The 144,179-nt window shown below is 42.0% G+C and overlaps 1 protein-coding gene and 1 long non-coding RNA gene across 3 annotated transcripts; one reads left to right on the forward strand and one right to left on the reverse strand.

The window, feature by feature from the left end:
• Window positions 1–4,452: 4,452 nt before the first annotated feature.
• wdr11 (WD repeat domain 11) lies at window positions 4,453–110,767 on the reverse strand. Of its 2 annotated transcripts, none has more exons than XM_033033820.1 (29): window positions 110,588–110,767; window positions 95,957–96,068; window positions 91,983–92,136; window positions 89,952–90,125; window positions 77,910–78,093; window positions 74,924–75,089; window positions 73,391–73,505; window positions 70,680–70,878; window positions 69,500–69,609; window positions 67,751–67,927; window positions 66,494–66,578; window positions 63,834–63,940; window positions 63,197–63,272; window positions 57,781–57,889; window positions 53,050–53,174; window positions 52,015–52,162; window positions 46,148–46,254; window positions 44,558–44,672; window positions 44,134–44,305; window positions 41,061–41,169; window positions 40,688–40,750; window positions 40,473–40,538; window positions 34,269–34,434; window positions 31,697–31,792; window positions 27,004–27,169; window positions 25,222–25,319; window positions 21,400–21,545; window positions 19,976–20,055; window positions 4,453–6,176 (listed from the first exon to the last, which is right to left on the reverse strand). In XM_033033820.1, exons 1-29 carry the CDS (start codon window positions 110,668–110,670, stop codon window positions 6,019–6,021), a joined length of 3,666 nt encoding a protein of 1,221 aa, XP_032889711.1. In that variant the 5' UTR covers window positions 110,671–110,767; the 3' UTR covers window positions 4,453–6,018. The 2 variants fall into 2 exon arrangements, with proteins under 2 accessions (XP_032889711.1, XP_032889712.1); XM_033033821.1 differs by having other exon boundaries at window positions 91,966–92,136; window positions 110,588–110,763.
• On the forward strand, window positions 77,444–81,138 carry LOC116981100. The gene is made up of 3 exons (XR_004414163.1): window positions 77,444–77,454; window positions 79,100–79,105; window positions 81,017–81,138. It is a non-coding gene; the product is annotated as an uncharacterized LOC116981100 (long non-coding RNA).
• Window positions 110,768–144,179: the final 33,412 nt, after the last annotated feature.

A 144,179-nucleotide genomic window follows, 5' to 3' on the forward strand; every position in this document is an offset into this window, starting at 1 on the left:
CTGAAGTAGGATCTCGACCCGAAACGTCACCTATTCCTTTTCTCCAGAGATGTGGTCTGACCTGCTGAGTTACTCCAGCATTTTGTGTCTAAACCTTTGTGGGTTTTGCTGGGTTAAACAATAGTAACCTCTGCTTAGGAGTGTTATAAAGATCAAAATCAGTGTTCAACCAAAATACTAATAATAAACCAGTCAAAATATATGAAAGCAGTGAGATTATTAAGTTAGTTTTAAGTCAAATGGTTTTATTTGGGATAGCTAGTCAATTGTTAGTTGAGGAGTCTAACAACTTGTATCTAAGTATCTTTGAGGAAATCAACATGCTGACAGAAATATTATAAAAGAAGAACTTTTTCCACACGACCAATGCAGGGAATTTTAAATAATGTGAGATTTTGCCTAACAAGCTAACCATATTGTGTTCCATTTTTATCAATTTCCAATATCCATACATTTTTTTAAAAATTGTTTTCCAGAAGAGTCCATCACAATGTTTATTTTCCCCCCAAGTTCATGGCATCTTGTGAGTGGGAAGCTACTGCAGCCCATCCAGAATAAAAAATGGCAGAATTATATATTATCACACACTACTCAATGGACTCGAGTTAAAATATAACAATGAATGTAATTTCATTTGCAGACATGAACCCAGACAGTAGAATTCCAATATGAATTAAAGGAATATCACAGTAAACACAAATTTAGAATTGCATTGAACAAGTTTGTATCTAGCTTACATGTCACTGTTCTTAGTGAATTCAGCCAAGGTGTCCCATCTCAGCCTCTGCCAATTACCCGCATTTGGGCCATATATCCCTCTAAATCTTTCCTATCCATTTACAAGGAAACAAATTAAAATCATTACTTCACCAGCACATTTTTTATTATTTTGTTATTTTGTTTTCTAGTTTAATAAGATATAATTTCCTTCATGACTAATTTACCGTTTCACCAATCAATTACACAGTACACAACATGACAGAATTACTCAAAAAAACAACCTTACCGTATAAAATGCTGCAACCCTAATTTTTACAAATCATATTAAAAACTTTTTTTTTTTTTGAAAGGGCAGCATGGTGGTGCAGCAGTAGAGTTGTTCCCTTACAGCGCCAGAGACCCAGGTTCAATTCTTTACGGGTGCTGTCTGTACAGTGCTTGTATGTTCTTCCCGTGACTGTGTGCGTTTTACCTGGGTACTCCGGTTTCCTCCCACAATCCAAAGATGTACAGGTTGGTAGGTTAATTGGCGTCAGTAAAGATTGTAAATTGTCCCTAGTGTGTAGGATAGTGCTAGTGTACGGGGATCACTGGTCAGCATGGACTCGGTGGGTCGAAGGACCTGTTTCTGAGCTATATCTCTAAACTAAAACAAAATCTTTTTACTTTATAGCATTTCAGCTTGATACAATTAATAATTTCTGCAATTTGCTAAGATAAATGATAACAAGATCTCATTAAAAATGCAGTTCAATGAAGCCAGGAAAATTAATTCTGATAACACGATGATGATGACAGAGCTAGGCCACAGCATGACCTGACAGTAACTTCTAAATTATGAATAAACTGAATGGTAGTGGTTGAATTTTGGAATAGCCAAGTAGATTTTTAAAATATTCAGAGCATACTTAAAATATATTGGAGTCTGTTGTTAGTTAATATGTGGTCATCACTAAATATATTTTTGTTTTGGGCACATTATGCTCATAGGTGCGTTGGTGCCATTGAGATGAGATGGGTAAAAACGATGACAGATTGCAAGTTGCACTGTGAGTTTTCAAATGAACTTGTGAACTGTTTAGCAGCAATGTGTGTTGAAAAGCAAGATTCGCTTGCAGACATTTTGACAAATTGTCCATGCGTGTTGTAAACGTTACCATGGAGATCAGAACATTCTGCTCATGGACATATTACTTCTGGCTTAGAGACACATTTTTGAACAAAGGAATTTCAAGAAAATTCTGGAAGAAGTATGGTGTTAATGTAGAATCATTCACAAGCGGCCCAGTGAGAATTTCACATCGCCAGATAGAATCATTAAATCATAGAGATTGATGACACTGGAAGCCATTCAGCTCTTCATTTTTAAGTTAATCGCACCTTTCAGTACACGGTTCGTTGCCCTGCTGATCACAGGTTTATGTGCATATCCATGTGTTAGTTAAATGTGAGCTGCTCTGCCTCCACCACCTTGCAGTGAGTTTCAGACTACCTACCATTGTCTGGTGACATAAATCTTTCAACTTCACCTTTTCTTTCTACCAATTATTTTAAATCTATGCCTCTTGGTTTTTGAGCCCTCTACCAAGGGAAATGGGTACATCCTATCCACTCTGACTGGGCCTCTCATAATTTCATATCCTTCATTTAAGTTTGCCCTCAACCACCTCTGTTCCAAACAAAATAATTCATAACTTATCCAATGTTTCCCCACAGTTGCAATTCAATCAAGTTAGTTAGACACAACTTGCCCTTATCAAAGCCAGACAGATTGTCCTCGATTAATTTGTGACTTTCTAAATGAAAGCGCAGGTGGGCACCATCTACGGAGTTTCAAATGTGCCATAATCTGGCTTTTTTTTCTCTTTAAATTAAAGACACCCATGAGAAAAATCAAACAACAAAAATGTTGGACCTAGCCAGGCAATATTAATGCTTGAAATTTGATTCTTATAAATGGCAGGAGCTTTGACAGCCCTTTAGTTTTCAGAACTTGCTTTAACTTCAATTCTACGGGTATCAAGGTGGCAGTGGAGACCAAATGTGCGACCTGCAGACTCTGCCACAAGTGGAGCACAAGGTGGCTGATGGACGAGGTGGGTCAATAATTTGGCAGTCCTTGAGTTATGCTACAATTCTGTGTACTTCTGATAAATGAACATGGTTCTCAAAGGCATCCTGAATAGCCAGGATATGGGGCTGCTGCACTTCTTTAAGGCAGTGAATCTTTTCCCCTGCCCACAGAGTACTAAGGGCTTCTAATGATGGTGGTCTGAATATGGTGTGTGTTTGGGAATCTGACGTTGGGCAGGTGAACAACTAACCTGGCTTCGATGATCATGCGGCATGTAATTAGGCTCTCAATGCTCAGTGTTCGCCTGAGAGAAGGTGACTACGAAGGTTTGTTTAAACCTAAATTCTTCAGACTGATTATGGGGGGTGGGGGAGGGGGGCGGGGGAGAGAATACATCTGAAAGAGGGGAGAGGCAGGACAAAGTACGGCAGGTAATAAATATGTGGACACATGGGGGGGGGGTTTGACAGGCAGATAGTTGGAACAAAGGCTTTCCAGCTCCCATTGATCTGATCAAATCATTCTGCACTCTTAATTATGGAAGGCAATCTTTCACCCCTTGCTTATCTACTTCTGCCTTAAAAATAGTCAAACTCTGCTTCCATTGTCTCTCATGAGAGAACTCCAAAGACACTCAACCCTGTGAGAGAATTCCCCTTAACTATCTTAAGTGGATGATCACTTATTTCAAAATAGTACCTTCATTACTTTTCATGTGCACCATCTGGATCTTATGCTTTATCATCACTATTTGACTTTATTGACAGATAACTCCTGAGATACAAGAAATTATCGACCTTTAATAGTCTCATTGGAGGACCTTTTTTGTTGGAGAGTAGTGTTGTAGTGAAAACAAATTGGCCGATAATCTTTGTTTTTAAGATTTCACATGCAAAGCCCATTTTCCTGCATGCTTCAATGAATGAATACTACAGCTCTGAGGGTGGAGTCGCATAGAAGGTGAGAAGAGGAGAGGCAAAAGCCTCCCATTTGTTTTGTAGACTATTTATCTACTCCTGTGGGAAGATAGTTGGATGTAAAGTGCAACACTTTAAAAAAAGTGCACCCTCACAATCCTTAGCAACTGCAACAACAGAACTTAGGATCAAGAGAGAAATTTTAAAAATATTTAAGAAGGGTCTCGACCCGAAACGTTGCCTATTTCCTTCGCTCCATAGATGCTGCCTCATCCACTGAGTTTCTCCAGCATTTTTGTCTACCTATAATATTCACAAGGGTGCGTTTATAATTGCTCTGTGAAGAAACTGGTGTTCTATATTAGTATATGATAGACACGATTTAATAGAATATTGTGGACATTGATCGGAGACAAAAGATATTGAAATACAATTTCTTTAGTGTTGTTCACATCTAAAACCTGCATAGTCACCCAGTTTATAATTGCTGTGTGCAGGATGCATGGGAATTTGGCTACCTTATTCCACGCGAATCTTCTGACTGACTCATCAATGGAGATTTAGCAGATATCTCTACCAAAACAAAAGGTAACCATTTTATCTTACTTGCCCCAGCCAAACCCTTGAATGATAATGGAAGTACTTAAGGTATTGCAATGTCACCACTGAGAAAGTGTGTATTTCTGTACAGCTGATTTACTTTGCCAATAAGAAAAATGGGTAAAATATTAAAATGTGAAAAGCTGCAGTACTTTTTTTTATTTTAAAGTTATTCTTTTGATGGCACTTTAGTGGGATTGACACTTGGCATAGTAACTTAAATGCTAACATTTGATAGTGAATAATATCCTGATGGTGAACAACATTCTTTGATAGTGAACAATATCCCGATAGCACAATAAATTATGAAAAAGGGAAAAACAGAGTAGGTCTAAATTAAAAGGAAAATGCTGGATATTATAGATCCCAGAGGACATTTCAACAAAAACCAAGAGTTTCCCATACTGTCCAGGGCAACTCTAATCATTCAGTCAAAATTATTAATTGACATGTCATTCACAATAGTGTTACTGATATTATGCATAATCTGGCTGTGACATATTCCAACATTAAAACATTGACTATATTTAAAGAGTAATTTACAGATTATAAAATGCTCTAGGTTATGAAAGTGATAAATGATGCTTGCATCGTACTTTTATTGTACTGGAAAAGAAAAACAACAGGTAGATCCATACAAATGGATGAGTTTAGTTTTTTCCTGTACGTAGAGAAAAAACTGCGATAGCAAAATAAATCAATTTTGTGTGATGGATGTTTGTAATCATGTTAATCGTGCACATGCACACTGAACACAAGCAAACTTGCAATATAATTTACCAGCACGTTAGCACAAAATTATTTAAGCATATGATGAATGAAATATTTGGTCCAATAATCACCATTTGCTCCTTGAATTTATTTTTCACCTTATTCCCCCTCTCACTTTTCCTACCTTCTCTTCAGATGACAGTAACTCCTTACTGGAGAGGAGTCACCTACTTCACCCTGTGTTTGAATGTTCTCATCATTTCTGACCACTTTGTCATTGTTCACCGTACCTTCTTCTTTATACCAATGGTATCATCAGCTTCTGGCACATCAGGCCCAAGCACACAACCTCCCTAACACAGTTTTGTTTCTTCTTTTTTTGGGGGAGTAGCAATTTACACAAAGTAAACATTGAATTAAGAACAAGGTTGAACAACAATACCACGTACTTCATTTTACAAATCATTTATCCACATTTCAATAAACCTGATTATTCAAGCAACAAATACAGTTAATTGCTGTAATATTGCTAAATAGCAAGGAAGCTTGAAGTGCAATGACACTCAGAAACCATTTTCTGACCTCGTATGATAAGAAGTCCACACTTTTGCCCAATGAAAAAAACCTACAGTTGTCAGAGTGATAACTGCACAGACAATGTTGCTTGTGAGATTCCATATCGGCATCCATAACAAATTTATAACTAAAAGGTGCTATAGAGAAATTTTAACCAGATTATTCATCAATGTGGAAACAATAAACAAAAAATGAGTTTCCACTGTATCAAAAATTCTAAACATACCAAACAGCACTGCATGGAGAATCTCCTATACAAATGATTTTTGCCCATTTTCACTGCAACAACAACTGGAATGTATCTTAATCAGATCAAAATTAGAAACTGGAACGTGACATTTAATACATTACTTTCTAGTCATCGACTGATTAGGGTAAGCTTTGAAGCTCAAGAGGGCCACTGTTTTTTCAAAGATCAAGTCATGAAGTCGTCTTTTCTTCTCTGCTCTGATGCAGGTCCTTGAGTAGTTCAGCTCCAGCTTCTCCTGCTTTAGTAGAAAAGAGAATTGCCCCTTCCTTCAGATTCAATATCTTTAAGTACCTCGCATAATCTGCATAAACTGCATTGTAAAATTTCTGTGAACCTTTATTAAGGAAAATACTTTTAAAGCACAATCATATTTCAATTGTGAAGAAATTGTAAAACTTTAATTATGGATCATCAGACATGCACTCAAAATGTTATTATGTATTAATAATTATGGACTGAATACATTTCCTAATTGTTACAATTCTTAAATCAACACAATCGTAAACTGCTTTTCACAATTATGAATAAAACAATTATTTGTTGAACATTTCCAAGCTGGATTGATTTCTGGAGGCAAAATAAAGGGGCTGTCCCACTTGGGCGACCTAATTGGCGAGTTTAGAAGAGTTTGAAAAAAATGTCATGTTGAAGACCTCCTTCGACTATGTTGAAGACTAGCTTCGACTAGCTATGACTAACTTTGGGAAAATTGGACACCGATTAGTGGAGAGTGAAGACGACCTCCTTCAACTATGATGAAGACTATCTACGACTACCTTCGACTGCCTTCGATTACCTACGACTAACATGCCGACCTACTACGACTAAACCTACGGGTAAAAAAAGTATCGATTTTTTCCATGGCGACCTTTTTTTACACAGGCATTTTTCAACACGTTAAAAAATACGCCGCGACCTAGCTGAGGCGAGTACACGGGGATTACACTCGAGCATGGAGGAGTTACAAAGACCTCCTACAACCACGTGACAACCATGCTGCGAGTATGAGTCGGGGGCAAACTCGCCAGATTAGGTCACCCAAGTGGGACAGCCCCTTAAATCATCAAGATGTTTGAGGAGAGAAAAATTGGCATTGAGATAAATGATCAGCCGTGATAGTGCCTGGTAGTGGAACGGGTTTAAACTTGAAAATTGACCCATTCTTTCAATTTTCGACCAGTCCCGACGCGAGGTTCGATCGCCCGGCGCAGAGGAGCTGACATCCCCCTGATGCGGGAGCGGATCGCCTCGACGCGGAGGGCCCGAACGCTGCCGGCTGCGGGAGTCAAGACCGTCCTATCACCGGAGGGGTCGAGGCCCCCGACCGAGAAAGAACAAAACAAAGGACTTGAACTTTATTTCGCCTTCCATCACAGTGAGGAATGTGTAGGAGTCACTGTGGTGGATGTTCATGTTAAAATGTGTTTTTGAGTCTGTTGCTTTTAATTGTATGACTGACCTGGCCAATGAAATTCCTCGTATGTTGCAAAACATACTTGGTGAATAAAATCTGATTCTGATTTGCAGTACACAGCACTTACTGTTTCAACCTTCATGGTTTTGGATGTGGTGGGGGTGGAGAAGGGGGTCGAAGGGGGGGTAAACTGTATTTACAACAAAGGCCTGGCATGCATGCACTATATATTCAACTGGAATAATTTAAGCGCAGCTTCTTCTATTATTTGTTCAAATTGTTTTTAAATATTCTATTCCCTTATCAACATTGTAATTGTTTTTTTAATGTTAGGTTACACATGGAATAGAAGGCTGTTATAACGACTCTCCTAGGAGAAAATAATAATTCTTCCACAATGAAGTGTGAACACAGATCAACATTCACGTAAGTAGCAGAGTAATTTTTGAAATTTAAAAAAGTGCTGCAGGAACTCAGCAGGTCAGGCGGCATCCGGTGGGAGAAATGGGTGTGTACCAGTGTGAGAGGGTGGGGGAGGTGGAGGGAGGAGTAGGGGAAGAGAGGAAAGAAGGTTTGGGGTAGTATTACTTGAAATTGGAAAATGTAATGTTCATACTGTAGGTTGTAATCTAACCAAGTAGAATGTGAAGTACAGGTGGGATGAAAGGTGAGGACTAAGGAAACTCTACCCTTATTCCATCTGGGAGGCAGGGAGGGGTAGTCAAAGCAGAACCGCGGAACACATTGGTGGCATGGGTGAGAGCTCCGGCCGCAACAGCAGGGGGATGCCACATTTAGGGAAAAAAAGAGCATGTCTCTGATGTCCTGCAGTGAAAATCCTCATTGTGAAAGCAGATGCGGAGATGGAGAAATTGAGAGTAAGGGATATTGTCCTTACTCCCTTCTGACTCCCACAGATACCTTGAGTATAATCCCTCCCATCCTACCTCTTGCAAGGACACCATCCCTTACTCAATTTCTCTAACATCTGGGAGTAGTTCTGCTCTCACTCTACCTCCCCCTCCCCTTCCCCACAGATGGAACAAGGATATAGTTTCCCTGATCCCCCCCCCCCCCCCCCCACTTTATACTCCTCTAACCTCCGCTTCCAACATTTAATAATAATAATAATAAATTTTATTTATTGGCACATTTCAAGAGTCTCAAGGACACCATTTCCGCCACTGTCGACATGATCACACCACTTTCCTGTTCTCAAACCATCCGCTTTAAGAGAGATCACTCTCTCCGCAACTTTATAGTCTGCTCATCCCTCCAGTTTGTACATTGTCCCTAAGGCCTGTGTGGGTTTCCTCCGGAGAGGGATGATCCCAAGCCAAAATACTGCCCTGTCGAATCCCTCCTCATATGCTGCCTAACCCACCCACTTTGGTTTTAGCTCAAGATTCCAGCACCTGCAATGTTTTGTGTCTGAAATGTTGGAAATAATTGAGTATTAAAGGCATTTTCTGCATGTTGATTAATCCAGATGAATAATGATAATGAGCCAAATTAAATACTCAGAACATCCCCTCATTACATTTCAGCCTGATAACTAATTATTATTAATGAATAAATATCCATCTTTCCCATCAACTCTGTGAAATTAATTATCTGCAGATTTAGAGAATAAGCTCTTTTGTAAAGGAAAATTGCAAACCCAAGATCAGTTAGATTGCACTGATTTTCAATCCCAGTGACAGTGACTGTGAAAAAGGATGAAATGCACGAATGCCCATGGGTAGGATCATAAATTGTGTCAGGCCAAAACTGTTCAGCCTTGTCAACATCTGCAGATCCATTCTCTTTGATTAAATATTTTATTAAATGGACTTCTATTGTTATTAGTTTAATGTTATTGTCACGTGTACTGATTTACATTGGAAAATTATGTTTTGGGCTATCCAGGCAAAACATACTAAATCAGTTAGTGCAAAAGAGAAAAGACGTGTAGAACAGTGTAAATAGCTGTAGAGAAACGTGCAGATAAAGAGCTGTAAGGAAGTAGATTGGGAAATCATCCTAGCATATGAGACAAAAATGCTGGAGAAACTCAGCGGGTGAGGCAGCATCTATGGAGAGAAGGAATAGACGACGTTTCAGGTTGAGATCCTTCTTCAGACTGATGTAGGGGAGGGGGGGGGGGTGGAGGGACAAAGAAAGGAAGTGGCGGATACAGTAGGCTTGTAGGAGAGCTGGGAAGGGCAGGGGAAGGAGAGAGAAAGCAAGGACTACCTGAAATTGGAGGTCTATGTTCATACCACTGGGGCGTAAACTATCCAAGAGAAATATGAGGTGCTGTTCCTCCAGTTTGCGCTGGGCCTCACTCTGGCAATGGAGGAGGCCCAGGACAGAAAGGTCAGATTTGGAATGGGAGGGCGAGTTGAAGTCTGGTTGGTTATTGCGAACTGAGCGGAGGTGTTGGGCGAAGCGATCGCCAAGCCTGCGCTTGATCTCAAGGATGTAGAGCAGTTGACATCTGGAACAGCGGATGCAGTAGATGAGGTTGGAGGAGGTGCAGGTGAACCTCTGCCTCACCTGGAAAGACTGCTTGGGTCCTTGGAAGGAGTCAAGGGGAGAGGTAAAGCAACATGTGTAGCATTTCCTGCGGTTGCAAGGGAAAGTACCAGGGTAGGGGCTGATTTGGGTGGGAAGGGATGAATTAACCAGGGAATGAACAATGACTTCTCCAATTTCAGGTACTCCTTGCTTTCTCCCTCCTTCCCAGCTATCCCACAGGCCCACTGTCTCCGCCTCTTCCTTTCTTTTTCCCGCCGCCCCCCCGCCCCGACATCAGTCCGAAGAAGGGTCTTGACCCGAAACTTCGCCTATTCCTTCTCTCCATAGATGCTGCCTCACCCACTGAGTTTCTCCAGCATTTTTGTCTACCTTCGATTTTTCCAGCATCTGCAGTTCTTTCTTAAACTTAGCATATGAGAGGACTGTTCAAGATTCCGATTACAACAAGGAAGAAGCTGTTCTTAAATTATGTATAAGGAAAAGTGTTTGTATTCATAGCTTTTAAAAGTTAATTTAGTTGGAATACAAATAACAAAAGTACACAGAGATTGAACTCACTTTGAAACTTGGTCTAGATAAAGGACATGAAAGACACTGTTAACAAAATTAGTTAAGACGGATGAATCTCTCCCTCCTGTGGCTGTGATTGCAACTTACTTGCAAAGGTCTTGATACTAATTCAGCAAATGTGCCTCTAGTCTAGAGTGATCAGAGTGACTGGTTTGATAAATGCCAGGATCCCGTAGAAAGGAATTTGAATTTCACCAGCATAAACAATTAAAACTTGAACATGTTACATTCCACTTGGCATTTTTTACAATCTCAAATTCAGTAAGAGTTTAATAAAAATGTAAAAAATCTGTTCAAACCTCAAATATGAGACACAGTTTCACTGTTAAAGTTCAGTCAGCACATAAACACAAAATAAATGGGAAACACTTTAGCTGTGCAGATCAAATTTTATGCTTCAATAAACACGACATGATGAAGAGAAAATGCTTGATAGACAAAAATGCTGGAGAAACTCAGCGGGTAAGGCAGCATCGATGGAGCGAAGGAAATAGGCGACGTTTCGGGTCGAGACCCGTCTTCAGACTTATGGTAGGGTGGGGGGGGGGGGGGGCGGTAATAAGAAAGGAATAGGCGGAGACAGTGCGCTGAAGGAGAGCTGTGAAGGGGAGGGGAAAGCAGGGACCTCGATTTTCCAGCATCTGCATTTCCTTCTTAAACAAGAGAAAATGCTATATTTCTCTAACACTTTTGTGCCTGGTTATAGGCAAAAGTGAACCTTTTCAAAAATAAATTCTGTTCAGACCATAGAAAAATAAGATCAGGAAGCCATTCATACCTTTCAGCTTGCCACACAGTTCAATACAATTGTGATAATAATAATAATAATACATTTTATTTATGGGCGCCTTTCAAGAGTCTCAAGGACACCTTACAAAAATTTAGCAGGTAGAGGAAAAACATGTAAGGGGAATGAAATAAATAGTAGAGACATGACTAGTACACAAAGTAAAGACAGAATTCAATACAAAACACAATATGAGGCAATTTTACTTCGGAGTCACGTGAGTGACTACGTGAAGAACCCCGCCAGGACGCATGCGTGTCATATCGCTACACGCATTGCGAAACGTCAGACGCGGTGGAAGGACGTTCCCCCGCGGCGGCAGATTAAAAGCCGCTAATTGCAGGTAAGCGTTTACTCTGCGGTCTTATTTGTTCCATTTCCAACTACAGGTAGGAAAATGGAGAAAACAAAGAAGACAAGGGCTGCGACAAAGCTGGTGAGGGAGGACCGCGGAGTAGCGGGCAGCCAGCAACAGCAGCTAACGGCACTTGGATCACCCGTAGTGGGATCAGCTGTGCCCGATGTCGCCTCCGCACTGGCCAAATCCACACGGCAGGGCGGCAAGGCTAGACACAAAACTAACAAGGTCGTGGACTCAGAGGAGTCCGACTTTGAACCACCGCGGGCGGCCAGCGACCGAGAGCGCTGGACCCGAATGGAGCGGTGTATGGAGCATTTGCTCCAACGTGACAGACTCCGGGAGATGGAGTCAGGTCACTGTGGGCCCTATGGTAAACCCACAGCAGTACCTTTTCAAGGGCTGCACAGTGCTTCTACCTCATCGGAGGGGAGCACTGCGGGTCAGTGCTGGGCTGACCTGGAAGAGGGGTCCGCAGAAGAAAAGACAAGTGTGCATGGGGTGCGGGAAAAAGAGAACTTACTGGACATGGTGGCCAATTTTATACAGCCGGAACAGACTGGACAAAATCTGGAGCCAAAGCTTGCTGCCAGTATAGACTACATGTCTCTAAACCAGTTACAAGAGCAGGCTGTACTGGACACCACAGGAAGACACCTGGCACCGGGCAATTGCATATCTCTGAACGTTCCAATAGTTAACAACTGTATATGGAAACACATTGGAACAGGAGTCAGGAGCATGGATGTAAAATTGCAAAAAGTACTGAAAGCGAAAGATGATGCGTACAAATTAGCCAGAAAAAGCAGCATACCGGAGAACTGGGAGAAATTCAGAGACCAGCAGAGGAGGACAAAGGGCTTAATTAGGAAAGGAAAAATAGATTATGAAAGAAAACTGGCAGGGAACATAAAAACTGACTGCAAAAGTTTTTATAGATATGTGAAAAGAAAGAGATTAGTTAAAACAAATGTAGGTCCCTTGCAGTCAGAAACAGGTGAGTTGATCTCCCAGAGTACTTAAGGAAGTAGCTCCAGAAATAGTGGATGCATTAGTAATAATCTTTCAAAACTCTTTAGATTCTGGAGTAGTTCCTGAGGATTGGCGGGTAGCAAACGTAACCCCACTTTTTAAGAAGGGAGGGAGAGAGAAAACGGGGAATTACAGACCAGTTAGTCTAACATCGGTAGTGGGGAAACTGCTAGAGTCAGTTATTAAAGATGGGATAGCAGCACATTTGGAAAGTGGTGAAATCATTGGACAAAGTCAGCATGGATTTACAAAAGGTAAATCATGTCTGACGAATCTTATAGAATTTTTCGAGGATGTAACTAGTAGCGTGGATAGGGGAGAACCAATGGATGTGGTGTATCTGGACTTCCAGAAGGCTTTCGACAAGGTCCCACATAAGAGATTAGTATACAAACTTAAAGCACACGGCATTGGGGGTTCAGTATTGATGTGGATAGAGAACTGGCTGGCAAACAGGAAGCAAAGAGTAGGAGTAAACAGGTCCTTTTCACAATGGCAGGCAGTGACTAGTGGGGTACCGCAAGGCTCAGTGCTGGGACCCCAGCTATTTACAATATATATTAATGATCTGGATGAGGGAATTGAAGGCAATATCTCCAAGTTTGCGGATGACACTAAGCTGGGGGGCAGTGTTAGCTGTGAGGAGGATGCTAGGAGACTGCAAGGTGACTTGGATAGGCTGGGTGAGTGGGCAAATGTTTGGCAGATGCAGTATAATGTGGACAAATGTGAGGTTATCCATTTTGGTGGCAAAAACAGGAAAGCAGACTATTATCTAAATGGTGGCCGACTAGGAAAAGGGGAGATGCAGCGAGACCTGGGTGTCATGGTACACCAGTCATTGAAAGTAGGCATGCAGGTGCAGCAGGCAGTGAAGAAAGCGAATGGTATGTTAGCTTTCATAGCAAAAGGATTTGAGTATAGGAGCAGGGAGGTTCTACTGCAGTTGTACAGGGTCTTGGTGAGACCACACCTGGAGTATTGCGTACAGTTTTGGTCTCCAAATCTGAGGAAGGACATTATTGCCATAGAGGGAGTGCAGAGAAGGTTCACCAGACTGATTCCTGGGATGTCAGGACTGTCTTATGAAGAAAGACTGGATAGACTTGGTTTATACTCTCTAGAATTTAGGAGATTGAGAGGGGATCTTATAGAAACTTACAAAATTCTTAAGGGGTTGGACAGGCTAGATGCAGGAAGATTGCTCCCGATGTTGGGGAAGTCCAGGACAAGGGGTCACAGCTTAAGGATCAGAGGGAAATCCTTTAAAACCGAGATGAGAAGAACTTTTTTCACACAGAGAGTGGTGAATCTCTGGAACTCTCTGCCACAGAGGGTAGTCGAGGCCAGTTCATTGGCTATATTTAAGAGGGCGTTAGATGTGGCCCTTGTGGCTAAGGGGATCAGAGGGTATGGAGAGAAGGCAGGTACGGGATACTGAGTTGGATGATCAGCCATGATCATATTGAATTGCGGTGCAGGCTCGAAGGGCCGAATGGCCTACTCCTGCACCTAATTTCTATGTCTATGTTTCTATGTTACTGACCGCAGGGATAACAGCATTTGCCCATACAGTGGACGACAGGGACATGTCCCAGGATCAACAAGATGCACTGGCACTATTCTGCAACACCCAGCATGAAATAAATAACATCAGGAAAAGTGCCATACAACCCACACTGAACCCAAAATTCGCGGGACTGTGCAAACCTGGGACCACGAAACCATCCATACTCTTGTTCGGAGGCAACCTATCGAAGCAGGTAAAAGAGCTCGATGAGGAAGCCAAAACCTTGGGATTAATAAAAGGAACACCAACAAAAACCCACTACAGCCAAAGACAGCATCCCTACGCACCCACCAGCAGAACTGGTGAAAGCTCGAAGGCACGGTATTTCAAACATGAGTCTTTTTTAGGCCATGGCCCAGGCCGGCCTTCTTGGAAGATGCGGGGAACCCCAACGCCAACCAAACCGAAAAACCAGACACCAGCGCAACAACAACAGCGGAAAAACTACAAAAAGAAGTAAACCTGCCACTGGTAACAATGGAGGTAGGTGGGTCTGGTTCCCTAAAAAATATGGAGAGCATGGAGGTTGGGGGGAGACTACACTGGTCTTTGAATGCATGGAGCATATTAACAACCGATACTTACATCTTAAGCAGTATCCAAGGATATACAATAGAATTTATACACAAGTACAGCCCTCCAGTTCAATATATACCAAACCGAGTGTTCGTGCCTTCTGATAAAGAAAAATCAAAAGCGCAAGCTGAACTGGAGCGGCTCTACATAAAAGGTGTAATTGAGATAACACAACACGAACCATTAGAATTCGTGTCCAATATTTTTACCAAAATCAAAAAAGATGGTGGTTGTCGCATCATCATCGATCTAACAAAATTGAATACATTTGTACAATATATTCATTTTAAAATGGAAACCTTTGTTACTGCTAAACAATTAATTTCCAAAGGTTACTTCATGGCCAGCATCGATTTAAAAGATGCTTACTATACAGTGCCTATACGAGGTGACCACAGATGTTACTTAAAATTCAACTGGATGGGACAACTCTGGCAGTATAAAGCACTGCCAAATGGGCTATCATCAGCTCCCAGGCTGTTCACAAAAATGTTAAAACAAGCCCTAGCATTTCTACGTAAACGTAAACACATGGTTATGGCATATTTAGATGACATACTCATTGTGGGCAAAACTTGGGAATTGTAAGCCACAAAACAACTATTTGAAAAACTGGGATTTATCATCCATCCAGTTAAATCTAAACTAACGCCGTCCACCACTATGGACTATTTGGGGTTCACCATTGACTCAGTTCACATGATGGTGACACTACCCAAGGGAAAGGCTAGAGATTTAATAGAGGCTTGCAATAACCTCATTGACATCAGAAAACCATCCATCAGATTGGTAGCAAAAGTAATTGGTAAAATAGTGGCTGCTTTCCCAGCCACACAATTTGGACCTCTACATTACCAAAACTTACAGAGAGCAAAAATACAAGCATTCAAAATTAATGCAGGTCACTTTGACAGACCTATGAGACTACCAATCCAAGCCAAAACGGAACTAATATGGTGGATAGACAACATCTGGCTTTGTTCAAACCCAATCATTGTCAGTAACCCTTCCATGGTACTACAAACTGATGCCAGTGCACTTGGGTGGGGAGCCACCAATACCATCACCAGCTGTGGAGGGAGATGGACTGCACAGGAGGCATCTTTCTTACTCACACTGGGCATAAACTACTTGGAAATGTTGGGTGCATTCCATGGCCTCAAGTCATATTGTACTGGGTCATATCACCAGCATGTTCGACTACAAATAGACAATACCACCGTGGTAGCATACATTAACCACATGGGTGGAAACAAATCGATATCATGTGACAATCTGGCTAATTCAATTTGGCAATGGTGCATCCAAAGAGATATTTGGATATCAGCCACTTACCTACCAGGGAGACTAAATTTAGTGGCAGACACCAGGTCACGCAAATTTAATGAAAACACCGAATGGATGTTGAACAAAATAGTATTTGCTGATATTACAGCAAAATATGGAACACCAGATATCGATCTATTCGCATCCAGTCTAAACAACCAGATACCAAACTATGTTTCATGGGATCCAGACCCTGGGGCAGCAGCGACAGATGCATTTTCGCTGCATTGGGGGAAATTGTTTATTTACGCATTCCCTCCTTTCTGCCTCATCAGTCGGGTATTAAGGAAAATACAACAAGACTCTGCGTCTGGTATTTTGGTAGTACCCGATTGGCCTACACAACCATGGTTCCCAGTGGTACAAAACATGGTGTTAGAACCATGTATTACCATCCCACATAGACCAGACTTATTGCTACATCCCGTAACAGGGGATAGCCACCCATGCCATAAATATTTGAACCTATTAATTTGTAGAGTTTAAAAACACCACTTCTACAACTGGGACTAACGGACCGAACAGCGAACATGATCTCGGCGGCCCAAAGACAATAGACTAAAAAACAGTATCTGGTCTACATCAGGGAGTGGGAAATGTACTGCCATAAAAACGACATCACCAACAGAAACATGAACATCCCGTTGTTCTGGAATATCTGGCAGGCCTCCACTATGATGAGGGGCTCAGTTACAGTGCCATCAACAGCGCCAGAAGTGCCCTGTCAACTTACCTATGGCAAGGGACAGAGCGTTACTCTGTAGGGACTCACCCACTGGTAACAAAGCTCATGAGGGGAATTTTTAATACTAATCCCCAAAAACCAGGTACTCCCAAATTTGGGATGTAAGCATTGTCCTGAAGACGGTCAGAAACTGGTCTCCAGCATCAGCTCTGTCCCTACACAGACTGACTTTAAAAACAGTCATGTTAATGGCATTGATCACGGCACAGAGGGTACAGTCACTGCATAAACTTAGACTGGACAACATGACTTCCTCACCTGACAATATTACGTTCCACATCTACGAGCTAGTAAAGCAGAACAGACAGGGATCAGCAGGCCTCAATATACTATTTAGGTCATACCCTACAGATGACCGTCTCTGTATAGTTAGACACCTGTCACTATACATAGAGAAAACAAAAATCCTAAGAGGCAATGAGAAGGGACTTCTGATCAGCCACAAGCAACCTCACAAAAGAGTGACGGTCCAGACCATCTCGAGATGGCTGAAACAAGTGCTTACATAGGCTGGGGTGGATACTAACATTTTAAAATCTCATTCCACCAGGGCTGCAGCTACATCGGCAGCAATACAATTGGATGTGCCCATGGACCAAGTCCTCGAAGCAGCAGGATGGTCAGGGGAAAGAACATTCCAATTATTTTACAATAAACCAGTAATGAAATCTGGAACATTTGCAGAAATTTTTTTAAGTTCTGTAAATTAATTCAAACCGATAAAAGGGTTATAATTTGTGTTAATAAATTTTATGATTTCAATGTCGAATTCATGTCCAAATTATGTTAACACTATTCCTCCTACAGTCAAGGCAGACGTGATGCATGGACTCGTTTCCACGGCATGAAATCACAGAGCTTTAAAATCTTCACGTAGTCACTCATGTGACTCCGAAGTAAAATAGTAAGATTAAACGCGAATTTACCAGTTTGAAGTTTGATCTGTATTTTATGAGGAGTTACGATGAGGGATTACGTGCCCTCCGCTCCCACCCTTGATCATATACTTAACTGGTATCTCTTCTCTAATCTTACTATGTTTAGTCATTACAGTTGTCTATGATTTCACACCGCTGCTTTGAAGAATGACACGCATGCGTCCTGGCGGGGTTCTTCACGTAATCCCTCATCGTAACTCCTCATAAAATACAGATCAAACTTCAAACTGGTAAATTCTCGTTTAATCTTACTATTAATGCACAGATGAAAAGGGAGGGGGACGTGGGGCTAAATAGACGTGATAGACCTTCAATCTCAATGCCATATTCCTGCATGCACCATACACACCTCACAGAAATTCCGGCAAGAAGAGCAACTGACTGAACCTACGTGAATGACATTGGAAGACTAACCTGGCATTGTCCAGTGACATATTCCTGAAATTGGCTGATGATTGCTTCCCATTCGCATGATGGTTGGGGAAAAAAGAAGTTTTACAAGGAACTGCAGATGCTGGTTTATACCAAAGATAGACTCAAAGTGCTGGAGTAACCCAGCGGGTCAGGCAGCATCTTTGGAGAAAAAGGATGGGTGACGTTTTGGGTCCCAACTTGAAACATCGCCCATCCGTTTTCTCCAGAGATGCTGCCTGGCCCGCTGTTACTCCAGCACTTTGTGTCTAAGTTTTAGAAGGTTCTGACTGCAGGCTGTGAGAAGCATAACAGCCATGCAACAGTGGTAAGTCATTTAGTCAGGCCACTTGGGGAGCTTGTATATTGAGAGCTGGACTTCATCATACGTTGAAATAGAGGTTTTGCATGTCTTAATTTTGTCCCAAGTTTAGTCAAAATACTGACATGCGAGAATCGTCGATCTACATATGGCAAGGGTTTGGCTTGGGTCAAAGCAAAACGCTTGTGCTGAGGAGTTTGATAGCTTATTTTACCTCACTTAAAATTCCCATTATAATTATGAAAATTGCACTCAATTGCCTCGTTTTGAGACAGCTAAGGAAAACGGAACTGAAGTTTTATTTTCTAGCAAAATTCAAAGGAAATTATAGAGAGGGATTTTATTTTAAAATTGGGATGAATCAGACATAACTGGTAGTCATGACAGGTCCTGTATTCAGAAGAGAGGAAAATTGATCATTTTCCAAAGACTGCAGTCAGGTAAAAGGATTTTTTTTTCTCCCCCCAAGAGAAGTCAGGGGCTGCAGTCTGAGAATAAACTGCTCATTCCTAGGAAGTTGCTCCTCGTGGGATCATTTGCAAATTGACTATCGCACAGAGATTATCGCATGGCAAAGAGGGGTAAAGAGTTAGAAAGGGGATCCCAGCATCAGCTGTTGTATTAAGCTTTTACAATCTCAACTACTCGGATTAGTCATCTCACTTGAGTGTGGTGCTTGCTTAACCACAAAACATTGTCTTAAATGGAGTGGGACCCTTTTAAGAAAACATCTGACCAGTGGGCCTTACAGAGTGCAGGGTCTTTCCCGATGTACATTGAGAGGCTGTGCATTCTTAACAGCTTGGAAAGTCATAAGCCCTTCCACCAAGCTCACCACTGTCAGACAGGATCTCCTTGAACAAGCTCTGATATTCATAAATGTACAAGAATACAGAATTATTGAAATTATTACAAACACCATTAAATTAACGTGCTTCTGCAGCCATTTCATTCAAATAAAATCAATGAGCATGCTTGTCATACACAAACACTTAGCACAGGTTTGCAAGCTCTGCCCAATACGCTAGGCACTGAACACATTGCGGAAAGTTATGCTCCCCTGTTGGATTCAACATCATAGCACAGATATCCTGAATGATAACCAATGCGTCAACTCATCAATCAGAAAAAGGGTTCAGACTCGAAACAGTGTCTATCCATTTCCCTCCACAGATGCTGCCTGACCCACTTAGTCCCTCCAGCAATTTGTTTTGTTGCAGAAGCTCAGCTCACTTCTGCTCCGGACTCTGACCTATTGGTCTATCACTGGCAATTTTGAGTGGGACTGAGACATTTATGCAGAAGACCTGGGTCACTGTTTTAATTAAAAAATAAAAAGGTGATGATGTGAAACATAATTGAGTGCATGGTGGACTAATACAAGGAAAGTACAGGTGATGTACATTCTCTCTTGGTTGATAAATGAATGAAAATAAACCAGCCTTCCTCAAGTCCTGATTTTGCTAATAAACAAAGAACGGGAGGATTTATTCCTGCAATCAAACATGAAACTGTGAATTAGATACTCATAATTTTCTCATTCAAATCAAAAGGATATCTGTATTTTCATTTACTTCAATAACTCCATATTTGAGACAAGCCTCCAGGAATAGTGCAGCTCTGTCAAAGTACCGCATGCTGAAATTGATAAAGAAAACACACCATGGCAATTAAAAATAACATACAATATCATAATAGAGCGCAAAAATCTTGAAAAGCTCAGAAAATAATAATTAGCCAGTAATTCCAAATGTCTACCGATTGCATCTTTGATTGCAGAACTCCTTGCGCCTCAACATCTTTGGGCTACTTTTACAATCATTTTGAGGAGTCTCTTCCCAGTTACTTCATGCTCAAGCACAAGCTCTCTGTTCCCTGTTTGAATTTTCATACCATTTGCACATCATTCTGGTTCTGTTTTTTCCCCCCCACTAGAAGCCTCCCTGCCATTGCTTTCCATCCTCAGCTCAGTCCTTGCCAGACAAGTGTAAGAACAGCTGGGGGATTCCTGGTGCCCACAGACCACCTTCCACATAAATCACTTGCAAGAGAACACCAATCATTACTGTAAGTGCCATCAGCTTTGACTTATTTTTGGAAGAGCATAATACTTTAAATTTAATGCTCAGAAAGTTGTTCCACAGATCATAGAACCACCTGGTAAGTTATTAACATTTAATGATGAGTTACGACTGTTTGGTATAATTAACAAGTTACATTGAACAAAGGGGGACCCGGTGTGGTGGGGGCAGCTGGGAACAAAGGGGGACCATTGGGGACTAAATGGAATACTTTGTGATTTTGTTGGTGCCCTTTAAGTGGCGACTCTTTGCATACTTATGTATGCAAAACAAAGAATTTCACTGTGTCATGTCACTCGTAATAATAATGTATCATTCATTTAACAAGTTATTGCATTTAAAAACGGAATCAGAATGCATAGAACCCATCATTCCATCAGCAGCAGCTCTCCAAACAAAAGGTTTTCCCACAAATGCCACACGGCATCATTTTTCCCCAGGACCCCAGAAAATCTTTCCCTTTCAAGTATTTATCTAATTCCTATTGAAAATCATCTCTGTATCTTCTTCAATCAACCTGTCAGACAGTGTATTTATTGCAGCTCAGAACAGTTCACTGCAATGCGTTTCTGTTAGATGTCTCTAGTCTTTTACTCCAAACCACCATTTTCTGATTGCAAACCATCAGTCACTTGAAATAGCTTTTCCTTATTTACTCTTTCAAATCCCTTTAAGATTTTGAACAACCATTTTACCAATCCTCCGCTCCAAGAATGCACCTCAATACATTTTGGGGAAAATCCAAATAACTCAAAAAGCACCAATATCTAAGTTTCAGTACGAATGTGTTAATTTTTGCCTTCGATCTGTTATTATTAACAGCACATCTTGTTCACGAGCAAAGGTTATCTAGCAATGCATGCAAATACAAACATGTCTCAGTAGAAACAACATTTCTTACCTATGAAGCATTTCAGCAACTTTTCTAAAACAGCCCAATGAGAGAAGGACTAGGATGGCCTTTGGCTTTTGATTCACTTGTGGTGAACAAAGATGGTCTACCCACCGTTTCAACACTTCTGTACACTCCTCTGGGTTTAGACGTACCTTCATTAAAGATATTTAAATTGCAATGAATATTTTCTACTGGAAAAATACCTCAAAATAACATCAAAAGACGTCATAACACATTAAATGAAGAACCAGTTACGTCATTTTATGCACCAATAAGACATCCATGGTAGATAAGAAGTAAATTAAAATTATTCTTACACACAGAAAGGCTTGTTTACTTGTCACACATCAATCAGTATTGTGAATTTACAAAAAGCTGCCACAAATTCCAAAATGTTTTTTTTTTAAATTTGACTCCTTAAATATTAGCATTCATATTAATGTTCTCATTTGAATGTCTTATCAGTATAACATGAAAACACCCACCCAATCTATTTTAAAATGGGTTAAAATAGCAGAGAAGGGACAAAGAACATGAACAAGTTCATATGTTGATCTTAAGTAATTAGGGAAGGCAAGGTTTTGAGTTTGCATCCCACATCACATGATCAGGTTGATATTTACCTACATTTCTAAACTGTCAGGTTCTCCCTTCATTGTGAAATTCAGTGTTGGCAAATTCGCCCGTACAAAATTATCAAATCACTCCCCAAAAATACAAGCTTCAGAATAGAATTCACTCGTGGAATTGATGTGGGGGAAAAAAATAACATTTTTCAACTCTTTCTTGCAGATTACGTCATTTTTGTGATATGGCCTGTTTTCTAGGATCGCAAACTACCTCACCTCCCTCCAGAACTTGAGGTCACCTGTACTTCTGATGAACAGATCAATAACGAGATTAAACTGAGTCACCCACTTCACTTTGATATAAATTATACATCCAATGCTGTAATGCCAATTCCAATAATGAAAAATCAAGCTTGCTGTCTTAACTAGGCTCAATTATATTTTCTAACAATCACAAATATGCAGCAAGTTTACATTCAAGCAATTCCGCCATTTAAAAAAATTCCAGGAAATATCTAAGAATGCAAGCAATATCACGAATGACTATAATTTAATATCTGGAAATTGATTAGCCTTTTCAATATCTTTACGGCCAAAAACATAAATTAAAAGAATAGTTTGTTAAAGTAACAAAATAAATAGTCTTACAGTTAGACTGTCAGCAACACATTGGTAAGCAAGTCATTAACTGTTAATAATTCTAAATTAACAATGTATAATTATATTGCACAATTTTTTTGAACTAAAGGACAGTTTTATCAACATGCAGAAGATAAAATGCAAGGTAAAATTTCATAAATATTCTTAAAAGAATATCTCTCAAGATAGACACGAAAAGCTGGAGTAACAGCAGGTCAGACAGCATCTCTGGAGAAATGGAATAGGTGATGTTTCTGGGCAAGACCCTTCTCCAGATCTCAATGCTGACCTGTGTAAATTATTTTTAAAAAGAGTGTAGCCCATGATTTTTCTTAACAACGATGTTTCAAACAGATTTTAATAGATATTTATATATTTTTAACACTACTCAATTAAAAAACATTTCCCAATCACCTTAAAGTAAAGCTGACAAACTGCATTGAATGCTAAGGACGCTGTCACAGTGAGAAGCAAGGGTGGAGAACTAATAGCAAACAGGCAAAGATGGTTTTGAGAATTTTTTTGACATAAGGAGAGCCAGAAGAAAACCCGGAGAAATTCTGATAGGGAACTTTAGACAACAGATGTTATGATTGACTGATCATCGTGGTGAAGCAGAAGAAATAAAAGGCAGTTCAAATGGAGAATCCAATATTGAATTTCAAAAGGAAATCACAAACACAGAAATGGGGCAAGGCCTCAGTATACCCAAGACCAAAGGATATCAGCAGAATTTGGAAAGAATGGGGCGGCTAGGAGTACAAGGTTTCATGTTGTATAGAGGGTTCCATAAATTGAAGATCCAGTTGGATTGAAGATGACGAGATAAATAAATAAAGCCAAATCACATTTTGAGATGACAGTCATTGGTACTGGAGTTTAGGTGAGAAGTGGGGAGGAGCTGGAGGCAAGCTTCACCGTAGAAGTTGACAGAAAAATCAGATTTTATAAAAGAGGGGAAGAACACTAATTTCAAGCTGGAGTAGTTGATCTCTCAAACTTGGTTTGTGATCGGGGGGGGGGGGGGGGGGGGGGGGGGGGGTTAATGAAGTCCAGACTTAGCTACTTTGGGATCTGTGAGAAGCAAAAAAAAGTGGGTTATTTTAATTGCCGTTAAATCCAAAGAAATTATTGCTTCTCCCGCATTGTACATTTCAGCAAAGTAACTGGACGGTGTAGCAATCACTTGATAGTGTTTGAGAGTGTAAGGAACATGCGTGTGAACTTCAGTCAAACAGCATGGAAAAAGGACCTTGGGCCCAACTTGCCCATGCCAATCATGATGCCTCATCTACCGTATTCCCACCTGCCCGTGTTTGGCCCATATATCCCTCTAAACGTATACTATCCATGTATTTATCCAAATGTCTTTTAAATGTTGTTATAGTACCCGCCTCCAATAATTTCATAAAGGGATGGCAATAAATTTATGAAAAATGTTAAGTCTATTGTGGAAGATAATCAGCACCATTATGTTAGATGCACATTCAAGCATTGTGGAGGAAAACCCATTGAAAGTACAGGTCCACCACCAATTTTCTGGCAACTGATGGTGCGACACCTCCTATAATCCAGACAAAATTATGAGAGTGCACATGAAATCTCCTCTGGGAGTCCCCTGAAAGTGTTGCCGAAGTGTGGCCGAATTCAACCTCATCGGGACTTCCGTGACTGAATTTGCCCGTTTTGGCCGGGATTCTGGAACTCAGGTCGGCCGGAGCCGGCAGATCCATTCACGCATCCAAATTCAGAGGCTTACTTTTCAGGCCGGTACCGCAGCCTCCCCCCCCCCCCCCCCCCCCCCCCCCCCCCGTTCCGATATCATTCAACTCCCACCGGAGGCCTACTCTATTTTTGGCAGATTCGGCATATCTCGGGCCGGTGGGGTCAGCCTCGTCCTTGCAGGTGGTCGCCGATCCGACCTTGATCGGGACTTCCGAGGCCACTCATTAACTGGCATCAGGGCTGCCCATGCAACTTTTGCGATGAATTTTATTTACATTTAATATTTGTGTTATTTACGTTTCTAGCCGTCCGTGGTGTTTTAGAGACATGGGAGGGATATAATTAGTAGGTCAAAAGTGTATTGTTGTATCATTATTACGTGACTCTTTTGATCCGGCAAAACCGATAACCCAACAAGGCCCTTGAACCAAGGGTACTGAAAAATCAGTGCTGGACCTGTAATGCAATTCCTGTGTGTAACTAAAGAAAAACAGTGTCTTGAAGATAGAATACCAGGAGTAATAGAAAACAGATGCTTGTATCGATTGTCACTTGTGTGAAAATGCACACCACCAAATTCGTGGACAGTTTCTTCCCAGCTGTTATCAGGCAACGGAGTCATTCTACCATAACCAGAGAGCAGTGCTAAACTACTATCTACCTCCTTGATGACCCTCAGACTATACTATATCAGACTTGCTGGCTTTACCTTGCACTAAACGTTATTCCCTTATCATGTATCTATACACTGTAAATGGATCGATTGTAATCATGTATTGTCTTTTTGCTGACTGGATAGCACGCAACAAAAAAGCTTTTCACTGTACCTCAGTACACGTGACAATAAACTAAACTGAACTGAACTTGCATCTCAATTAATTTATGAATAACTTACTTTTGCAAGCCATGCAGCTCGATTCCATTCTCCATAGGTCTGCAGGTATCGACAAGCGTCTGCAGCTTTATCTATTAGGCAAAGCAGTTGGACACCTTCTACAAGCGAGAGCCAAAGAAATATATTGAAAAAGCGTTCAACTGAATCAGAGAAATCATAAATGAAAATAGATTTTTTTCTTCAATTACAAAAATAACATTTTAGCATTTTCGACCTTTGTTGTTCAAATCTCCATCGGAATTTTCATATTCCTCAAGATTTTACTTTTGGTACTAACATTATTATACATGTTCTTTTGACTTTCTAGTTTAGCTGTTTGTTTGTCCACAGCTTTCTCCTGGAAACACATGTGTTGTGTATTCTGATTTAGAACACTTTATAATACTGTTTTGTCAACCTGTTTAATCATTTGATGTTATATTTTGGGCTAGGAATCTTTCACGAAGTTATCTTTCACTGCAGTGCAGCACACGCTTTGGCTCATTTTTATGTTTTTGCATTGAATCCCAATTAAGTAGAAACTAATGGAGGAATCTAGTAATTTAACAGCACTTTTTATGGCAGATAAAAAGAAAACAAATTTCAAAACAGCAACAGATGGCAAATGGATTTAATGAATTGAAGGGGGGGGGGGGGGGGGGGAATGCAATTACAGAGAATGACAATTATTTTTCAGAAGACAAGTTCCTGGCTGAAAATGTAAGAAACATAACATTTGAGTTTGTTAAATTAAATACAAATGTAAGTTGTACTTTCAGTGCTGAAGAATTTCCAGTGTTAAAAATAGGTCGAACTCTGCGTTGGAATAACTAAACGAGAATGTTCAGATTCTCTCATATTATCTAGAGGCTGTGATGCAAACATTTAATTCAGGATAACAAGACTTTTTTTTTTGATAGGCCACCAAAAGAAACAGGCAGTTAGATGTGATGGCTGTCTCAGGAATTATTGTTAATATTCATACGAGTATCCAGCACAAGTAAGTTAAGGGTTCTTCCAGGATTTCCAATTTTTTTTAAATGCTTTCTATGTTTTTGAAGATAAATTTAAGGATTTTTAACTTCCCTTACATTTTGTACTGCTGCAATGCATTGCACTTTCGAGCAGAAAACTTCAAATGTGGAAAGTTAATTGACTAGTAAATTCATTGTCTAGGGCAGTGATTTTCACTTTTTTTTTTCCAGATTGCCCACTTTAAATTAGTGGCTCACCCACATGACCCAATAATAATGGCAAGCTCTCTGGTTGCTTGTTTAAAGGAGCCTGTTTTATTTAAGAATCCCCCCCAAGATCCACCTTAACATTGTAGCCATCACCTTGGAAACCAAATCTCTAGGGAACTGAAAATTTAATCAGGACAGCACAGTGGTGCAGCTTGTACAGTTGTTGCCTCGCTGTGCCAGAGACCAGGGGTCAATCTGACCTTGGATGCTATCTGGGTGGAGTTTGCAAGTTGTCTCTGTGACCATGTGGGTTTGACGTGTGGATTGGTAAATTAACTGGCCATTGTAAATTGCCCCTTGTGCGCAGGTGAGTGGTAGAATCTGGGAGGAATTGATTACAAGATGAAGAGAATAAAATTGGATTAGTGTAGTGTAGGATTAGTGTCAATCGTTGGTTGATGGTCTGTGTGGACTTGGTGAGCCTGTGTTCATGCTGTATCTCTGTGTGACTGACAGGCATTCAAATGCAACTCCAGCAAGCACAACTAACTATAATATTAAAGCTACTACAGAGACTACTAGATATGAAAATGCACTTAGAGAACTTAAAGACTTTTACCTGCTAGTTTTCCGTTTGCTATCATGTTAGTAGCCACCAGTTTTATGGTGCTCTGGGAAGGACCTGAAGAAGTGATGGTGGTAACTAGACAAGCTTTCAGGGAGTCACAGTAATAGCTTGGATTTTCAGCGCTTGTTTCTAGCAGCAGCTGCACTGCCCTGTCCGTCTGTCAAATAAATCATCATATTTCAATGTTCTGAAGAGCAGATGTGTTGGTTATCACTGTTGCTATTTCCAATATTTCAAAGAACTGATTTAACACTAGACCTTAACAGAACAATCAAAAAAAGAATGAAGATTGGCACATCTCCAAAACTTACATTTATTTGATGCACAGCATGAACCCACAACCCATTTTCCTGCAGTAATACTGCTGTTTACAACTATCTCCATGTCTTGCCAACATAAATTTCTAGTCAGGCCACAGAGAATGAAAATCTGAATAAAGGACTTGGTCATTTTAAACATTCTCTGGTACCCTACTTAGTGTAACGGATGTACTGCCAGGAATAAACAAAACGAGGTTATTATAGCATTATATATCGAGTGATCATCGGTGTGGTTATTACTATAAAGAAACCTCTGGGCTAGAAAGAAATGGGCAGGGAAACAAAGAGTGGAGGAGAGAACAGCTTCAAACACATCCAACTGGTCATGATAAGGAATCAGAGCGGTCTATCAACAGTGGCCACACTTATTGGCCCGGCTTGGGGCAGCTCTGAGCTCCACCACTTAGTGCCGAGTGACCACCTGCCCAACACCAGTTCTCCAGCAAAGTGTCCTTGCCAAACCACATGGTGATTCATTAATGCGTGGAGGGGTGAAGGCGAGTCCCTCCATGTCCACTGCATACAGGTTGCTGGCACAGCACCGTACTGTCTGAGCATTTTTAATGTACATGCAACAATAGATTCTGATTAGAGGACAAGAGCACTGTAACAACTCAGCACCAAGTACAGTACCGATGCAATCAAATTCATTTTTATCAGCATATCAAAAATTTGATTTAAAAAAAAAATCACCATCTTATGTAAATTGCATCTTCCTGCCACATTATACAAGAAAACCACCACTCCGATAACATTGCCGGCGTGAAGTGACTGCTGACACCTCCAAGGTAGACAAAATGCTGGAGAAAGTCAGTGGGTGAGGCAGCATCTATGGGGCGAAGGAAATAGGCAACTTTTCGGGTCGAGACCCTTCTTCAACCCCGAGGCAGCCTTCATTGTTGCGGGTGACTTCAATCACTCTAACCTGAAGACTGTACTCCCCAAATTCCACCAACATGTCTCCTTCCCCACTAGAGTAGACAAGACACTGGACAAAGTCTACACCAACATGGCTGAAGCTTACAAAGCCATCCCCCTCCCCCACCTTGGTCAGTCTGATCACGTCTCATTGTTCCTGCTCCCTAAGTACTCCCCACTCATCAGACGGGTTAAACCAACTGTGAGGACAGTTAAAGTCTGGTCAGAGGAAGCGGACTTCACACTTCAGCAGTGTTTTGGAAACACGGACTGGAAGGCGTTTGCAGCCCAGGCCACCCTTGACTCCCACACGGACATTGATTCCTACACATCCTCTGTTCTGGACTTTATAAACTCCACCATCAATAGTGTCACCTCCCTCAAACAGGTGACCATATTCCCGAATCAGAAGCCATGGATGAACAGCGAGGTCAGGCTACTGCTGAAAGCACGGGACACCGCTTTCAGGTCAGGCGATGCTCGAGCCTACAGTTCAGCCAGGGCTAACCTGAAGAGGGGCATCAAGAAGGCCAAGCACTGCCATAAGCTCAGGATTGAGGAGCACTTCAACAACAACTCCGACCCCCGACGCATGTGGCAAGGCATCCAGGCCATCACGGACTACAGACCCTCCAACACCACCCCCACATCCAGCGACGCCTCCTTCCTTGAGGAGCTTAACCACTTCTATGGCCGCTTCGACAGGGACAATCTAGAGACAGCCATCAAGGCTGTGCTACCTGCCGATCACCAACCCCTCACACTCACCCCCTACGACGTATTCGTGGCACTGAGTAGGACTAATGCACGTAAAGCTGCTGGCCCTGACGGCATCCCCGGGCGCGTGCTCAGGGCCTGTGCTGCGCAGCTGACAGACGTCTGGACTGACATCTTCAACCTGTCACTTGCCCAAGCAGTTGTCCCCACGTGCCTTAAATCCACCTCCATCGTGCCAGTGCCAAAACACTCCACTGCGGCAAGCCTCAACGACTTCCGCCCAGTTGCACTTACCCCCATCATCACCAAGTGCTTCGAGAGGCTGGTCCTGGCACACCTCAAAAGCTGCCTACCCCCCACACTGGATCCCTATCAGTTTGCCTACCGCAAGAACAGGAGTACGGAGGATGCCATCTCAACGGCACTTCACTCCGCCCTCTCCCACCTCGACAACAGAGACACTTACGTAAGAATGCTGTTCATCGATTACAGCTCAGCATTCAACACCATTATACCATCAAAACTGATCACCAAACTCGGTAACCTGGGCATCGACCCCTCCCTCTGCAACTGGATACTGGACTTTCTAACCAACAGACCCCAGTCTGTTAGGTTAGACAAGCACACCTCTTCAACCCTCACCCTGAACACCGGCGTTCCACAGGGCTGTGTGCTGAGCCCCCTCCTCTACTCCCTCTTCACCTATGACTGCACACCTGTACATGGTACTAACACCATCATCAAGTATGCAGATGATACAACGGTGATTGGCCTCATCAGCAACAACGATGAGTCGGCCTACAGGGAGGAGGTCCAGCACTTAGCAGCATGGTGCGCTGACAACAACCTGGCCCTTAACTCCAAGAAGACCAAGGAGCTCATTGTAGACTTCAGGAAGTCCAGGGGCGGCACGCACACCCCCATCCACATTAACGGGACGGAGGTGGAACGTGTTTCTAGCTTCAGGTTCCTGGGAGTCAACATCTCCGATGACCTCTCTTGGACCCACAATACCTCAACTCTGATCAAGAAGGCTCACCAGCGTCTCTTCTTCCTGAGGAGACTGAAGAAGGTCCATCTGTCTCCTCAGATCCTGGTGAACTTCTACCGCTGCACCATCGAGAGCATCCTTACCAACTGCATCACAGTATGGTATGGCAACTGCTCTGTCTCCGACCGGAAGGCATTGCAGAGGGTGGTGAAAATTGCCCAACGCATCACCGGTTCCTCGCTCCCCTCCATTGAGTCTGTCCAAAGCAAGCGTTATCTGCGGAGGGCGCTCAGCATCGCCAAGGACTGCTCTCACCCCAACCATGGACTGTTTACCCTCCTACCATCCGGGAGGCGCTACAGGTCTCTCCGTTGCCGAACCAGCAGGTCCAGGAACAGCTTCTTCCCGGCGGCTGTCACTCTACTCAACAACGTACCTCGGTGACTGCCAATCACCCCCCCACCCCCCGGACACTTATTATCACTTATTATTATTTATTTAAATCATTTGCTATGTCGCTCTTCCAGGGAGATGCTAAATGCATTTCGTTGTCTCTGTACTGTACACTGACAATGACAATTAAAATTGAATCTGAATCTGAATCTGAATCTTCAGACAGATGTGAGGGTGGGGGGAAGATGAAAGGAAGAGGCGGAGAGTAGGCTGAGGGAGAGCTGAGAAGGGGAGGAGAAAGCAGGGACTACCTGAAATTAGAGAAGTCAATGTTCAAACCGCTAGGGAGCAAACTTCCCAAGCGAAATATGAGGTGCTGCTCCTCCAATTTACGGTGGTCCTCACTCTGGCCATGGAGGAGGGCCAGGACAGAAAGGTCGGATTCGGAATGAGAGGGAAGTGCTGAGCCACCGGGAGATCAGGTAGGTGAATGCTAACCGAGCGGAGGTGTTGGGCGAAGCGATCGCCAAGCCTACGCTTGGTCTCGCCAATGTAGAGCAGCTGACACCTAGAGCAGTGGATGCGATAGATGAGGTTGGAGGAGGTGCAGGTGAACCTCTGCCGCACCTGGAAAGACTGCTTGGGTCCTTGAATGGAGTCAAGGAGGGAGTTAAAGCGACAAATGTAGCATTTCCTGCGGTTGCAAGGGAAAGACGGGGTGGTTTGGGTGGGAAGGGACGAATTAACCAGGGAGTTACGGAGGGAGCGGTCTCTGCGGAAAGCAGACAGAGGAGGAGATGGGAAGATGGGGCCAGTGCTGGGATCCCGCTGGAGGTGGCGAAAATGTTGGAGGACTATTTGTTGTATGTGACGGCTGGTAGGGTGGAAGGTGAGGACAAAGGGGACTCTGCCCTTGATACGAGTCGGGGGATGGGGAGTGAGAGCGGAGTTACAGGGTATAGAAGAGACCCTGGTGAGAGCCTCATCTAAAGTAGAAGAGGGGAACTCCCGTTCCCTGAAGAATGGAGACATCTCCGATGCCCTGGTGTGGAACACCTCATCCTGGGTGCAGATGCGGCGTAGACGGAGGAATTGGGAGTAGGGGGATGGAGTCCTTACAGGAAGCAGGGTGGGAAGAAGTGTCGTCTAGATAGCCATGGGAGGATGACACCTCCAAATGGTTCTCCCAGGTACTATTCAAAGCCTCACACATTTTACTCTAAAATGGTTCACAAAGTTTTGAAACTTGTACATTAATAACTTTACATTTAAAAGTTAGGCACTTAGCAGATTACTACAAATAATATTCCATCATTATTAATTGGAGTGCATTTGGATATCTTACCTGACCTAATAGAAGCAACTGGTCTGCACACTTCCTTGTGTGATCATATGTTGTTCTCTTTGCCTCTTGCAGGTTAACTCGCTCAATTTGAGATTTCTAGAAATAAAATGGTTTTTTTTTAAACTTGTAAAATGATAAAGCATATCACAATTAAGCTTATTTTCAATAATATCTTATTTTGCTGTGAAATATAAAGATTCCTCAAAACCAAGTTTATCATTTCAATCAATGAAAAATATTACATTAAGTAAACGAAGGCTGTTTTTGATTCATTTTCTTTTACTGTATTTTGACTTAAGTATCCGGTAACCTTTATTAACATTCCTTGAGTTTATGTTAGAGGTACTGTGAGGAAACAGCCCCTTCAGGCAACCAAGTCCGTGCCAACCAACGATCACCCGTACACTAGTTTTTTCCTACACACTAGGACAATTTACAGAAGTTAGTTACCCTACAAAACTTGCATGTCTTTGGAATGTGGGAGGAAACCAGAGATCCTGGGGAAAACTCACGGGGTCACAGGGAGAATGTACAGACTCCATAGAGTCAGCACCCATAGTCAAGATTCAATCTGGGTCTCTGGTGCTATAAGAATGGTAAGTGGAATTTAACGCTAACAAGCGTTAGGTGCTGCACTCTGGTATGTTAAACCAGGGCAGGACTTGCACAGCAAGGATAGAAGAGGGGCAATTTGTGAAACTAGCGGAAATAATATAGGTGTAAGGGGAGTGGGAAGCGGAGAAATGTGTAAAAATCGATGTGGGGAAAAGGGAAGCAAGGGGCAACAAAAAGAGTGGGGGGGAGGTTTGTTTGTGGGTTAGTTCTCTAAAATTGGAGAATTCAATATTCCTATCGTTGGGTTGTAAGCTACCAGAGCAGAATACGGGATGCTGTTCCTTGAATTCAATGTGGCCTCACTCTGTCAATGGAGCTGAACGGCCAGTATGGGAATGGGAAGGGGAGTTTAAATGGTTAGTAACTGGGAAATGCAATAGGCCTTGGCCGCCGAGCGCAAGTGTTCGATGAAATGATCGCTTCGGCTTCGCTTGGTCTCGCCAATGTAAAGGAAGCCACATCAGGAACCCTGAATGCAGAATAAACATAAGGATAGAAGAGGTAAACCTGAACCTGATGAGGTCTTTGAATAGATGTGAGGGAGGAGGTATAGGGTCAATAGACAATAGGTGCAGGAGTAGGCCATTCGGCCCTTCGAGCCAGCACCGCCATTCAATGTGATCATGGCTGATCATCCACAATCAATACCCCGCTCCTGCCTTCTCCCCATATCCCCTGACTCCGCTATCTTTAAGAGTCATATCTAGCTCTCTCTTGAAAGTATCCAGAGAACCAGCCTCCACCTCCCTCTGAGGCAGAACCACACTCACACCTCTGTGTGAGAAAAAGTGTTTCCTCGTCTCTGTTCTAAATGGCTTACCACTTATTCTTAAACTGTGGCCCCTGGTTCTGGACTCCCCCAACACTGGGAACATGTTTCCTGCCTCTATCGTGTCCAAACCCTTAATAATCTTATGTTTCAACAAGATCCCCTCTCATCCTTCTAAACTCCAGAGTATACAAGCCCAGCCACTCCATTCTCTCAGCATATGACAGTCCCGCCATCGGGAATTAACCTTGTAAACCTACGCTGCACTCCCTCAATAGCAAGAATGTCCTTCCTCAAATTAGGTCAGGTGTCACATCTCCTGTAGTTGCAAGCGAAAGTACCTGTGGAATGGGTGTTTTGGGTGGTAAGAGAGGAATGAACCAAGGAGGGAAAGTACCTGTGGAATGGGTGTTTTGGGTGGTAAGAGAGGAATGAACCAAGGAGGTGCAGAGGGAGTGGTCTCTACAGAAGTGGAAAAGGTTGAGGATAGGAAAATGTCACAGGCAGTGGCATCACGTTGAAGGTGGCGAACATGGTGGAGAATGATGTGTCAGATGTGAAGGTTGGTAGATTGAAAGCCGAGTACCAGGGGAACTCACTCTTTGTTCGTTCTTTGGGGAGGGGGAACACGAGAGGAACTGCGGGACACATTGGAGATGCAGGTGAGGGATCCATCTATGAGAACAGGGCGTAAACTACATTTATTGAAGAAAGATGACATCTCAGAGGTCCTGGAGTAAAAAGTCTCATGTTCGGAGCAGATGTGGCGGAGATAGAGAAATTGAGAGTGGGCCATAGCATATTTGCAAGAAGCAGGGTGGGAGGTGGGATAATCCAGATAATTGTGGGAGTTGTGGGTTTGTAGCAGATGTCAGTTGATAGTCTGTACCCTAGGATGCAAACAGAAAGATCAAGAAAGGGGAGAGAGGTGTTAGAGATAGTTCACGTGAGTTTGGGGGGGGGGGGCAGTTAACGGTAAAGTTAATGAAAAAACGAAATCAACCATGAGGATGAAGTCTGACAGAAAACTGGACAAAACAACGGTCCACAAGCAGCAGTCCAGGGGGGAACAAAAAAAGTTTAGGAATCATCTACAAGGACAATAATCAAGTACATGACAGGTAATATGCTGGGCAACGGATCACAAGAGCAAACATCATGCAACTTGTCAGCTGCAATTTGTATTACCTGGAAGTAGGAACTCTCACACAGAATATCGTAGCAAATATCCAGTGGGCTGGCCGCGTTCTCTTGTATGCCAGACGGTACAACAAGGTCTTTTCTTTTTGAGAACCTGTACAAATAATGAGCAGCAACTGTCCAGAATAGGAGTTCTGCCTCATCACCAAAGAGCCTACAAAAGGAAAAGATAGTGGAGTGATATGGAGAACATCAAGATTATGAAAGCCTTACAAAACAATGAATATTTTCACTATGCGCATATTTGTCATGAATATCAAGATCTGTTTAACCTGACATTATGTTCGGCACAATCATCGTGGGCTAAACATTCCTGTGCTGTACTGTTCTATGCTCTATAATAAAAACACCCTCCAATGGTAACAGTCACCATTTCAGGAAGGTAATTGTAATGGTGATTTTATTTCCCTTTCACTGTGGTTTAGAGTTAACCTATGTTCTATTTAAAGGTCAGAACGCACAGAGCACCGCAGACTAGCAGATAGCCAGGCACTCCTCACCAGGGACAAAAGAAAGGAAAGATTAGGAAAGAGGTGGGTGGAGGAGAGGATCACAAGGTTCTTCAGTTCCATTTGGAAATAGGGAAAAGAAAAAATAGACAAAGATATTTGGCATTAAGTTCAGACTTGAAATCCATGCCAGCATTCTCCTAGAGAGTAAATGGCCTGTCCCACTTGGCCGTCATTTACTGGACAGGCCGGTGGTGACTGGCGTGCGGCGGTCGCGCGCCTCATCATGCGTCCGCACAGCCGTCTGGAGAGTGTGACGTCATTTGAAGATAGACACAAAATGCAGGAGTAATTCAGCATCTCTGGAGAGAAGGAATGGATGATGTTTCGGGTCGAGACTCTTCTTCAGTCTGAAGATGGGTCTAGACCCGAAACGTCACCCATTGCTTCTCTCCAGAGATGTTGCCGGGCCCGCTGAGTTACTCCAGAATTTTATGTCTATTTCCAATCGTCTTGGCCCCGCTCTGGGAGTAGGAGTGGAGGCGGATCCGGATCCACAACGGCCGTGAGCCCCAGGCCAAACTTGGCGATCGTTTGCCTGCTTCTGCTGCTGTTGGAGGTGAGACGTTGGGCCGCGCCAGGGTCTTGGGCCTGTCCCACTTTGGCCGTCAGTTACGCGACAGGCCGGTGGCGCACAAAGATTTAGTTCAGGACGAAGTCCAGTCATCCACACCACTCCACACCACTCCATGAGCCTGTCCTGCGCTACCCACGTGCTACCCACACGCTAGCAGGTCAAGTAAATGGCGTGCGAATGACGGCCAAGTGGGACAGGCCCTTAACTGGTGCTCCCAAAGTGATGTTGTGAAGGCAGACTGGATGGTGATGTGATGGCAGACTGGATGGTGATGTGATGGCAGACTGGATGGTGACATTCGTGTGTCCTGTTGAGGTACACAGACAATAAAATGGGCTGCAAATATGAATTGTGATATGAGAAAGGCAACATTATGTTCCAAATCCTAGGGACTCTTGGCTAGCATGTTATAAAATGCTGATGCTCCCTATTGGGTCTCAGATGCAGAGTTTTGAACAATGAGACAAATCAAATTTTGGCTGTCTGAAGCAATTATCTCCGCCTCGGTGATGGGCGTGTGACCTAATTAAACTGCTGCAGACAAGGGTAATATATCTCGTGCCTTCCCTGGCTCCATTTGGGAGCTGCCTGCAGAGTCAGCAGGTTCAGTCCCCATTCCAGAACTCGAGCACTCAATCCAAGCCAAAACTGCAGGAGTTCTACATTAGTACAAAGCATTAAGCTAAGATTCTGCTTGCCAGCAGAGGCAATTTGAACAGACTCCACAGCATGGTTCCAAGACGACAGGGTAATTTCCAGTCAACCAAGTCCACACAAACATAAAACCGACCATTCATCTGAATGCTGCCTGTTGGGCACAAAACTATTAAACCCATAAATTAAAGTAAAGCACTGGGCATCAGCTTTCATTTCAAGTGTGGCATTCTAAATGCAGAAAAGCGATACCAAACATGTCAGATGCCTCTTCTTGAATCGTTTTGTTGATGACAGCATATTGGATATTTAGAAATTATTTTTAAGTTGAAGAGATGGTAAGAAGGCTCTCGACACGAAACGTCACCCAGCCCTAATCTCCAGTGATGCTGCCTGACCCGCTGAGTTACTCCAGCATTTTGTGTCTACCTTTGATCAATACCAGTTTGACCAATCATTTATTCTCTTACTTTGTTAATACGGTAGCGCATCACCGTATAATGATTGAATAACATTATATGTTGCTTGGGGGAAAAGCATCGAAAAATTAGTTTTAGGCTAAAAAAAGTGTTAAAATCCAATTCAAAGGCGCAATAGGTAAACAAAGGAAAATTTTGCTTTTAAAATAAAGAAACATGAAGTTTCAAAATGTAAGTTATTAACAAAGTAAGAGATCTGTATAATATAACTCCGGTGACCAGTGTTCAACCCTGATGTCCAATATTACTTGTGTGGAGTTTGCACATTCTCCCTCTGTCCCATGGATTTCCCCAAAGATGCTCCAGTTTCCTCTCACATCCCAAAGATGTGATGGATGACAGGTTAATTGACCATTGTAAAATACCCCTAGTACAAGTGGATTTAATAAGAGTTAGGCACACGAAAGAGAATAAGGTGCAGGGAAAATAAAAGGCATGGCCGCAGGGAAGAGAGGGTGTATTGGGAGCACATCGTGGACCATCATGTACATGATGGGCTGAATGGTATCCTTCTATGCAACGAGGGAAAATAAATACAAGAACATAACACCCAAATGACCCAGAACACCCAGCTTACAACCCAGTGGTATGAATATTGATTTCCCTAATTTCAAGTAACCCTTGCATTCCCCCACTCTGTCTCTCCCCCATGTTAGTCATCCTGCTAGTTTTACTGTTTGTATCCCCTCGTTATCACATTCTCCACAGCCAATAATGGACCATTGTGGGCTCTTTGGCTATCGGTGACGGCTCTGATTTGTTCTGTCCCTTTTCTTGCTTCTAGTTTCCCTCTCCCCTGCCTCTCAGTCTGAAAAAGGGGTCTCGACCCGAAATGTCACCTATTCCTTTTCTCTAGAGATGCTGCCTGATCTACTGAGTTCCTCCAGCATTTTGTGTCTACCCAAAGGAACAACATTGAAGTTCACAAGAGATAGCAAGACCTAGAAGATGTAAAGATGCAAATCTTTCTCGGCCATGAAGTAATTAGGCATGCATGAAGAGTAAAAAGATCTACCAGAAAAAAAATGGATGGGAATGAATAAGAACCAGGAGGCTGGGCCAATATAACCATATAACAATTACAGCACGGAAACAGGCCATCTCGGCCCTACAAGTCCGCGCCGAACAATTTTTTTCCCTTAGTCCCACCTGCCTGCACTCATACCATAACCCTCCATTCCCTTCTCATCCATATGCCTATCCAATTTATTCTTAAATGATACCAACGAACCTGCCGCCACCAATTCCACTGGAAGCTCATTCCACACCGCTACCACTCTGAGTAAAGAAGTTCCCCCTCATGTTACCCCTAAACTTCTGTCCCTTAATTCTGAAGTCATGTCCTCTTGTTTGAATCTTCCCTATTCTCAAAGGGAAAAGCTTGATCACATCAACTCTGTCTATCCCTCTCATCATTTTAAAGACCTCTATCAAGTCCCCCCTTAACCTTCTGCGCTCCAGAGAATAAAAACCCAGGCATATAGAACCATCAGTTCACATAGTATATTTTGAAAGTATATACTGTAAGAAATATGAGGGTCTGAACAACCTCACAAAATTCTCTTCATAAGAAATGTTACAAGACATGCGACAGTGCTAATTAGAATGCAAGGGGAGCAGGTGGTAAAAGCAGGAAGAATTATGAGGGCTCAATATTCATAATTTCTTAAAATATAGTTTTATAGGATACAATATTCATGGCCAAGACCAGTTCTTTGCTAAACAGTAAAATAATTCATTATAGATCTGGTTTTGAAGAATCTGGTTTATGGTGGTCTAGTGACTAGTGGGGTACGCAGTGACTCGTGGGGTGCCGCAAGGCTTGGTGCTGGGACCACAGCTATTTACAATATACATCAATGATTTAGATGAAGGGTTTCAAAGTAACATTAGCAAATTTGCAGATGACACAAAGTTGGGTGGCAGTGTGAACTGTGAGGAGGATGCTATGAGAATGCAGGGTGACTTGGACAGGTTGGGTGAGAGGGCAGATGCATGACAGATGCAGTTTAATGTGGATAAATGTGAGGTTATCCACTTTGGTAGCAAAAACAGGAAGGCAGATTATCAAAATGGTGTCAAGTTGGGAAAAGGGGAAGTACAACGGGATCAGGGGGTCCTTGTTCATCAGTCAATGAAAGTAAGAATGCAGGTACAGCAGGCAGTGAAGAAAGCAAATGGCATGTTGCCCTTCATAACAAGAGGCGTTGAGTATAGGAGCAAAGAGGTCCTTCTGTAGTTGTATTTGGCCCTAGTGAGACCACACCTGGAGTATTGTGTGCAGTTTTGGTCCCCTAATTTGAGGAAGGACATTCTTGCTATTGAGGGAGTGCAGCATAGGTTTACAAGGTTAATTCCCGGGATGGCGTGACTGTCATATGCTGAGAGAATGGAGCGGCTGGGCTTGTATACTCTGGAGTTTAGAAGGATGAGAGGGCATCTTATTGAAACATATAAGATTACTATGGGTTTGGACACGCTAGAGACAGGAAACATGTTCCCGATGTTGGGGGAGTCCAGAACAAGGGGCCACAGTTTAAGAATAAGGGGTAAGCCATTTAGAACAGAGACGAGGAAACATTTTTTCACACAGGGAGTTGTGAGTCTGTGGAATTCTTTGCCTCAGAGGGCTCTGGATACTTTCAAGAGAGAGCTAGATAGGGTTCTTAAAGATAGTGGAGTCTGGGGATATGGGGAGAAGGCAGGAAGGGGTACTGATTGGGGACGATCAGCCATGATCACATTAAATGGCGGTGCTGGCTCGAAGGGCCAAATATCCTACTCTTGCTCCTATTGTCTATTGGTCCAAATAAAAATCATGGAAGGTCCATAGATACATGGCTGCTGGCTATCGCACCGTTTGTTAAATTGTTTTTGACAGGATCGGATTTGTTTTGATTAACACGTGGGTTATGCAATTATCTTAAATTAAAAAACCAGCACAAAAGCAAGTTGACTTGTATTTGGTAGCTTTTTAAAGTCTAACTCTTGTACAGAATCCACATCAAGCCACATAAATGTGAACAATTCCACCTCCAATGTAAATATGCCATTGCATAACCTTTCTGAATGTCAATGGTTTGTTCTAGCAATAACCTCAGCTACTTTGTTTTTGATTTCTACGGCCTTATGAATGTTGTTTTAGCAGATACTTTAAAGGTATGGGGGAAAGATTTAATAGGAACCAGAGACCATCGAACTCGCTTTAATCAGACTTTATCAGATGTTATATTGCACTAAATGTTGTACCTTTTATCCTTTATTTGTGTACCATGCATGGCTCGATTGTAATCATGTATAGTATTTTCTTTGACTGGATAGCATGCAAACAAAAGCTTTTGACTGTACCTCAGTACACATGACAATAATAAACTAAACTAATAAACTTAACGAGGAGGAATAGTATATTCATGATCACATATGACTCTGTTTTGGTGCAGTGGCCAGGTGAAGACTTGAGAGAACTGTAATACAGGTGGCAGAAGAGGTTGTAGTTTTACTGAAAGATTAGTATTGGAGTAACGGCTGAAGATGATGGGGGCAAAGAGAGGAACTTTTTCCAGAAAAGCAATTTTGAATGAGTTTGTGAATAAACCAGCAGATAGGGATTTAAAGTCAATAATCACAGGACTGAAAAATGGGAATTAGGTGATTGGGAATTATGACAGGAAAGGGACAATGGAGCAGATTGTTTCTGTGATAAAATAAGCTTAATGATGATGGGAAAGGAAATAGAAGAAATAGAAATGTAATGTAATCTCTGGGGCAATATTAATGTTAGATGAATATTACACAAAGTGTAAGGCGTCCTGGGAGAGAATAGGGGGGGCAGATTTGTGGAAAGATGCAATAGAGCCAGCACTCTTGGTTTTGAACATGAACACTGCATGTGATGCCCTTGTGATAACTGTTTAAATATGGGCAAGATTGAAGAATGCATTGGCCTAGCTATTCCAAGAATAATCCCACGTACCTTGCCACCAACAAACACCGTTGCAGCAGTTGGAACTCGGGATCTAGAAGGTGGTTCTGGATGTCACTGCAAAGAAAAAAGGGCATTAATACATATTATAGCTACACATACATTTGATGAAATCTTTATGTAGTAACATGTACTGTAAAGTTTTTATCCAAAGAACAGCATTTTAATGTTCGTGACATGAAATATGTCTAAAATAATGTACTCACTTTGATATAGAGTTCAATTGTTCCTGCATAAGACATTTTATTTCTTCTTTTTCAGAATATTGACTGCAGAAAACAACAAGAAAATGTTATAAGGGTGAGAATTTGTTCCATGCAGTACATGCTGGTCCCATTTCAGGAAAAAAAACCCAGCATCAAATAACTACAAAATTTGGCAATATATAATTAAGGTGGAGTAGAATTTCAACACTTAATTGTTAACAATATGTTAATGCATTCTCAGCAAACATTCAAATGATTATCATAATTATCCGGAAGGATAATTGCGATAAGAACACACATTAATCTTTGTTTATACATCTGCAAGCTCCATAATCAATTCTGAAATAATAGGTTACAGTTGGCATGTACTTACATTTGCATAATATCAAGTGAATACTGTCCATTCCATGGTTGATGCAACAAGTAAGCTTTCAATACAAGACAAGATCTGGGAAGGAGGAGGTAAGGACACCAAACTGGATCTATGCAAGAAAAATATAAATATTCCAGTCATAAAACAAGCTTTTCACTGATAACCAGCAGTATGACTGCAATTAGCTGCAATTCTCTTATGTGCACAGGCTTTAATTTTGCAGGTTAAATCAAGCAGTAGGAATTCCATCATGGTTGAAAGGTGCAACATGTACATAATAAAAAATGAGGGGGGGAGGGAAGCATAAAAATTACTGAAATCAACCTTTTAACTACAAAAGCAGGCAACGCATTCCATTAATAGAGAACTGATCTTGAAGTGAAAAACTAAATTAGAAAAAAACATCATCTAGATCAATAAATACAGATGGGAAAACGTAAATATTAAAAATATTTTGTTGTATCCTGATATTGAAAATACCAGGCTGGGTTAGAGAATAAGATGAAGCTGAGCTTTGGGAAGTAAAGAAGTCTGTTTAATAATGGAAAATAAATTGCAATTTGGATAATGGAGAGACTACAAGGGCACACCATCTGGCAGCAACTGGACAACGTAGACAGCTAAACATAGACATTCAGAGGCTGATGTCAGAGATTTTGTATTCTTCCACAGACTACCCTAACACAGCTGGCAGTATAATCAAAGCAAGTCAGTCAGTCCTTCAGTTCAATATTTCAATATCCCATGCCATTTTAAACTGTTTAAAAAAAAAATAATATTGTGGCTTCTATGCTGATACTTTATGTATAATCCAAACTATATTTAAAATTAGTTGAAAGCTGAGATCTTTATTTCATAATATGACTTTGAGAATATTTCAACATTACTAATTATGATGACATTGATGTTGATGACATTGTTGCAACTCGATGCTAACAAACCATAGAACAGAAATTTGAGGACAACCAACAAATGAAATTAAAAACCCACCTAAACCTGTGAGGTCAACAGTAAGAATCATCGCTTTGCTGGTGAATGCCATTCCATGCAATGCATGGATCGGGTTAATACTCTGAACCTTTTTACGCAGGGTGGAAATGTTGAGTATAAGGCATGTTTAAATTTTAAAGGAAATGTGTGGGGCAGATTATTTTTATTCATACATACTCAGAGGGTGGTTGGTGTCAGGATAGCACTGCCAGGGGTGATGATGGAATAGATAGTGGTGTTTAAAAAGCAGGTAGACGGGCATACGGAAATGCAGGGAGTGAATCACGTCCAGGCAGATGAGCTTGGTTTATCTTGGCATCATTTTCGGTACAGACAGTGTGGGCAAAGGGCCTGTTCCTGCACAGTTCTGTTTTATGTTCAGACCATTTACCAACCCTTAAAATAACCAACTGTACTTCATAAAAAGGACCAACCAACATGCAGGTAAAATAACAGTGAAGATAGAATTTTAAAAAGATATTATGAATAAAATGGAAAACATTTAAATATAGATCATATGATGACGTTTCAGGTCGAGACCCTTCTCAACCTGAAACGTCACCTATTCCTTCTCTCCAGAAATGCTGTCTGCCCCGCTGAGTTACTCCAGCTTTTTGCGTCTATCTTTCGTTTAAACCAGCATCTGCAGTTCCTTCTTACATAGATCATATGATGCTTTGCTTGAACACGATAATATTCTTCCAAAGTATTCCAAGTCTAGGAAATCCTTTTGTGTAGGAAGGAACTGCAGATGCTGGTTTAAACCGAAGATAGACACAAAATGCTGGAGTAACTCAGCGGGACAGACAGCATCTCTGGATAGAAGAACCTTCTATCTGAGTCTATCTGCAAAATCTTCATACCGATGCCTCTCAAAGGGGAACAATTAAAAAGATTGGTTGAAAGGTATATAAAAGATTTCAAGTCAGATTTAACCTCCCTTTGAACATTAGTAACCGCCTAACCTAATCTGAGAGAAGTGAATAAAAAGACGAGAAAATATAATTGTTGTAGTGTCGGGATTCCATCAGTAGGTGGAGTACAGGATTAACAAGGGTAAAAGTATATGAGAATTACACCCATTCATTTCCCCTTCATGTGTTTCAATAAATGGATTGCTGGTCATCTGTAATGTTGCCCAATTTTAAATAATTTACTGAAAGCATAGTAAGCTATGAAGTACAGGAGCACTCAAATAAAGGTCATGACTATTTTATATCGACAGAATGCCAAAGCATTTATGGTTATGTGCACTGTTGTAACTGCTTAACATAACTTTTTAACATAACTTCCAAATGCAGGGAAGCATATACCAATAAAGAGTCAATTTGACTAATTTGGCTGCTTGAATTACTTTGAGCAGTTATCCATCATGAAAGAAATTTTATGAATGATGTTCTGTTGAAATGACCTGCACAGGCAAAATGTTCATTCAGTTACTAGGAGAAATCTGCAATCCCTCAAATCCATTTATCTACTTCCAATCCTATTAAATTTGACGGTGAAAGAAAATAGATTTTTGACTATTTCTGTGGCACATTACTTAAGACTATATTTATACTCATGCTTTCTTCAAAAGTGTAATTCCACCAACCTTCAGATTACAAACATCACATATGCTTAAAGAGAGGCAATTCAATCATAAATCTGTACTAGCTATGGAGATGAAGAAGACAATAAGATCAAAACATCAAAACCAGAGCCCAGGGAGCGTGCAGGAGCAGCTGGTAACTGAACGTAACACATAAAGAGCTGAACACGAGGTTGGTGATGGAAGCGTGAGGGGAAATGGGAATCAAACTCAGCTGAGTACAAGAACTGTGGCATCATCAGGAGCATCCTTTATGAGTGGAAAACTACAAAGTCGAGGAAATGCAGCAGATGTGGGAGACGGGAGGAGAAAGTTGGCAGCCACATGATGACAATACCATCTTTGGAACAGACTTTCAGTATGTATTAAAGCTTAAATGTTTTAAAAGCAAACAATTATTGGGAACATGAGCAAATATCTTTTCGCACACACAACTAAACGATAAAGCATATACAAACAATTATAGGTTTTACACTTGGGGCATGTTCACACCTGTTAATTCCTGCTCATCAATCCTGTAACTTGCTGATTTCATTGCTATCTCCAGAACTCGGATACAGCCATCATCTGAAGCCAGAACAACTTTATCAGAACTGCACCAGTCTATGTCAAGGACCTTGTAGCTGACATTCCGACCTGTCCTCAAGCTGCTTACCATCTGAATCTTAAAACAAAATTGCAAAGAATCACTTTTTTTGTACAAGCCGTTGAAACTTTTCCATTAAATTTGTTTCAACAGATGCAATTTTGATCAAACACACAATGTGAAAGAAATGAAATTTGAGAAAGATTCAAATAACAAATGTGACATTTATTAACAGCACATGAAGCATAATGAACTAGAATGCAACATATGTGGTAGTTTATTAAAGAAAAAAAGTGTAACAGGGAAAAAATTGAACAACTCAAACACTACCTCCTTGGTATCCCATACTTCAGCTCCATCGTTAAACATCATTAGAAGTTTCATGTTTCCCTTACCAGGACCAAATCTAATCTTCTTTACCCAACCACGATGTGTAGGAATTCCTCTATTAAACAGCAATCAATCAAAACAAGACAAATATTTTAATGAATGAGCCTCAACATCAACAAGTTAAAATATAGATTGACATTTATCTGGTTAATCAAAAATCAACAGTTTATGTCCTATTTATGTGACACTTTGGGTCAGAACCCTTCTTCAGACGCTGGTAATCCCAATGTGTCCATGTTCCCCAATGATGCTGCCTAACCCACTGAGTTACTCCAGCACTTTGTGACCTTTCATGTAAATCAGCATCTACAGTTCCTTGTTTCTACAGTTTTTACTATTAGAATAGCACTACCAGATATTTGGAAAACTATGGTCAGCCAAGGAGAAAGGAAACAACAATTAGACTGCAGAAGACTCTCGACCTAAAACGTCACCTATTCCTTTTCTCCAGAGATGCGGCCTGACCCACTGAGTCACTCCAGATTTTGTATCTATTAGAGGATTCTAGATGCCCGCTATATGGTCTACATGACCTGCACGCATATCCAGGTCATGTAGAGTTCATTTTATTGGAGGTCTTCTGTGGGTAAGGGAGAACCAGTGGATAAGAAAATTACCAGTGCATTTGATAAAATGCCGCAGAAACGTTATAAAGAAAAATAAATGTTCAAGGTTTAGAAGGAAAAGTTTTGGGCTGGATGAAAGGTTGGCTGGCTAACAGGGAACTGAAAATAGGCATTAATGGATGTTTTACTTGTTGTCATGACGTGATGGGTGATGGGTCACAGATACTTTGTACACTTTATATAGGATTTGGATGAAGGCACTAAACCTATGCTTGCTAAATTTACTAATGATACAAACATAGATAATACAGTAAGGTGCAAAGGAGATGTAAGGGGCTTAAAAGTGGTATATAAGAGGTGAATAAATGGGCAATGAGCTTTAAACATTTTTTAGGCAATGGCAAATAGATATTTGATAAAGAAGGAAATGAAAAGCAACTACAGGTAGTTGGAAATAAGATGAGGTTACAGATCAGCCAATTGGCCACATTAGCACCTAATTTGTAAGTACTGCTATAGAAAAATGATTTAGCGCACGCAGGAGTTTCCTCGTAACAACCACAAGTAGACAACATTACTTCTGCTGCCATCCATAAGATGTTGAGGAGCATGAGTGCGTCAACAAGAGCCCGCATCAACATCGCTGATTTCTGTGGGAGCCTTCATGTCCAATGTGAATGGTCAAGACTTGATGTGATGAAATACCTAGATGTATGACTGGGGGCAAAGGGCAGACCACTCAATCCCCTTTCCATCAGCCCACCGCTGAAGAAGAGATCATACATAGTTTGGGATCTTCAAGGGAAACCTGTGAGCTTTGCATTGTGCCCATCAACAGATTCTGGGTGGATGGACGTGAACCTCACCACAAACCAGCCAGCTGATCCTACAATATTGTGACCCTGGTGAAGCATAATCACCCAATTATTAGACACAATATTTCAGAAGTTCTAATTTCCCTTACCTTGAAAGCCTAGCTTTTAAGTCCCAAAAGTTCACGTTTCCATCGACATCGCCTAGCACCAGGACATCCCCCTTCCATGCAATGCACGTGATGCTGCCCATGTCTCCCTGCAAGTAGGTCAGAGTTATTTCTTTAGACCGAATGAGTAAGAAGAAAACAGCATTCAGTACACACACTGCAGATGTACATTTAACTTATACATTTACAAAACACCGAATTTCAGTGGCCATCGATCTTCATGCACTTGGGATTACGACAATAGGCTATCCTACAGCAGCACTTATGTACTGAATGATTCTAGCTTTAACACAGCCATATTGCAATAAATGTAATCAATATATTTTAAGAACCTTGAGATTGAAAGGCTATTTCTTTCCACTGGCACAATTGTACATTCAATACTTGACAAGACTTTTTATTCCCTCTAGATTTATGCTTCAACTGAGGACCTTCTTGCCTCTAGTACATCGTTGTTCTTAAGTAATTTGAAAGTTAATTTACTTCCTTTGACAATCTGCACTTGGGACTTTTCAACAAGTTCACTTAAGACTTTCAACAATGCTAAATTTTTAGATACAATCTTCTCCAAGGTTAAAATACCACCGGGTGGCGTCAGCAATGACTGCCTCGCCAACAGTCTGTCTGTCCCTTCCTTCTTTTTTGTGTGTTTGTATGTGTTAAATGTATGTTTTTTGTATTTTTTAGCTTTAGTTTTATGTGGGGGGGGGGGGGGGTGGGGGGTTGGAGGAACCTTTTTCTAATCTCTTGGATGCTATTTTTATTGTATTGTAGCTCCATCCGCACTGCAGCGTAACATCGAGGAGATGGCAGCCTTTGCTCGAGACCGACTTTGAGAGCTCCACTGGACTTAACATCACGGAGCTCGCGGTCTCTGGTTAGAGGCCGACTTCGGGAACTCCAAGCCGCAGGAGCTTCGATCGTCCAGACGCGGGAGCTTCGACCGCCCCGACTCGGGAGCTTCGATCGATCTGACTGCGGATGGTTCGACTGCCCCGAGCGCAGGAGAATAAAAGAGGAAGAAGGTTGGACTTTATTCCCTTCCATCACAGTGAGGAACGTGGAATCCACGGTGGTGGATATTTATGTTAACTTTTATGTAGTTGTGTCTTCTGGACCAACCTACATTGAGAGACTTTATCAAAATGTTATGGGTTAACATATGATGAGCTTTTGATGGCACTGGAGTTCAGAAGGATGAGGGGAGACCTCATTGAAACTTACCGAATAGTGAAAAACCTGGATAGAGTGGATGTGGAGAGGATGTTTCACTAGTGGGAGAGTCTAGGACCAGAGTTAAGGAAGAATTTCTTTAGTCACAGGGTGGTAACTCTGTGGAATTTATTGCCACAGAAGACATTGGAGGCCGTTAATGGATATTTTTAAGGCAGAGATAGATAGATTATTGATTAATACAGGTGTCAGGGGTTATGGGGAGAAGGTGGGATAATGAGGTTAAGAGAGAGAGAGAGAGAGAGAGAGAGAGAGAGAGAGAGAGAGAGAGAGAGAGAGAGAGAGAGAGCGAGGGAGATAGATCAGCCATGATTGAATGGCCGAGTAGATTTGATGGACCGAATGGCCTAATTCTACTCCTATTTTTTAGGAAAAGTCTTACTAAAAGCCATGTATACAATAGGTACAGTGCAGGTACAGCGGGCAATGAAGAAAGCTAATGGCATGTTGGCCTTCATTGCGAGAGGATTTGAGTTTTGGAGCAAAGAGGTCCTACTGCAGATGTACAGGGCTCTGGTGAGACCACTTCTGGAGTATTGTGTGCAGTTTTGGTCTCCTAATTTGAGGAAGGACATACTTGCTATTGAGGGAGTGCAGCGTTGGTTCACCAGTTTAATTCCCGGGATGGCAGGCTGACATGTGATGAAATTATGGATTGGCTGGGCTTGTATTCACTGGAATTTAGAAGGATTGGAGGGGATCTTTTAGAAACATATACAATTCTTATGGGATTGGACAGGCTAGAAGCAGGAAAAATGTTCCCAGTGTTGGGAGAGTTCATTTCCAGAACCAGGGGTCGCAGTTTAAGAATAAGGGGTAGGACTGAGATGAGGAAAAACCTTTTCACCGAGAGAGTTGTGAATCTGTGGAATTCTCTGCCACAGAAGGCAGTGGAGGCCAATTCACTGGATGTTTTCAGAGAGTTAGATTTAGCTCTTCAGGCTAATGGAATCAAAAGATATGGAGAAAAAGCAGGAACGGGGTACTGATCTTGGATGATCAGCCATAATCATATTGAATGGCAGTGCTGACACGAAGGGCCAAATGGCCTACTCCTGCATCTATGTTTCTATGTTTTTAATATCCACCAGCATACCACAATCTCCTTTGTCACCTCCCTTATTAAACAAAGGAACAACATTGGATGTTCTCCAGTCCGCCAGGACCTAGCATGTGGCCAAAGAAGGGGTAAAGATCTTCATCAAGCGTCCTGCAATCTCCCCTCTTGCCTCTCTCCATAACCTGAGATAGGTCCCATAAGGCCTTGGTGATTTATCCACCTTAAGATTCTTCAGAAGCCCCAACACCTGGATCCAAACTACTCCTGAATATTAATATTCCACCACACCAACCTCACATACCTCCAATGTCCTTCACGTTGATGAATACAGAGGCAAAATAAATGTTTAGTACCCTCTGTGCACCCTCTCATGCCAAGCATATATTGTCTCCTTTATCCTTAAGTGCTCTTACCTTCTCCCTGGTTACACCCTTGTTTTTAACGTACATTTAAAATGCCTGGGGATTTTATCTGACTCGCCAGACATTTCATGGCCCCTTTTGGCCCTTCTCATGTTCTTTCCTGCTTGCATCTTTCAAAGGCCCCGTCTGATTTCATGTTTCTAAACCTTACATGCACTTCTTCTTGACCAAGTTTATGATTCAGTCAGTGGCTTATTTTCATTGAACTAAATAGGCTCCCATTACTGAAATAGGAATACTATCATTTTGAATAAAACATGCTTTTTCTTCCACACACCGACATTCATCAGTAGAAAAACAGAGCAGTACCATAAAAACAGAACCCATCACGACAATAATCTCAAGTGGTAGCAATAATGAGCCTCCCACAGAAATTACATTCAAGGTATATTTATGCTGACAGTATTAGGCAGCTCCGTTTGGAGAATATCAGAATGAAGATCATTAATATCGTACTGTTCCCATTAAAAAATATATAATTCTCATGTTCTTAAATAAAAGTAGATTATTTATTTATTTGTTAATTTACAAATCAAACTGCAATTAAAACTGAAGAAAACACTATCATAAATTCACATGGGTCCTGCAACATCAAAAATTCTATACAATGCTCTGACAGCATAGAAGCCTATTAAAATTAATGCAGCGAATGCAACACAGTTAAGAGATGAACTTTGAAGAAACATTTCCAAAACACACATCTAGGGATTATACATCAAAAGCAGGCACATAAGTATTTCCGAGCTTCTACATGGAGATGTCTACATCTGCGCCGTTCATTAAGAATATCCTGGACATATCAAAGAAGCCCCATCACCTGGCTATACCTTCTGCCACTCATCACTCCTATCCCATACATCATCACTCCTCACATCATCTCACTTAATGATTACATCTTTGTTCAATTCTTGTGTAATTCTCAGATCATATCCTCTTCCCATCCTGTTTCAACCATTGTCTGGCACTAGTTAAAAACTCTCTCCCATTTTACTTTTAATTAGGTTTTCAAATTCAAAACCATCTACCATTTGGTTCTAAATTCACCATGCAATTAAACACTTAGGTCAACCTTTATCTTGAGTAACTGTATGTTAGGTGGAGTTTCACTTTAACCTTTCTGATTGTAAAATATACACTATCTCTTGACAACATTCTCCAAAACACAAACAGACTGATAATTCCAGACTGATAATTCCATCGCCTGGCTTATCGCCATTGTTTCTGTCCCATTCACGGATATTAATTTGTCCGATTGCCGCTCACCAATACTGGAGAGCTATTCGCAAAAGTAACTAATAGAAAGGCCGAAGCCATTATCTTCTTGCTCCTTCACAAATTCCTTCTCCCTCTCCCAATCACAGTGTCATATTAGATTAAGTAATTCAACCTTAAAAACAACTGTCAACCACAGCAGCATCAGAACAAACCTTTAGAATACATCCTGTAGACCAGCATTTCACAATATTTAGCCTGTAAACAACTATTTTACAGGAAGATGACTGAATTTCATTTTAGAATGAGGCAAACTAATACGATAAAGTTGCCTTCCTCCACAAAAGGAAAAATTATTTGCTGTGCATGCATGCAGAATTATCTAGGGAATGAGGAATCTGGATTTCTTTTATAATATAGTCTGTGCCATGAGCACTGGCCCCTTAATGCCCAAGTGACTCAGCCAGCTGCAGTTCTTTCCACATCCATTTCTAATTATAGTTTTATGCTAGCTGGTTTGCATATTTGAACTTGTGTGTTAGAGAAGGTAGTCAATATTATTCATCTAAGCGAGAAAAAAAAAAGTAATGTTGTAAATAGAGTTTCCGAACAACATATGTTTGAACCCAGTTGCATGCAAAAAAAAATCAAAACTCAGAACAAAATTGAAAGCACCAATTTCATCAGAGCAAATACCTTACTCCTATCACAAGCACTTCAGCTGATATTACTCGGTTAAGACTCCACTTAAAAGAACAGTGCACTTTGTCCCTACTTCAAAACTGTTCTACTGAGCAAGATGCTAATTGTGCACTGAAATAGGATGGCTCTACCCCAGCATGTGTTTTATCCCCATATTCAGAAAAATATGCCTAATTATACAGTATCTTCTTGCTACTTTATCAAATACAATTATCCTGTTGATTCACTGTATTATTCTCAATGATCAGTCAACAGCGATTGAACTGGTTGGAAATGGTGGATTACTAGAAAATAGAATTCATCCCACCTAGCTTCATACAAGTGTAGATGACAACAAGACCCCACGAGTTAAGTGATTCAGGAAGCCTACGTGGGTCAATGTTGCTTGGACTGCCATCACACATTCAGCAGCATGCATTCAACTCTTGAGACATCCTAACCTTTATCCGCGCAAACCCAAACCAAAGTTCTGGAGTAAGCTAGGGAGAAAACTAGCAAACAGAAGCTCTATTCTGGAGAAACCTATGCACAATGATGCATTTATATGGATATAAAACATCAATCCTGTATGTCTTTGAAATTTCTAATTTAGTGTTAGTCATAGTCAGTTTTTTTTGCCATGAACCCATGCAAACGGCTGGACTCATATTACAATATTATGGGTATGACAATATTTTACACAAACAGAAGCAACTCTCATTAAAGTCTGTGCTGAATTTGAATTCTGGCTGCTGAGGAGATCAGTCTCTGCCAAAATTACTGGATAAATGAATGTACATCAAAAGTACATTTATTACAAAAGTTAGGGCACAGCTGGAGGTAAGGAAATATGGTCAATCAAATCCAATTTTTTCATCAACTGTGCACTCTTTACTTGATAATCTCTAGGCGATTGTTCTGCATAAACAACCCCTTATCCTGCATGTGACTGCTTTTCAAGAATATTAGGCTTCAACCTTCACTTAGAATTAATCACAAAGAATCCAATAATCACCATCAATCATCAAATCTTTAAAACTGTAACGGCAAAATGTTCAATATATTTAGGCACTGTTATTAATTGCAGCGCATAATTTTGCATCTGCTCTTATTACACCAGATGGTTAATTGTAGTTTTGATTTGTTGGTCATTTGCTGGATCATACAATTTGATGTTATTTCAATCAGTCTGCAAAATAACCCCATTACTTCACTGTAAATATTGGCCTTATTATACTTACATCTGGTGGAATTCGGACTCCATCCTTCATTACATTTCCTTCCACAGTGAGATGGAAGGCTTGTCCATCATTGTCAGTGAATATGAAGTGCTCACGTGCAGAGATGTTCTGGCTAAATTCAGCTTTACTTTCTGCCTCCTGTAGCAAACTGGAGAATTAACAGAGCAGATTTATTGCATTTACAGTCAATACATCTTAACCTTGACATTTCTAATAATACATACATGGCTACTTTTAATTGACTCGAATCAAATCATTTTTAAGAACAAGCCAAACTATGATCCCACCACTCGAGCTAAATAAGGTAAAAGTGATGAACTGGAAACAGAATTCAAACTAATGTTTTTGATTCATTTAATTAGTGTCAGTCATAGTCAAAAGCAAAATGTCACTGCAGGACAAGAACTGATATCGAAGGAACTAATTGAACAGTGAAAAATACCATAATAGGATCATTGGTACTGTTCCATTCCATAGGCATTTCTTCATGCATAGATAAATATAGATGATGCAGGCATCTTAATTGAGCAAATACCTTTTCTAATCCTCATCTGCTCATCATCATCATCGGCGGTCACTCGATACAAGCATGACTGTCCTCTCATGGAGGACGCCTGTGTGTGACTTTGTTTAACGTGGGGAAACTGGTGCGCTTGACAGATCTGGGTCAGAATCCAGTGGCATGGAATCCAAGGTGACCGGAGACCCTTTTTCTGCTGCAGCCTTCAATCGCCTATCCAGCCGTTGTGACACTCCATTAAAGTCAGCCATCACCCTCCGCCTGTTCCACCGTTGAGGTCTTGGTTGGATTGCTCTTTGTCAGAGACCTCCCCCTCGACCTTACCGCCATGGGTGACCTTACCAGGAGCATAGCTCCAGATGGCATCGCTCTCAGGATCTCAGGACCACACAAGCTTCTCCATCACGACAAGGTGACAATCCACATCATCTGCTACCCACTACATCTCCTCTTAGCGTCTTGGAAAATCAACCCTGTCAGTATCAGCAGTACCCAGCCACTCTTTCTCAAGTTACCTGATCATAGGTGACTCAACATTGTTGGTTTCAGAATCAGAAACTACAGTTTGTCTGGCCATGGCTTCTCGAACTGCAAGCTGCTTTCTGCGCAAACTCTTCAAGTTATGGGAAGGGGACCACTCCTGTAGATGAAGCAGCATAGTGAATTCTTCTGTGCTTTCAAGTTATCTCAAATAATATTCCTCACTTTTTTTTAGTTCAATATATCAAATTAGACCAATCATTCTAAGCACATATACAAATGAAAACCTATAAAATACATTGATGAGATTTGTACATCTAAGTTCCAGGGACCAAGAGTGGAAAATATAAACTCAGCTTCAGTTCTTCATTGTGCGTCTCTTTCAGTTTACCCAGTCTTTTAGTAAGAGCACAGAATGTCAAACATCTGCACCTTTCCCAATTCTATTCAGGTGTCCCTCTTATGGAAACATGCCCCACTTGTCCACTACAGCCAGCAAATCTAAAACCAGCTAGTTCTCCTGGAGCATAAGGCTTACCTTCACAGCACCATCAAGCCCAGAACTCTCTCCTCCAAATAACTTTTCATATTGTGCCTTGGTGACCCTCTAAGCTTCAAAATACCACCAGCCTATTCTTGAAAATGTTTCTTCACAGTAGAGAACAATGGCAAGTGGTCAAATGACGACATATGGCTTGCTTAGATGTTTGTGTGGAACAGTCTGAGTGCAAAAGCATGGACATAACAGATTGGAGGTAGGGGGAGACATGGATGTGTCAGTGTGAACTGGTGAACAGATGAAGACACATCCTGACATGCACACACAGACACGCAAAGGGACAGAGGCAAGGAGGCAGAGCAGCAGGAAATGGGCGAGCAGGGCAGGGGGCAGGGCTGGCATGAGAGAGAAAGAGCGAATGGCAGACCAGTAGGGTCATAGCAAGGAAGGTAGGGGAAGATAGGAGGCAGGGACAGTGTGAGTGAACTAGAAAGAAAATGTACCTTTAGGAACTGTTTTAGCAGAGTATGAATGGAAGTGAAGATATAAGCTACAGATGAAGAATTCTTAAATGACATGAAGTTGCTTCAAAAGTTCTTTGAGATCTTATAATTTACAACACTGGTCAGTAGTAGGAGGAATACTGCTACCCTGGCACTACTGTGGGTATGCAGGACTGCAGGTTAGCCTGGTGAATGTGCATCGCCCTTGGTACACGTTGTTTTTCCAAAAATAAACTTTATTCAGAATAAAAAAATATAAACAAAACCAAAACTGTGTAAAGACTCTTCTCAGCGTCAAAACATTCATTACCTCGGTATTCACACCTATCTTTAAAAACAAAACACACCTGCCACATGTGGCCCCTGGGCAATATCCATCATCTTGTCTGAGGGGTATCTCCACCTGTCTCTGTCTATGTTCATCAGTGGAAGGTCTCTAGACTATGCTCCTTCCCCACAGAGCATTGGCTGCACCAAGCTTCAGTGAGTCCCTCAGCACATACTCCCGCAGTCTGGAATGGACCAGCCAGCAGCATTCCCTTAAATCTCACTGTGCTGGGAGGCCAACGCGTTTCAGAGTCTTTCACCAAGTTAATGATTTTCCAGCAGCATTTGATGGCAGTCTCTGAATGTGTCCCTGGGAGCATTCAGTTAATCAGAATGGTATATAGTTGTTTGGGATGATCCGTGACAAGGATCCTTGCATCATTCTCCGGACCGTCTTTGCAAATCCATACTCGGCAAAGAAGTGGGCCACCATCTTTCCTCCATAGCAGCTATCTCATGGGCAGCATGTATCAGTTGCAAGATTCCAACGGTACAGGCAGGATCTAATTAGGAGGGCCCTTTTCACCGCCAGCCAAACGAGGTCTTGGTGTTTATCGGGGATTTATGGCGATGGGGAATTTTGCCAGACAAACTGTGCAGTCTGCTCAAGGATCCATTGAGTCCTTGTCATGCAGTGCCTACGGAATGTTCCGTGCTGATCACTGCCCGATGGACGTGGTCAAAGGTGTAGGTGTGGGAGAATCTTCCCGCTATGGTCTTTGATCCCAAGATGCCTCTGTACATCAATGCAGTTAAAGGTTCTGCCATTATCAACATATTTCCTCCTTGACATTTGAACTCGCAAAGTGCAACACCTCACACTTGCCCAAATTGAACTCTGTCTGCCATTTCTTGGCTTTTATCTGTAACTGATCTATATCCCACTGTTTCCTTTTCATCTTCACTTTCTGCAACAACACCAATTCTTACAAACTTACTGCGCAGGAAGGAACTGCAGATGCTGGTTTGCCACGAAGGTAGACACACAATGTTGGAGGAACTCAGCAGGACAGACAGCATCTCCGGAGAGAAGGAATGGGTGGCATTTTGGGTTGAGTCTTCTTGAGACAAAGTCAGGAGAGAGGGAGACTAGAGATATGTAGAAGGGCAACGTGTGAAAATGACAGATCAAAGCAGACGATGATCAAGGAAATGTAGAATGGATTATTGTTAGTTGAGGGGAAGGTAACAACGAAGTATAAATCAGCAAAATTAATCAGGAGGACAGCGAATCTAGTCCGAGAACTAGGGTGAGGGAGGAAAAGAGGGAAAGCAAGGGGTACTTGGAGTTAGATAAATCAATATTCATACCACTGGTTGCAAGCTGCCCAAGTGAAATAAAAGGTGCTGTACCTCCAATTTGCATTGGGCCTCACTCTGACAGTGGAGGAGGCCCAGGACAGAAAGGTCAGTGTGGGAATGGGAGGGGGAGTTGAAGTGTTTTGCATAGATTGCATTGGCTAGGTGGGCTGAGCGGAGGTGTTCAGCGAATCGATCGCCGAGCCTACGCTTGGTCTCGCCGATATATAGAAGTCCACACCTGAAACACCCAATACAGTAGATGAGGTTGAAGGAGGTGCAAATGAACCTCTGCCTCATCTGAAAGGACTGAAGGGGTCCATGGACGGTGTCGATGGAGGAGATATTGGGACAGGTGCTGCATCTACTGCATTTGCAGGGGAAGATACCTAGGGATGTGGTGGTTTGGGTGGGAAGGGATGAGTTGACCAGGGAGTTGCGGAGGGAACAATCACTATGGAAAGCGGAATGGGGTGGAGATGGGAAGATGTGGCCAACGTGGTGGGATCACGCTGGAGGCGACGAAAATGTCGGAGGATTATGGGCTGTATGCAACGGCTAATGGGATGAAAGGTGAGCTCATCTATGATGGAAGAGAGGAACCCCCTTCCTCTCAGACTTTCACAAGGTTTCCCCTTCACTGCTAGGCCCAGTGAAGTATCTCCTGAAGCGCTGTCTCTCCACTCTCTGCCGAGTTTGTCATCTACCGTTGCCTCTGGTGTGATCACCCGAAGTCCATGTTGTATGTCTCTTGGAACAACTTCTCCTTATTTGTTCCACCACAGGATTGTGAACATGGTCTCAGTCTCCTACTCCCCACCCCTGCAACGTAAATAGCCTAAGAGTCGGCACATGACTGAGACATTTCATTGCTCACCCATTCTGACTTCCCTACGAACTCTTGACATCCTTCCTGGTGTGAGACCAGAGCTGACCCTGGAATCTATCCGGGGTTAGTCAGTGTTTGGCATGGCAGCTCAATGTGTTTTTGTCCCTGATTCCTCTATAAATAGGAGCAGGAAGGTTGGGTTGTTCAGCAGCGTTCTCCATTAGTCCGACCCCTTGACCTCGTGCCCTCAGACCCCGGGCCCCTCCTCCCGTCGCTCGCTTCCACACGGCTCCGTGTGTGAGTGTGGGAATCCCCCCCCCCCCACGTGGGACCTGCAGCCCCCCCCGGGTTTGGCGGCCCATGGTTATCCCTGTTTTGCATCCTGCACACTAGGGACAATTTACAGAAGCCAATTAACCTACAAACCTGCAGGAAACAAGAAAAAATTCACGTAGTCTCAGGAAGAACATACAAACTACGTACAGACGGCACGCAGTCATGATCCAACCAGAGTCTCTGGCACTGCAAGGCAGCAACTCTACCATCGCAGCTGTGTACCGCCCAATGTTTTTAAAGACAACTTTCATTGGAATTCTGAATCTGGGTTGCAAGTACAATGATGGCGATTCCAAGCAAAGGTAGTAAATACCATCTCATTAAGTTACAAATCAAATTCCCAAGCACTGGTACATGCAAGACTAAACTATTTAGTCCTATTCCTTGCTAATTTAATCAATCAATTTATTTGTCTTCTACTGCTTGAAAAATGAAAACTTTCTTTCCGAGTTCAGTTCAGCAGGGTATCATTTGCATTCCATATCCCATCAAAAATGACAGCATTGCATGGGAATATTGACAGATCATCAGGCAGGTGGTAGAAGACATTGCAGGTGAGTCCTGTGCTGAATTCAAATATGTTCATCAGGAGCTGGATTGCAGTCAGGACATGAATTCACACTGATTTTCCCACATTGAGAACAGTTAACCCGGATTTGATCACAGACTTGACGTGAGAACTTTCAATTCTCATCTACTCCCGATTGTTTCCTAGCAACCTGATGGTTGAAATGCTTCAAAATCTAGATGCTAATCCTCAGAGTAGTTTTAAAATCAACCTGATTAAATACACTGGGCTTAAAGATAATTGCCTAACTGGAATTGTATCATGTTTAGCAATTCTATATGAATTGGAACATATACATTTATATAACCACATACGCACAGACATAAACATTGCACTTAAACATAAGACATAAACACTTGAGATAAACATAGCACTACATTGCAGATGGCAAATGGATGTCCATACCAATGCTGTTACTGCAGGAAAGTTCTTTGCCATTTCTCGAAGTAGAGTACAAGTTCTAATATCCCACAGCTCCAAAGGTTTATCTCTGAACACCACTACCAGGAACTGCCTAAATAAAATAAATACATCATCCATTAGGTTAGAATGATGTGTTGTAATGCTTATGTTCACCAATACATGATATAAGATGATTCACAAAAGGAAAAATCTTTATTTAAAAATTTAAAAAGTACCCACGTTTTCTCAACATGTATTTAACCAAGAGAAGCTTAAAGGGGATGTCCCGCTTGGGCAACCTATTCCATGACTTCTGGCGAGTTTACCCTCAACTCATACTCGCAACATGGTCGACACGAGGTCGTAGGAGGTCTTTGTAACTCTCCTTCATGCTCAACAGTAGCTCCCATGTACTCAAGGCCTCAGCTAGTTCGTGGCGGTTTTTTTCAACGTTGAAAAATGCCCGCGAGGAAATAAAAGGTCGCCATGGAAAAAATCGATACTTTTTTTACTCGTAGGTTTAGTCATAGTAGGTTGTAGTAGGTCGGCATGTTAGTCGTAGGTAATCGAGGGTAGTCGTAGATCGTCCGTCATTGTCAAAGGGAGGTCGAAAGAGATTGAAGGAGGTCGTCTTAATTCCCCACTATTCGGTGTCCAATTTTCCCGAAGTTAAGGGCCTGTTCTACTTTCACGACCTAATTCACAACCTCTGCCGAGTTTGTCCTTGACTCATACTCGCAGCATGGTCGTAGGTAGGTCGTGATGCTAGTCGTAGGTACTCGTGGCATCAAGTAGGTCGGGCCGTTTTTCTAGTCTGATGAAAAATGTCCACGAGTTAAAAAGGTTGTGAATTAGGTCGTGAAAGTGGGACAGGCCCTTTAGTCGTAGTTAGTCGTAGCTAGTCTTCAACATAATCGAAGGAGGTCTTCTACATCGTCGAAGGAGATCTTCAACATGACATCTTTTCAAACTCTCCTAAGCTTTTCTAAACTCGCCAATTAGGTCGCCCAAGTGGGTCAGCCTGTTAAATCTCTGGATCGCTACCCTTTTGGAAATTTCATCACCCATAGATCGACAACAATTATATCTATTTACTAGACCAAGTACAGACCCGTTGGGTCTGTTCCCCCAACGTGCGGTTGTGGGGGGGGGAGGCGGCATGCAGCGTCACACACACTAACTACCCCCCCCCCCCGCACACACGCTAATTACCCCCCTTGATATTATATTAATATTATTAATTTGCTCCTTTTACCCAATAACCACCCTATCTACTGACGCATAGCCCCCAACTTGCAGTCACATCTAGGGGGGGGGGGGGGGCGGGGGTAGAGAGTGAGGGCAGAGAGAGAAGGGGGCAGAGACAGAGAGAGAGACAGAGACACAGAGAGAGAGGCAAGAGTGATGGGGGGGTGGAGAGGAGGATAAGAGGGAGGGTGGGTGAGGGGGGAAAGGTGGGGGAGGAGGGGATAGGAGAGTAGGTTGAGTGGAGAGAGAGGGGGTGGCTAGAGGTGGATGAGTGGGTAGCAGGAGGGGGAGGGTGTAGGGAATAGGGTAGGGGGTGTGTAGGGGAGGGGAGGGAGGTGTAGGGGAGGAGGGAGGTGGGGGAGGGGAGGGAGGGGAGGAGGGGATGGGGGGAGAGAGGAGAGAGGGGGGGAGAGAGGGGGGGGGAGGATGAGAGAGGGGGCAAGGGGGAGAGAGAGGGGTGGCGGGAGGGGGGGAGAGGATGGAGGGGGAGAGGGGGGGAGAGGGAGGGGAAGGGAAGGGGGGAGGGGGGGGGGGAGGGGAGGGGGGGGGGGGAGGGGGGAGGGGGGGGGGGGGGGGGAGGGAGGGGGGGAGAGAGGGGGGAGAGAGGGGAGGAGAGGGGGGAGAGGAGAGGGGGGAGGAGATCGGGGGGAGAGGAGAGGGGAGAGGAGAGGGGGGGAGAGGAGAGGAGAGGGGGCGAGGAGAGGAGGGGGGAGAGGAGAGGGAGAGGGGGGAGAGGAGAGGAGAGGGGAGAGAGGAGAGGAGAGGGAGGGGAGAGGGGAGGGAGACGAGAGCGGGAGAGGAGAGAGAGGGAGGAGGGGGGGAGGGAAGAGAGGGGGGAGGGGAGACGAGGGAGGGAGAGGGGAGAGAGAGGGAGAGAGGAGATAGAGGGGGGGAGAGGAGAGGGGGGGGAGAGGAGATGGAGACGAGAGGGGAGAGGGGGGAGAGAGGAGAGGGAGGGGAGAGAGAGAGGAGAGGGGGGGGGAGAGAGGAGGGGGAGAGAACGAGAGAGGGGGAAAAGAAAGGAGAGGGGGGAGGAGAGAGAGGGGGAGAGGAGAGAGGGGGAGAGAGAGAGGGGGTAGAGGAGAGAGGGGGGAGAGGAGAGCGAGGGGAGAAGGAGGGGGGGGGGAGGGGGAGAGGAGGGGGAGGAGGAGAGAGGGAGGGGAGAGGGGGAGGGGGAGAGGAGAGGGAGAGTGAGGAGAGGGGGGGGAGAGGAGGCGGGGGGAGAAAGGAGAGGGGGGAGAAAGGAGGGGGGAGAGGAGAGAGGGGGGAGGAAGGAGGGGGGAGAGGAGAGGGGGGGAGGGAGAGGAGGAGAGGAGAGAGGGGGAGGAGGAGAGAGGGGGGGAGAGAGAGAGGGGGGGAGAGGAGAGAGGGGGAGGAGAGAAGGGGGGGAGAGAGGAGAGAGGGGGCGAGGATGAGAGGGGGAGGAGAGAGGGGGAGGAGAGAGGGGGAGGATAGAGGGGAGAGGGGAGAGGAGAGGGGGAGGGGAGAGAGGAGAGGGGGGGAGAGAGGAGGGGGGAGAAAGGAGGGGGGGGAGAAAGGGGAGGGGGAGAGGAGAGAGGGGGGAGAGGAGAGAGGGGGAAAGGAGAGGGGGAAGAGGAGAGAGAGGAGGGGGAGAGGAGAGGGGGAGAGGAGAGGAGGGGGAGAGGAGAGGCGAGAGGGGAGAGAGGAGAGAGGGGGGGAGGAGAGAGGGGGGAGAGGAGGAGAGGGGGGGGAGAGAGAGAGGGGGAGAGGAGAGAGGGGAGGGGAGAGAGGGGGAGAGGAGAGAGGGGGGAGCGGGGGAGGAGAGAGGGGGGGAGAGGAGAGAGGAGAGGGGGGGAGAGGGAGAGGGGGGGAAGAGAGGAGAGGAGAGGGGGAGAGAGGGGAGAGGAGAGGCTGGAGAGGAGAGGAGGAGAGGAGAAGGAGGGAGAGGAGGAAAGGAGAAGGAGGGAGAGGAGGAGAGGAGAGGAGAGGGGAGAGGAGAGGAGAGGGGCGGAGAGGAGAGGGGCGGAGAGGAGGGGGAAGAGGAGGGGGAAGAGGAGGGGGGAATGGAGGGGGGAGAGGAGGGGGGGAGAGAGGAGAGGGGGAGAGGAGAGAGGGGGGGGGGAGAGAGGGGGGGGGAGAGAGGAGGGGGGGAGAGAGGAGGGGGGAGGAGAGAGAGGAGGGGGACGAGAGGAGAGAGGGGGGAGAGGAGAGAGGGGGGGAGGAGAGGAGGGGGGAAGGAGGAGGGGAGGGGGGAGAGGGGAGAGGAGAGAGGGGGGAGGAGAGAGAGGGGGAGGGGAGGAGAGAGGGAGGGGAGGAGAGAGGGGGGGAGGAGGAGGAGAGAGGGGGGGGAGGAGAGAGGGGGGGAGGAGAGAGGGGGGGAGGAGAGAGGGGAGAGGGAGGGAGGAGAGGGGGAGAGGAGAGGGAGGGGGGAGGAGAGTAGAGGGAGGGGGAAGAGGAGAGGGAGGAGGAAGAGGAGAGGGAGGGGAGGGGAAGAGGAGAGGAGAGAGGGGGGAGAGGAGAGAGGGGGGAGAGGAGACGAGGGGGGAGAGGAGAGAGGGGGGAAGAGGAGAGAGGGGGAGAGGAGAGAGTGGAGAGAGGAGAGAGGGGGGAGAGGAGAGAGGGGGGAGGGGAGAGAGGGGGGAGAGGAGAGAGGGGGAGAGAGGAGAGAGGGGGGAGAGGAGAGAGGGGGAGAGGAGAGAGGGGGAGAGGGAGAGAGGGGAGAGGAGAGGGGGGAGAAAGGAGAGGGGGGAGAAAGGAGGGGGGAGAAAGGAGGGGGGAGAAAGGAGGGGGGAGAGAGGAGAGGGGAGGAGAGGTGAAGGGGGGGAGAGGAGAGGGGGGGAGAGAGAGTGAGAAAGAGAGAGGGATAGGGAGAGAGAGAGGAGGGGAGAGAGAGAGAGAGAGAGAGAGAGTGCCTTTTTAATTCAACGCAAACAACCATTTGCAGGCAGTGCTTTTTTACCTCAAACTAACTATATTTTCATTTTCAAACCAAATTAAGGGTACTCACAGTGCTGTAGACATTTGTTCAGTGTCATTCCGAGCTCAGAGTGACAGACTAATTGACAGAGCTCCAGCTTGCAGAGATTAATTGAGGCACACCACTTCCTGGTTTTATAGTCCCTCCCTCCCCCCTGCCGCCAGCGGGGGCAGCAGAGAGAATGGGAAATTTTGTAAAAACATTAATATCTCTGTCATTATTCATCGACGGGAAAAATCCTCGGCACACATGCGGCGGAGGGTGGCTCTGAGCGAGGTGGCCAAAAATGACGGCCGTAGGTGGCGGCGTTCTCTCGAAAATCGCAGCACAGAAGGCCAAAAGCGGTCAAGAACAGAGATTTAGTAATATATAAGATTACTAAAACTCTGTTTTTGTTTGTATGCGTGCGTGCATGTGCATGATATTCCAAAACCCCGCCAAAACAGTACACGATAGCACTACAATTTTTGGCCCACTATTATCCTGGGATGTAAATGAAACAAGGAGGGGGGAGTGGGGGAGGTAGGAAGTGGGGGGGGGGGGGGAGATAGAGGGAGAGGCGAAGAGTGGAGGAGCAGGGAGATAGAGGGAGAGGAGGGTGATAGGGAAGGGAGAGGCTTTCTGGAGGGAGTGACGGGGTAAAGGAAAGGAGAAGGGAGGGAGAGGCGAGGGAGGGAGTGGGGAGCGGAGGAGGAGAGGGGAAAGAAGAGGGAGGGTGAATATGAGGGGGAGGGAGTGCTGAGTGATGAGGGGGAATGGAGGACGATAGGGGTAGGAAGAGGGATGGTGAGGTGCAGTTGATGGAGGGTTGCCGTGACTCACGTCACAACGGGGATCCCTGGCATCACAACGGGATCCCCTCAGGCGCCTGCAGTTGGGGGCTATGGGTCAGTGGTGGAATATTGCCATGGGAGACAGGCCCAACGGGTGCGCAACTGGTCTAGTCATTACTAAACTTATGAACAACCGTCCTTACTACCAGCTCAAAATGAACGTGCTCAAAAATGAGCATGGATTATATTCTCAATGTAAATACTATAAGTTGCAAGGTGTCTTTTAAATGACTCCACTATCATTAGGCTCACCCAACATTGCCAGGGTTAAATATCAATGCCTTTTCTATCAAAACAGGCATAATAACAATGGTGCAAGTGCACAACTTTCAATACTACATTAACAAAAGCCTCGAGGGTAAGTGAATAACAATGTATTTTGAAATACTGCCATACTTACTTTAAATGGGATATTTTAATCATTTCTATTGGTGGTTCATCATTCCCTCGTTCACCTCTAAATGCAATACTTCTCCCTAGGTAGAAAAATTATTTGCTGAGAATGAGAAAATCAAACCCAATGAATAGCTGGTACTATTATGGTTGACTTGGTAACATTTCTACATGCCTGCCATGTATTCTGATCAACAGTAATACAATGAAAAACAGCATCACAAAGATTTATAAGGACATATATAATGTGTATACCTGTACCTATATAGAAACGAAGAATTGCAGGTCCTGGTCCATACCAAATATAGACGCAAAGTGCTGGAGTAACTCACATCTGCCTGTGCATTGTTTGTGTCTATCTTCGATTTAAACCAGCATCTGCAGTTCTATCCTATAGATCTTGATACAACTGGATTTGAATTTAGTTGAGCAATATCAATTTCTACATTGTCTACATTATTCACAAGGAATGAAGCACAAACTCCCTGTAGATAAAACAAACTTGTGGACACATCTATATCAAGATCTTTAATTTTGTAATTCTTATTTTGCTTATAAGCTTGCCATGCTTACAAATAAAACTAAATTTATTCTTCATCAATTTTCCGCTTAAAAGCATGAAGTATATATTTTGTTCTTCTGACCTGTTGCTAGATCAACCAGCTGCAGTTCATTCCGCACTAATCCCAGATTATTCGGCGTTGAGGTAGCAAAAGAAAGAAAACTGGCCAGGCTTGCCCACTCAATGCCCCTAAAGAAAGATTCAGTGGTAAAAAAAATGCCAACAATCTTGTTCCCAGTTCTTCTTATTATTCTTATTATTGAGCTAGATTGGAAGCACAGCGCCAGCACATGTTTATTTCTTCTGATTTACAAGTTTAAACTGAACTAGTTCAACACTGCTGGAAGCATACTTATTCTGTGCAGTGAATTAAAACGTGCCTGTCAGGAAACACACTGAAAAGCTGCAAGTGGGGCAAAACTGTCGGCTTTCAGTTATTAAACCACAAAATTGCCCGTATCTTTAGTATTTCATGCATAAAAATCAACAAGAAAATCCCAAAGCCACTTTTAATGATATATCATTATCCCTCCACACAAAACCTTCACCGACTTTATCTACGCAAATAAAGAGAATTAATAAAGTTGATAAAAACTCCTAAAGTAGTTCAGCTGTGAAATGCCTTAAAATTATTATAATGCAACACAAACAAATTTTCAAAAGCATACCTTTCAATACCATAATTACTGCTTTGCAAACTTTGTCCCCACAAAAGCCTTTTTAAAATATGTGAATTACAATTTCCACATGGAAATAGGTTAAAACAATGGGTTTCATTTAAAAATAAAATATTTCGAAATACCCAAATCCTGCGAGTACCTCAGTCTTAATTCCACAGTAAAGCGTTCAAACTATTTAATGAACTGCAGCCTTTCCTTTTTGTATTTAATGGGAGTGGCAATTCAGCCAAATGTTGGAGATCTTTTGAACTTACACTTGACAGCAAACAATGTTGGGCAAGGGGAGCAACATCACAGGCTAATGGATCTTTGGCGGAGATGCTTTTATAAGGGTCTAAAGTGGCCTTTATTAATAATTTCATTGACCAGCCCCAAACATTTCTACATAAAAGAATATGCTAAGCTACATTTTCCTGTCACCAACCCTTACCCTGTTACTTCCAATCCACACAAATATTCATACAAAGTGTTACAATTGTTTTAAATATCCATTTTTCGTGCACTTCTCTACACATTATTAAAATATACCTTATTTTGACAGGTTATGGCCAGTGACGAGATAAATTCAGGAGATGGAAGAAGAAGGCATTTAATTTTAAAATGTTGAGATAACAGGAGACATCAAACACCTGCTAACCTAGAAATGCATTCAACAATAATTAACCTCTGCCTCTCCGTTAAATTTATTTAGATACAAGGAACCGCAGAAAAGGACCAAAGGATACAAAGTGCAGGTGTAACTCCGCGGGTCAGGCAGCTTCTCTGGAGAATGTGTATAGGTGATGTTTCGGGTCGGGACCTTACTTCAGACTGCTTTATTAAGATTACTTCCTCACCAGGTGGCCTTATGGCACAGGCGAGGTTAGCAGCGAGAGGCCTCAAACAGTTCATGACGCACGCCACAGAAAATCAGCTGACATTTCAAATTTACTCAGTTCTTTTAATTTATAATTTTTAGTTTAATTGGCCAAATAACACGAGTGAAAAGCCCATATTCACCTAATCTGAGGTTCCTCTAATCTATTTTAAGATTGTAGATCTCAATGTTCCTTAATCTATTGTCACTGTTTATCCCATTTTTATGCTTCTCGATATAAGGAAGAAAAATCCTGGCTATATAAAAGTTCAAGTTTCAAGATATAAAGCAAATGTAATTTTAAAGTGTCACTCTCATTAAAGCCTGATGTGTTTCCTGCTGTATTCCACAAATGTAACCAAGCTGACATACAGGCATTAGATGCAACCATCACAGTTGAACGCTTGCCATCAGATTCTTCCATCAACCAAGTTAACTATGCTTGCCTAGGATTTTCTTTTCAAAGTGTAGACTTTATTCTAGTGAAGAAAGCTTCTCCTTTACTGATTTTCAATACCTTTAATTGTGAGTGCAAGAAATAGTTGACCTTAAAATGCCAAGAAAGAAGAGTACATGCACTCCTCAAAATAATTATCCATTTTATATTCCACTTTCCTTTCTGGGGAAATCCACTCTTCTAGCTGCCGCCTCGCCCCAGCAGCGCAACTGTTTAATGAAGTCTGGGTTACTTTCAATAGGTCAATTTTAGATTGCCATACTTTGTGTTACAAATGGGAGTTCTTCTAATTAAACAGCCAGTGAATGAAGCATAATGGAGTTTGGATTTTTATATCAGTGCAATGTTACCTGAGTGTGACTAACAACTAACGGAATCTTCCCCATTATGAAATATTAACATCATCAATATCAGTCATCCTTTAACATTAATTACATACACAAAGTGGGTTTGATAATTTGGAAGCAGCTGTTGCATCATTCCCTTTAATACCATGTCAATATGCTTTTAAAATTTGCAGTAAGGCATGTGAGTAGGCAGATGTTTATGAGCAATACTCATAATATGGAATAATGATGAAGCTCGTGGGGTAAAAGGTCACCTTTCAAAACAGAGAGTTAATTTTGCATTCTTCACGCTAATGTTTTTAAATCTCTATCTAACGCAGGTCATTTATAATTATGACTGAAAAGTAATGTATTTTTTGCGTTCCTTTTGTATACATGGAATGTTTATACCAAAAATCTTACTTGACTTCGCAGGAATGTATACTTAATTCCTTGTATAACAATCCACTTGTGAGATGATAAACCAACACAGATCCATTGCTGGTACCTGGAATGCAAATTGATTAAATAATAACACCATTAATTCCATTGTCAACCAATTGATCGAGGAAAAAAGATGTAACATATTGACTCATTGTATAATTTTATATACTCATTGGAAGTTGAGAGTCAATTCTTGTCAATACAGTCATCTAAACTGTGATCCAGATCAATCTTGCAAGTTCAGAGATACTCAGTCATTGGATCACCATGAGGCTAAGCCAAAAGCACGGATCCATCAAATGAGCTACATCACATCAAGTAGGGGACATTGAGACGGATCATTTAGAGCAAGTTACCACAATACGATTAATGTAAATAAATTACATCCAATAGGCAGCTAATGCCGTTCCAAAAATTAAAGGAAATTGAGTCTGAGGATGTATAAAGATGCAGGGGAAAAAATGAATCCCAATTCAAAATTGGTAATTTATATAGGGTGCCAGAGTTAAAAGTATAAAAAGCTCTCAGATCTGGATTTAAGCGCAACTTTGTTACAAAACAAGCTAATAAAATCAATGTTCTCCGCCCAGCTCGGCCTGTGGACTCGGAAGCCGCGGTCTCCAGTACGAAGCAACCGTGTGTGTTCCGATCATCATGGCGAGAGGGCCTGTACATCGGGCCGTCCGTAGCGGCGACTGCGGAGGATTAAAAGGCCCCGACTACGGGTGAACAAAGAGGAAGATGACTGAATTTTATTGCCTTCCCTCATAGTGGGAAACATTGATTCCGCTGTGGGGGATGTCCATGTTAAATTCTATCGTGTATTGTGTTCTTTTTATTTGTATGGCTGTATGGTAACTCAAATCTACTGTACCAATTGGTGCATGTGACAATACATGTAACATGAACTTGAACTTAAACTTGAACATTTCAAGTCTTGCAGTTTCTGAATAAATTTTCATAGGTTCTTAAAAAATGTCAAAATATTTAAGATATTAAAAACAATTATTTCCCAAGTTGGTTATTGTTGTAATACCGTGAAGACCATGGACAAACTTGATCACTATGAGAGGCACATGCATCACAAATTTATGCATATCCTTCATGTTTTGGAGCAAGCACATGGACATTGGTGAACATGTACATTGCCTTAATCTCAGCTTTTTATTGAATGCAGAAAGGCCTTTGTCTCTCATTGTACAACCACGTAAAGAATTTCCTGTAGCAAGTACTCACCAACAGCCAACAATGGCTGATAGTTCTTTATGTTCTTGGTAGTAAGGGGTGGACACATTCGGATAACAAACGGTGGCAGTGGAAGACCCGACAACAAGCCAGTCAACAGGAACTTCAGCTGAACCCCCTGCTGGTGCAGAACCTTAGGCAACACTGCATCTACTGTTAGGCTTTGTCCTGTCAGAAAAATAAATTGTGAGAACAGATGGTAGACATGAAATGCTGGAGTAACTCCCTTCTGAACGGTCTCGACCCGAAACGTCACCCATTCCTTCTCTCCAGAGATGCTACCTGTCCTGCTGAGTTACTCCAGTATTTTGTGTCTACCTTCGATTTAAACCAGCATCTGCAGTTCTTTCCTACACATTGTGAAAACAGATCATGTGGTACATATTACAATTACATTAACCATCACATTGAAAAAGTCAAGTTTGCAGCTCAAGACACCAAATTGTTTGCAAGCCATGCTGTAGAAAATCAGCTGGCGATTTCAAATTTACCTTTAATTCTTTAAATTTATACCATTTAATTTCATTGACCACATTTCTAAAGTAGCAACCAGCAGATGCTGGTTTACCAAAGGGAGACACAAAATTCTGATATATTCCAGCATTTTGTATCTTTCTATTTTTAAGTGGATTGGTTGTAGAAAATGCAAACTCTCTCTCAGAATTATATATCACTGTTTCCACTTCATGAAAATGGTATAAACATGGACTCGGGGTTGGCTCATGGGCTTGAAGCAGCCGTGTGTGTTCCGATCATCAAGAAAGTGCAGGTATAAGTGTAAAACTTGGAGTATTGCATGCAGTTCTGGTCACCCCATTACAGGATGTAAAGATGGGTGAGGGTACAGAGGAGGTTTACCAGAATGCTGCCTGGATTAATGGGTTGCAGCTACACTGATAGTTTGGACAGACTTTAATTATTTCCTTTGGATCATCGGAGGTTGAGGGAGACCTGATGGAAGTATATAAAATTATGAGGGCCATAAGTAGGAAAGGCAGCCAAAGCCTTTTTCCCCAGGGTGGAAATGTCCAACAGAGAATGTGGAGGTCTGGGCCACATTGCCAGGGTTGGTGGTGGAGGCTGACACAATGGTGGCATTTAAGAGACTTTTAAATAGACACATGGAAGTGTATGGAATAGAGGGATATGGATCATGTACAGGCAGATGAGATCAGTTTAACTAGGCATCATGTAGAAACAAAGAACTGCGGGTGCAGGTAGACAATGCTGGAGTAATTCAGCAGGTAAGGCAGCATCTCTGGAGAAAAAGGACTCTGTCTGAAGAAGGGTCCCGACCCGAAACGTCACCACCCTTTTCATATTTCACCCTCTGTCATATTTTTAGTTTAAATGATATGAAGAGCTTATTTCACAGCATGCAAACATGCAGTGCAACAAGTATGATCAAATCTTCCATCTATTAAACGTTCTTTGCATAATAAGACAATATGCTGAACACTAGTTTCTGCATTATTAGATGTTATTCCTATTAATACCCAGACTCACTTTGAACTCAATTATTTTAGGTGTTACACAGCAATACCACACATTTTCCAGTAAACAGTGCAAGCTGAGTGGGAGTGCAGGAGAATGGGGCCCCATGAGCGAAGGGGAGTGTGTGAAGCATCAACTGGTGAGTCAGAAGCAAACCATGGGATTTCCAAACAGTCAGGTAGCAGATTATTAGAGGTTTATTGTATTGTGCATTACTAAGGCAAGAGTCCAGAATATTACTGTTACCTATCATGTTATCCAAGGAGAGGTCTGCAAGCTTTTTTTGTTGGGTGCTCAAAGGAATTCCACAAAATGAAGCTGGACAGTACAACGGAGAGGCTGTGGAACTTGAGTAACTGATACAAATAGAAAATAGCAATTAATAATGCAGCAGTAAAACAAAAACATAAATATCAATAAAAAATACCACTGACATGTGAATTGAGATAATCAAAATATGTTCAATACAATGACTAAATGAATTCAATAAGCAAGTTCATTTCACTATGAAAATATGAGGTGAACCTGGGAATTGCAATGGAATAGAGCCCATACACTAGTAAAACTGGAACTGGTTGATTGAAGACAAAATGATAATAAGACATGGGAATTAAATGCCACTACATCAACAACCTCAAAAATAGAGGAATGTTTAGTTTTATTAAGTTTAGAGATATAGCATGGAAACAACCTTCACCCCACCGAGTCCATGCCGAACTGTTCACATTAGTTCTACCGCTTTCTCATCCAATCCCTACACATTAGGGCAATTTATAGAGGTCAAATAACCTACAAACTTGCATGTCTTTGGGATGTGGGCATAAACCGGAGCACCCGAAGAAAAAACGGTGCTGTGAGGCAGCAGCTCAGCTGTGCGCTACTGTGCGCCTAAATGATTAGCGATATTCTCAAATTGGAAGTAAACAGGTAAGACAAAATTTCAGTCCAACATTTATTCTATGTTATTATGTTTAAGCAAAATAAATGAAAACAAATCTGTATTCTATGACTATAATAAAGCCCACTAAAAACAGTGTTTTGAAAACACTTAGTTTTCCTTTTTTCCTCTCTAATCACAAGGACAATTTTGTGATGGTTAATCAGTGAATCACAAGACTTGTAGAATTACTGTTATTATACTCAATTTTGGCACACGGCTTATAACATACGATACAATTTAGAACACAGAGCACGTTAGCATGAGTGGCTTTTGAAGAAAGTCAATCAGATTTAAGAGAATTAGACAAAGAAGAAGAAAATTAGGAAAGGGTTTCGGAAAATTGCAAGGAAATAGAATGTGATTCAAACATTAACAGATTCACAAGAGGCCAAACCACTTTCCACAAAATTTTCTACAATTCAATAAATTACTTGATACTGAATATATCAGAAATATTCTTTAAAGGGCATAGAAGACAAAAGATACCTGTAATGAGGTTTTGGTCCCAATAGGCTGGATTTCAATTCCCACAACATCACTCTGCCATCACTAACAATCAATGCAGCAGAATTTTCATTGACAGCACAGCACACCATATTGAACGGACGAACTGTCTTAGTAACCCTGATAGCATCACATTGACAATGCAGATTATAAGCAAGTTCTTGAGCAGGTTGATCTGGATCTAAAGACATTACAAAAATGCTCATTTCTATGAAAGAATCGTCTGGAAGCTGATTATTTAAACAATGTTACAACTTCATCTATCTTGCCTCTATTTTCCAAAAACATAAAATATTTTGAACATAGATAAATGAAAATTTTAGGTGGAATTATCTGGTATGATGTCTCAGGCCCTTTCCGTCTTTATATTGTTAATTCAATTTTACTAATATTTTTCAATTTATAATACTCCTATTCAGATTTTCAGCAGTAATTGTTCATAGTTCAGCCTCTGAAAAAAAAGTTATTAGGCTTGATCTTACAGTTAGATCTGCAAGCCCTGGAATATTCTGACACTTTGACAGATAGCAAAACTAAGGACAGAGCGTTCCCTTCTATCAAAGCTATCATGGGATTTTAACAATTTTTATAGGCCTGTCTAATTTAGCAAACCTTTATAATGATAACATCTGTTTCAAGAGAGATTTTCATGCTGCTCTTTCACAGTGTCAAATCTTTCCCACAGAAACATTACAATAATAATGCTCAGCCAACATTTCATGGAAAGTCAGGGTTATTTCTCTCTCTTTTGAATGCACTGCTCCTACATAAAATTCAGAATATTGTTTGTTTTATTCGTAACCTTTCCAGACTATGGCAACCACAATTTATTTAATCATTTTAATGTAGGAAACATAATAAGACACCATCGCTTTCAAAAATGTATGAATTTGCATTTCGTTTTTTTCTTCACTCTTACTATTAAGCATGTTTTTTTTCCCAATGTGGTTTATCCCAACTCCCAAGATATACTAGATAAACTGAAGATTATCTACTACCCAGATATTGATTTCTTTTACACATATATACCCTTGTGCATTCCCAAGAATGATCCATACTGATAATCATAACATCTACTTTTTGTACACTTCCATTTGCTCAACACCAATTGCAAGACCAAGTCTTACTCTCGAAAACCGCTAATCCCATCTTTGACTAGTAATTTTCCTTGTGCAGAAAATCTTAGTTTACATTAATCAATATTTTATATTCCCCTCGTCAAAATGCACTAATTGACTTTAGCGTATTTGCTTAACTACATAAAATATGCAGCAATATTATGTTGAATCAAAAGATAAAGTTGAAAATTGTAGCATAATTTCATTTTGCAAGAACTCTTTTAAAGGCAATGAGTTTCAGAAAATAGAATAGTATCTCTTCAAATCATTAATAATTATACAACAATGTATTCCAAAATTATGTATTGAAACTATAAAACTAAACCACTATTGGGGGATTATTAGAGTGCAGTAATGAGCTAATGACTGCATTTTGACAATCTTAATAACAAAGTTTGGGTTGTATACACAGGATGAGAGTCGGCTCAAATTAGTTAAAAAATAAAATTTAGAAGAGGCAAGGGAAAATGATTGGTGAAATTTATAGTCATCAGTTGCCTAGAATAGAAAACGAAAATACTGTATTGGATGCATATTTTGTGATTTTTGATGAACTTCTATAATGAAAGAATGTTTAACATACTTTCTACCCAGAGGCATTAGCTGAAATATTGAGCACACCACAGCATAAAGTTCACCGAAAAAAAGCACAATGTCTTTCATGTTTATTTCAAAACATCCCAAATTGCTTTACAGCCAGCGCGATAGATTCACAACTCCTCCTACACTTTACGCTGCCTCAGGAAAACAGCCAACATAATCAAGGACCATTTTCATCCCGGTCATTTCCTCTTCTCCCCTCAATATAAAAGCTTGAAAGCACATACCGACAGTTTCAGGAACACCTTCTTCCCCTCTGTCATCATACTCCTAACGATCCTCCCATAATCTAGGGTGTAGTCCCAATCTCACAACCTGCCTCAATGCAGACCGTGCACTTTTTTTTTAAAATTGCACCTTCTCTGGAGCTATAATATGGCATATACTGTAACACTATATTTTGCACTCTGGTATTTACCCCTTTGCACTACCTGTTGTACTTGAGTATTGTTTGATTGTACTCGTGCTTAGTATGATTTGACTAAATAACACCAAGTTTTATATTGTATCTTGGTACACGTGACAATAATAAACCAGTACCAATATTGTCCCAATGAAAGAAATAAGAGGCCAGTTTATTCATATCAAGCTCACAAAATAGCATTGTGATGATGAGCAGATTAACGCTGATTCCAGAAAAATATTACTGTACTCTATTGGTTATATTATATAGGGTCACTTGAGACAACTTTAATTTAGTGATTCAGCTGGAAGCTTCTGCAGAGCAGCATTCCCTCAGTAAATCTTTGGAGTGAGACTTGAATCTGGAATCTCAAAGGAAAAAGTGCTACCAAATGTCTCACCCTCACAATATGTAAACATATTTATTTTTCATAATTTTCACCTTAACACCCAGATTAGAATACTAGATAGAAATATTTTAAACATTTCAGTCGTTGAATGCTGGTAACTTTATTCAATGGTAAATAATTAGCATTTTGTCGCCTAGTAACAATGATTAGCAGACATGCTCACCCGGCTCTTCAGTGGGGAGCGCCAGTGAACTGGAATTCGATCGACGTATTCTTAATGTTATACAACCATTTTCGTGTAGACAGAACAAAGCATCTCGTTGACGACAAGGAATGACCTAGGGCACAAAACTAAACAGCTTAAAAAATTCTACTTCTCCAAAGAATAGTGCATTTAAACAGAAGAAAATGCTTGAAGTACGTTTTCACAGACATTATGGCATAAACTTGCTGGATGGTAAATAACCAAATGAAAAATAGTGACCTCACTTGCGTCTTGTATTTCTCATTATCTTTATTTTAGTATCTGTCAACAGGAAACAGCCAGATTGTACAATTATTACAGGCACTCGGATTATAACCAGCAAGATGCGATGATGAAAATAAGCATATAAGAAATTGGAGCAGAAGTCTTGCTCCCATCGAGTCTTCTGCTCTGTTTCCCTATCCATATCTACTTCACCAGCGATGCTCCACCTCTCTTGATTCAGGATACAGGCATTGAATGCATGCAACGATTGAACGGCCATTGAGTCCACGCCGACTCAGTCCCCGCACACATATACTATCCTACACATGCTAGAGACAATTTACAATTATACCAAACCATTGAACCTACAAACCTGTACATTGCTGGAATGTGGGAGGAAGCCAGAGGTCTCGGAGAAAACCCACGCAGGCCACGGGGAGAACGTACAAACTCAATACAAACAAGCATTTGTAGTCAGGATCAAACCCAGGTCTCTGGCGCTGTAACCAACTTTATCTCTGCGCCACCGTGCCGCCACAATGGCTTTGCATTATTCTAATCTCCAGAGAGTGCAGGCTCATCCAACAGATTCTTTTTGAAGGACATCCACACAACTCAGTAATTAATGTTGTAACATTTTATTGCAACATGTTTACGGAAACGCACCAATTTAGTTTTGGATTAAATTGGTACAGCAAAGCAATACTTTCATTAGTTACTGTATCGGTGCCCCACAAATTGCTCATCTTACTATACTCTCTGAACCATGTTTTTAACCTTCTCATCTGTCTCACTCTCATGCCAAACTACACAAAGCTTGGATAACAAACCAGAAATCTTTACATTATCTCCTCAGAAAAAAACTAATTCCTATGTCACTGGTCACGACATGAATGTTACATCACTGGTTACTACATGGATGTTTCGGCACTGATTACTACAGGCGCTGCTCCAAGTCAGCTGGAGGCAAAATGTTATCCATAACCTGGCCAGAGAGCAGTGAATAAATTCAAACATTCCCAAAGGGTACACATTTCAACCAATCTCATGTGGAAATAATGAAGCTAAATAATTCTTCAATCCTTCTCCGCATTCTTATGCAGCTCTGATTTTTAACACAATTGAAAATGCAGGAACTATCATTCCATGGATTTCCAAAAACCACTAATTCCAACTTCAATGATAATGTCACGAATGAACTAATGCCACAATTGCACCATTTAAATACTCTACAATATACACAATGTGTCATGTCAGAAAAAGTCATTGCCTCTGTAAAATATTTACCTGTAGAAAAGGTGCTCCTGTTCTTTCAATTGCCACAATGCCCACAGTTTGGTTTACCTCCAGGTCAAGAATCAGGATTTCTCTGGGGTACAACAGCAGCATATGGTTCCTCTTTGATGGCATATAAGATAACTGCAGACAGTCGTTCAAAGTTACAGACTCGGCGCTGAAAACCAGACGAACATTAAAATATATAAACCCAGAAGCTTTTTTTATTATCAAACAATAAAGGATAATGAAAGTGGGTACCTGGCACTGAAATAAAATATTCCATCTCAGGCCAGAAACCTCAGATGTCCAGCAATCCTGAGGGTAGAACATGTTTGGACATTAGATCTACAAGGGAGCTGAGGTATCATTTATTCCTTGTACTGTCTCCCAATGTGTTGCTCCATTGAAATTAATGGAACTGAACCTAGATGTGGGTCGGTGGTGCTCTGGTTTGTGTTTAACACTAGCGTCTAAATTAACAATCAATTGAGACATTACTTCTGCGCAATACTGAGAGAAAACAGTACCTTCAGAAGTGTTGCCTTTTAGCGGATATACTAAATCGAGATTTTGTTTGCAAACAGGAGATTCACAAGATCTCATGACACCAAAACACAAAGGAAGATTTTTTGGGAAATTATTTACTCAACTTCATTGCTCTCCATGATGCAAATGGTGTCTGCCTATGCTCATACAACTCGCAAACTGACATGTCAAAGAAATACTTCATTGCATTTGATATTTATGGGGACAACCCATGCTTATCAAAGGACCAAAGTAAATGCAAGCTGTTCAGCTGTCAACATTAACACAAAATGTTGAACACGTCAAACATTCTTTGTCATTTAACAATTTGCATTTACAGTAACATAATACTGAGCAAGACATAATACTGACAAACATGTCCTTCAGCTCGCTATGTCTATGCTGCCAATGATGTACTATCTGTACCAACCCCATTTTCCAGCACATGCAATTGAAATTGAAAATATCAGTTCAGACATTAATCAAATTCACTGTCTTGACTGACAACAATGGTATTTGTACACTTTTCCTAATTTTCTTTTATTATATTTATCAAACTAATTGCTCATATTACTATGAGATGGCAGTCATGGTGGCGCAGCGGTAGAGCTGCTGCCTTACAGCAAAATGCAGCGCCGGAGACCCGGGTTCGATCCCAACTACGGGTGCTGTCTGTATGGAGTTTGTACGGTCTCCCCATGATCTGCGTGGGTTTTCTCCGAGATCTTCGGTTTCCTCCCACACTCCAAAGACGTACAGGTTTGTAGGTTAATTGGCTTGATAAATGTAAAAATTATCCAGTATAAAATTGTCGAACTAGTGGTGGACACTTTGGAAGGAATAAGGTGCAAGGTACAATTAAAATAATTATTAAGATGAAATGTTTAGTGCTCATTTGAGCAATGGGCCATATCAAAATATGTTTTTACTACCTAGGACCCATATTGATAGGCAAGCAAAACAGCTTGGTTATCAGTGAAAAGTTATAGTTTTAAAAATATACTGCAATTTAATTTTTTTTAAATATATACTGCAATTTAAAATTTGGGATTAGACAATAGGTGCAGGAGCAGGCCATTTGGCCCTTCGAGCCAGCACCGCCATTCAATGTGATCATGGCTGATCATCCCCAATCAGTACCCCGTTCCTGCCTTCTCCCCATAGCCCCTGACTCTGCTATTTTTAAGAGCCCTATCTAGCTCTCTCTTAAAAGCATCCAGAGAACCTGCCTCCACCACCCTCTGAGGCAGAGAATTCCACAGACTCACCACTCCCTGTGAGAAAAAGTGTTTCCTCGTCTCCGTTCTAAATGGCTTACTCCTTATTCTTAAACTGTAGCCCCTGGTTCTGGACTCCCCCAACATCAGGAACATGTTTTCTGCCTCTAGTGTGTCCAAGCCCTTAACAATCTTATATGTTTCAATGAGATTCCCTCTCATCCTTCTAAACTGCAGAGTGTACAAGCCCAGCTGCTCCATTCTCTCAGCATATGACAGTCCCGCCATCCTGGGAATTAACCTTGTGAACCTACGCTGCACTCCCTCAATAGCAAGAATGTCCTTCCTCAAATTTGGAGAACAAAACTGCACACAATACTCCACCTATGGTCTCACTAGGGCCCTGTACAACTGCAGAAGGACTTTGCTCCTATACTCGACTCCTCTTGTTATGCATTACTGTAACTAAAATGTTTCTGCCTTGATTAAAAATTCCAGCCAAAATCAAGAAACCTTTACAAAATGAACAGCAATTCAACAAAGGGGAAACAATATTCTTTCAAATATACAGCTATGACATATTGTTAAAATAATTCAATTACGTGCTTCTGATTGATGGAACAATCAAAATGTACATTATCTAATAATACACCAGTTGTTGTAGAAATGTCCATATTGCTAAATATTCCTGACTGGAAAAATTGGAGGATTAATTAGGAAAAGTTCAATTGATGGAACATTAGGATCATTAAATGCAATGTCAGATAAATAAAAGTTTGGTAATGCTTATTATATTTTGTGATATTCATACCACAAATTATACATAATTATACATCGCAAATTTATATTTCAAATTTTCAAATGACACAAAGCCATGGGGAAGAGGTGGTGGAGTGTAAGCAGGAAGCAAATAGACTCCAATATAATTTAGATAAGTTGGGGAATGGATAAATACATAGTAGATGCACTTTTGCATGCCAGTCCCAGCTGACGATCTGCTATCATCCACTACAGTAATTCCACTCTTTTCCATTATCTGTGTACTGTGGACGGCTTGGTTGTCTCATGTTTCTTTGACTGGATAGAATGCAAACAAAAAGTTTTCATTGTACCTCGGTATATGTGACAATAGTAAATTAAACAAAGTTAACACTAAACAAGAGAATATTCAGTAATTAAATATTAATCCCAAAATACAAAATGAAAAGACAGAGCTTGTAAAATGTAAATGATCACCTTAAAATTGAACTTACTTTGGTTTTTCGTTAGTGATGAGGATTTTCACTTTGTTTAAAGCTTTCTTGGCACCAGTAGCTGCTGGTTTTGTGTGGGCAGGACTTGAATGGGGACTTGATATATAAACCTTCTTTCCCGAGCTGCTGGGAGGTTTGGATGGTGAAAAATCTGAGATAAACACTATGCCCTCACTGGTCAGCACTGAAATAGGAAATAACAGGAAAAAAAATCCTGCTTTAATAAAACTTGGAAAACTTTACATGACAAAAAAAAAAACTTTCAAAGTTATCTTACAATTATTGCCTCCCTTGAACCCAAGATGTTTTACCTAAAAATGACCAGCAACCTACTAAGAGATCTGCATAAGAAAAATGCCCACATCAATTCTCAAAGTTATTTTTTGTTCACCACGGAATCATGAAAAATTTACAACAATAGAATGAGAGCATTCAGCTCTTCAAGAGAACTTGCTATTACCCCACTCGAGTCCTCTACCTAAATGATCAGCCATGATCATAATGAATGGCGGTGCAGGCTCGAAGGGCCGAAAGGCCTACTCCTGCACCTATTTTCTATGTTTTCTATGTTTCTATAATTTAGTCACATTCAGTGCATTTCTTATTGATAGCTTATAATCGAATCAGTAGGTATATATGATGCAATGGTGGCGTACAGAAAATAGCCCCTTCAGCCCAACCTGTCCATACCAAGAAGTCCACCTGAGCTAGTTTTATTTACTCGCTTTTGCCTCATGACCCTAGTTAAGTTTAGAGACACAGCGTGGAAACAGGCCCTTGGGTCCACCAAGTCCGCGCTGTCCAGTAAACCCCGTACACTAGCACTATCCTACACACTAGGGACAATTTATAATTTTTACCAATGGCAATTAACCTTTGTCTTTGGAGTATGGGAGGAAACTAAAGCACCCAGGGGAAAAACCCATGCATTCACAGGGAGAAAGTACAAACACCACCTGTAGGCAGGATCAAACCCAGGTCTCTGGCACTATGGCAGCAACTCAACTGCTGTTCCACCCTGCTGCCATCTGAACATTTTCTATCCATGAACCTGCACAAATATCTTTTAAACTATATAATTGCTTCCTCTGGCAGCTTGCTCCATACACCCACCACCCTGTGTAAAAAGGTTGCCCTTCTGGTCCCTTTTAAATCTTTCCCTCTCACCTTGAATTTTTGCCCAGTATTAGACAAGGGTCAACCTGAGAAAAAGACTGTGACCACCCACTTTATCTATAGCTTTTATGATTTGATACATTTCTAAGATCACCACTCAACTTCCTAAACTCCAGGCATAAACATCCCAGCCTATCCAGCATGCCCTTACAATTCAGCTCCTCCAGTCCCGGTAACATCCTTGTGAATTCTATCTGCAACTTTTCCAGCCTAATTGACATCTTTCCTTCAACTGGATGATCAGAACTAAACACAATACTTCATGTGTGGTCTCACCAACGTCTTGTGCGAATACAACCCCTGTACTCTATGCCCTGTTAAATTTGCATTAATATTCTTGTCACTGCTGCTTCTTTTGTCAATGACCTTAAATAGGTATCCTCATGTGGTGAGCCTTCAGCCATTGGAAATACATTTCCTTTGTTTGGCCTTTCATGATTTTAATCTGCTCTATCAAACATTTTACCTACTGCTCCTTGGCAATGAACCACAGCTTCACCAGTCATTTTATGTAATTGTCATCTCTCATTCCAGAAACAAATCTAATAATCTGTCTACTAAAAGTCTTAACTGGTTTTCCAAAATGTTGTGCAAACCACATCCAAAATCTGATTTGAATGGTTTTATTATCACAGCATCCTATATTTTTATCCCAATCTATTGTCCAGCCACGTTCATGTTCTACTGCTTTGTTAATCTACTCCCCCCTCCCCACCTCCAAGGACTGCACGCAAATACTCCAAGTTTTTTCCATTTCCATACCACTTTTAAGAATTAAATATTTATTTGTATTGGCTCTACTCATTATTCCTACCAAAAATGCATCACCTCACTATTCTGCATTAGATTTCATTAGCCATGTGTTCAGCCATATCAAAGGCCTGACAACATCCTAAGTTTATTACTACCTTCCTCAATGTTTAGTACAGTTCCATGTATTTTTAATTTAAATATTTTTACATTATACCCTGTATCCTAAAAGAGCAAGTCATTAATGTGCATTTAAAAAAGAGCAATGGTCCTAGCCTGAACCACCAAGGATGTTACTTTATGCTTCCCTCTGAAAAATGGCCATTAGTGACAACTGCCTGCCACTGTTAGTCAATGTTCCATCAATGTTGCCTACCCCTTTATGTCTCGTGGTTTCAGTTCTGCCACCAACCTTCATGCATGGTTCTTTATCAAATACCATCAAAACGTTTTTATATACACCATCAATTACTACACTAATAAACTGTCTCCTGGCTATTTATCATTCTGTTTATTGCAGCATGTTATGTCGAGTTGGTTGCTGGATTCACTCACATTATATAATCGACTACACTGCTTTCATCTACTCTGTAAATGGAACAAAACAAAAATCAATCAGGTCAAATTGAATTTGTTGTAACAAATCCTCGCTGGCTTTCCTTTATTTCTTCACTTAAATTATCTCTCTGTTAGCTAATATTTTCTAACACTGCCCTGCGACTAATCTAAACCTTATGATACCCTGATCATTATTCTTATATTACCTCCCAAATGTGACCCAGTTGATTTGTCTTGTGTTCCTCAGAACAGATGCAGCAATGCTTTCTTAATTCCTTGCAGGCAACATAGTAACCAAGCAAAAAAAAATCATCTTAATGTGCCTTGCAAAGTCCTCCCTGTCTACCCTTAACTCAAGCACAGTCCATTTCAATATTGTGGTCAAGTCTCTGTTCTACAGAACTTGCATCTCTTAGTAATAATTTATTTACCATTTTCATGACAATATTTTCTTTCTACTTAGTTTCTTGCAAAATACAGCAAATAGTTATTTGGTTCCCCAATAACATTTTAAAGCTACTGCCTCAAACACTTGCAAACTGCCATCTGCATTGTAAATAAAAAGCACCTTTTAAATGAATGAATTAATTAATACGTTTATTGGCCAAGTATTCACATACAAGAAAATGCCTTGGTGCTCCTCCCGCAAGTGATAATATGACATAGTCACCGTTAGGAATGACACATAAAACATTAAACATTAATAATAAAACATTATCGATAAATCATGTGAATACCAGAGCAAAAGGAGACTACAGATTTTTGGTTACTGAGTAGAGCTACTACGCGTGGATAAAAGCTGTTTTTATGTCTGGCTGTGGCAGCTTTGACAATCCGGAGTCGCCTTCCAGAGGGAAGTGATTCAAAGGGTTTGTAGCCAGGGTGAGAGGGGTCAGAGATGATCTTACCGCTCACTTCCTGGCCCTTGCAGTGTACAGTTCCTCAATGGAGGTAAGGTTGTAGCCAATAACCTTCTCAGCTGATCGGACGATTCCTGCAGCCTCCAGATGGTGACTGAGCCAAACCAGCACATGATGGAGAAGGTGAGGACATACTCTACGATGGCCGTATAGAACTGGACCATCATTTCCTGTGGCAGATTGTGCTTCCTCAGCTGCCGTAGGAAGTACATCCTCTCCTGTGCCTTTTTGACTGTGGAGTCGATGGTAGCCCCCCATTTAAGGTCCTTGGAGATGATGGTTCCCACGAACTTAAGACTTCACAAATGTGACTGTGATGTTGTTGATGGTGAGTGGGGCGAGGGGAGGGGGAGCTCTCCTAAAGTCTACAATCAATTCCACTGTCTTAAGAGCATTGAGCTCCAGGTTGTTGTGATGGCATCAGGATGCCAGCTGTGTCACTTCCTGTCTGTAGGCAGATTCCTCCCCATCCTGGATCAGTCCAACCAGGGTTGTGTCGTCCGCAAACTTGAGAAGCTTGACAGAGGAGTCGGTGGAGGTGCAGTCATTGGTGTAGAGAGAGTAGAGGAGAGGGGGACAGTACACAACCTTGCTGAGGTTCTGCGGGTCCGAGATGTGCTTTCCCAGCCTCACATGCTGCCTTCTGTCTGTCATGAAGCTGGTGATCCACCGACAGAGGGGTTCAGGCACAGTCAACTTGGAAAGTCAAGTCAAGCTCTGGCACAATGGTGTTGAATGCAGAGTTAAAATCAACAAACAAAATCCTCGCATAGGTCCCCTGGTGGTCTAGGTGCTAGAGGATGAAGTGCAGGCCCAGGTTGACTGTGTCATCCACAGATCTATTGGCCTGATATGCAAACTGCAGAGGGTCCAGCAGGGGGGTCGTGATATTTTTCAGCTTGGCCAGGACAAGCCTTTCAAGGGTCTTCATGACTGGAAGTCAGTTTTTCCAAAGATTACACATGACTGTGTCAGTAATTGATCACTGCCAAGACAAAGATCCACGTGCATGTATTTATACAAGTGCAAAAATCTCTACTGTGCAATCTTGAAGTTTTGTCTATTTTAGGAACACCAGGAACACACGTTCTTATAACCTTATAAATAATATGGGATTGGCTGTGAAAGCCAAACTACCTCTAGGGTTTAAATCTCTAATATACCATTTCTGAGCCAAAAATTTGTAACCTTACTCTTTGCATTACCTGAAGGGGGCTATTGTGGATTTCACTGACCATGGACAAATTATTTAACCGTCTTCTGCTACCCATTGGACTTAGGAAGCATAAAGTAAACATACTGCTCTGATTCAGTCTTAGATCTATAGATGTGCACTATTCATTCATTAAGTGGCGGCACTGCCCTGGCAGCAGCGGCTCGCCTGCAGTCCGTTTGTTTTTACTTTTTTGTGTTGTTTTTTTTCGTTTTGTCTAGTTAAGTTTTTGGTTTTTAGGTTGTGTTTATGTGGGGGGGGGGGGGGGGTTGAAACGGGGCTTGCTGTCTCTCCCTTCGGGGCAATGCGACTTTTTTGTCGTATCCCCCTTCTCTGCCTCCGTCTGCGTTGAGGCCTAATGGCGGAGCTGGCGACCTCGAGACTCCGGAGGCAGAGCCAGTCAGGACTTGCCCTGGGCTCGCTCCCGTGAGGATTCTCTCACATCCCAGTTAGAACAATGAAAACCTTACTTGCAGCAGCACAACAGAATATGTTATAAACAAGAGAACACACACGCGGGGCTGAAACTCTCCTGTGAGGGGCTGTGGCGCTCCCGTCGGGGCGGCCCAGCCCAAGGGTGGAATGGCGCTCCCGTCGAAGCGGCCCAGATCGAGGGTGGAATGGCGCTCCCGTCGGAGCGGCCCAGCTCGAGGGAGGTACGGCGCTCCCGTCGGAGCGGCCCAGCTCGAGGGTGGAATGGCGCTCCCGTCGGAGCGGCCCAGCTCGAGGGAGGTACGGCGCTCCCGTCGGAGCGGCCCAGCTCGAGGGAGGAACGGCACTCGCGTGAGGGCGATCCGGCTAGGGGCTGGAACGGTGCTCCGGTGGCTGGGACGGCGGTGACCCGAGTCCGGGGTTCAGCCGCGGGCCAGCGGCTGCGTCCGCTGGACTGGAGGGCGGCAGCTTCGACCACCCCGGGCCGCGGTGTTTGAGCCGGCCCGTTTGCGGGGTTCGGTGAGCCGCGGGACTGGTTGTACCATCGCCCGGTGGGGTATCGCCTCAGCGCAGAGGGAGAAGAGGAGGGAAGAGACTGCAGCCCTAAGATTTTTGCCTCCACCACAGTGAGGAGGTGTTTGGAGGACTCACTGTGGTGGATGTTAATTTGTGTTTGTTGTTGTTTATTATTGTATTATTGTATGTATGACTGCAGGCACGAAATTTCGTTCAGACCGTAAGGTCTGAATGACAATAAAGGTAATTCAATTCTATTCTATTCTATTCTATCAGCTTTCAAGTGCTGATATAGCACTAACCCTAGTACAGTTGCAGCACCAGGAAAAGATATGGGATTGGTCGCAGGAATGGGAATTGTTATCGGGATGCAACAGGGACAATGCAGGGGGAATTGGGAACTTTCAATGACATGCAGTTATGACCCAGAGTAAAGATGAGGATGTCAAGACCCTGACTTAAGTGTTCTATCAATTTCATTCTCAACAGACAAAGTGTTTTGAATAAGAACATACAGTGCTCTCCATAATGTTTAGGTCAAAGACCCATCATTTAATTATTTGCCTCTGTACTCAACAATTTGAGATTTGTAATGGGGAAAAAAATGAAAAAAATCACATGTGATTGAAGTGCACATTGTCAGATTTTAATGAAGGCCATGTTTATACATTTGGGTTTCACCATGTAGAAATTACAGTAGTGTTTATACATAGTCCCCCCCATTCTAGGGCACGATAATGTTTGGGACACAGCAGTGTCATGTAAGTGAAAGCAGGGCTCAAAATTAACGGTTGCCCGGGTGCCAATGGCCACCAAAAGTCCCGCCGGGCAACCTAAAAGCCATGCCATTTTGTCCGGCTGATAATAAAATTTTCTTGACTCTTGACTTGGACTTAAGCAAAAAAAGGGTTCTTGGGGAAAAAAGAGCTACCTTAGATTTAGTTGCGTCTGGTTGGGTAACTATGGTATGGTGAAGACTATTCCATACTTTAATTGTGCGGGGGAACTCCATGGAGCAGCCAACATCTCTGTATAGAAGAAATTGGGTGACGTTTTGGGTTGAGGCCCTTCGTTAGACTCCATCTGATTTTTGTGTTTTTAGTTTAATTTAAAGATACAGCGTGGAGACAGGTCCTTCGGCCCACCTAGTCTACGCCGCCCACCTGTAAGTCAAGAGTCAAGAGTGTTTTATTCTCTCACATCCCAGTTAGAACAATGAAAACCTTACTTGCAGCAGCACAACAGAATATGTTATAAACAAGAGAACACACACACGCAGGCGCGCGATTAATAAAGTTCTATCGTATAGCATCGTGTGTGTAGGAAGGAACTGCAGATGCTGGTTTAAACCAAAGATAGACACAAAAAGCAGGAGTAACTCAACAGGTCAGACAGAATCTCTGGACAAAAGGAGAATATTACGTTTTGGTTTGGGTCTGAAAAAGGTTCCTGCACACCTTTGGAATGTGGAAGGAAACAAGAGCACCCATGCTCTTGAAACAAGAAAACCCATGCAATCAAAGGGAAAAGGAGCAAACTCCATACAGGCAGCATCCATATTCAGGAACAATTCCGGGTCTCTGGCACTTTTAGGCAGCAACTTTATGGCCAATGTACTGCCACATAGTCTTGAACTGAATTAAAAAGTAGCTGTAAAGGGGACATAGCGTCACTTAGAGATTTAAGAAAGAAAATGGATAGTTTCTTTTTTTTTAGTAACCAAAGTTATCAACGTATAATTTTTTTGTGTGGCACAGCTGGTTGACTTGCTGCCTCACACACGAGAGATCTGTGTTCGATCCTGTCCTCGGGCACTGCCTGTGTTGAATTTGCACATTCTCCCTGCAAGCGTGTGGGTTTCCTACCATATCACAAAGACGCATTGGCTTTGTAGGTTAACTTGTCTCTGTAAAATTGCCCCTAATGTGTAGGGAGTGGGTGAGGAAAGTGGGATAACAAAATTTGTGGGAATGGGTAGACAAAAATGCTGGAGAAACTCAGCAGGTGAGGTAGCATCTATGGAGCAAAGGAAATAGGCGATGTTTTGGTTCAAGACTGATGTGAGGCTGGGGAGGGCCGGAATAAGAAAGGAAGAGGCAGAGACAGTGGGCTGAGGGAGAGCTGGGAAGGGGAGGAGAAAGCAGGGACTACCTGAAATTGGAGAAGTAAATGTTCATACCGCTGGGGTGTAAAAAGCCAAAGCGAAATATTAGGTGTTGCTCCTCCAATTTACGGTGGGCCTCACTCTGGCCATGGAGGAGGCCCAGGACAGAAAGGTCGGATTCAGAATGGGAGGGAGGAGTTGAAGTGCTGAGCCACCGGGAGATCAGGTTGGTTATTGCGAACGGAGCGGAGGTGTTGGGCGAAGCGATCGCTTCACTCAACACCTCCGCAAAGCAGAGCATCTAACCATATAACCATATAACAATTACAGCACGGAAACAGGCCATCTCGGCCCTACAAGTCCGTGCCGAACAATTTTTTTTTCCCTTAGTCCCACCTGCCTGCACTCATACCATAACCCTCCATTCCCTTCTCATCCATATGCCTATCCAATTTATTCTTAAATGATACCAACGAACCTGCCGCCACCACTTCCACTGGAAGCTCATTCCACACCGCTACCACTCTCTGAGTAAAGAAGTTCCCCCTCATGTTACCCCTAAACTTCTGTCCCTTAATTCTGAAGTCATGTCCTCTGGTTTGAATCTTCCCTATTCTCAAAGGGAAAAGCTTGATCACATCAACTCTGTCTATCCCTCTCATCATTTTAAAGACCTCTATCAAGTCCCCCCTTAACCTTCTGCGCTCCAGAGAATAAAGACCTAACTTATTCAACCTATCTCTGTAACTTAGTTGTTGAAACCCAGGCAACATTCTAGTAAATCTCCTCTGTAATCTCTCTATTTTGTTGACATCCTTCCTATAATTGGGCGACCAAAATTGTACACCATACTCCAGATTTGGTCTCACCAATGCCTTGTACAATTTTAACATTACATCCCAGCTTCTATACTCAATGCTCTGATTTATAAAGGCTAGCATACCAAAAGCTTTCTTTACCACCTGAGATTCCACCTTCAAGGAACTATGCACGGTTATTCCCAGATCCCTCTGTTCAACAGTATTCTTCAATTCCCTACCATTTATCATGTAATCTGACATCTAGAGCAGCATATGCAATAGATTGGGTTGGAGGAGATGCAGGTGAACCTCTGCCGCACCTGGAAAGACTGCTTGGGTCCTTGAAAGGAGTCAAGGGGGGAGGTAAAGCGACAAGTGTAGCATTTCCTGCGGTTGCAAGGGAAAGTGCCAGGAGAGGGGGTGGTTTGGGTGGGAAGGGAGGAATTGACCGGGAGTTACGGAGGGAGCGGTCTCTGCGGAAAGCCGACAGGGGAGGAGATGGGAAGATGTGACCAGTGGTGGGATCCCGTTGGTAGACAAAAACGTTGGAGAAAATCAGCGGGTGAGGCAGCATCTATGGAGCAAAGGAATAGGCGACGTTTCGGGTCGAGACCCTTCTTCAGACTGATGTCAGGGGGGGGGGACGGGAAAAAGAAAGGAAGATGCGGAGACAGTAGGCTGTGGGAGAGCTGGGACTGGGAGGGCAAGGAAGGAGAAAGCAAGGACTACCTGAAATTAGAGAAGCCAATGTTCATACCGCTGGGGTGTAAACTACCCAAGCGAAATATGAGGTGCTGTTCCTCCAATTTGCAGTGGGCCTCACTCTGGCCATGGAGGAGGCCCAGGACAGAAAGGTCGGATTCGGAATGGGAGGGGGAGGGGGAGTTGAAGTGCTGAGCCACAGGGAGATCAGGTTGGTTATTGCGAACCGAGCGGAGGTGTTGAGCGACGCGATCGCCAAGCCTGCACTTGGTCTCACCGAGGTTGATCATACGCTGAATAATCCAACCACGTTTTTGTTTGGAAGTGGAAAGAAATAATAGAAATTGCATTCATTGCAACATGTAAAAAGAGTTGAGATACTGTATTATAATTTTGCTGCATGTCATTGTGGTATATATATACTGAAGAAGGGTTTCGGCCCGAAACGTCGCCTATTTCCTTCGCTCCATAGATGCTGCTGCACCCGCTGAGTTTCCCCAGCAATTTTGTGTACCTTCTTATATATATATCATGTCTTGATTGGTGAATATGTTTAGTTTGTGACTTTATTTGAAGCAGAAATAATATGTGAATGCTTCATTGAACATAATTCCAATTGGTAACTACGCACTTCATCCGAGCACATTATCGCACACGTCATGCAAGCCATCTTAGATGACCACCTAAATTGTCATTTGGCAACTTAAAAAGCTGCCTAGGTTGCCCGGTTAGCAATAGAGAAAAAAGGTTATTGAGAGCCCTGGAAAGTAGTTATGTTTAGTATTTTGTTGCATATCCTTTGCATGCAATGACTGCTTGAAGTCTGCGATTCATGGACATCGCCAGTTGCTGGGCGTATTCTCTGGTGATGCTCTGCCAGGCCAGTATTTCAGCCATCTTTAGCTTTTGCTTGTTTTGGGGGCTAGTCCCCTTCAGTTTTCTCTTCAGCATTTAAAAGGCATGCTCAATTGGGTTCAGATCGGGTGATTGACTTGGCCCCTCAAGAACTGACCATTTTTTAACTTTGAAAGTATGTTTGGGATCATTGTCTTGCTGTAGAATGAACCGCCGGCCAATGAGTTTTGAGGCATTTATTTGAACTTGAGCAGATAGGATGTCTATACACTTCAGAATTCATTATGCTACTACCATCAGCAGTTGAATCATCAATGAAGATAAGTGAGCCAGTACCTTCAACAGCCATACATGCCCAGGCCATAACGCCCCAACCACTGTGTTTCACAGATGAGGTGGTATGCTTTGGATCTTGGGCAGTTCCTTCTCTCCTCCATACTTTGCTGTTACCATCACTCTGATATGTTAATCTCCGTCTCATCTGTCCACAAGACCTTTTTCCATAACTGTGGTTGCTCTTTTAAGTACTTCTTGGCAAACTGTAACCTGGCCATACTATTTTTGCGGCTAACCAGTGGTTTGCATCGTGCAGTATAGCCTCTGTATTTCTGTTCATGAAGTATTCTGCGGACAATGGTAATTGACATATCCACACCTTATTCCTGAAGTGTGTTTCTGATCTGTCGGACTGGTGTTTGGGGAATTTTCTTTATTATAGAGAGAATTCTCCTGTCATCAGCTGTAGAGGTCTTCCATAGCCTATCAGTCCATTTGCGATTAGTAAGCACACCAGTGCTCTCTTCTTCTTAATGATGTTCCAAACATTTGATTTTGGCAAGCCAAAGGTTTGGCTGATGTCTCTAACAGTTTTATTCTTGTTTCTCATTCTCATAATGGCTTATTTGACTTTCATTGGCACAACAGCAATAAAAGTTTCCAAAGGTGATGGAAAGACCGGAGGAAAGACTAGGTGCTGAGAGCTCTCTTACACCTGCAGTAAGGAGGCAATTAAACACACCTGAGCAATTACAAACACCTGTGAAACCATGTGTCCCAATCATTATGGTGCCCTGAAATTAGGGGACTATGTATAAACACAGCTGTAATTTCTATATGGTGAAACCAAAATGTATAAAAATGGCTTTTAATAAATTCTGACAGTGCACTTTAACCACATGTGATTTTTTTCTATACAAATCTCAAACTGTGGAGTACAGAGGCAAATAAATAAATGACGGGTCTTTGTCCCAAACATTATGGAAGGCACTGTATACTCTCATTACTCTAATTTCACCCCTTTTGCCAACATTACCACCCTGTTCAATAATCTGAATCTGCAATTGCAAAGAAAATGACAACATTACGACAACATTAAAGCATTATATCTTAAACATCAACTTCTAAAGTTTTAGAAATTTGATTGGGGAATGGGAAGAAATTTGATGGGAAATAATTGTTTTGGCTCAGAATATAGCTATGGCCTCCAAGCAACAGAGTTTGGCTAATGTTGACCTAGAATTAACCTGACAAAATTAAATTTCCGTGCTTCCATTTTTCAAAATGTTGGACTTTTTATTCTGTTTTTTATATTCTAAGCTCATAAATTCATAGGTTTTACAATGTTCCATCATTGCTGGCTCCACATTGAGGTTTTAAAAAAAACCAATCCAAAACATTAATGCTCCAAATACATCAATTATTCAAAATAAATCTTGAAAACAGTGTTAAAATGTGTTAAAGGTTTAGGTTAACACAAATTACAGCATAATTCTTCTGAGGTCCCAAGATAGTGATTCTCTTTATAGCCAGAGTTAACAATATATTTCACTGGGTCTTAGTTACCCTGAATGTTAAGATTGCAGCAGATAACACGCAATGGTAGTTGCTTTACAGAAATCATTGCAGCAGTAACAGAAGATTAACCCATTATATCATCACATTGTTTTAGTTTTGGCCTGACAAATGAGCTGCGCTCATTGCACACGTAACATTAAGGATCAAGTTAAATCAACTTACATGCTAGATTGGATATCTCAAAGGGATCAAATGAAAAAGATAGTATATTTTCTGCATAACTTTTCTTCCATAGTTTTGTACCAGTGTCTGCATTCCAAAGAACAATATAGTTTGGTGGATGAACTGCTAATAGTAGGTCCCGAGAGGCATCCTGGTTCCATAGCCATTCCATGTCTATTAATAAAGTAGGAATGTGCAAATATCAGTAACAACATTTCTCTGCATTGGGAACAGGAATTTAAGCTTTACAGTAATACACAATTTAATAATTCCATCTGAAAAAGTTTAATATTCTAGGGCTACGGTTGCAAAAATTATTTAATATACCATCCAAACGTTAAGATATGGTTCAAACTCCAGATCAGGTCAATCAATGATCATTCCCTTCTGCTGATAATGAAATTACAATGTTAATCAAGTCTGAGCAAGTTCAACCGCCCTGCACAAAACATAATATGTTGGAGGAATTCGGTGTCAGTCAGCATCTGTGGAAGGAATGGACGCGACGTTTCGGATTAATCTGAAGGGTCTTTAGTCTGAAGAAGGGTATTGACCCCAAACGCCGCATGTCTATTCCCTCCGCAGATGCTGCCTGACCCACTGAGATCCTCCAGCACTTTCTGTGTTGCTCAAGATTCCTGCAACTGCAGTTCCTTGGTTCTCTCTTCAATCATCCTGATCTTGAAAATGTGCTGTTTGGTAAACACAGCATTGTTTACTAATTCTAACAGTTTTAAACCAAATAATTTTCCAAGGGAGAAATGTAATAGCATTGCATTTGTATATTTGAATTATTTTAAAAGGTGATTTGCTTTGAATATTAGTTTGTAAACCAATAATTAAAGCAAATATGAGCTCACTGGTTAATAATAGATCCAAACATAAATTCCCTTTAAACACCAACCAACAGATAAATGAACAGAACATTATGGTAGAAAATTGTCAATTAAAAAAAGATTAAATAAAATTAAACAGCATCTGCCTGAAGAAGAAATGCAGCTTTTCCAACATTGTTTAGAAATAAGTTAGTATTTTACCTAACATAAGATGCTTAAAGTTATCTCACAGGAGTAGTGATGATACATGTGCTCTGGGCTCCCACTCAGGCCACAAACAAAATGAAAGAATCTGCCATTCCTCAGGAAAGCCTGAACTAGAACAGTTCTTTCTGGCAATAGTTTGCTGTTTTGCTTACATTGGAATTACACATTTTAAAATACTAAAACACATGTATGCCAGAGAGATAGAGAGACATTGTAAACCTTATACAGTAAAACACTGATACTCCAGTACCCTTGGAATTTAGGTGGTTCCAGAATAGCAGATTTTCTGAACTATTGGATGTTATCCCAATTAATATCCAACACACTTTCATTCTATTGCTTTAACATGTTCGTTTTTAGTTTAGTTTAGAGATACAGCATACCAAAATGTCCTTGTGCCCAACGGTTCCAGGGCAACCGCCGATCACTCGTACACTAGTTCTATATTACACACAAGGGACAATTTACAGAACCCAATTAACCTACAACCCTGCAGGTCTTTGGAATGTGGGGGGAAACTGGAGCACATGGCGACGAGAAGAACATACAAACTCCGTTCTGACAGCATTAGTGGTCAGGATCGAACCCGGATCTCTGACGCTGTAAGTCAGCAACTATACCACTGTGCCAACGAGTCCATGCTGTCCATTGACCCATACTAGGTCTGTTATCGTACTTTCTCATCCACTCCCTACACATTAGGGGCAATTTACAGTGGCCAATTAATTTACAATGCTGCATGTCTTTGGGACGTGGGAGGAAACCTACATGGTCACAGAATGAATGTGGAAATTTCACACGGACAGCACCCGAGGTCAGGCTCAAACCTGGGTCTCTGACGCTGAGGCAGTAGCTTTACCAGCTGCGCCACTGTGTTACCAATCCTTTGCTGTGCTCAATCCTTTGGAATGGGACTTAAACGTTAAGAATGGCACCAAGTCACAGAATATACCAGCCACAGAAGCACGTACCAAGATTCAGCCTTTACCTTGAATGGGTTTGGTGTACTCCTGAATCTCGCATCGAGCTGCCCCTGTAGCAACATCCCAAACAATGATCTTGCCTGTGGTATCGGCAGATGCCAAGCGCAGAGAATAGGGAGAACCAATGTTATGGTGATAATTTTCCCTGGCCCATTTCACCTGTGGAAATTAAAATAGATCGTGAAGTTGGATGAAACAAGGTACTGTCAAAATAGTGCTTTAAGTAATTTGCCATTTTTTGGAAGTTCAATCATACAGCAGAATTTAATCCAGACTTTTCAGTTGTCAGTGGTGCCCATAATGAACACCCCAGGGTGCAGGACAAAAACACATGCATTGCATAACTATTGCCCATTTAAATCAATTAGAGAAAATATTATATACCTATATACTATAATCCCCATTCGGAAGCACGAGTGGACTTCAAAGTACTTTCACTGATGTAAGATCTTCAAACCTTACTAACAGCATGCCATACAAATCCAGGTTATCAACATGCATGGAGACAAATACTGTGAGGGTCCAGAGGTGCACAGGGCTTAATACTTGCAGGCTAGAGCTTATGTTCATTTTGAAAGCATGTAATTAGCCTCTGGTGTTATAAGCATCTTCCAGCTAAATCGACAATATTCTTGAAAAAATGCGCAGCTCCAAGAATGAAATTAAACCTAGATGGGCATTTCTGTGGGACTTTATAAAAGGCCATTTTAAAGCAATATTATCTGCAATATTTTATGTTCCTTTGCAAGATGTGACTACATGTTTGTGACAAAAAAGCTCAGATAACACAAACAGGAAAATTTTTAAACAAAAAATGCTGCTTTCCACTTGAAAGGTTATCTCCCAAGTTTCAGTCAATTTTGCTTCCATGGGAGACAAACAATTCACATGCATTGTTCATGCAAGTAGCCTCATAGCTCTTGACGCACCAATTACATAAGGAAAAGTAAAATCCTACACAAAAATAACACATCTAGAGATTTAGCGTGTACTCTACTAGTATAAAAATAACCATCAGCTTCCAAAGACAATCAAGGAATACACAGCATTGGATTAAATTAAATCTATACCTGCAAACCAATAACTTGCAATCAAATTTAAAAAAAAGTGCTGAGCTCAAAATCCAAAACAAAAGAAGAAGAAAAATTCCTTGAAATACACAACTGATTTCTGATTTTAGTGATTTTGGATGATCAGCCATGATCATATTGAATGGTGGTGCTGTATCGAAGGGCCGAATGGCCTATTACTGCACCTATTTTCTATGTTCTATGTTTCTATATCAGGCAGTGTGTGGAGAAACAAGTATTAATGGTCAAGGTCAAAAACCCCTCCTGATAACTAAAAAGGTTTCAGATTTCAGTTTTCAGATCTTTTTGTCAGGTCTCATGAAGGTCTTTTAACCTAAAATATTAAATCTGCTTCACTTTCCAGAGATCCTCCCCATCCTGCTGAATGTTTCCACAATTTTGTTTCTAAATTTGCGATCCCATTACTTTTTTCACATTTTGCTCTCTCTCACTTAGTTTCAAGAGACAAATATGGCTCAGTTATCAGCAACATAACCACGTCACATATTGCGGATAAAAAAAGGATTATTTGTGGTCTTGTCAATGGAAAACAAGTCATCTTTTGTTCAATCCAGAACAGAAACAGGAATAGCATTATTCAGATATCATGTGTTGCTTAAATAGCTTTGAATATGGAGACCAAAACTGCACACGTTACTCTAATTGAGGCCTCACCAAGACCCTGTGCAATTACAATAAGACGTCCTTGTGTAATTAACTACACCTGTGATAAAGGCTAATATGTTGTTTGTCTTTCTAATTTTGTTACACCTGCATGTTGGCACAAGCACACATTAGGCCACTTTGAACATCAACACCATCCTACAATGAAAATATAAATGCCGAAGTTCCTTTTCAGAGAATGTGTTAAATGATTAAAACTTACTGAACATTTTCACATTTATTCCCAGGAGCGCAGGAGGATGAGGGGTGATTTTATAGAGGTATATAAAATTACAAGGGGAATAGATGGTGTGAATGCACAGATTATTTTACCCAGAGTCGAGGAATCAAGAACCAGAGGGTATAGATTCAAAGTGAAGAGGGAAAGATTTATAGGAGTCTCAGGGGCAACTTTTTTTTTTACACACATAGGGTAGTGGTTATAAGGAACGATCTGTCAGAGGATGCAGTTGATGCAAGTACTACCGCAACATTTGAAAAACATTTGGACAGGTAAATCGATAGGTTAGATTTAGAGCTATATGGCCCAAGGGTAGGCAGAATACTATAGGTGGGGCATGTTGGTAGGCGTGGGCAAATTGGGCCGAACGGTCTGCATGACCCTTAAAAACAAATGAATCACCCAATAGTCTTTCTTTCTAAAGTGACCTAACCTCTTTGCAGTTTCCAGACAGATGTAACTGTCCTTCTGATATAATCTTCATGACTGCTTCTCTGTATCTTTAATTTATAATGCTATAGATTATTCCAAAACTTCTCTAAACAGTTCAATGCAAAAATGGCCTAATTTCTCTACTTTTCAGTTTATTCCCACTAGGAATGAAGAATAATGCTTGGTTCGCTATTTATTTATTTTTTTTAAATGGCATTATTAAGCTTAGTCATTTGTGATTGTGCACAGGCATTCAATTAATTTACAAAAGAGATGCGTTCCTGGCAAATGTTTTGTTAAGCAAAACTTTGTAAATCAAAATGGCTAAGTAAAATAATTATAGGATCACATTCTACTGAAATGTCCACGTGCAGAGTGAAAACGGGCTCTGCAAATTAGTCTTTAGTCTTTTGCATTGGCGAGACCAAGCGTGATGACTGTTTTTCCCAACACTTGCGCTTGGTCCACTAAGTCCTGCTGAATCTCCTGGTTGCTAACCTGTTAACTCCCCTTCCCCATCAACCTTTCTGTCCTGGGCCGCCTCCATTGCCAGAGCGAGGCCACAAGCAAACTGGAAGAACGGCACATCATACTCCAATATGAGGAATAATACCTCCAATTTTAGGTAATACCCCCTCCTTCTTTCCCACCCCTCTCGCTTGCCGGTGCCTAGGACCTCATGTTCCACCTTCTGCCACTCTGAACAGCTATTCTGCCTACCTTTGTTCAATACACTCTGCATTGCGTGGAGCTACTGATTTATTCATTTTGTTGCTTTTCTCTTGACTTCAAATGTTCTGACCTCAATACTTAGAACAACCCAAAATACTTTCAGGAATTAAATGTTACTTTGTTTAATCCCTCCTAGTTTTAGCCAAAAGCTCAATTTAACCAAAAATGAATTTCAATCGTAACTTCTTATTACTGGCAAAAATGAAATAATTACTTTTTTTGCAAATATCAAAATAGATAAATGGAAATATTAAAGAAGCAAGCTTTGTTAAATAAATTACTAATGTTATGTTCAGTTTGCAGGATCAATCTGTGCAAAGCAAACAGTTTGCTGCTGAAGTAGTGTATTGCATTGTACCATGAGTGCACTTAACAGTTGAGAAGCAGTATTTCGATTTAGCTAATACTCTTGCTGATGGATCAAGTTTTATCCGAGATGGAAAAGTGACAATGCTGCTAAGAATAGAATTTTATTTTTACAGGGCTGGATAAAATCAGTGCAGAGCTGATATTTTCTCTGGCTGGAGTGTATAAAACCTGGAGTCGCCATCTCAAAATATATGCTTAACTACCCAGAGGGTGGAGAATGTTTGGAATTCCAGTTGTGGAAGTTCAATCGTCATATTCACAAGGGGGAAGTGAATTGAACCTTAGATAATGAAAGGGATCAGAGAATTACGATAAGATAATAGTGCAAGGCAAAAAAAAAAAAAAAAAAATCAGCTGAGAGCTTATTGAATGGCAGAAGAGGGACAAAATCATATACACCTGCTTCTTTTTTAATATTCTTGTACCATGAATGTGCAATTTAACGTGCCACAAAGTGACTAATTAGGATTACCTTCACAACATTTGCTTTATGCCGTTCCAACACCTGAATGGTTTGCGAAGTCCTTGGATCAATTATCAAAACAAGTGAATGACAGCCATGGGCAATTAATCCTTGCCAACCCCTGGAAGAAAACAAGTTATGTATTTAAAGTCAGGAAAAACGTGTTATATTATGTTATGATTTATTTTTGTTATTCATTGGTAAGGTGGGGCCATTGCTAGAAAGATTAGCATTTTACCCACTTGAAACATGTGTTGCTGGGGCTAGAGATTGAATAGAAACTCTGTTTCCCCTTGTAGGAGAATCTACAATTGGAGTTCACATTTCAGAATAAGTCATTACCAAGTTAAGTTGAGACAGAGGAATTTCTTCTCTCATTCGCTTAAATCACTGAATATACTTTAGGCCAAGTTCTACAATCTACAGTTCTGGACAACGGACAGGAAATCAGAGCCGAGGACAAGATCACAATAGGCTTAATCCTACTGAATGGTGGAGTAGGCATGAGAAGCCATTTGGTGTATTCTTGAGTTTACTGATGAAGAACTTAATTGGTCTCAATATTCTAGTGGTGAACCACCTTCCTAAAGCATTTGAGTCCTTCTGATAAGGGTATGGTGCGCCAGGATTTAGATCCAACTATGAGAAAACAACTGATATAATTTGAAATCAGGATGGTATACTGCATTGTTAGTAGTTAAGTTCTTTCTTCTTGATGCTGCAGGTCATGGATGTTGGTGAAGTAGATAGGTAGGTATAGTACATTATATATGTAGGAAGAAACTGCAGATGCTGGTTTAAACATTATATAGATGGTCATAGTGTGCCAATGGGAAGTGTGCACATTTAGGGGAGCAAATTGGGTGCCAGTTATTTTGCCTGGATTATGCTGTGATGTTGAGCTTCATCAGATTGTTCGAGCTGCAATCATCCAAGCAAATTAAAGGTATTTTGATTGCGCTCCTAGGTTGTGCCTTGTAGATATAAAAATTCTGAGGAATTTGCTGCAAGATATCCAATACCTGATCTGCTCATGGAACCAAGGTTTTCATGTGGCTGATCCAGCTGAGTTTTTCATGAATAGCGACTTCATCATGTTGATGGCAGAGTGCTCACCAACAATTATAACCATCTTCCACTGTGCAAATACCACAGTTGTGTGATTTTTTGTTGTTGCATCAAACAAGATATAAATTCTCTTTGCAGCAAGGTGTTTATGTTCATAAATCACAGGAGCAGAATTCGGCCATTCGGCACAGACTACTCCTCCATTCAATCACGGCTGATCAAATATCTTGGCATCTGCAACTTAAGCCGGCAAAGCTAAGTTCAAGTTCCACCCACAATTAATGACTCTTGCATAATTGGCCACTTGTGCACATAAATTTTGATCCACTTCTATCTAAATAAGGTATCAGGCAAATGCATCAGACAAAATCATAGAGTTGTGAACATGGTTTACAAATTTCCCAATTCTTTGCTCAAAAAAATTACAAACCAAGGATGACAACATAAACATAGATTTTAATAATTAAACCGTATGAAAGTTAGAAAAAACGTAATTATCAATGAAGTAAAACATTCAAAAAGTAAAACACACTTCCATAATATTGGCCAAGCCTTTCAAACAAAGGTGTTACCCTCCACGTACCAATCATCCTTCACATAAAGGGCGAAATGAAAGGTGCCCCAGGCCCTTCTCCTCAGCAGGTCAATGCTCTGCCTCCAGCAATGGAGTTAGAGTCTGAAGAAGGGTCTCGACCCAAACCTTCCCCATTTCCTTCGCTCCATAGATGCTGCCTCACCCGCTGAGTTTCACCAGCATTTTTGTCTACCCTAGAGATGAGGTAGCTTTTGATCTCCAAGCTCTGGTAATCACATCTAACTGTACTGAAGTCCACGACTTGCTGATGAAGCCCAAATAACTGACAGCTGGAACTATCCGTCAACTTTATTCAGTTTATTATGCTTGTTGAATCTTCCTTATCCGAAACACCTAAACATATTTTAGTTTAAAATATTTACGATAAAATAAGTAACGTGGCAACTAATGTTTGTAAGCAATAACTATTTTTGTTATGTAAAGACATATTTTACCAACTGATCTGCAATCATAATATTGATGAAGCTAACACTGCATGAGTTGTTAATTATGGCAACATTTTCAAATCTGGGATAGCCAAAACTGTTGCCTCAGTTTTGTTAACTTTTGCAAAGGTAGCATTTCACTATCACTATTACAGGTGCACAACCTTTTATCCGAAGATCCAAATAACGAAAACCTCCGAATAGCGGACATTTTTTCGGTCCTTGAAGAAAGGTCCTTGAAAACGTTCACCGAGGGCGGCCCGCAGAGGTGACAGCGGAACCCCCGGTCGGTCCTCGAAGAAAGGGGAACTAAATCCTCGTTCATAAAAGAGAAGGTGAGGGTATATTGCGCGGGAGGGTTAATAATTGACAATATGCTGCTGCCTGCCCGCTGAGTTAAAAAGTTCCCACGGTAGCACGATACACAGTGTATCGTGAGTCTTGCGTGGGAACGTTTTAACTCAGCGGGCAGGCAGCAGCAGATTGTCGCTGCCTTCAGTTTCCCCCCACCTACACCCCTCTGCTTCCCGGCCATGTGTGTGACCCCTTCCCTCCCCTCTCCAGCTCCCCCCCCCCGCCCATTGCACCGGCGCGGGGGCTTTGCACTGTCTTCATGTCGGCGACGCTAGCAGGTCAGTGACAGTCACCGGAGACGTCAGGACCAACGGGACACCGACCCCCAGGCCCACTGCAAGCACTGAGATCCCAGATCAGCAACTCCAGCCCAGCCCCGTTCCAACTCCAGAGGAACACGCTCCCCCGTAGGGGCAGAAGCTGATGGTGTGCAAGGTACGTCTTGTTCTTGGGGTCGCGCAGCTCGGGCTGTGGGCGAACTGCCACTTGTCGCCATAGCGGCCCATCGGGGAGCGGATTCCTCTGGAGTTGGAGGGGGAGGGGGGGGATTGTGCTGTTTGATCGCCCCCTACTATCCCAGGGACAGGGAGACAGGACGTTCACCGAGGGCGGCCCGCAGAGGTGACAGCGGAACCTCTGGTCGGTCCTGGAAGAAAGGGGAACTAAATCCCCTTCATAAAAGAGAAGTGGAGGGTATATTGCCCGGGAGGGTATATCGCCTACCTGGAAGAAACCGGACATTTTTCCCAGGATGTCGTCTGCACACCAAAGCTCACCAAAGCTCACGTTTGGCGCCAAACGCACGTCGCCTCTGCTGCACACGGATATAAGAGTGTGAAAATGTCGCCTTAGGCCGCCTAAGGGCATGTAGCCCCGCTAGGGTGACATGAGTGCGAGAGGTGATTCAATGCTGCGGTCACATTTATAAATTCAGGAATTCATTCAACACACTGCATTTCATACAGACATTTATTCTGCAAGAAAAAAACTACATTGAAGACTCAAACTCGCGACCGAGGAACTGCCGGGATCAAGGCGCAAACTCGCGACCTTGCGGATATGAGCCGAGCACTCTACCACTGAGCCAGCCATTAAAATCTACGCTAAAAAATTTCCATTCCGAAGGCCGACAAATTCCGAATTACGAAAAGTGTCTGGTCCCAAGGCTTTCGGATAAAAGGTTGTGCACCTGTAGTACCAATATACACCAAATGTGCAAATTTGTTATACAATAACTGCTTCTTTATTTGGCATTTTACTTTAACTTTTAATCATTACCATAATGTAATTCATAACTTTACACGTTGATTTGTGCTATTTGACTGCGTAATAGGTTATTTGCAAATGCATCATCTTTTCAAATGTCTGAGAATTAAATTGTTCAGAAACTGGAATAATTAAGTCATGTGGCTTCTTTAACACACCTTCGCACATTGACATTTGTTTTGAGTTGGGCACGTTGTGAAAGAGTATCTCAAATGACAGGCCAACAAAAAAAGGACCCGACTGTTCACATTGGCTTGAAAGGAGCATTGCCAAGTACACTCTTTCCTTTAAATCACATTGCTGCTGATTTGCCGGTTGGATAATTACTGGATTTTACACACTTTGACAGAATAAAGGAAAAATAATTTATCACTGACATAATAAACCGTCAGATATTCCTTCCAGGTTCAAATTAGATTCTCCTTAATACCAACTCATTAGATCTCAACAAATAACCACAAATATTTGGTTAAAAAGTCAAGCTATCATCTTTATAATTATCTTGGGATCACTTTTTAGCAACCAAAAATATTCTCAAATCTAAGTTAACTTACACTTTCATCTATCATGATATACAGGAGACAGCGAGTTGAAAAAGCTATAACATCTGCTGGGAATTTAAGGTAGGCTGTCATCCCAATTAAGGTAGAATCCTGCTTTGATTGTCTTCCAATGCATAAATTAAGTGTTAATCATAAAATTCAATAATCATGCTCCACATTCCTGATCAGATTCAGGGTTAATATCAAACAAGAAACTATCACTCTATGCTTAATAAACATTTTTATCTCTGAGCTATGAATCATTATGTCCTCCCTATACGTGGCATGCTGGCAAGCTTAATCAATGTGACATGCCTGGTTAATTACGATTAATAAACGTCAACTCTGAGTTTGAAGCATCAAAGCAATGGAATATATAAAATTGTAAATAATACAATGTAGTTAAAGTAGAGGCCAAGGACAGGCAGACTTTACTCAGAACTGCTGTAGATTTGGGAGCAACAACAGCAAGAGATACGACTGATTGGCTCTAGCCCAAGTGGGAGGAGAGAAGTGAGTCAGTGCCGGAAAAACAGTTGAAAACTGAGGAATTTGGTTTGTAAATTGGTGAATCAGGCAATTTATCAGTCAATTTAAGCAAGACGGCTCTTAGCGATCGGCAGTGATCGGTGTGAGTCTTTGGCTCGAGAGTCTTCTGAGGAGAGGAGACCACGCAATACGCTTGAGAGGTAGAGACGAAAGAAGGAGATGTCAGGCAAGCTGATTCAGTGCGATGCTTGCAGTATGTGGGAGGTCAAGGACACCGCTGGTGCCTCTGGCTGCTACAAATGCGAGAAGTGCATCCAGGTAGAGCTCCTGAAGGGCCGTGTTGGGGAACTGGAGAAGCAAGTGGATGACCTCCGGTTCGTCCGAGAAACGGAGTCGTTCCTCGACAAGTCCTACAGTACGATTGTTACACCTAAGGTACTGGAAGAGAGAAGGTGGGAGACAGTGAGAACGGGAGGGAAGCATGGAATGCCAACGTCCCCGGGTGTTGTACCTCTTGTGAACAGGTTCACCCACTTAGAAGCTGTCGGGACAGAAGAGGTGTTTACACTGGGCGGCGGACTGACTTGCGATGCGAATAGGGCTGTTGAGCCAAAACCAAAAAGGCCTAAGGCAGGCAACGCCATTGTAGTGGGAGACTCCATTGTGAGAGGTACGGACAGGGGTTTCTGCGGCAACAGACGGGATGCGAGGATGGTGTGCTGCCTTCCTGGTGCCAGGATCCAGGATGTCACGGACAGAGTGCAGAAAATCCTCAAGGGCGAAGGTGAACATCCGGAAGTGGTAGTGCATGTCGGCACAAACGATGTCGGAAAGAAGGGGATGAATATTCTGCAGCGTGACTTTAGAGAGCTCGGAAAAATGCTGAAAAGCAGGGCCTCCAGGGTTGTTATCTCCGGTTTGCTTCCAGTTCCTCGTGCTGGCGAGAGCAGGAACAGGGAGATACGGGACCTGAACGTGTGGCTGAGGAACTGGTGCACGGGGCAGGGATTTAGATTCTTAGATCACTGGGATCTGTTTTGGGGTAAGGGGGAACTGTACAAAAGGGACGCATTGCATCTTAACAGGTGTGGGACCAGTATTCTGGCAGGCAGGTTTGCCACTGCTACACGGGTGGTTTTAAACTGAATAAGGGGGGTGGGGTGTCGAATGGGATAGTGGAGGATGGAGTTAAAGGGAAAGGGTTTCTTAAATGTGTGAGCGTAGAGACAGAGGGGTGTAAAATGAGGGTAGAAGCAATAGGTAGCAAGGTGAAAAGTAAAAGTGGCAGGCAGACAAAACCAGGGCAAAAATCAAAAAGGGCCACTTTTCAACATAATTGTATAAGGGGTAAGAGTGTTGTAAAAACAAGCCTGAAGGCTTTGTGTCTCAATGCAAGGAGCATTCGTAATAAGGTGGATGAGTTGAATGTGCAGATAGCTATTAATGACTATGATATAGTTGGGATCACGGAGACATGGCTCCAGGGTGACCAAGGCTGGGAGCTGAACATCCAGGGATATTCAACATTCAGGAGGGATAGAGAGAAAGGAAAAGGAGGTGGGGTAGCATTGCTGATTAGAGAGGAGATTAACGCAATGGAAAGGAAGGACATTAGTTTGGAGGATGTGGAATCGGTATGGGTAGTGCTGCGAAACACTAAGGGGCAGAAAACGCTGGTGGGTGTTGTGTACAGGCCACCTAACAGTAGTAGTGAAGTTGGAGATGGTATCAAACAGGAAATTAGAAATGCGTGCGACAAAGGCAAAACCGTTATAATGGGTGACTTCAATCTACATATAGATTGGATGAATCAAATTGGCAGGGGTGCTGAGGAAGAGGATTTCTTGGAATGTATGCGGGATAGTTATCTAAATCAACATGTAGAGGAACCAACGAGAGAGCAGGCTATTTTAGACTGGGTATTGAGTAATGAGGAAGGGTTAGTTAGCAGTCTTGTTGTACGTGCCCCCTTGGGCAAGAGTGACCATAATATGGTTGAGTTCTTCATTAGGATGGAGAGTGACATTGTTAATTCAGAAACAATGGTTCTGAACTTAAAGAAAGGTAATTTTGAGGGTATGAGACGTGAATTGGCCAAGATTGACTGGCAATTAATTCTAAAAGGGTTGACGGTGGATATGCAATGGAAGACATTTAAAGACTGCATGGATGAACTACAAAAATTGTTCATCCCAGTTTGGCAAAAGAATAAATCAGGGAAGGTAGTACATCCGTGGATAACAAGAGAAATCAGGGATAGTATCAAAGCGAAGGATGATGCGTACAAATTAGCCAGAAAAAGCAGCATACCGGAGGACTGGGAGAAATTCAGAGACCAGCAGAGGAGGACAAAGGGCTTAATTAGGAAAGGAAAAATAGATTATGAAAGAAAACTGGCAGGGAACATAAAAACTGACTGCAAATGTTTTTATAGATATGTGAAAAGAAAGAGATTAGTTAAAACAAATGTAGGTCCCTTGCAGTCAGAAACAGGTGAGTTGATCATGGGGAACAAGGATATGGCAGACCAATTGAATAACTACTTTGGTTCCGTCTTCACTAAGGAAGACATAAATAATCTGCCGGAAATAGCAGGGGACCGCGGGTCAAAGGAGTTGGAGGAATTGAGTGAAATCCAGGTTAGCCGGGAAGTGGTGTTAGGTAAATTGAATGGATTAAAGGCCGATAAATCCCCAGGGCCAGATAGGCTGCATCCCAGAGTACTTAAGGAAGTAGCTCCAGAAATAGTGGATGCATTAGTAATAATCTTTCAAAACTCTTTAGATTCTGGAGTAGTTCCTGAGGATTGGCGGGTAGCAAACGTAACCCCACTTTTTAAGAAGGGAGGGAGAGAGAAAACGGGGAATTACAGACCAGTTAGTCTAACATCGGTAGTGGGGAAACTACTAGAGTCAGTTATTAAAGATGGGATAGCAGCACATTTGGAAAGTGGTGAAATCATTGGACAAAGTCAGCATGGATTTACAAAAGGTAAATCATGTCTGACGAATCTTATAGAATTTTTCGAGGATGTAACTAGTAGCGTGGATAGGGGAGAACCAGTGGATGTGGTGTATCTGGACTTCCAGAAGGCTTTCGACAAGGTCCCACATAAGAGATTAGTATACAAACTTAAAGCACACGGCATTGGGGGTTCAGTATTGATGTGGATAGAGAACTGGCTGGCAAACAGGAAGCAAAGAGTAGGAGTAAACGGGTCCTTTTCACAATGGCAGGCAGTGACTAGTGGGGTACCGCAAGGCTCAGTGCTGGGACCCCGGCTATTTACAATATATATTAATGATCTGGATGAGGGAATTGAAGGCAATATCTCCAAGTTTGCGGATGACACTAAGCTGGGGGGCTGTGTTAGCTGTGAGGAGGATGCTAGGAGACTGCAAGGTGACTTGGATAGGCTGGGTGAGTGGGCAAATGTTTGGCAGATGCAGTATAATGTGGATAAATGTGAGGTTATCCATTTTGGTGGCAAAAACAGGAAAGCAGACTATTATCTAAATGGTGGCCGACTAGGAAAAGGGGAGATGCAGCGAGACATGGGTGTCATGGTACACCAGTCATTGAAAGTAGGCATGCAGGTGCAGCAGGCAGTGAAGAAAGCGAATGGTATGTTAGCTTTCATAGCAAAAGGATTTGAGTATAGGAGCAGGGAGGTTCTACTGCAGTTGTACAGGGTCTTGGTGAGACCACACCTGGAGTATTGCGTACAGTTTTGGTCTCCAAATCTGAGGAAGGACATTATTGCCCTAGAGGGAGTGCAGAGAAGGTTCACCAGACTGATTCCTGAGATGTCAGGACTGTCTTATGAAGAAAGACTGGATAGACTTGGTTTATACTCTCTAGAATTTAGGAGATTGAGAGGGGATCTTATAGAAACTTATAAAATTCTTAAGGGGTTGGACAGGCTAGATGCAGGAAGATTGCTCCCGATGTTGGGGAAGTCCAGGACAAGGGGTCACAGCTTAAGGATAAGGGGGAAATCCTTTAAAACCGAGATGAGAAGAACTTTTTTCACACAGAGAGTGGTGAATCTCTGGAACTCTCTACCACAGAGGGTAGTCGAGGCCAGTTCATTGGCTATATTTAAGAGGGAGTTAGATGTGGCCCTTGTGGCTAAGGGGATCAGAGGGTATGAAGAGAAGGCAGGTACGGGATACTGAGTTGGATGATCAGCCATGATCATATTGAATGGCGGTGCAGGCTCGAAGGGCCGAATGGCCTACTCCTGCACCTAATTTCTATGTTTCTATAAACTTAAACAAACACACCCCATCAAGAACAAAAAAAATTGCAAGCGATTCCAACAATATTCTCATTTCTGTGGTCTGTCAGAGGAAAGTGAAGCTAGAAATTAAACATGTTTCTTTCTTTATTTTTCTACATTATCAGTCTAGCAGTTTATCAGCAGGCCAAAGTACAGATCCAGCCTCAGATTTTCAAGAACACGTTTGTTGTTACAATCTATCTTGGTGTAAAAATGGATGACAATGTCATTGGATATTTTTACGGCATAGATAAGACTCTTGATTAGTACGGGTGCCAGGGGTTATGGGGAGGGCAGGAGAACGTGTTCAGATAGATCAGCCATGATTGAATGGCAGAATAGACTTGATGGACCGAATGGCCTAATTCTTCTCCTGTCACATAAATAAGCATTAGATAGTGGGGGGGGGGGGGGGGGGGGGGGGGCGGGTGGAGAGGGGAAGTATTGAAATCAGGGTGGAAAAATGATGGAGAAAGAATTTTCCAGGCAATGGGGATCAAGTTATCAAGTTTCTCTCATACAAAATATCAAGCCTTACTTATCATAGAGTGATGGAACACCAGGCAAACCCCTATAAATAAACAAGGAATAAAATAGTGTCACGGTGAGCTATTAACAGTTTCCGTACTATTTACCCAACAACAGATAAGTTGTGTGTCTCAGAATTAAAATTGATGCAACATTCATTTCTCTTACTGTAAATTTGATGTTTTTTGCCCAAGTTTCTGAAAATAAAATGAATTTCAAATGCATAAAACATCAAAACTTTCAAAAGATAAACATCCTTTGTTATGCCCATGGAACTTGGTCAGCTGTACATGAGATTTGCACTGAAAGTTCCTCTAGTATCTTTGGCCAGGATGAAGTACCAGTAATACTACGAGCAGGGCCGAATTTCGATGAAGAGAAGCCCTGGACTATTCCATTTATGAGGCCCCTCCCAATCCCCCACCCCCTCGACGAGAGGAAGATGGAGGAGTCCACCAGATTGACACCGATGTGCAGCCGAGCGCGGCCAATGAGATAAGGGTTGGAAAGCTGCGCTTTTTATTCATTTATTTATGCCAGTGCTAGTGTTGAGTTATCGGCTTAAAACACTATTTTTCTGAAATGGAGGGCAAGGAAAATTACTGAACTGTTGTTTAGAGACTACAGTGAATTGTGACAGCATATGTAAGAAAGGCCTATGACAAGTGTCAAAAATATTATACACCAGGCCCGTATTAAGCTTTTCAAAAAAGGGGGGGGGGGGGGGTGGTGGCATGGCAGGATTACAAAAATTATATGAAATAAGTGTACGCAGCGCATATCACAAGCGCGAAGCTCAATGTCCCTTGTGGCTGGGGTCCAGGGCTCGCTTAAGACCCTGGAAGCTCATGGGGTTTTAGATGCTCTCTGGTGCATTCTGAGCCTTATTTTGGAGCATTTTTGCAACACATTTATGATCAATATTTCATAAATAATCTTGGTTGAGTCAAGAGTAATGAGTGGTTGGAATGGGATGATTGGTGTCATTGTTGTATCCTTTTTTTTTAAATCAAGAATTGAAGTTATCTCCTTGTTTTAATAATCAAGGTGTACTGTAAAATGTTATGTAAAATGTTATAAAGGAGCATGCAAACACTGCAAATAAAATACTGTAGAAAATGTTTTGTGTGTTAATTTGATTGCCTGTTACTGTTTAGAAAATGTTTTGTGTGTTGATTTGATTGCCTGTTACTGTTCGACTGTGTTAGTGTGTGCACATTAAAAATGATGCCAAAAGTCGCAAACTATGGAATTCATATTTTTCAGTATTGTTATCAAGGAAAAGAAAGCTGTTCCAATTGTTTGATATTATTCATATGGAGGAGAAAATATAATTGCTCTAAAACCCACCTTAATTTTGCAATCTCACTAAAGATAATCCCCCCTCTCCCCCTCACTCTCTCTTCCCCCCCTCTCACATCCCCCCTTTCTCTCCCTCCATCCTTCTCTCTCTCCCTCCCACGTAGCAAGGCTCCAACTCCGCGCCGTAGACACCGCCGCCCCCCCACCCCCTGGCACGGAGAAACGGGCACTCCCACAACGCAATATTCCACTACTTACCTAGAGTAGACATAAGGCATCGAGGTGATAGTGTAGAGTGCAAATGGAGATCTGAACCCGCCCGGGCCACCCGCGCAGTGAGATAGCGTCATTTTGCGTCGCTACTGCGTCACCAGCTTCCCCCAAGTGCTTAGGCACGTATGGTCGCAATTCCCCTCCCCAAAAAAAACTTCCAGTGGTCCGGAACCAGAATTTCAGGTAATTTCCGTCAAAGTGGAAACACTGATTGCGCTCCAATTTTTTTTTTTTTTTTCCCCTCGGGATTTTTTGTACTCTGGGCCAGAGCCAGAGGACCCCTAGATTTTGAGGCCCTAGGCTTCAGCCTATGAAGCCTATAGGGAAATCCGGCTCTGACTACGAGCAAACAAGTCGACAAACAAGGCCAACCAAATAGCTTGATTAGCATTTTATCCACCACATTTAACATCCACCCTGCTTAATTTGCACCATGGCAGCGGTCTGCTCCTTCAATAAATGCACTGCACCAACTCACGAAGGCTTCTTTGACAAGATTTCCCAAACCCATGCTCTCCATTTACTGGAAAGACAAGGGAAGCAAACGCTGGCATACCATTAGTTGCAAATTCAGCAGCTTTTATTTCTCTAGCACCATTAATGTAATTAAGCATCCCAAAGTATTTTGAAGAGCAGCATCAAAATTTGATATAAAAGCAACAGAACTTTAACCCAAATAGGCTGGTTGTAAACAGAATTATGAAGCAGGAAAGGGTGGGGGATTTGGATTGAGAATTCCAATGTTTAAAGCTTTAATAGTCAAGACACGGCTGGCATTAAAGATTAATTTTCAGTAATGACAGGATGAATGCACAAAACATGAAGGGTGAAAAAGCTGAAAAGTACAATGAAAGGATGGGATGTGACAATGAAAGGAAAGAAAAATGAGGATGAGAATATTTAAAATTCAGTTATAAGCAGAGGGCAGTATATACATCGCAATGAATTACAATTGATCTAAGTTAGGATGTCAACTGCAGACTTTTGGATGCCTTAAGTTTGCAGAGAATAGAACAAGGGAGATAGGCCAAGAGTGCACTTAAGCAAGACAGAGGAAGGTAAGAGAGGGTCATAGCCATGGCAAGGAAATGGGATATGTATCAAAAGTTGTGTACTTCATTAGATAGATACAATCATAATCATACCATCATAATTAAACAGATGTCCATGAACATCACAGACTTATTATTCTTCCAACACCTCCCATCCTGGCTTTGAAGTACATCATTTCCTCATTATCACAAGATTTAAATCCTATCATACTGTGCTTTGGGGAGTATATTCACAACATTCAAATTTACAGTTCACCACTAAATTCTAAGGCATAATTAAGAACATGAATCTAACGTTGTCTTTGTCAATTAAACCCAAGCCTCACAAAAACAAAGTAGAATATTTTTTAAGTAACTTCAGAGTGCAAATTGGATAAGGAGCCAATCTATCTTCCCAAAAGGATAAGAATAACCAGGTGGGTTTATACATAATTCCAAAATTGTGTTGATTACGTTTACAAATAACACCACCTTATTCCAGATGTATTTTTAAACTGAATATACCTCACATATTGTGCCGTATTATAAAAAGGTGCTATTTAGATTATAGTTGCCAAAATACTGTGCACCAAGGATGATCAAAGCAATTCACACAAAATGAAAATGTATTCTTGAAGTGTTATCACAGTTAAAATGTTCAGAAGCAAAGCAGCCAGCTGCAATCTGCAAGATTCCCCATGTAGCAATAGGGAAGGTACCATAGGGAAGGTCTATAAAGGTAGTGCAGCTGTGCTAATTAATTTTTGAAATGGTATTTGACAAATTATCACACAATAGTCTTGTAGGCAAAAATAAAGTGCATGGATTGAGGAGACCCTGGCTGCAGGCATAGAAGTGCCAGAAAGCAGAGTATAGTAAACGGCTGTTTTACAAACTAAAGAAGAATATGCATGGTTATTGTTTATTACATCAGTCGATATATTGAATCCATTCCCTTGATTGTGCTCCCACATTTCTTGTCTTTAATTTATAAAATTCCCTTTTTATAGATATTGGTCCTAATCGTATTCGCTCAGACTTGTCATGTACAATCATCCCATGGGTGTGATAAATTTGAAAGTTTGCATGGTTACCAGTGACCTTAGTTCCATGACCATCCTGTGAGTATCCACTGTTCTCTGGACAACACTTCCTCAGGTCTTGCTCAAGCACTATCGTACCATGGTGAGTCTAGATCCGAGTGAACAGCCAGATGTGCCCCAGTGTGTTGGGAAGGAAATCTACTCATGTTCACTATAGTTAGCCAGCAACTCTACAAGCAACCATCAGATAGTCAATAGTGCAGTCTGGCACAGTTTTGATTCTCTGTCTGCCATCTTTTCAAGCACTGTATTTGAGTCAAAACAGTTCACTGAATTTAAGAACAAATTCTTCTTGTCACATTTGTTTTATTTGCCCATAACCTTAATTTGTGTTCTCCGCCTATTTTTTTCTGCCTCTGGAAGAAAAATGTCCTTATTTTCCCCAATCAAAGGTATTCATGATATTAAAAGCCTCTATCAATTCTCCTCTCAGGGAAAACCTCAGGATCAGCACACAACCAAAGCCTTGTTTCAGTATCAATCTTGTAAATCTCTTCTGTACCCTCCCTGAAGCTACAGCATACTTCTTCACACATGATGTGCTAAATTGAACACAATAAAGCCAGATTAGTACATTATCTGATCAGTTAAAAATGGTCAATCTTTCCTCTACACTTGTTATCCCGAAATGCTTGGGAATGTCCAGGAACGAGATTGGCTCTTTATATCCCTAAAGAGCCATTATTGCTATAAAAAGGATTTTAGCAGGTTTATAGGTTGTTGACAACAAATTGAATTTAAGAACACTTTCATGACACCAGACTGCATACCTAAATATATCCTGAAGCAGGTGTGTTTTATACCAATGCTATGATTTAATTTATGTCTAAATGATGTCTACGTATTCAAGTTTAACAAAAATCTGGTGGCAACTTTCCCCTCTGACTTGACAAATAAAAATTAAAAAATTCCACGCAAGTTGCACAAGTCATGATTGTTTACGCAAAACATTGTGCTGTGGCCGATGATCACTGATATTGTATCACTGGCATATAGAGAAACCCATAAAGTGCATTTAAAGCACCATTTGTACCTACTGCTCTTCCTCTCAGGCAATGAGATTTCAGTTACACTTAGTGCAGCAAATGCATACACATAATTTTCTGGAGCATGAGTAGCGACCAATACAGGCCGCTGAGTTGAGTTTAAGGGGAAGGAGGAAGATTTAATTCAATGGAAGGACAGCGCACACAAGTGTCGTGTACTTTGCAACATAAAGCGGGTCTCTCAAGTAGTGTCCGAGGTGAGTTGCAGAGCTGACAGTTCAGGAGGAGATGGCTGGATGCTGTGCTCCTCTTGTATTGAAAGTCACCTCGGGGTGGGCCGGCCTCTCTGCCCAGCAACGTGCAAGGTTCCCCTTCCCTCCCGCTGCCGCCACTCACCAGTCCGCTGCCCCTCTGTTCTGGCTGTTGAATGTTCCCGTCAAGGTCCTGGCGGAGAGCTTGATGTTAACGGAGAACAGCATCCTCGATGCGTCTCAAGAACCAGCTCCTCTCCCCTTCACTCACGGCTTCCGGGCTGCCATGTAAACAGGAAGCAAGCGGCCCGACCGGAACGGGCCGTCTCTGTCGGGTCCGCTTACCGCGGCGGCAATCCCCGCACCGGCCACCAGGCGCCCGGGCGCTGTTTCCATCCCAGCCGGCTCTCAATGCAAGTTCAACTCAGGAGAATACCATCCTGTAACCTCAGTCCATACATTTTTAAACTTGCCATCAAATTGGTTCCCATTCTAAACCACAATTTAAAAGTTAAAAAGCCGGTGATTTGAAATTAAAACACAAAATGCTGGAAATAATCAATGGATCAGGCAAGGCTTGCAGTTGCAGCTGTGTCTGAACCATTTTTGCACAGTTGTTAACTCACCCACTCTTCCACTAAGGAGGATAAGGTGCAAGAAGAGACTGCAGATACTGGTTTAAACCGAAGATAGACACAAAAAGCTGGAGTAACTCAGCAGGAGGATAAGGTCACCATTGTTTTCACTTCCTGCCCCACCAGCCTTCACATTTGTGACAATATCCATGTAATTTTCATTCTCATTTCTCGCACCTGCTCAGTAAATCAGTCAGTGACCTTTGGGACATTTCTGTTTTTGATCCCAACACGAGTGTGTGTGCAGCCATCTTTCTCTGTATTATGTGCTAGTTTACTTATTTTGTAAGCAGATATATATCAAAACATGGTGACAGCGATGAAAGTAAAGTTTTGTGAATCAAATAGACACAATGATGATTAGCAAAAATGCTTTGAAAAGCTTTCAGGAATCAGTGTTTCAACACTCAGCGACCGGACTAGCTGCATGCATGAGTGAATGCAGGTCAGTGAGCACACAAAGATAAGACGCTGCGTTTAAATCAGTGCTGTGGGTGTCGAAGTTTAAAACGACGTGCTGTGAGGGTCTGCTTAGAGATAAAATAGGCTAGTAAGAGCGAGGAAATGCGCTGATATTTCAAAATGGCGCAGACCAGTCCATCTTTTCACATGGCTCCACCACCCAACCTAAACTCAAAGAGAACAGGGTGGAAGAGTGGAAAATGTTTAAACAAATGTATGAAAATTATGCAGTGATGCCAGAACTGGATAAGAAGGAGAAACAGTATCAAAAAGCAGTATTCCTGCATACTGTTGGACCGGAAGGCGTGCGAATCTTCTATACCCTGACGTTCGAAATGGTAGCAGATGAGACGGATGTGAAAGTCATCACCGCCAAGATGTCTACCATCATCATTGGAGAGATGAATGAAACGTATGAAAGGTTCATTTTCAATAAACGAGACCAAAAATCAGGGGAAAATATTGAATCGTATGTTGCAGAGCTGAAGGAGCTTGCTAAGACATGCAACTTCTGTGAGTGCCTGAGAGAAAGCCTCGTTCGAGATCGCATTGTCATTGGTATTGCAGACCAGTCAACTAGGAAGACACTCCTTCAGAAGAGGAACCTGACACTGCAGGATACTGTGGACATATGTAGATCCTCAGAGGTAACAGCAGCAAGAATGCAGGTCATCGGCGAAGAGCCGACAATATACAAGGTGGAACAATTCAAACCGAGAGAAAAGATGGTTGATTTTCCTTCGCAAAGGAAGAATCAGGGACTGGTCAAGTGCACGTTCTGTGCAAGGACGCACAAGCATAGGAAGGAGGAATGCCCAGCGTATGTGAAGGACTGCAACAGATGCAGACGACAAAAACCACTTCGCCTGCTGCTGCAAGCAGAGGAAGGAGAGCATGCAGAAACGGGGTCTGCACAAGGTCGTAGAGACATCTGACACAACGTCCATTTCCAACACAGGGTCTGTGAGTTGCATTGAGATCAATGTAGCTGGAAACAATTCCTCTTCAGTTCTATTCGCTGAGATGCAGGTCGGCACAGAAGCCATCAAATTTCAGATTGACTCTGGTGCCAGTGTTAATGTGATTCCCAAGCATCTTGTACCCAACAAAGAGGACATTAGACAAGAGAAAATCATCTTAAAGATGAACAACGGATCCAACCTGCTGGCGGAAGGTAGGACGAAAGTCGTACTCCGGAACAAGACGAGCAACAAGAAGTACTATGTTCACTTCAGAGTGGTGGAGGAAGGCTGGCTCACACCGCTCCTGAGCGGCAAAGCTGCACAACAGATGAAACTTATCACGGTTCACTACGAGAACTTCAAGAGGCTGAATGCTGTTAGCGAGGCTGGCTCATTACTCAAGAGATACAAAGATGTCTTTGACAACGAAAGACCTGGGAGAATGCCTGGCAAGGTCAAGTTGGTAACTAGGACGGAGGATGTGACCCCATCACAGTATTCTGCAAAGCCGGTACCTGTAGCCATGAAAGAGAAGGTCATGAATGGTCTCATGAAGCTGGTCGAGCAGGACATCTTGACTAAAGTCGAAGAACCAACTGAATGGTGTCGCAGGCTGGTCGTTACGAAGAAAAAGGACAGCACAGAGTTGAGGTTCTGCATAGATCCTAGACCCCTCAACAAAGTCCTGAAAAGGGAGATCCACAGACTACCAGTCATAGAGGATGTACTCCGTGAGCTGTCCAAGGCGAAGATTTTCGCCAAATTCGATCTGGTCAGGATATCTCCACTGCGAACTAGATGAGGAGAGCAGTTTCCTAACAACCATGAACACCCCTTTTGGGAGATATCGCTGGAAGAGGTTGCCATTTGGACTGAAAGTAAGCGCAGAGATCTTCCAGAAGAAGCTGCAACAGGCACTAGAAGTATTAAAGGGAGTGGAATGTGTTGCAGATGACATCATCCTATTCGGAGTAGGGGACACCAGAGAAGATGTAGAAAGGAATCACGATGCAAGACTGCAAGATCTTCTTCAGCGATGCAGAGACAGAGGCATCAAGCTGAACTGGAAGAAGTAGGTAGTGAAAATTATTTGTATTACATTTCTAGGACATATAATTACAGATCGTGGCCTGAAACCAGATCCAAAGAAGATCCAGGCTATCCTAGAGATGCCCAACCCAACCAATCCAACATAAATCATAAGATTACAAGGCAGTGTAAACTACTTGGCAAGATTCCTGCCAATGTTGTCGGGCACATTCGAGCCTTTGAGGATATTGACCCACAAGGAAGCAGAGTGGGAATGGTCATCAGAACATGACATGGCAATGTCAAAGATCAAGGAACTCTCGACAACGGCACCTATCCTTGCGTACTACACACCAGACCATACAATGTGATGCAAGCAAGGCAGGTCTAGGTGCAACACTATGAAGAAAGGACAACCACTGTCCTATGTGAGTCGAGCATTGACGCCAACCAAGCAGAGATATGCTTAGATTGAGAAGGAGGAACTAGCAATAGTGTTTGCCCTTGAGTGCTTTCATCAGTACACCTACGGACAGAGAGTGATCGTGGAGAGTGACCACAAGCCATTGGAAGTCATAGTCAAAAAGCCTCTGCATACAGCACCAAGACGTCTTCAGGGCATCATGATGAGGATACTGCACTATGACATTGAGATCAAATGGGTAAAGGGAAATGACATGCATCCAGCAGATATGGTCTCCCGAGCATACCTACCTGACACCACAGGATCAACCAGATTCACTGATGTCAACGTAGTTGAGTCCTTGAGCATGGGAGAGGACAAGGTCAATGCATCCAAGCCCACACCAGGGAAGACGAAACACTACAAACAGTTAAGAGAGTAATCCAAAAATGGATGGCCATATCACAAGGCAGAAGTCCCAGAGGCAGCACAACCGTACTTCAACGTCAGAGGCGAGTTGAGTGTGCAAGACGGCCTAGTATTCCGAGGAGAGAGAGTTGTAATCCCTGTCACTCTACGCAAAGATATGAAGGAGACACTCCACACCTCTCACCTAGGAGTGGAAGGAACCCTCAGACTTGCTAGAGAATGTATTTTCTGGCCCGGAATGAACTCTGATGTGAAGCAGTTCATTTCAAACTGTGAAGCCTGCAGGACGTACGAACAACAGAATCAGAAAGAAACTCTGATGCCCCATGACCTCCCAGATCGACCATGGAAGAAAGTGGGAACCAATATGTTTGAACTTGAGGGAAAGCAATATTTAATCACAGTGGACTGTCTATCTAATTTCTGGGAGATAGACAGACTGTACCACCTGAGCAGGACAATCATTGTGAAACTCAAGAACCACTTTGCAAGATACGGAATTCCAAGCACTATGGTAAGCGATAATGGGACACAGTTCTCATCAGAGGAGTTCGCCAAATTTGCCAGGAAATGGGAATTTGACCACTACCCAATTTCTCCAAGACATAGCCAAGCTAACGGTAAGGTGGAATCGGCAGTCAAGGCAGCTAAGCGAGTGCTGAAGAAAACCAATCACTCCAAGACAGATGTCTACTTGGCAATACTGGAATTGCACAACACCCCTGCGCAAAGAGTGAACAGTAGTCCTGCACAAAGACTACATGGAAGGAGAACAAGAACGACACTTCCAACTACATCTAACCTCCTCAAACCACGTGGTGCTGAGATACTCACAGAAGAGAAGAAAAAGATGAAGGACTTGCAAGGAAAACAGTCAAAAATCTACAACCAACATGCCAAGGATCTGCCAGTCCTGGAAGAAGGTGATGTCATAAGACTCAAACCCTATAAACTAGGAGATACCAGATGGCAGAGAGCAACAGTTCAGAAACGACTGGATGAAAGATCATACGAAGTCGAGACAGAGTCAGGACTTCTGATCCGACGTAATCGAGTGGATCTGAAGAAGACCAGAGAATTATCCCCACACATAACTCCAGAGAAACCACCAGATGTGGAGACTGAGAAAACTTTGCAACCTCAGCTGACACAGAAAAAACCAACACAACATGCATCGCCAGAAAAAGATGCAACTCGTGAAACTCATAACACACAGAAATCTAAACAGAAACAAAGTGACACAAGAGAAGAAACTAGAAGTGATGCACAGATTGTAGATACTGAAAAGAAACACTGAAAGAAACACCACTGAAAGAAACACCATCACAAAGACTAGTGCAGGAAGAGCTGTCAGACCGCCGGAAAGATACGGCGAGTATGTCACAAAGTAATGCGTTTTGTTGTGATGTACCTACTTGCTTATGAGAAGAAAGCATATAACATTATTTTATGTTATTGAAATGTCACAAGTGTGACTATGATTGAAATTGTGAAATAAGACAGAACAGTTGTTTTATTCTGTTAAGTTAAACCATATTACTACGGTGTAATATTATGAAAAATGTTTAAGTTTGCCTTGTTTTGGATCGTTGGAAATGTAATCCCTAAATGTCAAAAAAGAAAGGATGTGACAATATCCATGTAATTTTCATTCTCATTCTCATTTCTCATTCTCGCTCATGCTCAGTAAATCAGTCAGTGACCTTTGACTTGGAAATAAATAATTCCTGTTTTTTATCCCAACACGAGTGTGTGTGCAGCCATCTTTCTCTGTGTATTATGTGTTAGTTTACTTATTTTGTAAGCAGATATATATCAAAACAACATTCAACATTGCTTGATATGTATTGTGGTCACATGCAGCGTGATTAGAACAGCAAGGTAATCTAAATAAACTAAACATTCATAACTAATTCTTCTTCTTTAATTCTACTATTTTATTTCATTTTATTAATTCATTTTATTGTATGACATATTTTTATGTGAAACACTTTGAGTCTGCCTCGTGTATGAAATGTGCTATATAAATAAAGTTGCCTTGCCTTGCCTTGCCTAATTTAATCATCAATCCTGTACCTTATAAATATTGAACATCTTTCTGAGTTATGTATACAACCATACACTAATGATGTAACATTGTAAGACAAAATCCATTCTACAATATTATACTATACACGAATACAATGTATTCTTTATTCTTCACCCTTTTTGCTCTTTATTATATATTTAAATGTAAGCTTTTCAACCTTATAAACTAATTTCTAAACTCCTGAACCTCGGCCTTGAGATCTCCATCTGCAACTGACTTCTGGACATCCTGTCCGGTAGACCTCAGTTGGTTCGAGTGAGAATACTTACTCCACCCTGGTTGTCAACACGAGTGCTTTTCAAGGTTGTGTGCTCAGTCCCTGCTCTACTTCTTGTACACCCATAACTGTGTTGTCAACCATAGTGCCTCTTTGACCTTTAATTTTGCCTAAGATACCACTATTGTTGGCTGAATCAACAACATTGATGTGAAAGAATACAGGAAAGAGTTTGGGAACCTTGTGTTATGTTATCAGAACAACAAACTAGCCCTTAACAAAAGCAAGCCAAAAAAGTTCATTGTTGACCTAAGAAAGCAGAGGGACAATCGACCATGCCCTCATCAATCGAGCTGCTAGAGAGATGTCGACAATTTCGTGTTCCTAGGCTTCCATATCACCAGCAACCTAATCTGGCCCTTCACACTGATGTGGTGAACAAAAAAAGCACATGAGCATATTTACTTTCTTAAGCAATTAAAAAGTTCTGTCATGTCCAGTAGTATTTCTCGCACGTATACTCATGTGCTATAGAAAGTATTCTGATGGGATGCATCTCAGCGTGGCATAGCAATTGGTTTGCTCCTGAGCACATGAACCTGCAGAGAGTGGTGAACACGGCACAGTCCATCAAAGACTCATCACTATCTTCCACCCAATCCATCCTCACAATGTGGTGCATTAGGTGAGTTGGAAGTAAAGTCAAGCATGCCTGCCACCTTGGCCATTCCATTTTCTCTCTTCTACCTTCTGGGGGAAGACAGGAGCTTGAAATCCTGACATCCAGATCTAAGATCAGTCTGAAGAAGGGTCTCGACCCAAAACGTCACCCATTCCTTCTCTCCAGAGATGCTGCCTGTCCTGCTGAATTACTCCAGCATTTTGTGTCTACCTATCCAGATCTAAAAATAGCTTCTTCCCCACTGCTATTAGACTCGTGCAATCTCCTTTTTCACAACTCGCCCATGGTAGAGCTGCCATATACTCTTACTCTACCTCGTTCAGTTATTCCATTAATGAATTGTAATTATTTTGCATTAGTTCAGATTGCACTACAATCTTCACACCATTCTGCTGATTTGCATTTGTTCTATTTATAGTTGTATCTCTCATTACCATATGAGAGATACAACTATATACAACTATGTATTGTAAAGTCCTAATTCAAGGAGGGAATTTAATGTACCCCGGACCATAAACTAATGTGAATCCGAATCAAGGTCAACAATGATACAAAAATAGACATCTTGTGATGAGAACATTTTGATTTTGCAATGAGATATAACAAATTCAGTGGACAAAAACATGGCAAATGGAGTGTGAGGTCTTGTTCTTCAGTAAGAGGAATCAAAAGTCAATTTTTTAAATCTAAAAATCTTGTGTATAAAATACTAAGAGAGCGCGAAAGTGTTGATGTTGAGATACTTGCACTAGTGGAAGAATCGTGAACATGGGAATGTTGTTATAAGATGAGGGGCGAAGAAGTTTCTTTTCACAGAGTGGTGATCTCTGGAATTTTCAGCACCTTCAGGTGGTGAAGGACAGATCATTGGATAGATTTAAGATGCAGATAGATAAATATTTGAAAAGTCATGAAATTAAGGGTTATGGAGAACTGGCTCAGAAGGAGAATTGAGGAGAGCATACTGAATGACAAGGGCAGGCTTGAGGTAGCCTGCTCATGCTCCTGTGTTCTGTAATGTCCAGAGATGTAATCTACTGACACCAAACACAAAGTTGAGATAAGTTGGTGTAAATGTTTAGCATGCAGGATGAAGTATCAATGGAGTTGAGAAATGATGAGAAGATGAAACATTAAGTGTATAATATTCTGATCTGTACTCCCAATTAGACTAGTGAGTGAGGATACTGTCCATAGCTGAGAATGAACCAGGAATGAAAAGGATAAAGATATTTCTGGGAACTAGGACTTCATCACGAAATAAGGGAATGGTTTGAGAAAATTGACAGCTGTAAGGTATGTTGCAGACAAACAGTGCATTAATGAAGTGGAAGCTGTCAGATAAATTGTACAGTTTGCCCAAATAGCTGGCTGACATATCTATCATTACATGTGACTGACCATACTATTGGATTTCACTTTTCATTGCTAAAATCATCCACCCTTGATTGTGAATATAACACAGTTTCCTTTCCACACTATCAACAGCTCTTTAAACTCATTGTGCTTTTGAAATTCATGAAAGCAACATTAGTCCATGTATAAGCCATCAACAATGTCCATCCATGGGGAATCGTGCCATCTGAATAGAAACAAAATGTTGTCTTCTTGTGATGGGCAGGGTCCATGGAGAAGGTTGCTCCAGAAAAAATAACATTTAAGTTATTTTTAACAAATGTTTTGCATGCTTGCCTTACCACAACAAATATGTGCAGGTCATACTAAGTGTATGATCATATTCTCCAAATACCTGGCCATACCTCTCTATTGTTATCTAAAAGTTAACAGCAGTGCATATCCAATGATTATGTGCACCTTATGAATATTTTGGCTTTAGACTACTCCGTGTTAAGAAAGTTACAAATTAAATTGTTTTGCATTAATTTCAGAGTCATCTTAAGCACACAAGATATGTAGCATGGTCAACAAAATAATTTTAAATCGGAATATTAATGGAAGTGTTGGGGATATGGAACAAGCAGCTAGACGAGGTAATCGAGGCCGGTACTATAATGACATTACAAAAACATTTGGACAGGTGCAAGGATAGGAAAAGTTTAGATGGATATGAGCCTAACGTGGGCTGGTGGGACTGGCAAAAATGGAACATCATGGTCAAGTTGGGTCGAAGGGGTTGTTTCCATGATGTATGACTATGACTCGAAGTAGAGATGTTCGATAGTTTCATGAATGATAAAAAGATATCTCAGTGTTTTTCACCTGTTTACTGAAGTGTATTAGTCCAGTTTGAATTACCCAGATGATGTTACTTTGGGCAAAAGTGTTTACTTTTGTGTCCAATTAATATTTGAATGAATCACTGAATGTTTTTTATTGCAATCAAGTTTATTCATTTTCAAATTGTGTGCGTTGCTGAGTTTCAGTGTGTCATACAGTTCTGTTCAATTAATTCTACATGCTAGTTCTTCCATTTGTCAATTTTAGTTTAGTTTATTTATTGTCATGTGTTTATGAGGTACAGTAAAAATCTTTTTTATTGCATGCTATCCTGTCAGCAAAAAGACTATACATGATTACAATCACTCAATCCACGGTGTATAGATACTGGATAAAGGGAATACTGTTTAGTGCAAGATAAAGTCCAATTAAAGATAGTTCAAAGGTCCAATGAGATAGATGATAGGTCAGGGCCGCTCTCTAGTTATTTGTTGGATGGTTCAGTTACCTGAGAACAGCTGGGAAGAAACTGTCCCTGAATCTGGAGGTGTGCGTTTCCACACTTCTGTACCGCTTGCTGATAGGAGACGGGAGAGGATGGAGTGACCAGGGTGAAACTCCTTGATTATGTCGGTGGCCTTGCCAAACCAGGGTGAAGTATAGTTGGACTCAGTGGAAGGAGGCTGGTCTGGACTGCGTCCACAATTCTCTGCAATTTCTAACAGTCTTGGATGGAGCTGTTCCCAAGCCATGCTGTGATGCATCCTCATCAATTGCGTTCTACGGCACAACTATAGAAGTTGGTGAGAGTTATTGGTGACATGCTGAACTTTCTCAGCCTTCTCAGGAAATAGAGGCATTGGTGTGCTTTCATGTGCATTGCTTTGATATGGCTCGTCCAGGACAAGTTACTGGTGATTGAGAACTTGACGCTATCGAACATCTCTACTTCAACGCCATCAATGGGTATGTGTACTGCTTCACTTCCTGAAGTCGATCGCCCGCTCCCTTCTCTTGCTGACATTGAGGGGAAGATTGTAGTCTTCGCGCCAGGTTATGAGGTACTTCATCTCCTTCCTGTACTCCATCTCATCATTACTTGATATCCGGCCCACTACGGTGTCGTCATCTGAAAAATGTGTAAATTGAGTTGTATTTGGCTGCACAGTCATAGGTGTATAAGGGTTAGAGAAGGGGGTTGAGAATGCATCCTTGTGGGGCATCGGTATTGAAGATTATTGTCAAGGATGATTTGTCCCCTATCCTCCCTAATTGTGGTCTGTTGGTCAGGAAATCAAGTATCCAGTTGCAGAGGGGAGTAATGATTCTGAATTCCACGAGTTTGGAGATGAGTTTGGATGAGATAATGGTATTGAAAGCAGAGCTGTAATCTATGAATAGTTAATCTATCTCATTATTTAAGCACTAGTTTCATTCCACAATTTTTCACTGATCGCTGGTTAAGCCTCTCCTTTGTCTAATGCCTGTTTTATTATATTTTTCATACATGCTTCGTTCCACAATGTGGTTGCAGCAGAAAGTCATAAAAAGCTTTGTTCCTCCTTTTACATATTGTTCAAAAGATGACTGTTTATGCCATTCTCTCTGCCTATTCATGATGTTCCTGAGCCTTTTATGGATTATCAAACTCAGGTCAAGCCTGCGATATATTTAATTATACCTCCAGCTTATGGCACAATATTTACACAGACAATCACAGACCAAATAACCATGAAGATATATTATTAGTATCCTGCTTTGATTGCATGCCCTCCTGCTTCTTTCAAACATATTTTATTTCAACCTTCTCTGGTGGTAAACAATTCAAGAAAATCTGATGTCTTCCCTCTGGTATTTGCATTTTTCAATACAGATATCAATGTAGCTGTCATCTCGATAAAAAAAAAAAAATTTTGGCAAGCTGTCAGAACCTCTCACAGTTACAGTATATGGCTCATTGCAGTAATGTTTACCATTCCGTCTGAATACTGGAAATTTAGATCCCAAAGGCTTCATTTCGCATTGACTTTGCATATTTTTCGCTGTCATCAGCACACTTTATCTTTGCACGTCGTTCCCCTTCATGTTTCCCGACTGCTATATCATGATATTTCTGCCACCTCTGGGGAAATCTGTGATGGGTTGTTTATTTAGCTTTCACTATCGATCTTCTTTCTTGGAGAAACACTTGCCAAAATGATCCCCATGATCATGCTCCCATTTCACTCTTCATTTTTCCACGACGACTTATGCCGTATTCTTTGTTTATGGCTTTTTCTATCAGAAGATAATAAATAGAAGAGATAAATAGAAAAAATAGAATAAATAGAAGATATAAATAGAAGAATAAATCTGAAGAAGGGTTTCGGCCCGAAACGTTACCTATTTCCTTCGCTCCATAGATGCTGCTGCACCCGCTGAGTTTCCCCAGCATTTTTGTGTTCCCTCTAAACCATTCCTGTCCATGTACCTCTCTAAATGTCATTTAAATGTTGTTATAGTATCTCCTCTGGCAGTTCATTCCATATACTTACCACCTTTTGTGTGAAGAGGATGAATCTGTGCAAGGACTTTTCTTTACAAACTCACAATAAACTATCAAATCTGCTGATCAAAAAGATTATAGCAGATATATCACCTCAGCACCATTTTCCTGTATCAAAACCAATCTTAAAACCCATTTCTATTCCTTGACTTTTGACCCTGCATGAGACTTTGCTCCTGTTTTAGTGTTTTTAATGGGGTTTTTTAATTGTTTTTTACTCTCTTTTAATGTTTTTATTGTCGTGTAATAATTTTTTGTCCATGATTAGTCATGTACAGCACTTTGTTGCAACAGTGGTTGTTTTTAAAGTGCTCTATAAATAAAGTTATTATTATTATTATTAACTATATCTTCCTTGATTCCCTTCATAAGACAACATTTATCAAATGCTGCCTTGAAGTTGCTCAGTGACCTGACTGCAAAGCCCTCTTAGGTAGAGAATTTGAAATATTCCTCATTCTCTGAGAGAATTCACCACCTTCTGTGTAGATTCCTTCTCATTTCCATTCTGAATAGCCAAATCTTTATTTTGATATTGTGATCTCTGGTTCTAGACACCCCAGCCGACTTCCTATCTACCCTATCAAACACACACACATGCACATACGCACATACGTGCGCACACACATACGCATGCACATACACATACAAACACACATACACATGCACATACATGCACGCACATACAAACACATACAAACACACACACATGCACATACATCCACACACACATGCACATACAAACACGCATACAAACGCACACACATGCACATATATGCGCACACACCTACAAACACACATACAAACACACACGCACACATGCGTACACACACACATACAAACACACGCACACATGCACATACGCACATACATGCGCGCACACATATACAAACACACATACACACACACACACACACACACACACACACACACACACACACACACACACACACACACACACACACACACACACACACACAAACACATACACACACACACACACACACCCTCCAAGGCCTCTTGGTTCTCAAACCTTAACTGTGAAGTGGTTATATAAATTGTTTAATTACATGCTTGGGAAGTTATTCAGCATATTTGAAGGTGGTGGTCACTGCAGAATATGTGTTATCTTCATCGAAACAGTCCAATTAAAATTCATGCGCACATAAACTCCAGGTTTTTTTACTTTGTACGAGGCCTTATTGGCATCCAATTATACAGATCTGAAAGGGATCAGAAATGTGCAACATTCAGTCTTCAGGTCACCTTATAATGGATGGGATTTATATAGCGCCTTTCTAATACTCAAGGCGCTTTACATCGCATTATTCATTCACTCCTCAGTCACACTCGGTGGTGGTAAGCTACTTCTGTAGCCACAGCCAAAGATCTTATAGCAGAGCAAGATAGACCACTCCTCCGAAATCCAATGGACTGACGTGTAGTACGTGACGGAACGTCACGGCCGCCATTTCTTTAAGCGACACGCGACTTCCGGTATGCCACCCGCTGTGATCCAAAGCAAAGATTATAGAGCTCCTCTAAAGCTCCAAAGCAAAGATCCTCGAGTATCTTGTAGCGGGAACAGCCCCCTCCTTTGCGTAGTTTCCCTTGCATTGTATTGTGCAGTTTCCCTTTAACACACACTGCACAAAATTAAATTTAACGTATATATATTTTATATATTTATATGAATGTGTGTCTGTGTGTGAGAGGCAAGTTAGAGATAATAACGTTTATTCTCATGGATCAGAAGCAACTTTGATTTAAATAATCACTATTAATTCATTTGTCTTGTAAGATGATGTGCATAAACCATAAAGGCAATTATATATATAATTATATAGTAATAATAAATATATGCAGATATATATATATATACACATACATATATATACACACATACATACATACACACGTATACACATACAAATGCACACATACATATGGATACATTTATATGCATACATACACACATATATAAACATACATATACATGCATATATACACATACATGCATATATACACATACATATATATTTATACATATGATCATTTTCCAACGATCAATAGATTTACCATCAGTTCCTGTGGATTGGAGGATAGCTAATGCTATCCCACTTTTCAAGAAAGGAGCGTGAGAGAAAACGGGGAATTACAGACCAGTTAGCCCGACTTTGGTGGTGTGAAAGATGCTGGAGTCAATTATTAAAGATGTAATAATGGGGCATTTGGATAGCAGTAAAAGAATTAGTCCAAGTCAACATGGATTTATGAAAGGGAAATCATGTTTGACTAATCTTCTGGATTTTTTTGCCGCAAGGCTTGGTGTTGGGGCCGCAACTGTTTACCATATATATTAATGATTTGGAAAAGGGAATTAGGAGCAAAACTAATGCATCCATACCTACACATTTAAATTCATCTGATAAGTTGGTCAAATAACATGGGCACCTTCTTGCTTTTTTTGAGACATGGATTTTTTAAATGTGAATGTCTCATAGCAACACATTTGTGGGTCAGCAGTATTTTGTACCAACCCCCACAATTTCAAATAATTGTAAATTGTACTTCTTAAACAAAGAAAACAATTTTTATTTACATCATTTTGTGTGGCTGTCAAGGTGGCTGTGTTGACTGTAATTATGAGACTGCCGGGCAGTATCACTCTGAATGGCGGTGGCTGTGTGTTTTAATGCAAGTGTGAAAAGGAGAGTAAATTTAAAGAGACAATGTGAGAACCATCAGGGTTTCATCCAAGAACCAATTTAAAGGCAAGGTTCCATCAATTACAGTATTTTAATTGAAAATCTTACTCTTAATATTCTTCCTAATTAGGCTTTTTGTGTTCCCTCTTGAACCTTGTGTCTCCCAGAGCCTCTGGGGAGGTTCTGGAGATACAATAATCCAATCTTGAGGCAAATAACCATCTTTAAAACTGGCATTGCCTGCCTTTAATTCTACATTCTCCGAGGATGCTGGATGCCACGACAATCTCTTGCAATGGACATTCACCACAGTGACTCCTACACATTCCTCACTGTGATGGAAGGCGAAATAAAGTTCAAGTCCCTTCCTTTTGTTCTTCCTCGGTCGGGGGCCTCAAGCCCCCCGTTCAAACTCCGTTCAATGGTGAACTCCTCTTGGTCTCCAGGCCTATAGTGCTGCACAAATCACTGCACCACATGCATCTATTTATTCCCTTTTCACATGGTTCATGCAGCTGGATATTAACTTGCCGACATGGAAAGAGATGCAGTGAGCATTCAATAGTTCAGACTTCTGGGTGAATTAAGGGGCTGCTTGATGGGCTGAGGGTAATCGAGATTGTCTGATTGTCATTCTTTTGGAAGAACTGATGGAAGTTCTTATGGAAAAGCTGATGAATTGACTACGGGATGAGCTGGTGGGCTCGAGGATTGCTGGATGAGTGTTCTAGAAACATAGAAAATAGGTGCAGGAGGAGGCCATTTGGCCCTTCGAGCCAGCACCGCCATTCATTGTGATCATGGCTGATCAGCCCCAATCGATAACCCGTGCCTGCCTTCTCCCCATATCCCTTGATTCCACTAGCCCCTAGAGATCTATCTAACTCTCTCTTAAATCCACCCAGTGATTTGGCCTCCACTGCTCTCTGTGGCAGGGAATTCCACAAATTCACAACTCTCTGGGTGAAAAAGTTTTTTCTCACCTCAGCCTTAAATGGCCTCCCCTTTGTTCTAAGACTGTGGCCCCTGGTTCTGGACTCGCCCAACAATGGGAACATTTTTCCTGTATCTAGCTTGTTCAGTCCTTTTATTCATTTATATGTTTCTATAAGATCCCCTTGCATCTAACAAGAGTGTTTTATTGTAATGTAGAACAATTTCCTGCATCTAGCTTGTCCCAGATAGAACAATTAAATTCTTACTTTCAGCAGCACAACAGAATCTGTAAACATAGTACACTGTAGACAATATGATAAGATCCCCCTCATCCTTCTAAACTCCAGTGAATACAAGCCTAGTCTTTTAAATCTTTCCTCATATGACAGTTCTGTTAGGTTATTTGATGGTTAGGACAGGTTTAGAGGGGTATGGGCCAAATGCAGGCATGTGGGACTAGTGTAGATGGGACATGTTGGCCAGCGTGGGCAAGTTGAGCTGAAGGGCCTGCTTCTACGCTGTGAGACTCTATGACTAGGTGATCTGTTGAGGCTGGTGGTATGCCATGAGGAACAATGGGCATGGACCTTTGTAAACCACCACCTGGTTGAGTCTCCTTGAGTCACCATCGGCATTGATAACATCAGTCAGGGGTTGATGATCTGCAAAAAACAAGTTGGTCTCATTCTTGTTCTCTCATGCGATACAGGCAGCAGATCTGAACTGCCTGTGTTTGCCCTCTTGGATGTCTTGTCAAATTACGCTGGAGATTAGAGTCACCCCTGAAACAAACAGTGCCTTGTGATCCACAGGGGAAAAAATAAAATCTAAATGCAGAACAATGGATGGTTTAAATCAAAGAAAATGATACAAAGAGGCCATTAGAGCAATACCGATCTAGGAAACTGAGAGCAGATTTTACAATGCATTTAAACCTCTCCCATTTTTATGAGATGCATTCCTGGAATATGTAGGAAGTTTATTGTAACCTAGTGCCCTAGTGGATTAAGGGCGGCATGGTGGTGCAGCGGTAAAGTTGCTGCCTTACAGTGGGTGCTGTCTGTACGGAGTTCGTAGGTTCTCTCCATTACTGAATGGTTGTTTTCCGAGATCTTCGGTTTCCTCCCACACTCCAAAGACATACAGGTTTGTAGGCTTGGTATAAGTGTAAATTGTCCCTAGTGTGTGTAGGATGGTGTTAGTGTGCGGGGATCGCTGGTCAAAGCGGACGCGGTGAGCCAAAGGGCCTGTTTCCGCGCTGTATCTCTGTAAGAAATAAAAGCAAGGATAAGCCATTTAAGTTCACACCACCATCAGTAAGATTATTGTTGATCCTGCACCTCAACACCTTATTCCCACATTCTCTCCATTATCCTTCATCCTTTTCGTATTTGAAAAAAAATATCTCTCCTTTCAAGGACTCGACTTCCACCATCTCACGCGATCAAGAATTCCAAGATTCCCAGCCCTTGAGTGATGAAACTGCTCCTTGTCTCATTACTAAATATCATTACCCATATTCTGAGAATTTGGCCCTCGTTCTAGATCACCAGACCAGCCGCAATCTCCACCCACGAGTCCAATCTAAACAGAGATAGACACAAAATGCTGGAGTAACTCAGTGGGTCAGGCAGCATCTCTGGAGAAAAGGAATAGGTGACGTTGCAGGTCGGAAGCCTTCTTCAGACTGCGTTCTGACACTTCTTCTTCTTCTTCTTGCGTATGGCGTGCACAGCCTAAAGTTGTAGGACAACTTGTTCTATTTGATCTTATTTGACTGTGCACACCGGGTTGATTGCATTTGTCAAAACAGGGCGGACCACGTGAAGGTTGCAATCTCCCACCCCGCGTTCTGACACCAAAGAGTAAAATGTCCAAAGTAGATACAATAATAAATATATCGCCATTTGCATTAGTTTTGTGCAGTTAACAAATCACAATTTCACACAATGTACATAAGAGGGCAGTTATTTGACAAATACTCTGCAGTTCGGTGCAGGAAATCTTGTCGACGAGTATTCTGGACCCACTGTTGACATCTGAAATTACAGGAGATATCATTTAGGATTAACTAATAAGAAAAAAGATGATCATAACTACATGCCTGAACAATGGATGATATATCACTTAAATGCAATTGTTTTCAGTTGTGTGGAGAGACTTGTATATTGAAGAAGCTTTTTGCCTCTAATATGTCAATTTACCTTAAATGTAGAAGAGCTTATTAAAATCTTCTTACAAAGACCATTAAGTATTTTCTTTCTATCCTCTTTTGGACCCAAGGCATAGCAGAGCTGCCAACTCTCATGAAGAGGTAAGGGAGGGAGAGAGGGAAGGGAGGGAGAGAGGGAAGGGAGGGAGATCGAGAGAAGAGAGGGAGAGAGAGAGAGATCGAGAGAAGAAAGGGAGAGAGAGATCGAGAGAAGAGAGGGGAGAGAGAGATCGAGAGAAGAGAGGGAGAAGGGGGGAGAGGGAGAAGGGGGGAGAGGGGAAAAGGGGGGAGAGGGGAAAAGGGGGGAGAGGGAGAAGGGGGGAGAGGGAGAAGGGGGGAGAGGGAGAAGGGGGGAGAGGGAGAAGGGGGGAGAGGGAGAAATAGGGAGAGGGAGAAGGGGACAGGGAGAAGGGGAAGAGGGAGTGGAACGATAGCACATTATAACGCACAGCCGTCCCATTCCGACCAAATATTATAGAGCAGAGCTCCTCTCGTACCTTTGATTGCGGCCGCCGCCGCCGAACCCCCCCGGCCCACCATTGCACCCAGAGATGATAGAGCAGAGTTGTATAATATTTGATTGCACCCTTCTTCACGGCGGGCTTGTGATCTTTGCTTGTGATGTCTCGACAATTCGAGGGATATAACGGGTAACAGCCGCTGCGTTCTCGGACTCGAATCTGAGCTCGAAAAATCTCGTGGTCACTGGGCCTAATGTGTCCCGCGGGCCATATTTTGGAGACCAATCCCTTACAAGAACAAAACCAAAAACGTACAGAAGTGTTAAAATTGTCTTTATTATAGTGGTAAGTAAAGATCTATTAAAAATAAGTCTACTAACTTTCTAATGTACCGACAAACCTAGTTTCACAATGGCCGTTGATGGGAGAACAGAAAATAACATTTTCACGACAGAATATCGACAAAAAATAATAATAATATTTTCTTACCTTTCTTTTTTATCGGGGAACCTAAAGAATGACAGGTCTGGTCGTTTAGATTTACGATTAGAACAATTGATAGCGGAGCAGTGAGATGAAGATTTAGATGAGGACGCCATGACAGCCCAAAAAAATGCTCAATAAAATGGCGTCGACAATCACACACGTCATACTACGCATTTTTCGAGGAGTGGTCTATCTTGCTCCTCTATAATCTTTGGCCACAGCTGCCCTGGGGCAGACTGACGGAAGCGTGGCTGCCAATCTGCGCCTACGGCCCCTCCGACCACCACCAATCACTCACACACATTCACACACATTCACACACAGGCAAAGGTGGGTGAAGTGTCTTGCCCAAGGACACAACGACGGTATGCACTCATGAGCAGTTTACACTTTATCTATATTACTAAAAGTCTGATCTTGACCATTTCCTGTTGTTCTGTATATTGATTTTAGAAAAAACGCTGCCACTTACGGCTGTGATTTTTGGCCATCTTACTCAGATCCCCCTCCGCTGCGCAGGACGAGAGGATTTTTCCCATCGATTAAAAATAAAAGAGTTATTAGTGCTTAAAAAATGTTGAGATTCTCTCTCCTGAAGGCCACACCCCTTCCGGAGGGACTATAAAACCCGGAGGTGTTGAGTGCCTCAGTCAGTCTCGGCAAGATGGGGGAGCGAGAGGTTCACATCTCTCAGTCTGAGCTGTGAATAACACTGAACACATGTCCACTAAACTGTGAGTGGTTTTACTGATCTGTCAGTGCCCTTAATGTGGGTTGAAAATCTATATTACTAAAAGTCTATTCTTGACCAGTTTTGGCCATCTGTGCTGCGATTTCCGAAAGAACGCCGCCACCTACGGCCGTCATTTTTGGTCACCTTGCACAGAGCCCCCCTCCGCCACATGTGTGCTGAGGATTTTTCCCGTCGATTAAAAATGACAGAGATATTAATGTTTTTACAAAATTCCCCATTCTCTCTGCTGCCCCCGCTGGCGACAGGGGGGAGGGACTGTAAAACAAGCAAGTGGTGTGCCTCACTCACTCTTCAAGATGGAAGAAGGCAGAGGGTCACATTTCTCTGAGCTGTGAATAACACTGAACACATGTCTACTCAAATGTAAGTGCCCTTAGTGGTTCTAAAATGCTTGCAGAATGTGTCTATTGGTTCTAAAGCTTGCAAAAAATGTCTATTGGTTCTAAAGCTTTCAAAAAATGTCTATTGGTTCTAAAGCTTGCAAAAAGTGTCTCTATTGGTTCTAAAGCTTGCAAAAAAGTGTCTATTGGTTCTAAAACTTGCAAGAAAAAGTGTCTATTGGTTCTAAAGCTTGCAAAAAAAAAGTCTATTGGTTCTAAAGTTTGCAAAAAAATGTCTATTGGTTCTAAAGCTTGCAGAAAATGTCTATTGGTTCTAAAGCTTGCAAAATGGGTCGCTATTGGTTCTAAAGCTTGCAAAAAAAATGTCTATTGGTTCTAAAGCTTGCAAAAAAATGTCTATTGGTTCTAAAGCTTGCAAAAAAATGTCTATTGGTTCTAAAGATTGCAAAAAAATGTCTATTGGTTCTAAAGCTTGCAAAAAAATGTCTATTGGTTCTAAAGCTTGCAAAACATGTCTATTGGTTCTAAAGCTTGCAAAATGTGTCGCTATTGGTTCTAAAGCTTGCAAAAAAATGTCTATTGGTTCTAAAGCTTGCAAAAAAATGTCTATTGGTTCTAAAGCTTGCAAAAAAATGTCTATTGGTTCTAAAGATTGCAAAAAAATGTCTATTGGTTCTAAAGCTTGCAAAAAAATGTCTCTATTGGTTATAAGCTTGCAGAAATATGTCTATTGGTTCTAAAGCTTGCAAAAATATGACTGTTCTAAAGCTTGCAAAAAAAATGTCTATTGGTTCTAAAGCTTGCAAAAAAATGTCTATTGGTTCTAAAGCTTGCAAAAAAATGTCTATTGGTTCTAAAGCTTGCAAAAAAAATGTCTATTGGTTCTAAAGCTTGCAAAAAATGTTTATTGGTTCTAAAATGCTTGCAAAAAAATGTCTATTGGTTCTAAAGCTTGCAAAAAAATGTCTATTGGTTCTAAAGCTTGCAAAAAAATGTCTATTGGTTCTAAAGCTTGCAAAAAAATGTCTATTGGTTCTAAAGCTTGCAAAAAAATGATTATTGGTTCTAAAGCTTGTAAAAAAATGACTATTGGTTCTAAAGCTTGCAAAAAATGTCGATTGGTTCTAAAGCTTGCAAAATAAATGTCTATTGGTTCTAAAGCTTGCAAAAAAATGACATTAGGTCTAAAGCTTGCAAAAAATGTCTATTGGTTCTAAAATGCTTGCAAAAATGTCTATTGGTTCTAAAGCTTGCAAAGAATGTCTATTGGTTCCAAAGCTTGCAAAAAATGTCTATTGGTTCTAAAGCTTGCAAAAAATGTCTATTGGTTCTAAAGCTTGCAAAAAATGTCTATTGGTTCTAAAGCTTGCAAAAAAATGTCTATTGGTTCTAAAGCTTGCAAAAAATGTCTATTGGTTCTAAAGCTTGCAAAAAAATGTCTATTGGTTCTAAAGCTTGCAAAAAGTGTCTATTGGTTCTAAAGCTTGCAAACAATGTCTATTGGTTCTAAAGCTTGCAAACAATGTCTATTGGTTCTAAAGCTTGCAAAAAATGTCTATTGGTTCTAAAGCTTGCAAAAAATGTCTATTGGTTCTAAGGCTTGGCTTGGGTGTGTCTTGAAATTGAAAGGCACTACTTACTGCAAATGGTGGCATGAAGTTGAAAGGCACTACTTACTGAAAATGGTGGCTTGGGAGCTTTGGCTTGAAGTTGAAAGGCACTATTACTGCAAATGGTGGCTTGGTTGCTTTGTCTTGATGTTGAAGGGCACTACTTACTGCAAATGGTGGCTTGGTTGCTTTGGCTTGAAGTTGAAAGGCACTAGTTACTGCAAATGATGGCTTGGGTGTGGCCTGAAGTTGAAAGACACCACTTACTGCAAATGGTGGCATGGAGTTGAAAGGCACTACTTCTGCAAATGGTGGCTTGGTTGCTTTGGCTTGAAGTTGAAAGGCACTACTTACTGCAAATGATGGCTTGGGTGTGGCCTGAAGTTGAAAGACACCACTTACTGCAAATGGTGGCATGGAGTTGAAAGGCACTACTTCTGCAAATGGTGGATTGGTTGCTTTGGCTTGAAGTTGAAAGGCACTACTTACTGCAAATGGTGGCTTGGGTGTGGCTTGAAGTTGAAAGGCACTACTTACTGCAAATGGGGGTGTGGGTGCATTGGCCTGAAGTTGAAAGGCACTACTTACTGCAAATTGTGGCTCGAAGTTGAAAGACACTACTTACTGCAAATGGTGGCTTGGGTGTTTTGGCTTGAAGTTGAAAGTACTACTTACTGCAAATGGTGGCTTTGGAGCTTTGGTTTGAAGTTGAAGGCACTACTACTGCAAACGGTGGCTTGGTTGCTTTGGCTTGAAGTTGAAGGGCACTACTTACTGCAAATGGTGGCTTGGTTGCTTTGGCTTGAAGTTGAAAGGCACTACTTACTGCAAATGATGGCTTGGGTGTGGCTTGAAGTTGAAAGACACCACTTATTGCAAATGGTGGCATGGAGTTGAAAGGCATTACTTCTGCAAATGGTGGATTGGTTGCTTTGGCTTGAAGTTGAAAGGCACTACTTACTGCAAATGGTGGCTTGGGTGTGGCTTGAAGTTGAAAGGCACTACTTACTGCAAATGGGGGGCGTGGGTGCATTGGCCTGAAGTTGAAAGGCACTACTTACTGCAAATTGTGGCTTGAAATTGAAAGGCACTACTTACTGCAAATGGTGGGATGAAGTTGAAATACACTACTTACTGCAAATGGTGGCTTGGGTGTGGCTTGAAGTTGAAAGACACCACTTACTGCAAATGGTGGCTTGGGAGCTTTGAAGTTGAAAGGCACTACTTACTGCAAATGATGGCTTGGGTGTGGCTTGAAGTTGAAAGACACCACTTACTGCAAATGATGGCTTGGGTGTGGCTTGAAGTTGAAAGACACTACTTACTGTAAATGGTGGCTTGGGAGCTTTGACTTGAAGTTGAAAGGCACTACTTACTGCAAATGGAGGCTTGGGAGCTTTGGCTTGAAGTTGAAAGGCACTATTACTGCGAATAGTGGCTTGGTTGCTTTGGCTTGAATTTGAAAGGACCTAATTACTGCAGATGGTGGCTTGGGTGCAATGGCTTGAAGTTAAAATGCATTACTTACTGCAAATGGGGGCGTGGGTGCATTGGCTTGAAGTTGAAAGGCACTACTTACTGCAAATCGTGGCTTGAAGTTGAAAGGCACTACTTACTGCAAATGGTGACTTGGGTGCTTTGGCTTTAAGTTGAAAGGCACTGCTAATGGTGGCATGTAGTTGAAAGGCACTACTTACTGCAAGTGGTGGCTTGGGAGCTTTGGTTTGAAGTTGAAAGGCACTACTTACTGCAAATGGTGGCTTGGGAGCTTTGGCTTGAAGTAGAAAAGGCACTACTTACTGCAAATGGTGGCTTGGGTGCATTGGCTTGAAGTTGAAAGGCACTATTTACTGCTAATGGTAGCATGAAGTTGAAAGGCACTACTTACTGCAAATGGCGGCTTGGGAGCTTTGAAGTTGAAAGGCACTACCCTGCAAATGATGGCTTGGGTGTGGCTTGGGTGTGGCTTGAAGTTGAAAGCCACTACTTACTGCAAATGGTGGCTTGGATGCAATGGCTTGAAGTTGAAAGGCATTACTTACTGCAAATGGTGGCATGAGGTTGAAAGGCACTACTTACTGCAAATGGTGGCTTGGGTGTGGCTTGAAGTTGGAAGACACCACTTACTGCAAACGGTGGCATGAAGTTGAAAGGCACTACTTACTGCAAATGGTGGCTTGGGTGCTTTGGCTTGAAGTTAAAAGGCACTACTGTAAATGCACTTACTTCCTGTTTGCACTGTATATTGATTTTAGATAAAACGCTACCACTAACGGCTGTGATTTTTGGCCATCTTACTCAGTCCCCCTCCGCTGAGCAGATGCAGAGAATTCTTCCCATCAATGAAAAATAAAAGTGTTATTAGTTTTTTTTTAAATGTTGAGAATCTCTCTCCTGTCAATCACTCCATGAAAGCCACACCTTTTCCGGTGGGAGGGGGGGGAGGGGTTATAAAACCCGGAAATGTGGGTGTGGCTCAGTCTCTGCAAGATGGAGGAGGGAGAGGTCACGACTCGCTGTCTTTAGTGGCTTTGCACCCTACTTCAAATGGTATGAAACTGCACTTGAATTTGGTGGCCTTGTACCCTGCTTGAAATAGAATTTCAAGGATTAGCCGTGAGTCAACTACCAGCCCACCAGCCATGAGTGAGTGAGATGCCCGCACATCAGGCTTGATTGACTGAGACACCAGCCCAAGAATCCATTTGGCGCACAATTTGCATACTAGCCCTCTGGAAACCAGTCCCTTCAGCCCACAACACCCATACTAGTGCTCCAGAAAGCTCCCCCCCCCTCCCCCAACTGGCCACCAATATTAGAATTGGTGGAGTGGTGGAATATTGCGTTGGATGACCAGCCCTCCTGTGTGATGCTGGGACCCAACGGGTCCCACTTAGTCTAGTATAGTTTGGAAATGCTAAAGCTGTGTTGCCTTTGTTTTGGAAATGCTAAAGCTGTGTTGCCTATGGTTTGGAAATGCTAAAGCTGTGTTGCCTAATTAAAGTTGCTTTGCCTAATTAAAGTTGCTTTGCCTAATTAAATTTGCCTTGCCTGATTAAAGTTGCCTTGCCTAATTAAAGTTGACTTGCCTTCTATATAATTAAAAGTCTAATCTTGACCACTTCCTGTTTGCGCTTTATATTGATTTTAGAAAAAAAACGCTACCACGCACGGCTGTGATTTTTGGCCATCTTACTCAGAGTCCCCCTCCGCTCATCAGGTGTCGAGGATTTTTCCCGTCAATGAAAAATAAGAGTTATTAGTGTTTTTTAAATGTTGAGATTCTCTCTCCTGTCAATCACGCCATGAAGGCCACTCCCCTTTTGGTGGGAGGGGGAAGAGACTATAAAACCCAGAACTGTGGGCATGGCTCATTCTCTGCAAGATGGAGGAGGGAGAGGTCACAACTCGCTGTCTTTAGTGGCCTTGCACCCTGCTTGAAATGGTATGAAATTGCACTTGAATTTGGTGGCCTTGCACCCTGCTTGAAGTGGTTAGAAACTGCACTTGAATTCGGTGGCCTTGCACCCTGCTTGAAATGGAATTTCAAGGAATATTGACTCCGTGAGTCAACTGCCAGCCCACCAGCCGTGAGTGAGTGAGCTGCCAGCACAACAGGCTTGAGTGACTGAGCCGCAAGCCCAAGAATCCATTCGGCCCACAATGTCCATACTAGCCCTCTGGAAACCAGTCCCTTCAGCCCACAACACCCATACTAGCACTCCACAAAGCTCCCCTCCCCCCACTGGCCACCAACATTGGAATTGGTGGCGAGGTGGAATATTGCATTGGGGGGACCAGCTCTCCCATGTGATGCTGAGACCCAATGGGTCCGACTTAGTCTAGTGGTAATATAAATGTCTGCATGCAGCGTTGCATTAGAATGGAATCTGCATTGGTTAGTGTTTGTTAAGCTAATCTAGCAGATCAAATCTACTTATAAATTTTAAAGGTGGCTGTTGTTTATCCAGTACCACATTGATAAAACAATCAAATGATTTCCAGTTTTCATTCTGCAGAGAAATCTTTGTTTTATTTACATACTAGTCAAATATTGTAACTTTGCCGTATACAATTTATTTACATCACTATATAAAGGCCAACACATTGCAAAGTACAAATGATGGAAAAACACAAGTGAAAAGTGGTTTAAAAAATAGTTTTCAAATCTTATCTGATCCACATTTCAATTTAGCCCGATGATCTCTGTACAAGCAATTTCCGAAATATGTAAAAAATAGTTAAGAAATGTTTTTTTTGTTTGCTCTTTCCTCCTTGAAAAAGTGTTACATTATTTTGTATGTTTGTTTTGTTCCCGAATGCTAAAATCTTTACTGAAAGGCATTCTGAAATTAAATTCAACTCCCATGCAATGCCTTCATATAACTTCAAGTGTAAACGGCCTGTCCCACCTGCATGCGGCTAGCGCGACCTAACGTGGTCACTTGAGCCGTACGGCCTCGCGGGGCCGGTCCCACTTCGATCGCTGGAGCCGTATGGAGTTGTGCGGGGCTGGTACCGACATCGCACTGGGCTCCGAAAAACTGACACTGTCCAAAAATTCCGCACGACAACGGCCTGTCGGCACGCAGACGCATTGAGGCCGTACGCAACACCTCGACGGGCGTACACAGCGTCTCGACGCCGTACGCAGCGTCTCGACGCCGTACGTAGCGTCTTGACGGCGTACGCCTAGCGCGTGGCGTTGCGCGATGACGTCACCGCCCGGCATGCCGTTGCGTGATGACGTAACCGCCCGACGCCGTGTGACGTCCAAATTCAGTCGGACCGCCTCCTGCCCAGCTGATTGGTGAGTATGACGTCGGGACCAGCCCCACACAACTCCAGACGGCTCCGCGGTTGGAAGTGAGACCGGCCCCGCGGGGCCGTACGCCTCAAGCCACCACGTTTGGTTGTGCTAGACGCATGCAATCGCATGCTGGTGGGACAGGCCCTTAAGATATGCTGTACAATTTCATATGAATGAGCTACACATACATTTCATTTTTACATAATTCCTGTGTTAAGGTCAATCATAATTTACTCAAAATGGATTTGACAAGTCTAACCACAATTTCTAGCTGAAAGCTTGTAGTTTAAATCAGAACCACTTACTCCAGCCCAGAGATATTTGCCACATTACATGTTTACTCGCCATCAAGTTTACAACACCAAATCTCAATTGAATGAAATGGTGACTGGAGGTTAAATTTTAATAGAGAAAAAAAATCTGTTTTGAACTGTGGCGTGGGTCTTTTATTCCATACACCTGAAGCTGTAGATGTTGGCTGAGCAGCAAGAATGATGGAGAAACAAGGAGCTGCAGATGGTGGTTTATACCGAAGATAGACACAAAATGCTGGAGTAAATCAGTGGGTTAGGCAGCAACTCTGGAGAAAAGGGATGGGTGATATTTCAGGCTGGGACCCTTCAGACTGAAAGTAGGGGGTGGTGATGTGAAGATCTGGAGGCGAAAAAAGAGCAGGACCAAAATCAGGGCCGGTCACAAATGACCTCAAGCTGTGCTGTGCCTGGTAAACCCATTGTTGCCAAGAGAAGGAAGGAAAGAGGAAAACAATGCAAAGAACTGCGGAATTGGTAAAACGACTAGGATGGAGGGAGGGAACAAGGGATGAAGAGGAGGAGGGGGTAGAGTGTAAGTAGAAATTACTAAAATTACTGACCCACTGTTACTCCAGCGCTTTGTTATTATCAAGATTGAGGGGTTTGCATTGAATAGTGCTTCATATCAACAATTCTCCCCAGTGCTAACTCAAATCAAACTAGAAACCTAATCCTGCTCCACAAGCAATGATTACATTTTCTGTTTTCAACCAGAATTATAAGGAAATAAACACAAAATGCTGGAGTAACTCAGCAGGACAGGCAGCATCTCTGGAGAGAAGGAATGGATGACGTTTAGGGTCGAGACCCTTCTTCAGAATCTGAAGTCTATCTTGTGTCTTTCTTTGATTTAAACCACCATCTGCAGTTCTTTGCTGCACATAGTAAGGACACAAGCTGAATAAAGTTAGAAAACTTTTTAATTGATAAGCATAATAGAGACACAGTTTAGATGTGATGCGAGGAATGTACGCTGGAGTTTCAAAACATTGATACAGATTCATTGACTTGATTTGCATACAAGATCCCAATTCAATTTAATTGCATTGCAGTAGGTTACTGGACTAGTATTATCTGAGTGATGTTATGGCCTGTGTAAATCCACGGTGGCACATGTTATAACGTGAGCCAACTCAATGTACAAACCCTTTTGAGCGCATTAAGAATTTACATGAGGCAAATAGAGATTTATTTTTCAAAACATATGTGATTTAATGAGTGCAGATAAAAATGAATGCACCATTTATAGTACTACATGCATTTCCCATTACCCAAAATTAGGCGATTAAACACTAAACACATGCAATTTTCATTTCTGTCAGCTATTTCACTGAACAATACATCCCAAAGCAATTCTCAGGCAAGTTATTGCACACATTTTCACATCAAGTTTCATGATATGTTAATGTGCGTAATGCTCAGTCGTGATTTTAAGGATAGCCTGAAGGAAGGAAGAGATGTTGAGAGATAAATGTTCAGGGAGGGAATGTGGAACTATTGCTTTTAAGGGTGAAGTGATGACATTTGTGCATGATGAAGAAACCAGAATTGGAGGAGTGCAGATTTTTGGAGACCTGGGGAACTGGATATAATCACAGAAAGAGAGAGGGTGAGGCTACCGATGAATCAAAGCAAAAGGAAGAGAAATTTAATGTCAAGGCTTTGTTTGAACTGGAGCCTGTGTAGATCAATGAGCAGAGGAAAGATGGTGACTGGTGCTTGATGAGAGTGTCAGCTGTGAGTTCAATTCCCACACCAGGAACTTGAGCACAAAATCTAGACTAACGCTCCAATGGCTTACTGGCAGAGGTGCCAAGAGTCATGCCTCTATTTAAAAAAGGCTGCAAGAAAAACCTGGGAACTGCAGACCAGTGAGCCTTACATCAGGAGAAGAAATTCTGAGATAGGATCTACATGTATTTGGAAAGGCAAGGACTGATTGGGGATATGAAATACACAAAATGCTGGAGTAACTCAGTAGATCAGGCAGCATTCCTGGAGAACATGGATAGGTGACAGTCCATGTTCGAATTCCATCTCACCAATTTGATTTTGGCCAAGTAGATTGATGAGTGCAATAGACATTGTCTATATGGCCTTTAGCGATGCCATGGACAAGGTATTGCATGGTAGGCTAGTCTTGAACGTGAGATCACACAGGATCTAGGGATCTAGGGTAAACTCCGATTAAGGATAGGTGGAGGCCCTCGGACTACCTTTAATCAGACTTTACTGGATTTTATCTTGCCGTAAATGTTATTCCCTTTATCATGTATCTGTACACTGTGGATGGCTGAATTGTAATCATGTATAGTCTTTCCGCTGACTGGTTGGCATGCAGCAAAAGCTTTTAACTGTGCTTGATTAACTGAGCCAATGGGCTGAGGAACGACAGATGGAGTTTAATGAGATAAATGCAATGTGTTGTACTTTGGCAGGACATACCGGGTCAGAAACAGTAATTGGTAGGGCCCCATGGAGTGATACGGAACAAGAAAACTGACGGGTGCAATTACATAGTTCCACGAAGGTGTGACACAGATGGACATGGTGCTAAAGAAGGCATTTGGCACACTTGCCTTCATAGGTCAGGGTATTGAGCAGAGGAGTGTGTACATCATATTACAACTATCAACAATTTTGGTGAGGACATACTTAGAGAACTGTGTATAGTTTTATTTGTCTTGTTATAAGAAAGTTATCATTACACTGAAAAAGGTGCAAAACAAAAATCCATGAGGGTGTTACTAGGACTAGAAATTTTGAACTATAAGAGGAGGCTGGATAGACGGTAGCCTAGGATGCTGAGGGGTGATCTCAGAGGTATATAAAATCTTGAGGGCCATAAGAAGGTGAACAGCTGTAGTCTTCCCCGAAGTAAGGGAGTCAAAAACTAGGGAGTGTAGGTTTAAGTTAAAGGAAAAAGATTTCAAAGGGACGTGAGAAGTAATAGAATGGGAATGATGGGGGAAGATATGACTGGTGTGGGGTGATAGAACATAGAAAATACAGCACAGAAACAGGCCCCTCAGCACAATATCTGTGCTGAACGATGCCAATATAAACCAAACATATCCCTCCATGCCCTGTATATCCATGTGCCTATCTAAACGCCTCTTAAATGCCATTATCGTATCTGCCTCCACTACCATCCATGGCAGCGCATTCCAGGCACCCATCACTCTCTGTGAAAAAAAAACGTGTCCAGCAAATTTTGTTAGAGCTGGTCCATGAAGGTGCAATCACATACATTTTTTCCAATCTAGCTTGCCAATGTTTAGTTTATTTTAGTTTAGAGATACTGTGTGGAAACAGGCTCTTCGGCCCACTGTGTCTGCACCGACCAGCGATCCCCGCAAATAAATAACCTATACATATTAGGGACAATTTTTTTTTACACTTATACCCAGCCAATCAACCTACAAAATTTGCACGTCTTTGGACTGTGGGAGGAAACCGAAGATCTTGGAGAAAACCCATGGGGTCACGAGGAGAACGTACAAACTCTGTACAGACAGCACCCGTAGTCGGGATTGTACATGGGTCCCTGGTGCTGCAAGAGGTGTAAGACAGCAACTCTAACGTTGCGCCATTATGCCGCCCCAACTATGATTCAACTTAGCAGCATCTTTTAGGACCTCCAGCATCAGCATCACATTAGCAGCATCTTTTAGGACCTTGGGGTTAAGTCCATCAGGGCGTGAGGCTCTATCAGCCCACACCCATCAACTGGCTCAGAATAGGTGATTGTAATTTTCCAGAAACCCTCTCTTCCAATTCACTGCTGTTTTTATAATATAACACCCTAAAACCCGAAGTTTACAACTGGTAATGTCAATGAGAACATCTAGAAAACAGTTACATATGGAGGTAAAGTAGGCATGGAATTAGTTGCTGCCAAATAAAGGTGGATATATGTAGTTTCAATGAAGGAGTGGATCCATGATCAGGCAGAAACACCAGCTCCATTTAAATTCCCTGATTAACACTTATTTAGAGTTCCAAAGATTCAAGAAACAGTATAAATAACTTTGTTTCCTGATAACCATAAGGCATAATGCTCCAGCATCTAAACAATGAAATTTAAAGGGAAATTGAAAATGCAGGTTGTTCTTAATTGCATATTCTTTATTCACTTGGAGCATCGTTTGTGAGAAAATTCAGTGTAAATTCTGCATTAGTATTCTCCACATGCCATACAATGTGTTCTCTGTACCCAAGTCATAATGAATATGTTGTGAAAATGTACATAACCTTAACAACTAATTGCCATCCTATTTCTGCTGGAAGTTTATTTCTACCTTTGTATATTTGCATATACCTTTGCAAAACTCAATTATCGGGTGCAGGGGTGATTCATTGTAAAAAGCCTTTAAATGAGTATGATTGCAGTAGACAGTTGTATTAATTTCACTGTTGAATGTCTGCAGGCACAGCAGGCATGCAAAAGCTTGAGATCCAACACCACTTAACAATAGCTTACACCTCTTAAATCCAGCCTGTACCTCAAAGCCTTCAGGGACCTTCTCAAGAAGTATTGTATTTTGGCTAGTGCCGTAAACATAACTCAATAACAGTAGCCCCATAGACACTCACTCACTCACACATGGTAGAGCCATAGAGATTCAGCACAAAAACAGGCCATTCGAACCTTCGAGTCCATGCTGTCAATCAAAGACCAGATTTATGCCAATTTTTACTCAACCTATTTTATTTTCAAGACATGTAGACATTAACTCACCCCAGATTAAACTACTCGCCTACACACTCGGGGAAATTTACAATGACCAATTAACCTATCAACCCGTATAGCTTTTTATAAGAGAGGAAACCGGAGCACCTCCTAGAGGAAACCCATGCTGTCACGGGAACAATGCGCAAATTCCACACATACAGCACCGCAAGTCAGGATTTAACCTGAGCTATGATGTCTTGCAATCCATTCCTTGGTGAGGTAGTGCTAGGAGAATTGCAGTATGAACATTCTGGCTGAGAAATCTCATATGGCTACATGTCTGCAAACTGATGCTTTTCTACCCTGAGTGGAATATGATTTAAATTATTTTTCCACAAATGTAACCAGGAACCTTTGATTTGGATTCTTCCATGTGCACCTGGTGTGATTTCAAAGTCAGTTGCCCATGGGATGATGCCATTGCAAATCTAGTTTTGGATGCATCAGTCTTCAGAAGAAGGGTTCCAATCCAAAACGTCGGCTATCTATTCCCTCCACAGATGCTGCCTGCCCAGCTGCGTTACTCCAGCACTTGGTGCTTTGTAATTGTTTTATTTTCCCCACATTCTCATCAACTCTGCCCAGACACGACCACTCATCTACACATTACTCATCCACACAGCATAGGCAATTTTCAATGCAATCTGCACATATTTGGGATGTGGGAAACACAGAAAAAAAGCCCACACTGTCACAGGGAAAACATGCAAACTCCACACATAAAGCACCTGAGATCAGGATTGAACTCGAGCATCTGAGCTTTACTACTTATACTACTGTGCTGATTGCTGATGATGCATAACTAGATGGCAGCACTAGTTGTGAAAAGGATGCAGGGAGGCATTGGGGGACATAGATAATTTAAATGAGCGGGCAAGGAAAATAATTTGGAGTCATCACATCATAGAAAAAAATGGAAAGGTGGAAGAGTTACTAAATGATTGGAAAGTGAAATTGAAAGATGGGATCATTCCTGCCACCGAATGTATGTCCTATTATTCTTGATTACAAACAGGCATTAGTTGGAATGGTAAGCAGCAAAGTGGAGGCACCAGCTTCAAATTCAAGGACAAGCCGATAGATGTTGTGATCTGTCCTCCCTGAATATATCTGGTATACAAGCCTTCATTCTAATACAGCTTCTGACATGACTTGCCCCCCACCTGTTTCAACATCGGGACACTTTTGGAAGTCTAGTGGCATCCACAAAACAAGCAGAAATGAATCTTGTGCTCTTGGGCACCCGAAAAAGGGACCACCACCCCGATTCTGGGACCACCACCCTGATTAGGGTTACTGATCATCCCGCGGTCTAGGCATAAGCTCAGGGGCGACCGCGCTTTTGCGGTTTACAGCTCCTAGACTATGGAACAGCATCCCTCTTCCCATCAGAACTGCCCCCTCCATCTACTCTTTACAATCTAGACTTAAAACGTATTTCTACTCTCAAGCCTTTCTTGAGATCCTCTGAGGGAACGCTGTATGTATGTATCTATGTATGTATTGTTGATTCATATACCACTGTTTGTAGCACGTTAGAACCTGCACCAATGTAAAGCACTTCGGTCAACGAGAGTTGTTTTTAAATGTGCTATAGAAATAAAATTGACTTGACTTGACTTGACTTGACTTATTTTCTTTTTTGTAAAATATCTAAGTTTCCTTAAAAGTGCTTTATTTGTTTTGACCCTTGCACGACCAAACAAAATGAGAGTTTTGAATCAAAAGATAGTTCAATGCTAGTGGCCCAGCCTCTACTCCCACAAGTTATTGACTTTATGTCAGTGGTGATTAACTGCCACTGAATGAAGGAAGACTGGGGAATGCAGGTGGTTACTGGAAACAAATGTAAATTGATTACGCTATTTTGGTAAACTAGAGGTGCATTGTATAATCCTAAAGCAGGGTGTGGATGGTGAAATAAATCAGAAACGTATTTAAAAAAACACATTTAAAGTAACAAGCTCAATGTAATTTTTCTTATGTACCACACATGGAACAGTGAATCCTTGAAAGAAGAAACAGATCCATAGGCCATTAACCAAAGACATGAATAGATGTGATTGAAAGTAAACCCACAAAAGGTTGTCAGGAAAACAGATAGAAAAGATTGCTGACCAGAGACAGAAGAGCTGAGATAAAATGGATGACAATATGGATGATTAGATTGTAATTGTAAGAAGGTTGAACCTGAGAAGAATGTTAACTTAATCCACATCTAAATTAGATAGGACAAGGAGAATACACTGACTTTAGAAATAGTCTGACTGGCAAGAGGTTGTCAAAGTAAATGCTGATTATTGAGTTGATTTGAGTTGGGTTGAGTTATTGAGTTGAGCAGGTATAATGAAAAGAACTAGATCTGCTCTACTTACATTAAACTGCACCCAGTTAAGGTACAATCTCAGTTCACATGGCATTTGAGAATAAAGGGCCTACTCAAGAAATTCCGTACCAACAACATATTTATAAAGCAGCTGTAAAATTTAAAAAAGGCACTCCATGGCACTTGAACACAATGATGAAATGGAAGTAAAATTAATTGTCAGTTAGGTGACATGTACCTTCAGCAGACATATGTGTGTTAGCCTTGCTGGTTTTGAATCCTCTTCCGCTCCCCTGTCATATGGGGTTCCACAGGGTTCGATTCTGGGGCCCCTGCTTTTCTCACTATACATACTTCCTCATGGGTTCCATCCTTAGAAAGCATGGCATCTCTTTCCATTGTTATGCAGATGA

The sequence above is a fragment of the Amblyraja radiata genome, chromosome 15 (assembly GCF_010909765.2).
Source record: "Amblyraja radiata isolate CabotCenter1 chromosome 15, sAmbRad1.1.pri, whole genome shotgun sequence".
In the NCBI taxonomy this organism is placed as follows: domain Eukaryota; kingdom Metazoa; phylum Chordata; class Chondrichthyes; order Rajiformes; family Rajidae; genus Amblyraja; species Amblyraja radiata.

Bases quoted from the DNA above. Each gene is read 5' to 3' on its own strand.
- wdr11 (XM_033033820.1), bottom strand. From the start codon at position 110,670: ATGCTGTTCTCCGTTAACATCAAGCTCTCCGCCAGGACCTTGACGGGA. The intron at 44,306-44,557 runs GTAGTGTTTGAG...TTTTGTTTTAAG, and splicing joins AAGTATGGGATACCAAGGAG to ATTCAGATGGTAAGCAGCTT. The intron at 27,170-31,696 runs GTAAGATATCCA...TTTATTTGACAG, and splicing joins AGTTGCTTCTATTAGGTCAG to ACGGACAGGGCAGTGCAGCT.